At 45.1% G+C, this 144,179-nt stretch overlaps 1 protein-coding gene across 3 annotated transcripts; it reads left to right on the top strand.

Moving 5' to 3' along the window:
* The first annotated feature begins 53,251 nt into the window (after window positions 1-53,251).
* On the top strand, window positions 53,252-126,825 carry FAS (Fas cell surface death receptor). Of its 3 annotated transcripts, XM_068255054.1 has the most exons (11): window positions 53,252-53,344; window positions 61,569-61,740; window positions 72,317-72,454; window positions 77,156-77,276; window positions 83,053-83,105; window positions 88,050-88,118; window positions 96,821-96,858; window positions 100,120-100,146; window positions 107,517-107,627; window positions 123,129-123,156; window positions 125,902-126,825. In XM_068255054.1, exons 1-11 carry the CDS (start codon window positions 53,315-53,317, stop codon window positions 126,174-126,176), a joined length of 1,062 nt encoding a protein of 353 aa, XP_068111155.1. In that variant the 5' UTR covers window positions 53,252-53,314; the 3' UTR covers window positions 126,177-126,825. The 3 variants fall into 3 exon arrangements, with proteins under 3 accessions (XP_068111155.1, XP_068111157.1, XP_068111156.1); XM_068255056.1 differs by lacking the exons at window positions 53,252-53,344; window positions 61,569-61,740 and adding an exon at window positions 71,126-71,755; XM_068255055.1 differs by lacking the exons at window positions 53,252-53,344; window positions 61,569-61,740 and adding an exon at window positions 71,762-71,873.
* The last annotated feature ends 17,354 nt before the right edge of the window (window positions 126,826-144,179 follow it).

The raw sequence follows: 144,179 nt of genomic DNA, 5'->3' as shown, positions 1-144,179 counted from the left end.
TTTGAAACAGGATGATACCATTTATTGGCTTAAAAGAAAAGGAGTAAGCTTTCTGCTAATAAGCCTTCTTCAGACTTTGTTCTTGTATACTGTCAATATGTTAGAGCACACCACCATATGTACATTCAGCATTCAAAAGAGATACATAGATGTTTCAGCAAATATAAATGAATGTCATTCAGATGCTTTAAAGTGGAGCTGAACTCTTGCACAGGACAGAAGGAAAACAGAGAAATGTACCATGTATGTATTTAGAGAGCCTGTCTAATTCCCCCTCCTCTGTGTCTAATCACAAGTTGTAATTTATATCTACACTGTGTCACCTGACTGCCACAACATCTAAGCTCATTTGAAAGCACAGGATGTTAAAAATATGTCTGCTTCCATAAAAGCAGGCAGTAAACACACTGCAGATTTATTGCAAGATTTGTATCAGCTGTAACAAAGAAATGTTTTTATTTAAAGGTTATGTTGTTGCGTATCTTTTAGAGCAGAGAGGAAGTTCTGAATTCAGGTCCACTCTAATTACAACCAAACACCCAAAGTGGGTCTTGACAGAATGTTTGCTACTTACCTGTTCTCTGTTTTGGATGGGCTTCTCTCCATTGCACCTCCCTGCCGCCTGTTTGTGGCTCCGACTGCAGCCAGTCTCACAGAGGACAAAGAAGCAGCGCATGCACTGGCCACTAGCGCTCCCTGTAATTTCTCGCTCCTGCCCATGGCCGGTACAGTGTTATGCATTCTTGACGAGTACCGGTCATACATCAGCGTCATTTCTCAAGTATGCATGCCCTGAAGACTATCGTCCTCTGTGCACATTCGGGCAGGAGCACAAATTACAGGAACTATTTGTTGAATGGGGGGCAGAGCAGCACAACTGAAATGAGCCCATTCAAACCAATGATCGCAAGTCAGAGTGTTGGACAAACATTTTTTTTTTGGGGGGGGGGGGGCAACTTGGTGACAGCAGGCCTAGGGCACTGGAAAGTACAAATCCGGCCCTGACTATTATGCTTTGATAGGTGTACTGTAGTTTTGGGCATTCATGCATAGTTTGTAGCCAACTCTGCTCATGTGAAACTACAACTGATCAAGTATCTTTCAGCAGCACACACCCGCCGCAGTGATCTGAGTGCAGGCTTTGCAGCACATAACTAGTGCATACAAAAAAACTCTCCTGGAGGCGCTTCTCACACAAGACCTCCACTGTGTGCTGAACTCGGTGGCAATGAAGAATAATATCAAGAAATATGAAACAGGTCAGAAACCTATTCCTCCAAATATGATTAAGGCTCCCTGCACACTGCAAATCCGTTTTCCGATTCCGATTCCGATTCCGTTTCCGATTCCGATTCCGATTCCGTTTCCGATTTTCCTTGAATACATTCAACAGAAAAACGGATCAAAAAACGCAGCATGCAGTTAAGATTAAAAATCTGAATCGGAATCGGATGTAAAAACAGATTAAAAATCTGAATCTGAATCTGATTTGCTTGCAGTGTGCAAGAGGCCTTAGGTTTGATGACTGCTGTTTTGTGACATCTGATGATGATGATTTTTATCTAATCATGTATAGTTGTATAACTGAGCAAAAGCTGGATGTCTGGCTACTGCAGTCACCTCTGCTGGAGGAAATAATGATCAACAAAAAAGTACTGTTGCTGATCACATACATATGTTTTCAGTGAGGCTGGGAGTATAGTGCGGACAACCATGCGATTTCTGCACTGTGTTTTAGTTTTTTTTTTCTTTGCTGTGTTTTTGGTGCTTTCTTCTGTGCGTTTGAATTTGCGATTAACATAATCAGTGGAATAAAATACAGTAACATATTTGAAAAAAGCAAGGAAAACCGCATTCCTCTGCGCCTCCATTGAAATAAATAACTAGTGTTAGGAATTAGGATGGGGGCTTGTGGTAGGGATTGGGGGGGGGGGGGGGGGGATTTGGGGTAGTGTTAGGCACAAGGAGGAGGGGTTAGTGTTAGGCATTAGGAGGGGGCTTAATATTAGGCATTAGGATAGGGGTTAGTATTAGGTATTAGGAAGGGGGTTAGTGTTAGGGACTGGGGAGAGGGTTAGTGTTAGACATTAGGAGGGGGGAGTTTAGTGTTAGAAATTAGCATGGGGGTTTGTGCTAGGGAATGGGGGCAGGGGTGCCTCTAGTCATTTTGTCACTCCAGGCGAGAAAACCTGTGGCACCCCCCCCAAGCCCCTCCCCCCCAGGAAAACAGTCATAATACAGCATCGTTTCACCAGAAAATAATCATAATGCGGCAGAAAATAATAGTAATTATCGTAATTCAGAATCGTAATTCACCAGAAAATAATCATAATGTGGCAGTGTTTCACCAGAAAATACACTTATTGCAGCAGCAGTTCACCAGAAAATATTCGTAAGGTGGCAGCGTTTCACCAGATAATACACTTATTGCAGCAGCATTTCACCAGAAATTAATCATAGGGCAGCAGCGTTTCACCAGAAAATAATCGTAATGGGGCAGCGTTGTCAGAAAATAATCGTAATGTGGAAGCGTTTCACCAGAAAATACACGTAATCCGAGCAGAGGGAAAGAGTAGAGAGGGAGAGTCAGCATAAGATGTAAGAGGAGGGTAGAGGAGCAGAGGGGGGAGGGATAGACAGCATAAGATGGAAGAGGGTGCAGAGAAACAGAGGGGAGAGGGAGAGACAGCATAAGATGGAAGAGAGTGCAGAGGAACAGAGAGGGGTAGAGACAGCATAAGATGGAAGAGGGGGCAGAGGAACAGAGAGGGGAGAGGGAGAGACAGCACAGCACTAAAGCACAGGTTTACAGCTTTACCAGCCTACAGCCTAACCAGCTTTCAAAGAAAACTCTAGTATCAAAAGAGCAGGGCACATTCTAGCAGTTATAACAGTACTGGGAGTCTGCACACAGGACAGGAAGTGTTCTTAGCAGCCTGCCTGCATACCTTCTCTTCTGCCTGTGCATGCAGCTTATCATCTCTGGAGTAGTGATGGGTCGTTCACGAACGAGCCAGCTCTAAGAGCCGGCTTTTTGCTGCGAACGACAAGAGCCGGTTCTCAGTTTTGAAAGAGCCGATGCCTCAGCCGCCCCACAGAGCTCTGCTTTGCTCTGCAATAAAGGGCGCTGAGGCATGTTGGGAGATGTAGTCCTCCTCTTGCAGCTTGTAGGAGTGCATGGGGCGGAGCAGAGCAGTAGCAGAAGGGATTGCCCCAGTCAGAGAAGCAGTCTGGAATTGTCATGGAGATGGGGGCGGGGCTTTTACTCCGATTCTGAGTGGTGTTTAGTGATATTTAATGAAGAGCCGATTCAGAGCCGTAAGAGCCGGCTCTTTAATGGGAGCCGATTCAGAAGAGCCGTTTCTCTGAAAAGAGCCGGAATTCCCATCACTACTCTGGAGCAGAAACTTCCCTTCTCCCGGGCTGTGTTGCTGTCTTGTGCGGAGGCGGGGCTCCAACACGGACACATCACATTCTTCTCTCTGTGACTGCATCTGTCCCCTGGCTGTCTCGCTCCAGTGTCTGTGTGCAGCCAGTGACACAGGTGGGGGGTCAGACTGTCGGGGGCATAAGCTGGCTGGCCGCTGGCTCCTGGTTTGACTGGCGTGGGGCGGAATTAAAGGCTGGGCCACACGAGGTAAACACTTTACCTGTGTGGCTACTGAGAAGAAGGGGCACGGCTTTAACCACTTGAGGACCCACCCTTTACCCCCCCTTAAGGACCAGCGCTGGTTTGATTGATCTGTGCTGGGTGGGCTCTGCAGCCCCCAGCACAGATCAGGGTGCAGGCAGGGAGATCAGATTGCCCCCCTTTTTTTCCCCCCTATGGGGATGATGTGCTGGGGGGGTCTGATCTCTCCTGCCTGCTGTGGGTGGCGGGGGGGGGGGCACCTCAAAGCCCCCCTCCGCGGCGAAATTCCCCCCTCCCTCTCCTACCTGCTGCCTCCCCCGGTGATCGGGGCTGCACAGGACGGCTATCCGTCCTGTGCAGCCAGTGACAGGACGTCCCCTGTCACATGGCGGCGATCCCCGGCCGCTGATTGGCCGGGGATCGCCGATCTGCCTTACGGCGCTGCTGCGCAGCAGCGCCGTACAAATGTAAACAAAGCGGATTATTTCCGCTTGTGTTTACATCTAGCCTGCGAGCCGCCATCGGCGGCCCGCAGGCTATTCACGGAGCCCCCCGCCGTGATTTGACAGGAAGCAGCCGCTCGTACGAGCGGCTGCTTCCTGATTAATTAGGCTGCAGCTGGCGACGCAGTACTGCGTCGCTGGTCCTGCAGCTGCCACTTTGCCGACGCACGTTATGAGTGTGCGGTCGGCAAGTGGTTAAAGAAGAAACCTGGCAGAGAAGAGCAGTATTGATTGCTCTATTGGCTGGGGAGAAGTGGAGGTGGAGGCACTGCTGAGCACATGGTAGCGTGCCGAGCACCAGGGACTGAGTCGGGAGGTAATATAATATAAAAAAAAAAAAACATGGTCACGGTAGCAGCGGCGGGGGAATGCGCTTCACCACCTCATGGCGCCTCACCACCTCATGGCGCCCCAGGCAACCGCCTATACTTGCCTGGTGGGTGAGACGCCCGTGAATGGGGGAGTTACTGTTAGGCATGAGGTGGGGGTTAATGTTAGACATTAGGAGGGTAGTGAGTGTTAGAGATTGGAGGGATGGTAAGTGTTAGGGATTGGGGGTGAGGGTTAGTGCTGGAGATTGGGGGAGAGGGTTAGTGTTAGGAATTGGGGGGATGGTTAGATGAGGAGAGGAAACTCTACATCCTACTGGAGGAAGATGGTGCAAATAGCGGTCCTATATGTCGCTATCTGCCACCAAGTGTTAGGCAATAGAAGGGGAGGGGGGGGGGGGGTGTTAGTGCTAGAGATAAGGTGGAAGGGTAAGGCTCCATTTACACTTAATCAGTTGCTCTCAGTTATAACTGAAAGGACAAATGATTTTCAAAGTAATGCCCATGTTTTCCTATGAGACAGTTCCCGTTTTAACTGAAATAATTTTCATAATGCACCACTATGGAGAAGGAAAAAAAACGTGTACCAACTTATTCAGTGTAAATGGGGCCTTAGTGTTGGGATTTAGGAGGTGGTGGTGGTGGTGGGGCTATTAGAATAGGGCACCTGGTAAATTAATAGTAAAATCTTGGTAAAAGTACTTCACTGATATTTTAACTATTAGCATGACCTAGCACCCAAGAAAAGATGTGGCCTCATATATATTGTTCTCAAGTAGGGGGTACACTCTTAGATCCATTCAGTCTTTAGGACAATTTTAGACAAGGTTGCACTACTTGTAAGTTGAACTTGTTTGTAAGTGGAGTCACATGTTATAGGTGGTGAAACCTGGATAACTGATTTACTTTTGGACAACTGTAGATTTGGGGATGTAGTATCAACATCATTTTTGTTGTTTTTAATGTGCCTTTACTTTGTTTTCAACTACTGACAACAGTTTATAAAACAATGTAACGTGTAACAACAAAAAATTGTCATAACAAAAACAGTACAGTACATTTCCTACATTAAGACAACCTTGTACGTATGAAACATTGTAACTCGAGTCATTTGTAAGTAGGGGACTTTCTGTATTAACAGGAAAAAATAGTGAGAGGGTATTTTTGCTTATGATGTGGTCAGATACATTAGGTAATTACATGATCTTAGTAATGTGGTAACAACGGTTAGTAGAATACTGGGAAAGCTGTGTTTTTTCTACAGACTGAGGAGAGAAGAAGTGAAATCACACATTGCGGTGCATTTCAGATTCAGCCTTTTAAAAATAGTCTCCAAAGCAACACAAATTACACACTCCCTTTTATCTCTTATAACTGAAACCCCCTACAGGTTGGTGGGACTATTTCCTGTGTGACACATTTCCTACCTTTCTGATCTGTAGCACTGTACATGTTGGTTATTTCCCTGTCACAGATGTCTAGGCTCAGCAATGCTATTGTTCGGTTTACCTATGTGATGGAACAGTTCCTCCACAGACCTTTCTGTCCATGACAGGAACTTGTACATCTGAAAGAGCCCTCCCCCAAGCAAAATAAATGTTGTATGCATATACCAGACTAGTGAGGGTTTCTTCACTGGCAAGACTGTGTAACCCATTAGTAAATGCATGGAGTTTGCTAGGTATAGGATGACCTGGATATGTGGTCAACCTTCATACACAATCATTTTGACTGATGCCTCTTAACACTAAATGCTGAAAAACTGATGTTTTTTAACTTTCCATAGCAGTGCATTGTGAAAAAGCTTTCAGTTAAAAAGATTCTGAAGTGTCCAAAATTACTTCTTTTTATTTCCGAATGCTCTTCAGCAGTAAGAGCAGGGCCGGCCCACTCATGAGGCGGGGTGAAACGTTTGCCTCAGGCGTCAAACTTCTAGGGGCGGCACCCGCCCATCCGTGGGTGCGGGGGGGGGGGGGGCGCCGAGCCGGAGGGGTAGCGGGCAGGACGGGGGTATTGGACCTAGCGGTGGTGAGGGGGGTCGGACCCTCCCTCCCTCGCCTGGGTCCCCCGATCTGCGCTCCATTCCAGCTGTAATAGGAAGCAGCCGATGCCCAATCATAAGAGGCACGGGCGGGGAGGACTCACCTTATCCGCGTTCTACTGTGCGCTCCACTGACGTCACTTCCTGCATCGCCGTCCACTTACAATACAGTGGGCGGCGATGCAGGAAGTGACGACCCCCCTCCCCACCGCTAGGCCCAATACCCCCGTCCTGCCCGCTACCCCTCCGGATCGGCGGCCCCCACGGGGGGGGGGGGGGGGGCCTCGGCAACAATTTTATTTTATAAATTTGCCTCAGGCGGCAAAAAGTCTAGGGCCGGCCCTGAGTAAGAGCAAAGATGATTCGCCACATCCCCGTGGCCGTACGAGGTCTTTATCATCCCAAAATCCCAGGGCAAAATTCTACGACTTTCAGGGAGAGGTGGCAATCAGCAGTAATTGAATGGATTGGAGGCAGAGCTTCAGCACAAAGCTCTGCCTCCTCCAGGAAGTGTCGGATTTTGCTCCGGTGATTTTTTTTCTTTTGTTGTGGGTGGTGGGGGGAAATAAAATCCTCCTATGGCCACAGGGATGCGGCGAATCATCTTTTGCTATTACTGCTCAAGGGACACTTGAGACTGTCTTTAAAAAGCATTTAATGTGAACTGAGCCATAAGGAAACATGGACATTACCTTGATAGGTGTTGCATTCTTCAAGCTTGAGCGCGGCTGACCTGTGTGAGTACAGCCGCACCTGCTCAGTTAGCCGCACCTGCTCATGCATGAGTGTCTCCGTGCAGCTGCAGCATGGCGCACACATGCCAGAAGAGCAGAGCGGCCCTGATCAGCTGGAGGCTCCAGGGCAGTGACGGATGACTGGAGGATGGCATTAATTCTCATTAGGATCCAGAGGCTTCCCACTCCTTAGGTAAGTATGTGTTTCTGAACCTGAGCTTCAGCTTGGGCTCTCTTCAGGTTTTGTGCTTGGTATAGGACCAATAAAATGAAGTAACTGGTTATGTTGATTGTGAGTTTCTTTCCGCTTTTAAAGGACAACTGTAATGAATAGCGGAGATGCCGCCGCATGGGCAAACGGCATGGCGGCCATCTCCGCGTTCCAGCCGGCGGCTTCTGCCGCACAGCTACATGCTGCTGGTTCGCCTTGTCCTGGTGCACACAGATTAAGAGCTACGCGCGCGTGTGCCAGGCGACAGGACCTTTATGCTAGTAGAAGGGGAGTCAGCTGATCAAGCCGGTCAGCTGACTCCAGCTATGCTCCGGATTGGCTGAGTGACTGGGGCGGCTCTGTGGAGCGCTCTGGGTACTTATAGGACTTGCCTGTCAGTTGCAAGTTGTCTGCTGTTGCGAATGCTTACGTGTGAGCACTCAGACCCTAGTTAGATCTTACAGTGTGTTAGAACTAGCCGGAGCTGGGAATTCACACTTAGTCAGGTTCCGTTGATAGCGTTTAGCGCTATTGTATTAATAGACTTGTGTACCGCTCTATAGACTAGTTCCCAGGTGTTGAAACCAAGGACTTCACACCTAGACTAGGATATTGCTACTGTTCATCTGATAGACTAGTTCCCAGGTGTTGAAACCAAGGACTTCACACCTAGACTAGGACTGTTATATTATTACTGTTTATCTGTTATGATCTCTCGCTTTCCTGACCACTCTCTTGCTTACTGATTCGGTACTTCTGCCTATCTGATAACCGTTGCTGACTCTGCCTGTACCTTGATACCGAATCAGTCTTCTGCCTCTGTACCTTGTCTGTCCGTGTGTTGCTGACCTTGCTTGTCCGACCTTTCTGGCTGTCACCTAACGCTTAGGTGATCAGCCTTGCTGCACTGTCTGAGATACTTGCTCTTCAGGTGTCTGTTAGCTGCAAGCAGAGTTTTATGATCTCCTGCTCCTCAGGAGATCATCTTGCAGCACAGTCAGTGGTCCCTGCCCCTCAGGGGTCCACTGGCTGCAGTACAGTCTGATTCCCTGCTCCTCAGGGAATCCTTGGCTGAAGTACAGTCTTAATCACTATTTCCACCAGTGACCACCTTTGCAGCCCAGTCAGTGGTCCCTGCTTCCCAGGTGTCCACTGGCTGCAGTACTGCTGTACTGGCTGCAGAATTCCCTGCTCCTCAGAGGATTCTAGACTATCACCTAGTCTTGGTCTCCTGTTCTTCAGGTGACCATATTCCCAAACACTGCCAGTGGTCCCTGCTTCACAGGTGTCCACTGGCTGTAGTGCAGTCTGAATCCCTTGCCTCTCAGGGGATCCTTGGCTGCAATAGTGTCTGTATCTCCCGCTCCACGGGAGATCACTTCTCCATTACTGTTGCACCAAACACAATACCACATTAGGTGTCCTGTGTCTAGCTATACTAGTATTATTGGTGATTCTGCAGATCACCACGTAATCAGGTATAGCATCTGTATTATTGGTGATACTGCAGATCCAATCGTTACAACAACTATCGGAAACATTTTTAAAATTTAAAAAGCGTATAAACATATACATTTTTCTTGCAGAGTAAAATTAGCCATAAACTACTTTTCTCCTATGTTGCTATCACTTACAGAGCAGCAGAATACCTGACTTTTGGGCTAGTCCATCTCTTCATTGGGTGATTCTCAGCAAGGCTTTTATTCTTTATAAAGACATTCCTTGAAAAGGATTCATACAGTGAGGCATCATTCACATCTGACGCCAGCGATATTAAATGTTTTTTTCTCCTCCCAGCGCTCAGGTAGGCGCTGCGGTTTTCGTAAAGCGCTTTTAATAAGCGCTTTTTCAGAGTTACTGTGTTTTTAACTCCCTGATGCTTGTCAGGAAGTGAACTCTTTGACCCGGAACAATGTATTTATACTTAAAAACGTGAATGCAATCACTGCACAAAGTGATTTTGTGAGCATTTTGCATTTTCCATACCTTCCATTGAGGCAAAATCGCCTCCAAAATGGTACAGGCACCACTTTGCTGAGCGGATCGGAAACAGACTGCTCAGATGTAAACTTTCTCACAGGGAATCATTGCACAAGTGTTTTAAGGGCGATTTTGAAAATCACCTGCACTTGAAAAAAGGGGCAAAAATGCTCTAGATGTGAACGACCCCAAATGCTGGCTAGCCTCCCTGCTCGCTGCACACTTTTTGGGCAGCTGGACAGAGCAACTGCCATTCAGTACCTGCTCTTGAAAATAAACAAAACCCTGGGAATCGGCCTGTGGTGTATGGGAAGCCAACAGATCTCTCTCTCTCATCAGATTAGATTAGAGAGAGATTTGTCTCTTGGTTTAATCTGCCAATCATCGCTAGATGTATGACTACCTTTACATCTCTGTGGGGTAGATTTAATTCCCATCTGGTCTGAAATGGGAGGTGTCTGTTACTTGCATTTTGAGATAAGCTTGTTAGGGCTGGTTCAGACGGACGTCTGCGTGGCGTCGCGTCTGGGGGCGTTGCGGCGGCTGCGCGGTCAGGCTTTCAGTAGCCTTCGGTCGCGTTCCGATGCGGTCGCGTTTTTTTCCCCTAGGGGAACATTAGCCGTTGCCGTTGGCCGCTCCCTGGAAGCTACATGTCGCTTCCAGGGGCAGCTCGAACGCTAACGAAAATCGGGACCCGAACGTCACGTTCGGGTAAATGCGCACAAAAGCTCTGTGTAAACGCTACCATTCACTTGAATGGGAGCGTTTACCGCGACGTTCCGAACGCTTGCGGTAAACACTCCGCAAGCGTCCGTCTGAACCAGCTGTAGCTGAAAAAAAAGACTTCCCACAATCCTGTTGGCACTGTACAGTTCAGCAAAGGCACAAAGACCAGGTAAAAAAATAATATAAAAAATTGGGACACTAACTACTTTTTTTTTTTGGGATGCTACAACCCCCGTTAAACCAGTATTCCCCAACCCTGTCCTCAAGGCCCACCAACAGTGCAAGTTCTGTGAAAATCCACAGAGGTAGTTAACCAGCTCTGCTGAGACACTAATTACCCCACCTGTGATTGGGTGTGGCTTTCTGCAAAATATGTGCTGTTGGTGGGCCTTGAGGACAGGGTGGGGAACTGCTTGAGGCTGGGAACACACTAGGCAGAAACGCTAGTGTTGAGTAAAATGCAGTGTTTATGCGTATAATGTTAGTCAATGAGCCACATAAAAAAACATATAAAAACGCATATGCGTTTTGTATGCATTTTAAAATATGCGTTTTTAAAAACGCTGGTTTTGTTGCATATTTTTCAAAAACGCACATAATGAAAGTCAATGGTTGACGCAGAGGTATTGCATTTTGGTGCGTTTTGCATGCATTTTTATACTTTTTTTTTGGTTTTGTTTGTTAAGAAAAACATGTTTTATGATGTATTTCTACTTTTTGTTGACTTACTAGTGATTTCCATAAAATGCATATAAAAAAACGCTTACAACACGCACATGCATTTTCGTATATGGGAACTGCAAACGCATTAAAACGTATGAAAAACGCATGTACGGGAAAGAAACGCAAAATGAAAATGCACTAAAAATGCAAAACCACACAGGACAGAAAACGCAACCTTTCACGCACTGACAAGTGTGCACCCAGCCTGAAACAACCAACAATAGGAGACAGCTTGAGATAAGGTTTTACTGCAGGAAAGTTCAAAGGATCATTACTTCTGCTTTGTTTTACAGTTTAAAAGACAGTGGCCCATATGCATTTAACTTTCGTTCTACGTAATCTCCTAGGATATAATTTTCATATTCTCTTTAACCACTTGCCGACCGCACACTCATAACGTGCGTCGGCAAAGTGGCAGCTGCAGGACCAGCGACGCAGTACTGCGTCGCCAGCTGCAGCCTAATTAATCAGGAAGCAGCCGCTCGTACGAGCGGCTGCTTCCTGTCAAATCACGGCGGGGGGCTCCGTGAATAGCCTGCGGGCCGCCGATGGCGGCTCGCAGGCTAGATGTAAACACAAGCGGAAATAATCCGCTTTGTTTACATTTGTACGGCGCTGCTGCGCAGCAGCGCCGTAAGGCAGATCGGCGATCCCCGGCCAATCAGCGGCCGGGGATCGCCGCCATGTGACAGGAGACAGCCTGTCACTGGCTGCACAGGACGGATAGCGTCCTGTGCAGCCGGATCTCCAGGAGGGGGCCAGGTAGGAGAGGGAGGGGGAGGATTTCGCCGCGGAGGGGGGCTTTGAGGTGCCCCCCCCCCGCCACCCACAGCAGGCAGGAGAGATCAGACCCCCCCAGCACATCATCCCCATAGGGGGGAAAAAAGGGGGGCAATCTGATCTCCCTGCCTGCACCCTGATCTGTGCTGGGGGCTGCAGAGCCCACCCAGCACAGATCACTCAAACCAGCGCTGGTCCTTAAGGGGGGGTAAAGGGTGGGTCCTCAAGTGGTTAAAATAACTTTAAAGCATTTTACGATTGAAAAAGTACCTAAAAAGGGTAAAAAGTTACTTTCAAAATTATTTTGAGTATTTTCTTGCTTGCTGGTGGTTTAAAAGTCCTTTTATTGACAAATTTGAACATATCACCTGGGAGAACACTCACCTAGGAGATACTCATCTAGGACAACATATCACCTGGGAGAACACTCACCTAGGAGATACTCATCTAGGAGAACATATCACCTGGGAGAACACTCACCTAAGAGATACTCATCTAGGAGAACATATCACCTAGGAGAACACTCACCTAGGAGATACTCATCTAGGACAATATATCACCTAGGAGAACACTCACCTAGGAGATACTCATCTAGGAGAACATATCACCTGGGAGAACACTCACCTAGGAGATACTCATCTAGGAGAATATATTACCTAGGAGAACACTCACCTAGGAGATACTCATCTAGGAGAACATATCACCTGGGAGAACACTCACCTAGGAGATACTCATCTAGGAGAACATATCACCTGGGAGAACACTCACCTAGGAGATACTCATCTAGGAGAACATATCACCTGGGAGAACACTCACCTAGGAGATACTCATCTAGGAGAATATATCACCTGGGAGAACACTCACCTGGGAGATACTCATCTAGGAGAACATATCACCTGGGAGAACACTCACCTAGGAGATACTCATCTAGGAGAACATATCACCTAGGAGAACACTCACCTAGGAGATACTCATCTAGGAGAACATATCACCTAGGAGAACACTCACCTAGGAGATACTCATCTAGGAGAATATATCACCTAGGAGAACACTCACCTAGGAGATACTCATCTAGGAGAACATATCACCTGGGAGAACACTCACCTAGGAGATACTCATCTAGGAGAATATATTACCTAGGAGAACACTCACCTAGGAGATACTCATCTAGGAGAACATATCACCTAGGAGAACACTCACCTAGGAGATACTCATCTAGGAGAACATATCACCTGGGAGAACACTCACCTAGGAGATACTCATCTAGGAGAACGTATCACCTGGGAGAACACTCACCTAAGAGATACTCATCTAGGAGAGCATATCACCTAGGAGAACACTCACCTAGGAGAACTCATCTAGGAGAACATATCACCTGGGAGAACACTCACCTAAGAGATACTCATCTAGGAGAACATATCACCTAGGAGAACACTCACCTGGGAGATACTTATCTAGGAGAATATATCACCTAGGAGAACACTCACCTAGGAGATACTCATCTAGGAGAACATATCACCTAGGAGAACACTCACCTAGGAGATACTCATCTAGGAGAATAGATCACCTAGGAGAACACTCACCTAGGAGATACTCATCTAGGAGAACATATCACCTGGGAGAACACTCACCTAGGAGATACTCATCTAGGAGAATATATCACCTAGGAGAACACTCACCTAGGAGATACTCATCTAGGAGAACATATCACCTAGGAGAACACTCACCTAGGAGATACTCATCTAGGAGAATAGATCACCTAGGAGAACACTCACCTAGGAGATACTCATCTAGGAGAACATATCACCTGGGAGAACACTCACCTAGGAGATACTCATCTAGGAGAATATATCACCTGGGAGAACATTCACCTAGGAGATACTCATCTAGGAGAACATATCACCTGGGAGAACACTCACCTAGGAGATACTCATCTAGGAGAACATATCACCTGGGAGAACACTCACCTAAGAGATACTCATCTAGGAGAACATATCACCTAGGAGAACACTCACCTAGGAGATACTCATCTAGGAGAATATATCACCTGGGAGAACACTCACCTGGGAGATACTCATCTAGGAGAACATATCACCTGGGAGAACACTCACCTAAGAGATACTCATCTAGGAGAACATATCACCTAGGAGAACACTCACCTAGGAGATACTCATCTAGGAGAATATATCACCTGGGAGAACACTCACCTGGGGGAGATACTCATCTAGGAGAACATATCACCTGGGAGAACATATCACCAGGGAGAACACTCACCTAGGAGATACTTATCTAGGAGAACATATCACCTAGGAGAAAACCGCATATGGGCCAGAGTGTGAATTGTAAAATGCAACTGTGACCGTATGATGCAATGTTATAAATTAAGCTATATAATGGAAAATAAAAATATGAGACTCTTTTCTTTGCTACTAATGTTCGTTTTATTATCAGTACTATACATGCAATTCATTATATCATACGTTTGGGTTTTTTTCGCTTCAGATTTGCATTAAATACTTTAAAGGGACCCTGAGAAGTCCCCTAAAATCAAAAAAATTCACTTACCTGGGGCTTCCTCCAGCCCACCGTAGGCCGCGAGGTCCCCTGGCATCATCCTGGCTCCTGTCCGTGTCCCTCTGGCAGCTCCTGTTACCGGCAACACCGGGGCCGGCTCTTCCTGGTTTCTGATGTTCCTTGTCGTCATGCCGGCCACTATGTGTCATCACGGCGGTCGGTGTGACAGTTCTGCGCAAGTGCGCATTCGCGGTTTAGATTTAGAAAACCACGCATGCGCAGGACTGTCACGTCGGCCGCTGTGATGACACATAGCGGCCGACGTGATGACGAGGAACGTCAGAAATCAGATAGAGCCCGCTCGACACCCGCCCCGGGTTTAGCTCTATTGCCACCTCTATGAAGTTTAAAAAACACACATCAATTACGCTTCACCTGAGTTGAGCGGCCGTGTGGCATTGGTGTAAGAAGTGATAAGACACAGATGTCGCATAATCTTTTTTTTGCCCACAGTAAACCATCCAATACTCTGTTTATGTTCTTGTATTCTTATTTTCACCTCCCAGGTGGTTTGTCCAATGTACACCATGCCATACAGACACTTCAACCCATACACCACATAAATGCTAAGCCAAGTAAAGTGGTGCTTGATCCAAACCCTTTCCCCAGATTGTGGATGTAAAATGAAGTCACCTTTGATTGCACTGCAACAAGAACAGCTCATGCATGCATGCTTGCATTTATGTCTGGCTGACTTCTCTGCACACCCTGGACATCTGTCCTACACATTGTGGCCCATATGCAATTCATTTTTTCGCCTTTAAGTTTTCTCCTAGGTGATATTTTCACAACTTGTCATAAAATGCCTTTTAAGCCACCACCAAGGAAGAAAATACTAAAAAAAAATTGTGATGGTACATTTTCACTAACTTTTGGGTACATTTTCAATTGTAAAATGCTTACAATGTGGTTTAAGGAGAAAATGAAAATTATCCCCTAGGAGAAAACTTAATTGCATATGCATAAATGTCCGCTGTCATCATCCCTGCTTCCTCCAGCCCCTGGCAGCCGTCCTGTGCCCTCGCCGCAGCTCCGGTGGCTCCTGGCCCCCTCTGGTTCAGATGCTGACCTCGCCAGGTCAGCATCTGCTTGCGCTCCAGTGTGCGGCTCAATGAGTGCGTCGCACTGACATCATCCTTATTGTACTGCGCAGGCACAGAGCTACTGCACATGCGCAGTAAGAATCTTGAGCCGGAGGGGAGCTCAGGCCACCGGCGGGAAGCAGAGCTGTGGGGAGGGCACCGGACGGCTGGCAAAGGCTGGAGGAAGCCCCAGGTAGTAGGATTTTAAAATGTTTGTGCTCCTTGGATGTGTCCTTTAAGGACTGGTCCTTAGGTAAGCATCTCAACAAATAATTCCACTTGGTTAGTTTGGCATACAATTAATGCATAACTGATCACCATCCCTTCGATACAAGAACATCTAAATAATTTAGGCCTTCTCTGGAGCACTCAGCAGTGAATTTGATAGTGGGATGCATGTTGTTAACATCCTGGACCATGTCCATGAAAACCTTTTCATCCCCCCTTTATAGAATGAAAATGTCATCATCAAACCTCAGATATAACAAAATTCGGTCTTTAGACTTCATGTAATTCAGAAATATTTCTCTCTCAAGGTCTTTCAAAGAAAGAGGTGTCCCCATAGCCGTGCCCTGTCTCTGAAAATAGTACTGTCCATTGAAGCGAAAATAATTGTGCCATAAAACTATAATGTGGTGGTGGTGGTGGTGGGGGGGGGGAGGGGGGGGGTCAGTGCATCTTATGGTCCAAATATATTTATTCAGAGCAGCACCACTGTCCACCCACATCGCAATTGTAAATTGTGCATACCACAATCACTTACCACGCATACTGTACCTGCAGAGGTCTGCTGCCACCAGACACTGCTATTGTGACTTGGGAGCTGACAAAGCTGAGAGCGGCATTGGGCAGGCTGTGGGCTTAAGTGAGTTCAATGATTGATGGCTTTAGAGAGCTCAGTGGTTGGACCAATGACAGCGCTGTGGTCCCGCCCGTGAGATCATCAGTGCCAGGTGGCTGCAGACCTTTGCAGGTATGCACAATTCTACATGTCCGTGAGACAGAGGCGGATACATAGGGCAGAGGAGGACACAGGAGGAGGACACAAAGGGACAGAGGAGGGCACAGGAGAAGGACACAATTGGGCAGAGGAGGACACAAAGAGGCAGAGGAGGACACAGGAGGAGGACAAATGGGAACAGATGAGGACATATAGGGACAGTGGAGGACAGAAGAGGACATAGAGGGATAGAAGGGGACAGATGAGGAAATAGGGGGACAGTAGACGACACAGGAGGGGACAGAGGAGGGAACACAGGGAAAGAGGAGAGGACAGGGGAGGACACAGGTAGGACATTAGAGGGACATGAGGTACATATAGGGGATATAATAATTTGGGGGGAGAAGATCCACGAGACGCCCCTGCACCATGGACCCACTAGGTTTAGTGGATTTTTTTCCCCTGATTTTTGTCCTCTAAATCTAGGTGCGTCTTATGGTCAGGAGAACCTAATGGTCCAAAAATACACGTACATTATGAATCCACTTTATTTCCTTGCACAATAGTTCATTGTCATTGTCTCATGGTGGGGTATGTAACATGAATCTGATGCCATAAAGGGCAATAGCTATCCTTTGTCACTTCATGTTCTCAAACAAACTCTGTTACCTTTGAAAAAGGGGCATTTTCATGTACCCAATTAGATATTTCAAATAGAAACAAGTACATTTCTTTCTTAAGTGATTTGGGTCTTATATTGTTATATTTGGTCACTGACAGAGATAAAGTTTATATAGCCCCTGCTAACAAAGACAAAAATGGAAGTTTATATATTTTTCATGCTTTATGGCTTGAAAAAGGACGAGCAGCCCGAAACAGGGGAGCTGTCGCTGTGTAGCTGATAACACCATACTATTTTATCTTTTATAATGAAGAGCTACTAAATACTGAAGACGATGCTGACAGGTGCATACCTAGAAATCATGGGCCCCCCTGCAAAACTTTGGTTCGGGCCTCCTCCTGCCAAACCACACCCCCCTCCACCCCACATGCTCTCTGCACAGGTAAACTGAAAACCAATGTGTAACGATTGTGGAATTCTCTCCGTGATCAGCGCACAAGACATGCGCTGACACTGTGGAAATCCTACACAAGCGTAATAACTTGAGGGAACCCAGCAAAAGGTGCAATGCACCTGTAGAGGGAAATTCCTGTCGACAGGTGGAGCTGTGGAGTGCAGAGGAAAAGCTCCTCTGCCCTGCCACAGACGCCAGACAGGAATTGTACGAAGGGAAGAAACGCAGGGCAAGATAGCCCTGAAAGAGAGAGATCAAAGCAACAGAGGGTATGTGTGTCCACCAATCTAGTCACCACCCTGCGACGATAAACACACAACCATGAAGATAAAGTGAGAAGGCAATCGCCAGAGAAGGGATTGCGGAAGAGAATGAGCACAGGGACAGATTGTATGTGTGTGCACCAAACTAGTCGCCAACCCGCGACGATGCATACACAACAGCACATATGAAGTAGGAACGCAATCGCGGGAGAGGCGATTGCCAGAGGTGACACAAGGCTACAGCAAGGCAGAGCACGAGAGTAGCAAAGGCACAGCAAATCATACAATGAGAAGATAAGGAAAATAACAAAAGCTAACTAAACGCGAACACCGCATTCATTCGCAACAGTGCACGCGTTTATGCGCGGTCTCCGCGTGTTAAGCACAACAGAGACAAGCACGCCTAACTAACCACCGACAGACAAACATAAAACAGAGGACGCGAGTGCTTGCTTAACGGTTACCTCATCGAGCCTCCAGCAAGCGTTCGTAGCAGACAAGAAAGATACACGAAAACAGGAATAAGTGAGAGATAGGATCCACAGCACTAGCGCAAGAGGCTAGTGCGATCCAGGAAGATAGAACAGAAGGATCCACAGCACTAGCGCAAGGCGAGTGCGATCCAGGCAAGACAGATCAGAAGGATCCACAGCACTAGCGCAAGGCGAGTGCGATCCAAGCTAGACAGGCAGATGAGATAGCTGGTAGCAACCGCTGCTCCAGCTATACTCCAAGAACAAAGATCAGAACGATCTCCTGTCGACCACTGCTGGGACAGGACAATCGCAACAGACAAACAAAACAGATATGCAATCCTAACTGCACTAGGGAACCTGCCTAGTGCAGTCCCAGGAATTACTCTAAGCTAATCTTCAAACAATGAGCAAGGCTGACACTCCAGGAGTGTTTCACATGACAAACCCTTATGACCAGCCCAGGTCTGTGATATCACATGGTATTTATAGAGCAAGCCTACAAAGGATGTGGCTAGGCAATCTGCATGACAAACGTATGCAAAGTCCTCAGCAGCAAGCTGCAAAACTGACAAAAGGTCTCTCTTCCAGAGACCTGCACAATGCAGACCTGAACAGTGGTCAAAAAGCTGCCTGCCTGCCACAATGTTATTCAATTGGCTAGTGCACACGAGAACAGTGTCGGACTGGGAGCTGGAAAAACTGAGGAAATCCTCTTGCTGGCCAAGCAGCAGTAATCAGGTGTTGCTGCTCACAGTGAAGACTTGCTGCAGGTTTCTATTGGGAGTGATATCACAGGGTTACTGCTGCTTAGCCAGCAGGTGGATTTCCTCAGTTTTTTCACCTCCCGGTCCGACACTGCACGTGAATGTGGTACCTGATGCAGATAAAATAGACAGCAGTGAAGCACTGCCCACCTTTACTCTATCAATTACATTAGTCTCTGTGATAAAACATGCATGTTTTCACACATACAGACACACATGGTGTGCAGAAAACACATACAGAAAACCGACAGACGAGGGTGCTCCTAGCCTCAGCTTATTATACTCACTCTGTCCCTGGAGCAGAACTGGCTCTGCAGACTCCTCCACCATCACTACAGGACACAGCGCTTGGAGAGGGGTAGAATAGCGCTGTATACAAGACCCTGCTGAACACTGAATAGGAACTGTCTACAAATCTTTGTCTGTACAACTTTGTATGATTCCTTATCAGTGGCTGAGCAGATGCAGTCATTAGAACAATTGTGCAGAGAACAGAAAGTTTTTCCTCTCCTTGCCTGTAGTTGTCAGTCTCCCAAGACAGGGAAAAGAAAGTTCTCCCCCCACGGGGCCCCCTGTGGCTTCTGGGCCCTCCTGTGGCTGCATCCCTTGCAGGGTGTATTGTTACGCCCCCTAGGTGCAGACTCGTTTGGACTAAATACATACAGGGTGCTTTTCTCTGTTTTCCTTCTGTCCTGTGCGAGAGTTCAGGTCCACTTTAACTGTTTGAGAAGACTGCAGCCTCCAGAGATGGAAATCTGTGCTGCAGGAAGTCCTTGGCACAAGAGCTCCTGATTCATGTTTTAAAACTGCTTTATTTGACTCGCTTAATTGAGATGCTCATTCCCTGGCTCTGTCGCTGCGTGACTAAGGAAAACATGTTGTTTTTATAGTTTAGTTGAACTTTAAAAATAACCATCCTATGAAAGCTTGCAGTGCACCCAGTAGTTGGAGAATGCACAATGACAAGATTGCCCATGGTGCACTTGCCCTGTAGGATACAGAACACCAGTGAAGATGAGGATGCAAGGAGAGATTTGACGGAGTATTGTGGAAAACATGAAATAATGTGTGTAATCCCTGAAACTCATAACAGACAGAATACCAGTTATACGTCTTGACTTTATAAGGGAAAGCTGCCTCTTGTGAGTAGTTCTTCCTCCTCCCCTGTGATTGGCTGAGGAGGGCAGGCCAGCAGCTTACTGTGTCTGCTGAAGTTTGATTTAGGAATTTCTTTCATAAAGCTGTGTGGAGTGCAGCTCCAGGCTGGCCGACAAGATCACTTTTTTTTTTTTAAATTTAACTCTTGAGTACAATTGTCTGGAAGAGGGCTTAAACCAATATACAGAACATGATTTTTATTTTGCAAAGTCTATCAGTGGCATAACTAAGGAGCTGTGGGCCCCAACACATGTGTTATATTGGGCCCCTCAAGCACACCATACATAACAGCTGATATGTAGTATGTAAAAACCTGCCAAGGACAGCCGCAGTGTCAGAAAGATTTAACCACCTTAGCGGTATGGATGAGCTCAGCTCGTCCATGACCACCACGGTGGATTGCTCAGGCCCTGGTGGGCCGATTTTCACACGGTTTGCTTTGTTACACGCAGCTAGCACTTTGCTAGCTGCGTGTACAAGCCGATCGCAGCCGCTCCGCGCCGATTCACCGATACGCGCCGATTCACCGCTACCTGCCACGTTAGAGGCCCCCCCCCCGAGACCCCTTGCACAGCCTGGCCAATCACAGCCAGGCTGCGCTATGGGGTGGATCGGGACTCCCTCAGAAGCCATGATGTCGATGACGTTATCCCGATCGTCGCCATAGAGATGGGGGAAGCCAAACAGGAAATCCCGTTCTGAACGGGATTTCCTGTTAGCTCTGATCGCCGGAGGCGATCGGAAGGGGTGGGGGGATGCCGCTGCACAGCGGCTATCATGTAGCTGGCGCTAGGCTAGCTACATGATTTAAAAAAAAAAAATTAAAGTGCTGCGCTGCCACCCTGGCGGATTTATTAGAACGCCAGGGTGGTTTAAAGGGAACCCAAGGTGAGAGTGGTATGGAGGTTGACATGTTTATTTCCTTTTAAATAATGCACATTGCCCTGCTGATCCTCTGCCTCAAATACTTTAAGCCATATGCCCTGAATAAGCATGCAGATCAGATGTGGTCTATGACAGGGCTTTTCATCCTTTTCACTCATTGTACCACTTTTTTCACCTGAAAAATTTCAAGTACCACCTGTGTGCCAGCGCAATAGATCTGACCCGATCAAGTTCGGCTGTTTCCAATGGAGAGCCGCAAATGCACATGCACTCATACCAACAAGGAGATCTTCCAGGGGTTCCAGTGCTGGGTCCCCTCTACTGAGGAGGAATGGGGAAGCCTTCTTTAGGATCCAGAGGATTTCTCCCATGGGGAACTTTTTTCTTACAGGTACACTTTAAGAAAGGGGGGGGGGGGGCATATTAGAGGGGAATAGCAGGATTAATTGGTGGGGGGAAAAAAGATTAAAATTAGATTGCTAGCTTACAGACTGCCATTATTAGCAGTCTGTAGGTAGATTGCCACTATAGGTACCATTTTAATATAGGTAGCCTCACCCACCACCTTAGAGCTGGGCAGTGACTTTCTACAAAATTCGGTTCCCCCTTACTTGCTTTTCTCTGTGCTGTCCCGCGTAATAGTTCAGACCTTAGATCAGTGGTAACCCGGCGGCAGTAAAGAGACAGCAAGACGAGCAGTCCACACTGACGACAGGGCAGCACAGCGAGGGGAAGCCATCGTTTGTGGAGGCAGGACGGGACCAGGACAAGTGGCAGATGGGCAATTAAGTAGCAGGCAAACTTGGAATGTACCACCTGGCCGACGCCAAAGTACCACTGGTGGTACGCGTACCACAGGTTGAAAAGCCCTGGTCTATGACAAATCTGACAAGCTTAGCTGCATGCTTGTTTCAGGTGTGTGATTTAGACCCTACTGACCAGAGAGCTCAGCAGGACTGCCAGGCAACTGGTATTGTTTAAAAGAAAATAAATAATGGCAGCTTCCATAGGTCTCACACGTCGGCTTCCTTTTAACCATTAAAATATACATAACACTTACCTTAACCCAAATACTATGCTACAACTACAAGGAAGGGTGAGCAAACACCCTAAAAAAGAACAACACAGAGACAATGGGAGCCAAAAATGGTGCAGTATGTCACAAGAAGAGTGATGGAAAACAGAAAGGATTAGGGTACTCACAGAGGAAGGTTGCACAATGGGCAACCAACTGCTGAAAGCAGGTGGAGATCTGTATACCCGACTCCACTCGGGTATCCGGCTGGTGCTGGATGCAGTCCTGTGCTTAATAAAATTCATATTTATATGAACTTGTTATTGAGGTAAGCTATTTTTATTTTTTCTTATTTTAGCTGTTTTTAACTCAGTTTTATCTACTTTTGGGTGCCTCTACCCACTTTGTGTTATGCAACAACTAAGCTTTTTAGTAACACCAGTGGCATAGCAAAGGAGCTGTGGGCCCCGGTGCAAGCTTTACATGGGGCCCCCCAAGCACTCTATACATAACAATTGATACGGTGCACCAAAACCTGCCAAGGACAACCACAGTGTCAGAGTTGCAAGAAGGGGATGCGGAACAGTGTGTTAAAGGGGCCCTACAGCGAAAAACTGTAACATTTAAAATATGCACAAACATATACAAATAAGAAGTACATTTTTTTCCAGAGTAAAATGAGCCATAAATTACTTTTCTCCTATGTTGCTGTCACTTACAGTAGGTTGTAGATAAGTGGTTTTGGACTAGTCCATCTCTTTATAAGGGATTTTCAGGGATATATTTATTTTCAAAAGCACTAGTGAATGGCAGTTGCTCTATCCAACTGCCCAAAAAACTGTGTAGAGAGCAGGGAAGCCGGCCAGCATCTTTGCATAAATCCTTTTTAGGGAATATCTTTATAAAGAATAAAAGCATTGCTGAGAATCCCCTATGAAGAGATGGACTAGTCCAAAACCTGTCTCTTATGTCAGATTTCTACTGCCTACTGTAAGTGACAGCAACATAGAAGAAAAGTAATTTATGGCTCATTTTACTCTGGAAAAAACGTACTTCTTATTTGTCTATGTTTGCACATATTTAAAATTTTACAATTTTTCGCCGTAGTGCCCCTTTAAGGATGACTACTATTCGAAGCATCTATAGAAGTGATTAAGAGCTAATACTGTGATAGAGGGTGGACCCCCTCTGGCCCAAGGGCCCCGATGCGGTCTCTACCTCTGCAACCCACATTGCTACGCCCCTGAGTAACTCTATACTGTAGTTCAGTGTAAACAACAGATATATTTAAGTGCAATGTTACAGCTTCTTTTATCAAATATTGGGGCAGACTGAGACAAGGATAACCTTTTTATTGTCTGAAGCAGCTCTCAGACCTCACTCGGGAACATTAGTTTTGCCAGTCAGGTTAGTTCCAGAATTTCAAAAAAGCATTATGGCGACCTCCATAGACTCCAATAAGAATATGGAGGCTGCCATATGTATTTCCTTTCAAACAATACCAATTGTCTGGAAGTTCTTCTAATCTCTTTGGCTGCAGCCGTGTCTGAATCACACACCTGAAACAGCATGCAGATGATCTTGTCAGATTTTGTCAGAAGCATCTGAACTTCATGCTTGTTTAGGGGCTATGCAGGGGCATAGCAATAGGGGTTGCAGAGGTTGCGGCCGCATCGGGGCCCTTGGGCCAGAGGGGCCCCGAAGGGCCCTTCCTCAACTACAGTATTAGCTCTGTATTGGTCCTGTGCTCATAATAACCACTTCTATAGATACTTTAAATAGTGGTAATTATTAACAAACTGTTCCCCATTCCCTTCTTGTACCTCTGACACTGTAGTTGCCATTGGCAGGTTTTGGTGCGGCGTATCAATTGTTATGTATAGAGTGCTTGGGGGGCCCCATTGTAAAACTTGCATCGGGGCCCACAGCGCCTTAGCTACGCCACTGGGGCTATGGTTAACTGTATTAAAGGCAGAGGATCAGCGGGACAGCAAGGCAACTGGTATTGTTTAAAAGCAAATAAATATGACGGCCTTCATATCACTCTCACTTTAGGTTCCCTTTAACCATTCCAATTCCACTTACAGATTTTGTTTCTCATTGTTAATAAAGGTAAATAGGGGGCTTTGCCATAACTCACATCATTTTATATTTGATGTAGTTATTTCAAAGCGGTTCCCTTTGTGCACAGATCTCAGAGTCATGTGACTTTTCCAAAGTACGTAGGTGCCAGTAGAGTGGGAGTTTGTTCTTCAGAGCCACTACCTTAACCCACCCACCCCCGCCCTCTACTCCCTCCTTTGGAGCACAGGCAGGAGGTGGGTGGGGTCAGTACTGCTTTCTCAGGCAAAAACTCTCTGATGCCTACTCCCAGCTCATCCCTGGCATCATCATTTGGGTGATTACGGAAAGGCGGGTGGCTCATGGACTGCAAAACTAACTATGAGAGGCATGTAATCAATATAAGACTCCTAGATTGCTCAATGAATAATGAAGCTTATTTCGGTACTTATCCGTTAGCCGGGCGCATCCGGCAGGTGGCGCTAATTACTATTCCCCCTCCAGGCCGACATGGATAGTAGGGAAAGATGTAACTCTGGTGGAGTTTTGTCGCCACCTGCCGGATGCGCCCGGCTAACTGATAAGTACCCTTATTTCTTATAACTATCATTTATATATACACAAGTACCATGAGCCATAAGAAAGTCTATATACAATCACAAGTGTAAATACAAGCTGCAGGGAACCCACTTAAAGGAAAGTTGAAGCGAGAGGTATATGGAGGCTGCCATATTTAATTCCTTTTAAGCAATACCAGTTCCCTGGCTGTCCTGCTAATCACCTGCCTCTAATACTTTTAGACATAGATCCTGAACAAGCATACAGCAGATCAGGTGTTTCTGACATTATTGTTAGATCTGTCAAGATTAGCTGCATGTTCGTTTTTGGTGTTATTCAGACACTACTGCTGTCAAATAGATCAGCAGAGATGCTAGGCAAATGGGAGTTTTCTCTTTATAATAGTTACCCTCAAGTCTGCAACATCCACCAGTATCTTGTGCAATATCAAAACACTCTGGTTATCTTCTGTGTATCGGAATGTCCACTGATCCACCACAATAACCATCTAACTATCCACATAAATAAATTACTATTTGTGATGATCCGCTCAGCTGGCTGCACTGGCAGACAGCTGTTTGACCATTCCTTTAGTCTGAAGGTTACCTGTCTTTCTTTTGCAAGTTTCTGGTCTGTTCTGCTGTTGAGGAATTTGCATACATTCGTTATGCAAATCCCCTACATGCCTCCTGTGATGACTGGCACTATAAAAAGATATGTTTCCCAGAGTCCTTTGCTGGTCATTTCTTCAGGGTTTGTTGTAAACACTCCTAGAGTGTCAGCCATACTATTTCTTGTTGAAGTTTACCTTAGGGTAATTCTTGGAACTGTACCAGGCAGTTCCTAGTGCAGTTAGATTGCATATCTGTTTTGTCTGTCTGTTGCGATTGTCCTGTCCCAGCGGTGGTCGACAGAAAATCGCCCTATTTGTCTGGGTGCTAAGCGGGGCAGCAGTTGCTACCGGTAGCCCCTTCTGATCTGCCTTGCTTGGATCGCACTAGTCTTGCGCTAGCGCTGTGGATCCTTCTGTTCTGTTTTCCTGGATCGCACTAGCCTCTAGCGGTAGTGCTGTGGATCCTTTTGATCTGTCTTGCCTGGATCGCACTAGCCTTGCGCTAGTGCTGTGGATCCTTCTGTTCTGTTTTCCTGGATCGCACTAGCCTCTAGCGATAGTGCTGTGTATCCTTCTGATCTGTCTTGCCTGGATCGCACTAGCCTTGCGCTAGTGCTGTGGATCCTTCTGTTCTGTTTTCCTGGAGTATAGCTGGAGCAGTGGTTGCTACCAGCTATCTCATCTGCCTGTCTTGCTTGGATCGCACTAGCCCCTAGCGGTAGCGGCTGTGGATCCTTCCTAGCTTATTCCTGTTTTCCGTTTGTTTGTTTCTGCAGATGTGTGTTCACCGCCGCAGGGTCGCGACTGGATTGGTGAACACACATTCATCCTGTACCTGTGCTCTTTCTCTTTAAGGGCTGTTCAGCCCCGCATTGTCTTGATCTGTACAATCTCCATCTGGCATCTGTGGCCGTGCAGCGATTGTACTCGTCTGCACCCCACAGCGCCATCTGCCGGTGGGAATTGCCCTCTACTGGTGCTTGCACCAAAGCTGGGTTCCCACCTTCATACGCTTGTGGAGGATTTCCGCCGTGTCAGCGCACACCTTGTGCGCTGAACACGGAGATATCCCACAAACGTTACACTATTGCACAATGGCTAGTGTAAGATAAATATTACCAAATGCAAGCATACAGTCTCATACATCCTTCAATACTTCTGGTCAGGGTTGCAAAATCATCCCTTTAAATGCTGACACATTTAAGTTATGCAGGTTCTGGGGCTACTTACACATACTCTAAGCATAAACTGCATCTAACTAGCCACAATACCTGCATAATTCCTAAGTGTTCAGATTTAAAGGATTGACTTTGCAACACTGCTCCTGGTTTGATAGATAACCCAAGTGTTACTTGTTGGTCATTTGTTCGTTCAATGCACAATACCTTGTGATTTGAAAAAATACTTGGAAAAAAATATTAACTAAAGAAAGACCAGTTTGTCCTGATAAAAACAATATATGTATCACTTTGATGGCCAAGGTATTAAAAAGTTATTGCTGTATCAATAGCGACACAGCTGATATGCCAAAATTGTCAGGAATCATATAGGTAAACACAAAGGAACCTGAAGTGGTTAAACACAAAATAAGACGATGGGATTCCATGAAAGTCCTGTGTAGGATTAGGTTATCTCATTAGTTTATGTTCAATTCAGGCTAGTTTTAAAAACAGAAGTCAGTACAAAGAATTGAGATGTATTCCCCAAAGACACCAAGTAAGTATTATCTTGGAAATGTGAAGCTAATGAATTGCCTTGCTGCTAGTACAAATGCTGAATGTGACAGGTTTGGCTTACCCACAGCTCTGTTTGTGGTTAGATAATCTCCCTTTTGTCATACAAACACACTGGGGAAGGCACAGTTCATTACTGCAGTCTGCTATGACTGAATTTAGACATTTGTAATTCCTTGCCAATGACAGCTATGTTTAAATATTTGGTGTAGTAGGTCACCAATGCTGGAAATGCCCCTGTTAGGACCATGTAAAAGGCCCTGGAATTAAAGGGCTCTCATAGGTCAGAGAACAGTAGTCAATTTGAAACCTTAAAGGGAACCTGAACAGCGGTAAAAGAAAGCAAGTCTGGACTTACCTGGGGCTTCCTCCAGCCCCTACCCCGCAAGATTAGTTGGAGTTCTCTGGGTCCCCTCTGTGGTCTGGCTGGTGGCTCCATAAACCTGCGGACTGCGGCCGAAGTTGTGCATGCGTGGCCCATCCGCTCACCTGTCACAATCTCGTGCCTGTCTCCATAAGGGTCCTGCGCATGTGCAGCACTCAGAAGATTGAACCTTGCATGTACCCTTACGGCAATGGGCGCGATGATGCACCGAGTCCCTCTGGGAGGGAGTAGGGATGCTCATTCGGATTCCGCGGAAATGCAATTTCCGAAATTCCAATCGGAAATTGCATTTCCGCATCGGAATGCGGAAATCGGTAATGCAAGTGCGTTAGGCGGATTTCCGCCGGAAATCGCGGAAATTTCCGCCGGAAATCGCGGAAATTCCGCCCGACTTTAACATTGATTTTCTTAAAAACTATAAGGTCTTTTTGAAAACTTTTTTTTGCATCTTGTTCAGGAGATTCTGTTTAATAAACCCTGAAAATTGGTGTTTCTAGGACTTAAGGGGACTTTGCTATTAACCGCTAAAGTCGGCGGATTTTTACTGTAATGTAAAATGCAGAAAATCTGCATCTGCCTATTTTCTGCATTTACATTACAGTAAAAATCCGCCGACTTTAGCGGTTAAAAGTTTTCAAAAAGACCTTATAGCTTTTGAGAAAATCGATGTTAAAGTCGGGCGGAATTTCCGCGATTTCCGGCGGAAATTCCGAATTGGAATGCGGAAATTGGTAGCGGAATCGGTATTTGGCAATGGCGGTATGCGGATTTACCGCGGAATCGGAAATTGGCATTTCCGACCATCAGCCTAGCTATAGCTAGGGTGATGGATACTTGCCCTACCTTATTGACCTAAAGAAGGGATGTAGCTCAGGAGGGCATACTCCAGACAGTCAGGCTTCCCAAAACTATGGGAGGGAACATGGCAGCCCGCTCACAAGGAGGATGTCAGCTTGGAGTCAAGTAATTGCATAGAGAAACTTGAAAATGTAATTAGTTAGCTACATACTTTAAAAATAAAAATGATAAACTTTTAGGAACAATTTGGAATAACTGTGGTTTTTAATCATACATGTTTTAAAAGCTTACATGGCAGCAAGCTGAAATAATTCATTCTCGAATGTACAAACCAAAACTGAAGAGCAATGTCGTAACTTCTAGGGAAGCAGACCCTACAGCTGCTGGGGACCCACTTCTTCCATCACTCCCACCAAGGCAGGGCCCCCCTTACTACACTCCCTGGTAGCTGGATTGTCCTAGATCAGCAATAGCGGAGTTTTACTGCATTAACAGACATGTTATTAAATAATCCACTGCAGGGTTGCTGGATCACCTATGATATCCTCATTGGAGCTCTTTCAAGAGGAACTCCAGTGAAAATAATGGAATAAAAAAAAAGTGCTTCATTTTTACAATAACTATGTATAAATGATTTAGTAAGTGTTTGCCCATTGTAAAATCATTTAAATCCCTGATTTACATTCTGACATTTATTACATGGTGACATTTTTACTGTTGGCAGGTGATGTAGCTGCTGCATGCTTTTTTTGCAGTTGGAAACAGCTGTAAACAGCTATTTCCCACAATGCAGCAAGGTTCACAGACAGGAAACTGCCAGGAGTACCACTGTCCTCAGAGTTTCTTGTGGGAGGGGTTTCACCACAATATCAGTCATACAGCGCCACCTGATGGTCTGTTTGTAAAAAGGAATAGATTTCTCATGTAAAAGGGGGTATCAGCTACTGATTGGGATAAAGTTCAATTCTTGGTCGGAGTTTCTCTTTAAAGGAAATCAGAGACGACCTGTAATAAAAATGTTACACATACGTGGGGCTTCCTCCAACCCCGTCCGCACAGATCGCTCCCACACCGCCGTCGTCAGGGCGCACTTCTTTTGTGCAGACTGGCCGCGACTGGCCGAAGTTAGGGGACCCGGTACCGGAGCAGGAGAAGACTGAGAATGGTGGCGTGGGAGCGATCTGGAGGAAGCCCCAGGCATGTATAAAACTTTTATTACAGGTCACCTCTGGTACACTTTTACAATCTCTGAAGATGCCTCAGTAAATCACACTTGCCTGTGTGTCTATAACAGCAGCTACATACCTCCCAACTTTTTGAGATAAGAGGGACTAAGCCACGCCCCTGCCACACCTCTCACCACGTCCCCACCACACCCGTTGTCATGCATACCACAAAGAAATCAGAATCAAAAGATGTAGTTTCATCATGGAAACCGCATTGGTCCTTTCTATCATCATAGGTTTTTCTTCATTTTAACATTTGAAAATAAGAAACATATCAATTTAATTGATGGGAATAAAGTTTAGAGTCAGTTAAATACATTTTCCAGTAAAAAAAAATACATATATTAGCACAGATCTGTACATCAGTCTTGAAGAGGCAAGAAATGAAGAAGCTAGAGGGACAGAGGGATCTGGTTCCCAAAGAGGGACTGTCCCTCTGAAAGTTACGCAGCTACCGTATATAAATCTATAGTTATAGACGATTGATTTCAAAGTTACGCAGCTATATAAATCTATAGTTATAGATGATTGCTTTCTCATCACCCCACATTGAAAATCCACGCTCCAGTCAAAATGTAACATTCTGCAATTAAACGGACTCTGGAGAGAACACTGGCTGCCTGACCGACCTCTTTTCAATTTCCTTTAAATTCCATAAGGAATTTCATGTTGTGTGCCTGGCTGCTCCTCTATAGCTGTCAACATGAATAACCCTGAATCCAAGCCTAATAAATGCAGCCTCCCCCTCCCCGGATTGAACACTGCACTTTATCTGAACTTAGCACAGGCTCACTCATAGGAGCTTTAAAGACAAAGTGGAGCATCTGGGTTCCGAACCATCTTCATGCAGGGTTCCCTGAAAGGTGAGTATTATTTCTGTGGTCCGAACATGTGCAAATATGAACCAGGGATCTGATAACTGGGTGGCAGATCATATGGGTACCAGGTATCAGCAGTAGAGATGGCATTAGGGTTCATCCAAAATAATGACCCTTCTTTATTCCACTTACCTAGCCTAACCTTGTCCTCACCCATGCCTTATGCTTAAAGTTAACCATCTCCCATTGTGAAGATGCCCCCCCTCACCCCCACCTGTGGAACCTGCCTCACCCTGCCTCATGGGCGGCCTGGGGCTGCCCATTGCCATGCCTAATCCTAACTACAGCCTTTGGTAGCACTTACCAAATCCTAGTGCCTAACCTTAACCTCTTCCCTACCTCAAGCTTAACCTTAATTGTTACCAAGACACTATGCCTAAACTTAAAGTGGACCCAAACTAAAAATACATATTTTCCAAATTATAATAATAAATAGCAGCCTTTTTTCAGCTGCATGATGACAAATATAAAATATTTTACATTTATTGGAGAAATCCCTCCCCTTCCTTTCATTTTGCCGGCAAATAATCCGGCAAACTGGTGGAGTAGATGGTGTCCAGCAAAGGAGGAATTGCTAATGGCTGCCACCTGTATAACCCTAGTTATGCAAAGAGGAGGGTGAAAAGCATGCACTGAAATGCTCATAGGCTTGAAGGAGTGTTTATTTATATTTGTATGTGTCAGAGTGGTGCAACTAAATATTTTGAATTAAAAAAATGTTTGGTTAGGGTCCGCTACAATAATCCCATCTTTATGTGATACTTTACCCTAAACCTGACTGATAAACCTAGCCTTACTGTAACTGGCACCTACTACCCAAACCATATTCTTCCCTGACTTTGCTAACTTACAAAAATTGAGATAATTGCCTATTGGCGTGTAAACTGACCATGCTCACACCCCCTGTGAGTCTGTGATAGGTGTCCAATTCATCTGAATGGAGCACTGAAGTCAGCTGTGCTGAACTTAGCCGGACACTGTAGCTTACCTCTGCTGAAGAACAGCTAAATGGTGTCTAGGGAACTAGGGGAAAAAAAAGGACAACATGTTTTGCGGGTGTATCCTGCTTCCTCAGGTTAATGTAAACAATTTGTGCGTGACAACTAGTCACACATGTCTCCTGCTGTACATAAAAATGTAAGTATACTTATGGCTAGCTGCATCCATGTGCTTCAGTTTGCATTCAAATTTTAGATTAGGGATAAGTGCATATTTTGCATCTGATTTGTATTCAAGGTTTGTATTTAATCCCCTAGGGGGCTCTGCACACCTCTGTTGGTTTAATTTCATTTGCAGCCTAGGAGCGCTGTCAGTTGTTTGCCGGATAGTGTACTGGTTAATGGCTCTGCCTCTCACACAGGAAACCTGGGTTTGTACCTCAGCTCTTCCTGTTCAGTAAGTCTGCACCTATTCAGTGAGGAGACCTTGGGCAAAACTCTGTGCTTCCGCCTATAGACTGCGCCCTTGTGGCTGCAGCTCTGGTGCTTTGACTCCACCAATAGAAAAGTACAATATAAATGTTCTGTGTCTTTTCTAGCAGCTCCCAACACTACATGTCTTGCGACATTGGGAGCCGCAATATGATAGGCAGCACAGGGGCTACACGAAAGAGAAATTAAAGAGGACCTGTCCTCTGCTAGGAAAACACAGTGGCTTTGCAATAGGGAATGCAGAGGTTGCGACTACAAGGGGGCCCCTGGTCTAGAAGACCCCTCCTTTATCGATCTTATTAGCTTTTCATTGGTGCTATGCTGGTATTGAACATCTCTATATGTGCATTGCATAGTGGTCATCAATAACAACAGTTTCCTTACTCTGATTTCATCTTTCTGACCTTGCAGCTGTCCTTGGCAGGTTTTGGGGCTTCATCTCAATAGAGTGCATGGGGCCCCATGTAAAACTTGCACTGGGGCCCCAAATTCCTTAGTTACAGCACTGAGAGCAAGATACAGTATGAAGCTCTGATATCCGCTGCTCTACACCCCAGGACCAGGCCCCCTTAGCCCCTGGCCCCCCACAACTGTGAAGGTCACAGGGGTTATTGTTACACCCCTGATTATAGCATCAGCATTTGCTAGGTAGTAGCAGCTGCTCACTTACAGATCATGCCATGCGGAGTTTCTCCTTAAACACATATTTCTAGCCACCCCCCCCCCCCCCCCACACCCCAGTGACCTGGAAGATGGAGCGCTCTGAGCCCAGCGATCAGCCACAGAGACATGTTGTATAAGCTGTGAAGTTCCATTTTCAGGCATGTATATACTGCTAGCAGAGAACAGTTATGTATGGAGGCCACTCCCTAGCAGGAGAGCAGAGATCCATCTCCAGCACATCTCCCCGGCTCTCTAAGTAAAATAATGAGCCCCGGAGCACATGCCGCCGAGATCTACATTTATGGTAACATTGACATGATTGGCTGAGAGAAAACGTGGCACGTGGCCAGGCTTCTTGTCCAATTCAGAGAAATGCTCGGCGAGAGAGAGAGCGAGAGAAGAAAAAAAAAGTATTTTTAACCCAAGTCTGCACAAAATCTACTGCACCAAGTTGCTCCAGAATGCGGGGAATGCAGCCAGAGATAAACATAGACAATTAGGTGCTACAGATAGATTTCCTGTAATAAAGAAGCACTGGGCATGTACTGCAGGTATATCACTGAAGCACACAGCCAGGGAGCATCAAAGCTAGAAAACAGATTGTTTACACACACAGCAAGCAAAAGTGGTGGGATAATGGAATCTACCTGCCAGTGGCGTTGCAATAGGGGTTGCAGAGGTAGCGACTGCATCGGGCCCTTGGGCTAGAGGGGCCCCATGGGGCTATTCCTCAACCAAAGTATTAGCTATTTATTGGCCCTGTGATGGTAATAATCACTTCTATAGATGCTTTGAATAGTAGTAATCATTAACAAACTGTTCCCCATCCCCTTCGAGCACCTCTAATACTGTGGATGGCCTTGGTAGGTTCTGTTGCGCCGTATCAAGTGTTACATATAGAGTGCTTGGGGGGCCCCATGTAAAACTTGCATCAGGGCCCATAGCTCCATAGCTACGCCACTGCTACCTGCTGCTGTATGTTGCAGAAATAGGAGGCTTCCCTATCTGTAAATGTAAAAATCCACATCAAGGACACATATAGACAGGGGCATAACTACAGGGGAGCAGCCAGGGCCGGATTTTTATATAAGGCACTATAGGCTTGTGCCTACAGGCGCCTTATAATGGAAAGGCGGCTCACTCCCCTCCCCTACTGCCTCCCTCTCTCCTTCCCTGTGCAGAGTCCATAGCAGAGCATAAATGAGAGGTTATTCACCCTGTTCTCGGCATTCCAATGACCAGATCTCCCTTCTCCCTTCAGTCGGAGGAACTTCTAGCTACACTGAGGGTACCTCTGACTACCTAATAAGGGGCACCTGTAGCTACCTATGATGGGCAAGGGAATTAAGAGATAAGTGACAGCCGGGTTCATGGAGGGCGAAGTCTAGGGTGCAAGGACATTTGTGCTTATAGGCTACAGTGATGTAAATCCGGGCCTGGAAGCAGCCCCTGCAACCACAGGGAGGCCCAGAGCTGTGGTGGGCCCCAACCACCACTTCACGCCCTCCAATATGGGGCCCATCCTTCAGATCAGGTGTTTTTGTGGCTACACTTGTTATGGGTGCGAAGATTGTGGTGTCCACACTTGTTGTATGACCCTTGTAAGATGGGCCCCCAGACTGTGAGGGTAGACAAGGGAAAGGGTATTCAAGGGCAACACAGCACCATGCCTGCTACCTCATCCCTCATGCTGCAACACCATACTGGGGGAATGCCTCACTAACTATACTGGGAGGGGGCATTTATACTGGGGGACACCTCTCATTACCTTTATGGTGGGAACACCTCTCACCACCTATACTGCGGGGTTACTTAAATTGGGGGGGGGGGGGCTACTTTTAGGGCATCCCGCTCACTACCTATAATGAGGGGACACCTCTCAGCACCTATGGGGGGGGGGGCTTATACTGGGGTAAACCCCTCATTACCAATACTGGGAAGGAGCTACTTATACTGAGGGACCCCTCTTATTACCTGTAGTGAGGGGTGGGGATTACTTGTTTATCTAGAGACAATTTCAGTGTTTGCCATAGGTGCTATATTACCCAGATTTGCCCCTGGGGGCTCCATGACGTGTAGAGATTATAGACAAATACTGTAGTAGCCTGCTGGGTAATTCATACCTTACATGTGGATGATGGTGGGTGTGGTGATGGATCAGAAAACAAGGCGGTACCCCATTACAAACATGCACTGAGCCCACGAATAATACCTTCCTCTAACATTGCTTCAACCAGATATTAGTCACACATGGCTGCAGACATATGGGAAGTGTCAGTACAGCATAGAGGCCATCTCTACGACTGCGGCTCTCTTCTGTAATATAACATCCAAAATTGGACATATTGCATGGCAGCAGATAACAGCATTTACATGGAGTCTTCCCATATGTTTGCAGACATGTGTGACTAATGCCTTTTCATTACTTTTACAGACAGGTATTTAGGCAGACTTGGCAATGTGCTGAGCTCCAGGGGGTCATAGAAATCTGGGAAATAATACAGGGGTGCCAGGAAGCTGAGGCAATTTTAAAGGGAACCTGAAGGGAGAGAAATGTGAAGGCTGCCATATTCATTCCCTTATAAACAATGCCAGTTGCTTGGCTGTTATGCTGAACTTTTGGTTGCAGTTGTGTTTGAGTCACACACCAGCAACACGCATGCAGCCAGTGGAGTCAAAGTATCTGTTCTGCATGCTCATTCGGGGCCAGAGACTTACAGTATTAGAGGCAGCACAACTGGCATTGTTTTTTAGATAATAAAGATGGCAGTCTACTTATTCCTCTTACTTCAGGTCCACTTCAGGACGAGAGAGGTAGATAAGAGGCCTAAAGCACACTGAAGTAAAAACTTACCTCAGTAGTTGGAATCCTCTGTATAGTCCAGAGGCTTCCTGGATCCTTGCTGGTGGTTAAGGTTAGGCGTGGAGGGTGGAGGTTAGGTGTGGGCAGGGCCGGATTTAGGCCAAGGCCGGCTAGGCCATGGCCTAGGGCACCATAGGAGGAAGGGCACCAAAGCAGCAGGCTAAACTGGTGCAGCATTTGCAAGCTTGCAAATGCTGCAATGCAGGGAGATCAGGCGAGCACCTGACCGCGGTACTATGCTGCTATCTGCCCGTGCAGCAGCCACCTTGCTCTCTGTGCACGTTTGCATTGTGACCGGTGGCTATGGACTTGGGCAGCATTGGAGACGGAAAGGAAGAGGAGGCTTCTGCACTGGAGATGAGCTGAGAAATGAGTGACAAGGATGGCTGCTGCGGTGTGAAGGCGAGCTGGCTACCTATACTGAAAGGTGGGGGGAGGAAGGATTAAGGCCCGGTTCACACTTGCGGTTGTTTGCCAAACGGACCGGATGACCTGACCGGATCCGGACCGGATCCGGATCGGAACCGTACGGTTCTGATCCGGATCCGATCCGGATCCGGTCAGGTTGCATCAGGTGTTCATCAGGATGCGATCCGGATCCGTTTGGCAAAAGTAACGTAAAAAACAAAAAAAATGTTGGGGTCTGGGAGGTCAGCAGAAGGGGGACCTGTGGAATCAGGCCCTCTGCTGTTTAGCACTCACCTCCACCTGCGACATGCTGCCAACATCTCCGGATCCGGATCCAGCTGTGCTGCTCCACTCCAAAATGCTTGCCCATGTGTCCCCATCCAATATCGCCGCAACAATCCGCATAGGAAGTGGGGTAGAACATCCGGATTTCTCAGCCAGTGTGTTGTGCGCTCTCCGGTTCCCATTGGTTTGTATTGGCCGGATGGTGCAGTCCGGCTCCGCCCCAGATACGGCTGCCGGAGGAGCCGGATCAAAAAATAGCGCATGTTGGAACGGAGGCCGGAGTCCGGATCCGGCCCGGATCCGGTCCGGCTCCGGTCCGGCAGAACGGACGCATGTGAACGGACGCATAGGCTTTCATTGCTATGCCGTGCGTCCGTTCCGTCCGTTCTGCAAGCGGTGCGGCTCCGGCACGGCGATTCCGGACGGCCACCGCTAATGTGAACCGGGCCTAAGGGAGTTATCTGGCTACCTATACTGGAGGGAAAGGGGGGAGGAGTCAACTGGCTACATATACTAGAAGGAAGGGGTAGGGGTCATCTTGCTACCTATACTGGAGGGAAAGGGGGAGGAGTCATTTGGCTACATATGCTAGAAGGGGGAGGGGTCATCTTGCTACCTATACTGGAGGGAAAGGGGGGAGGAGTCATCTGGCTACCTATACTGGGGGGGGGGGGTCATCAGGCTACCTAAAATGAAAGGGGGCAGCTGGTGACAGTGGCCTAGGGCGGTAAAGAGTACAAATCCGGCCCTGGGTGTGGGTGGTGGCTGGTAAAGGTTAGGCATGGGGGTTGGTTAAGATTAGGTATGGGGAGGTGGTTAAGTTTAGGCGTGGGGGGTGGGTGGTTAAGGTTAGGGATGGAGTTACAGGTTAGGAGTGGGAGGTGGATGGTTAAGATTAGGTGTTGGAAGTGGGAGGAGAATTCAGTGTGAGAATAGGGTTGTATATAGCTGTAGTAAAATCCTACTTAATAAAGAGCAAGTATCCCTGCATTCCATGTCCGTGTTTGGTTTTTTTTGCACTGCGCATGTGCAGGGAGGGATGCAGAGACACTGAAGAGAGCGGAGGGAGGAGTCCGGAGGACGGGCCAGAAGGGGCGGGCATATGTTCGCGGCGGGCGCATGCGCGCTGATATGTGTGATGACAGACCTAGCCTGTTTTTATACGGCTAAGGTCACTAGTTACTGATATTTTACTATCGTAATTTGTAGAAATAGTAGGATATCTATACATTTACTGATATTCTACTATCCGGTTTTCGGGCGCCCCAATTTCCTCGGCACCGTTTTTGCATGTACGCCTTTTGGGAACTATAACGTGTAACAAGTATCATTGATTGAATATGATAAAACCTTTTGTGCAGCACTGCTTATAGCAATTAGTGAGAGTGGACTTATTTTAGCTGCAGGAAGTAAGTTCGGGCTGCCTTCACCAGCATCTTTCTTTTCCTCTGGGAAGCGGTGTCATGCAGCTATTGCTCAGCAGTGAGGTGTTGGAGACAGTGGCCTGAATTTTATGTGAAAGTATAGCAAGAAGCTCAGGCTGGAAAATGAAAAACAAATGTTTGAAATGTTTCTTGTTTTTGCTGAAAACAATTGCACAGCCTTTTGCTACATTTTTTTTTTTTGTGTTAACCATTCTTCTTTGTCAAATGACAATTGTGCCCTCTGCTGGCCATTTTATTACACATGAAATTTACTATTTTCAGTTCTCAGGTAATTTTAATTTAACCACTTGACTACTGCAGGCTGTTTTCCCCTTATGGACCAGAGCAATATTCACACTTTAGCATTCCTTCCATTAATTTGCTCATAACTTTATCACTACTTACCACTAGAGATAGCCCAAACCTCCGATTTTTGGTTCGCGAACGTTCGGTTCGCGTGAACTTTCGTGAACCGCAATAGACTTCAATGGGGAGTCGAACTTTGAAAACTAGAAACACTTATGCTGGCCACAAAAGTGATGGAAAAGATGTTTCAAGGGGTCTAACACCTGGAGGAGGGCATGGCGGAGTGGGATACATACCAAAAGTCCCGGGGGAAAATTATGGATTTGACGCAAAGCAGTGTTTTAAGGGCAGAAATCACATTGAATGCTAATTTGCAGGCCTAAAGTGCTTTAAAACATCTACTTTTTATAACCCATACAATTATCATATTTGCTTTTGTGCACAAGTATTATAATTCATTTAGACTTATAATACAATGTGCAGTTACAGATGCAGTGAAAGGTAAGCAGTGACTGCAAACAGCTGTTTGTGTAGTGACAGCTGTGCTGGACTGGTGCGCACCATGACGAGAGTGCAGGTGATGGTGGCTTTCCAGCCCATGTGGTCGCCGGGCTGAGGTAGCTGAATGACAGAGCAGTGACTGTTCAGCTGATCAAATTTGGTCTGTCCACAATAAAGCAACGGGGATCAGTGAATAATGGCGCACAGCGCCTATGCATAAAAATGGCGCCGCATTAAAAAGATACGCTTATCGCTATTTATCGTTAGTACTGCATAATAATGGCGCACAGGGAAAAAAGAAGAAAAACGGCACACACTAACGTTATTTATCAATAGTGGCACACACTAACGTTATTTATCAATAGTGGCACACACTAACGTCATTTATCAATAGCGCCCTACATAAGCCAAACTGCAGACGTTATTTAACTGCAAAACGGGGAATGGATTTAATGTAAAACTGTCAAGGTTAGGGTTAGGCACCACTGGGGGGGTCTTAAGGTTAGGCACCACCAGGGGGGTTTTAGGGTTAGGCACCACTAGGGGGGTCTTAGGGTTAGGCACCACCAGGAGGGTCTTAGAGTTAGGCACCACCAGGGGGGTCTTAGGGTTAGGCACCACCAGGGGGGTCTTAGGGTTAGGCACCACCAGGGGGTGGTTAGGGTTAGGCACCACCAGGGGGTGGTTAGGGTTAGGCACCACCAGAGGGGTTTAGGGATTAGGGATAGGTACAGAGAGGGCTGTGTGTTAACGGTAAATAATAATAAGGCTTTAACGTTAAATAGCGATAAGCGGCAAACAGATTAGCGGCAACACCGTGCGCCATTATTCGCAAGCTCCATTTTCAGATGGATGCGATGCAACGACCTTATTATCTTGGGTGTGCCACCCCCCCCTCCCTTCCCGGAGACACTCATATAGCTGGCGGTCATTGCTTCATTGTGATACGCAAGCCCCTTCACCGTGGCAAGGTAATGATCACGAAGGGGAATTGGCACATGTACATGCCTTTTGTTTTGTTGTTGCAGCTGCAGTGCAACCAGAAAACCGCACCAGAAAAATTAGTATAGCGGCCGCTGCTAGCAGCAGCCTTAAACATTCAGGAATCCACCTGGAGTCCTGGACCCTGTTAGTGGTGGCGGAGAATATTCAGTAGTAATATATTTGAGATTTATTCCTTTCGGATATAGGAAAAGGAGAAAACCTTATAGTCCCTTTTAGAGTCATCCACTTGACCATTTGAAAATAGAAAGGACCATATGCAGAGTCTTTTAGGTACAAAAAATTATCAAAAATGCTTTATTGACACAAAATACATAAGAAAAAAAGTTTCCAAAAGATACTTTCTGTAAGAAGCTCCTTATGAATATGTAGATTTCTTCCAAAACAGGAAATATGACAACTTAGTGCAATACAGAAAAAGGCAGGCAACGACAAGTTCGTTTCGGGCACAAAGCCCTTCGTCAGGCCCAATATACAATGCACTATCTATTGATCCTGAAGGAAATGCAAGGCAGGAGCATCAGAGGATAAAGAGGACATCTGCAACAACCAGATGTACCAAACACGATCCTTAAAGAGAACCCGAGGTGGGATTTAATTATGCTAGTGGGGCACAGAGGCTGGTTGTGCACACTAACACCAGCCTCTGTTGCCCCATGATGTGCCTCCAGGACCCCCCTGCGCGCCGCTATACACCCCGCAGTGCTGGTGACACACAGCGTGTCGCCAGCTCAATGTTTACCTATGCGCTGTCTGTCAGCGCCGCTCCCCCGCCTCCTCCGTGTTGGCGCTACCCGCCCGCGTCACTTCCCTCCAATCAGCGGGAGGAAAGGGACACGGGCGGGTAGCGCCGATACGGAGGAGGCGGGGGAGCGGCGCTGACAGAAAGCGCATAGGTAAACATTGAGCTGGCGACACGCTGTGTGTCGCCAGCACTGCGGGGGGTATAGCGGCGCGCAGGGGGGTCCTGGAGACACACCATGGGGCAACAGAGGCTGGTGTTAGTGTGCACAACCAGCCTCTGTGCCCCACTAGCATAATTAAATCCCACCTCGGGTTCTCTTGAAGGCTGATGAACAGACAAATCAGCTGCTAACTCAGAAGTGACACTTCTGAGTTAGCAGCTGATTTGTCTGTTACCACTTGCCTTTCAACATTACGGTACAGTTTAGGTATGGCATTTTTTGAGAAATAATTGCGGCCTGGTATCTTCCACTGTGGTGTGTGGCTTTGCTTTTGTGTGCTGCTTTTCCTCAGGTGGTCATCCCATTGCAGTTTCTGCTTTGTAATCATGTGCCTTCGTAAGGTAGTTGTCCCCACGCGGGTCTTGGTCTTTCCACGGCTCAATTTTCGGTGGCAGAGAGTACAGATGGCATTGCTCTCATCTGAGACAGACACATAAAAAAATGTCCACACCGCTGAGCCCTGGGGTGATGGCACTTTGGTGGTGGCTGAGTGTTAAGTGGGGTGCCAGAATCAGAGCAGGAGGAAGATATGTCACGCTTCCGTGCGGAAGCTGAGAAAGATGAGGTGTTCTGGGTTAAATAGTAAACTACATCCTGACAATATTGGGGGTTGAAGGCACGTGCCTTCTTCTGAACACTGTACTTTGGTCGAGGGCTGCACGACACCACGACAGTGCGATCTCCAACAGACCTGCCAGGTGGCCTGCCTCTGCCTTTTGTTTTGTCCATATTGGGGGGCATGAAGTGAAAGGTATGCACTGACTTGACTAATACAATGTGCAGTCACACAAGTGCAGTTAACAGGTATCCACGGAGTGGTATAATATCACACTGCGTGCACTCACGTAGGTAGGTGGGTGCACTGAACACAACAGGTAGGTATATGCAGTGATGGGTATTATAATGTGCACCTGTCACACACAAGCAGGTACCGGACAGGCACAGTGACACTGCGTGCGCTCACGTAGGTAGGTGGGTGCACTGACTGAAGTGAACAACAGGTAGGTATATGCAGTGATGGGTATTACAATGTGCACCTGTCACACACACAGGTAGTCACTGAATGTGCTGGGCCTGGCAGTGGCACACACTGTAGGAATTACCAAGGCTGTCTATGCAACACAAGTGTCAGTGGGACACACACACACACACACACACACACACACACACACACACACACACACAAAAATAGATCACAAGAACAAGATTAGCTCTCAAAAGAGCTGTTGAGGGGTGCTTTTTTAGCAATACGAATCAGCAAGGAGCAAGCTAAGAAGCCTACAAGAGCCTAACTAAGCTTTCCCTATAGCTCTCTATGCAACAGCCCTCCCTTCTCTATTTAATGCAGGCACACGAGTGAGTTCAAAGCCTGACGCTGCCTGCCTTTTATAAGGGGGGGGGGTGGCTCCAGGAGGGAGTGTAGCCTGATTGGCTACAATGTGCCTGCTGACTGTGATATAGAGGGTCAAAGTTGACCCTCATGATGCACTATGGGGGCGAACCGAACAGGAAAAGTTTGCGATTCTCCGCCGAAACCCCGGAAGTTCGCCGGCGAACCATTCGAGCCATCTCTATTTACCACACCAAAATGATCTGAATCTGGTTTTTTTCCACTACCAAATAGGCATTTTGGTGGTGGTATATTTTTTTTTTATTCAGTACAGTAGTGAAAATGAAAAAATACATTATTTCTCAATTTTCATCCATTATAGTTTTATAATAAACAGTGCTATTGTAGATAAAACCAACACATTTTATTTGACCATTTGTCGTGGTTATCACATTTAAATTAAGTCCCTAGTACAATGTATTGTGATAGTTTTGTGTTTTTTTGTTTATCCTATCAATACTTGAACAACAACAAAACATTTGTAAAGCACTTGATTGTCTCAGATCAGTACGTAGTGATGTGTTCAGGGGAAAAAGCTATGTAGTCATAAATGCCAGACTAAACAGAAGGCTTTTCAGTTTTGATTGAAATGTGTCCAGGGTTGGAGATGTCTTGATTAAGTTTGGCAAGGCATTCCACAGGGTAGGGGCAGCATGACAGAAAGCTCTGGCTCCAAAGGCCATGCTTATTGTACAGTATAACAGTAATAATCCCTCATGGCATACATATGCCCTTATTTACAAAAATAACAGTAATACACCCTCATGGCATACATATTATTAAAGCTGAGTCCGTAAGGTAGCTATTTATGTATTCTATTTTCAGATCTGTCACTGCTGGTTTTTTTTTACAAGTTTTTTATTTTGGTACAGAGTATACGAAAATAATAAGTATACTGCTTTTGACTCTGAAAAGAATTCACAAGACATAGGCTTCAACTTTAAAACACCCCGTATTCTCTTCTCTTGCTTGTCACAGTTAAAATGATACACTATTTACATAATCATATAGCTTTTGGGGCACATAGCAGTCTGTTAACCAAGAGTAGCACCAATGGCTTTTTCAAGGCCATGTCACCAAAAGTAATAGTCATTCTTTTTTAGCAGAGCACCTAGAGCAGGCCTGGGCAAACTTTGTGCTTCCAGCACCACATTCTGGGTTACATTCCTGGCCTCCTACCTCCTCCCTCCCTGCAGAGGTGAGAGTGGGCAATTAGCAGGGGATAAAACTCATCTACTCGCTGTTTTCTACGTTATGTCTCCATGACAATGAGTCATGCGTAACATGACATGCCAGCGTATCACACACTGGCAGACAGTGTGTAATACACTGCCACATCCCAAGGACGTGTTATATGACATCCTGTTGCCATGGAGGTGCAATGCAGGAAGTGGCGAGTAGGTGAGTTTTAACCCCCGCTAATTGCCCACTCGTAACCTTGCAGGGAGGGAGGGGGGAAAGAGAGGAATCTGGCTGCTTATCGCCTATCGGGACGGGTATGGCCCGCAGTCTGCCTAGCGCTGACCTAGAGCATCTGAACAGTCAAGAAAAGCCATAAATGTCACCAATCTGAAAAATAGAGACCCGGACCTACTCAGTAATATTGCTATTTTGTAACATTTGGACTTATGCCGTTCTGCTGAAATTTGACCATAACTTTGAAAATAGTAATTTTTTTTGTTTTTTTTTTCAGTTTGTCACTAAAAAGAATTTACATAACATAGGTCTCCACCCTAAAACACCATAGATTCTATTCTCTTGTTTGTCATGGTTAAAAGGATATACCATAGACATAATCATATGGCTTTTTGGGCACATAACAGCCTATTAACCAGGAGTAGCACAAATGTCTTTTTTGGGGTCAATTTTTCCACAAAATGTCATTCATTTTTAAGCCTGGTATACACTTTCAAATATGATTGGCCAATCACTGACCAATTTTACCACATCTATGTAGTGTGAGAGTGGACAGATATTGAATATTATTAGATTGTGTCTGTAAAACCTCATACTTCAGAGAGGTAGTACAATTGGTCAGTGATACTCCAATCATAGTTAAAAGTGTGTACCAGGCTTTGCTGAGGGCTTATACAGTTCTCTCCCAGGAGATAATTTTTCAGCTGATCTGCAAAATAAAGGCCCAAACACATGCTAAATTGTGGCTTTGCAGATGCCTAGACAGCCTACAGGCTGCCTCAGCGGAATTTAATCTAGCGTGGATACGGGCCTTTCAGCTCTTCGGGAAACACAGGGAAATTGGCTCACAGGAGGGGCAGGTTCTGTGGCAGACAGGGCCATTTTTTGGCATAGTCAAACCAGGCAGATGCCTGGGATGACACTTGCAGGAGTGGGCACCATAGTTATTCTCCGCACCCTGTGCTGTATAGAATTCATATACCCACATCTTCTAGTTCCATTAGGTAAGGGATGGATGGTAACTTTAACACCTAAATACCTGCATTGAGATTTTGAGGGTTTTTTTTTTTTGCAAGTATATCTTGTGTGTGGTATTTTTGTCACCAGCAATGTTTGTGTCTCTCTATATGTAATAAACAGATAACTATCTTTCTCTTTGTATATTGAAAGCTGGAGGCAGGCTGCCTGGACTGAGCAGCCCTTTCAGGTACAGAGACCTGGCCAGTAGCTTCCTTCAAATCAGGGGCATAACTAGACTTAATAGGGCTTCCTGCAAATATAATATGGGGCCCCTTGGTCCCCGAACCCCATAAGGGTCACGTGATAGGGAGACGGCGAATGTCAGCAGGGAGTGTTCTGCAAAGAAGCAGAAAACAATTACATCTACTCGCTACTCTGCATGGCAGGAGGAGGTGGCAGGGACTTTGTTTAAGCGAACAGGGAGTTTTTTTTGGTAATTGGCTGCACTTGCGGTTGGGGAGAGGGAGGAGCCCCCAAAGCCTCTGGGCCCCCCAGCAATGGCAGGGGTCACAGGGGTGATTGCTATGCCCATGCAGGGGCGTAACAATAGACCCTGCAAGGGATGCAGCTGCAGGGGGGCCCAGAAGCCGCAGGGGGGCCCATTGGGGGAGCCGTTTCTTTTCCCTGTCCTCAGAGATTGACAACTAAAGCCACGGAGAAAAAAAACTTTCTGCTCTCTGCACAATTGTTCTAATGACTGCATCTGCTCAGCCACTGATAGGGAATCATACAAAGTTTTGCAGACAAAGATTTGTAGACAGTCCCTATTCAGTGTTCAGCAGGGTCTTGTGTACAGCACAGTGCCCCAGCCTCTCCAGCCCTTCCCAAAGTGCTCTGTACTGTAGTGATGCTGGAGAAGTCTGCAGAGCCAGTTCTGCTCCATCAGAGATGGACAGAGTGAGTATAATAAGCCGAGACTGGGAGCACACGGTCTCTGTATGCCTTTTCAGAACACCATGTGTGTCTGTATGCATGAAAAGTTGCACGTTTTGTCACAGAAGCTAATGTAAGTGATAGAGAAAAATGCTCCCAATGCTTCACTGCTGTCAGTTTATATCTGCATGGGGAAAGCACATTCAAATGTGCACTAGTCAATTGAATAACATTGGTTCTCAGTTTACCTGTGCAGAAAGAGGGGGGTAGGTGGTCCCATCCAAAATTTCTCAGGGGGGTCCAGGGATTTCTATTGACACCCCTGCGCCCATGTTTCAAATACTAATCTCTCAGCACTAACCATACAGTATGCAGTCCTGGCTGACCACTGAACAAGCCTTGTGCTTAGTTACACACAATTGTCACTTTGCCAACAAACCAACCTTTAGCCCAGCAGCCTTGTCTGCTCCCCAGGCTGCAGAGCACTGTGTGTAAGTATGCCTCAGCTCAAAGGTATTCACCTGATTTCTGATTGCTGACAGATGGATTCCTGGAGTGCATCGCAGTTATCAGAAGGTACGAGGGTCACCCAGAAAGGAACGCCTGGTTACTATTAGGTTACATTCATAGAGAGAAAAAGTCACTTCACGTGTTATATGTGCAGTGCGATATATAGCGCGAGTGTACAGTATATAAAAAGAATGCTTCCCTGCAACTCTTAGGCCTTGTTCACACTATACACGCAGCGTGTATGCGCAATTTGGCAGCGCGTATGGTGTGCAGCACACAAGTACATCAAAAGTGCATAGACAGCACTTCTGAAGTTCAGACTATAGATGCGCTATCACACTGCTGCAGGCATTTTCGGCAAAACGCAGCGCTGATCCCATTCACTGTAATGAATGGGATCAGCAGCGCAATGCACGGCAACGCAGAAGGCGTGTGATCGTGTGTGTTGCGTTCCGAACGCACGGCCATTTGTGAACGAGGCCTTAACCCGCACGTTATATGGTAACGCTCTGCATGCAGTCGGTCTGTCGCACTTCACAGCTAATGCCTCAATGGGAACGTACCATTACAATGTAATTGCATTGCATTAGGTATGTGATCATATTGTCTGACGTGATGCCTCACTGTGAATGCAACTTTATCTACCATGAAAGGCATTTTTTTCAGTGTGATTTAGTTTTTATCTGTCACATTAATCTCTTCTCCGCACCGCTTTCGCGACACAACAGACAATATAACCAATGCAATGCAATTCTATTTTGATGAGCCGTTCACACTGATACTTTTTGTGGTGTAACGATTCCCGACAGAATGAAGTGCAGCATACATTGTGGTACTGGGTGGCGTATGCAGTGCGAGCATAAAATCATGAACTGTATTTTGCACTATTCGGCAGGGTATGATGCAACTTCAGATGACTGTTGTTTTGCAATCCTATTTTTCAGGATGCACAATGCAGCATATATAGTACGTTCCAAATTATTATGCAACTTATATTTCTCTCTGATTTTCCTAAATAGTTGATGCAAGTGGCAGTCAGCATCATTTTTGAGTAATTAACCATTAGAGTAAATAACTAAAAATGGTCATTTTAAGAACTTGCAGCATTAGGAGGTCATATTTACTGAAATCAAAAGCTATTTCAATCAAAAACATCTTAAAGGACTTACGAGGCCAAAATCGTTATAAAAGTCAAGTACATGGAAGATGTTTAAATGCACGGAGGACGCCGTCTGCGCCCTCCGTGCAGTTCCGCCAGGTCCCCTTCCTGATCGCGACCCCACAGGCCCGGGTCGGGCTCTCATGCCGCTCCTAATATGGGTGCCGGAGCTGGCCGCGGCTGCGCAGTCCGCTTTGCCCCGAGTGCGGCTGCGCAGCTCTAGGGCCAATCCCTCCGATCCACGCTACAGTGCGTGGTTCGGAGGGGTTGGCCCTAGAGCTGCGCAGCCGCACTCGGGGCAATGCAGACTGCGCAGCAGCGGCCAGCTCCGAAGGCCATATTAGGAGCGGCATGAGAGCCCGACCCAGCCTGTGGGGTCGTGATTGGCACGGGGGGGGGGGCTTTCAAGAAGGGGACCCGGCGGAACTGCACGGAGGGCGCGGACGGCGTCCTCCGTGCATTTAAACATCTTCCAGGTACTTGACTTTTTTAATGATTTTGGCCTCGTAAGTCCTTTAACAGGTCACGTTACATTAGAACAAAGCAACTCTTATATGATAGTAGTATTACAATTTTGCATCCATTGAACTTGTGAGTTTTTGGAGAGTTTCTGCTTGAATTTCTTTGCAGAATAGCCTCCCAGAGCTGCTGTTTAGATGTAAACTGCCTACCACTCTCATAGATTGTTTGCTTGAGGTTGCTCCAAAGTTCCTCAATGGGATTGAGGTCAGGGGAAGATGAGGGCCACACCACGAGTTTCTCTCATTTTATGTCAATAGCAGCCAATGATGCAAAGGTAATCCTTGCAGCATGAGATGGTACATTGTCACGCATGAAGATGATTTTATCACGTAAAATATGGTTCTTATTTTTGTACCATGGAAGAAAGTGGTCAGTCAGAAACTCCCCATACTTTTCAGAGGTCATTTTCACACCTTCAGGGATCCTAAAGGGGCTGAACAGTTCCCTTCCCATGATTCCAGCCCAAAACAACCATTGGCCACTCCATCCACCAGGACCATGAAGAGTTGCACGGCACTTATCAGTAAACAAGGCTGTTTGAAAATTAGTCTTCCTGTAGTTCTGGGCCCACTGCAGCTGTTTCTGCTTGTAGGCTTAGGTTAGGGGTGGTGGAATAGAAGGTTTATGCACTAAAATCCTCTGAAGAATCCTGTACTTGGATGTTCACAGGACTCCAGAGGCCCCAGCAGCTTAAAATATGTGTTTGCTGCTGCCTTGTTATGGCATTTTAGCAGCTGTTCCCTTAATCTGATGTATTTTTTTGGCAGAACCCTTCCTCATTTTGCTTTATCTCCACAAACCCATGTGTGCTCTGAGTCATCCACAAATCTTTTAACAGTACAATGATCATGTTTTAGTTTTCGTGAAATATAAAGGTTTACATACTTTGTCCAAGGCATTCAACTATTTCACAATTTTTGGCAACAGAGAGAGATTTTTTCTTTCTCATATTTGCTTGAAAATGGTGGTCTGCTTAAAGGGAGTCTGAAGTGAGAATGAAAATAAAAAGCAGATAGTCACCTACGTAGAGGGAAGGCTCTGGGTTCTGTAGAGCCTCCTAGGTTCTCCTCCCGGTCGCAGTGTTCCCCCGCAGCCCCCCCCCCCCCCTTTAGCAGTCCACGACCGTTCAGTCATGGACTGCTCTCTTCCGGGTTGGGCTGGCTTTGGCAGTCTTCAGAAGCTCTCAGGCTTCCGAAAATGGGCTGCTCTCGGGAATTCGCACGTGCGCAGTACAGACCCGTCTGTCTTTGGAAGCCCGAGTGTTTCCGAAGACAGCCAAAGTCTTCTGAGGCGGGAGATATAAACCGTGAAGCCTGCGGGGGAACGAGTAGACCGGGAAGAGACCGGAAAGGCTCCGTAAGACCCAGAGCCTTCCTTCTCCTTAGGTGTATATTTGGTTTTTTTATATTCATTCTCGCTTCAGACTTGCTTTAATAATGTGGAACACCCTTTATTAGCAGTTTTTCCTTTAATCGGGCTCACCTGGCAAACCAGTTATCAGAGGAGTCCGAGATTGATTTCAGTGATCAAATGAGCCCTGAAACACAATACCATCCATGAGTTTAAATGAAAAACAAAATATTTAATCTTTATGACACTTAAAGAGAACCAGAGACGAAGCACCCTCATGTATTTTACCATATTTATCAATGGGGTACCCGGTGCTAAATCATTCGTAGATGACCTGATTCTGAGTCAGGGTTTCATGCGTAGCAGAGCAGCTACCTCACTGCGATCTATTGAAAGTCATCCCTTGAGCCAATATATATCAATGGGAACATGACAGTAAACACCTACTCTGCTCCTTGTGGCTCTGATTTCCTGCTATGTATCCTCGTAGCAGGAAAGCAAAGCCAGAAGGGGGCAGGCTTGGGCTTGAAAAGACATCACAGAAGACTGACTCAGCTATAATCATTCGGGGCAAAGCTATACTGAATGCTCAGTCGGGGATTCTTATCAGAGCTGGTAACAGGCAGATGTAGCAGAGAAGAATGAAACAAAGAGCAGAGTAGGTGTTTACTGTCATGTTCCCATTGATATATATATGGTAAAATACATGAGGGTGCTTTGTCTCTGGTTCCCTTTAAATACAATTTGCAGAATCATTTGGAATGCAGTGTATAGTATAAAAGGAGCCTAGATTGTTTGTTCAGCAGCATTAGCATAAAGCTACCCCCATCCCCAATCCCCCCAACCCATAGATGGGGAGTGGTGCTACAACAAGAAACTGAAAGAAAGACAAAGAGAGCGCATACTCAAGACAACAATCAGTCAGAAAGAAAAGCCACTGGTGGACTGGGTTCACCGTTGCAGCTGCATATAATGAAAGTAAGCAAGGGCCTGGAATGGGACGGAAAAGTCTGTGGAAGGCCCCCTCATGATAGGGTAGCGGGCCCTGGTAGCGAAGAGGTTAATGGAGTGGATACTGCTTCCTGGGATTTAGGGATTGGTGGGGAACTAGCTCATATAAGGAGGAGGCGGAGTAAGCAGGAAGCAAGCTCGAGGTGAAAAAGCTACCTCCCTCATGTTTTTTTTTTTTTTATAATTCCCCCCCTACTATTTATGATTGTCATTGCAACTGGAGGGGTAAGGGCTCCAGCGGTTGGTGGTATCTGTGAGAAGGATTTGCAAATCCCTCAAGTTCCGATTCATCGGCAAGTGATTGTTCTGTGAAGCATGCAGTTGTCCCTTAGCCGGCGGCCCCACCCTGGGGCAGTTACAAGGCTGCATACCAGGTTATGCTGTTCTTCGGTGCCTCTAGATCCCTCACCTCAGCTCTCTGAAATTGCTGTTGATTATGTTGTTTGGATGTTACAGTGTTTTTGACAAAAGAGTTGTATTTTTATTAAATAATCAAAAAGCTGCATTGGCCTTATTTAAATCCAATGCCAAGTAGTCTGTGTCCCATTTCAGGGGTGTATTATTTAAGGGGTTATGGTTTAAGTGTGAAGGGTAATAGGCTCTACCACTATCATGCCGCACTAACAATGTAATTACACTTGTCGTATTGTTACTGTGTCAGGACCTGAACCACCACAACGCAATCAATGTGATAGCCTCATAGGGCTGTCATTGCTTCTGCAACTGGATGTGATGATATTGTGCGATGCAACGTATAACGGTGCAAGTTTGAAAACGATGTATGGGCAGATCGACCAAGAGATAGATCTCCCTCCGACTGAATCTGATCGGAGAGAGAGATCTGTTGGCTGTCCATACACCACAGACCTATTCAGCATGAAATCTCTTGCGAATCGGCCTAGTGACGCTGCTTCCGCCGCCATTGTCCCTCCACATGTTAATGTGCTGGATGTGCTGGACACAGTCTTCCATAGTTATGCCCACAGTGAGAACCGTTCTCTGTAAATCTCATTTTCTTTATATAAAACATGAAAAAAGCCTTTGTATTGCTATGTGCTAGTTATTACTGGAAATACAGTATATGTTGCAAATAATGTGGCATTTAGAATTTTAGTTGACTTTGATAGTTGTCCTTTAAATCCAGCCCCCCCCCCCCCCCCAAGCCCCTAAATGCCTTATGTTTGATGCAGTCCGTGCTTGTACTGTGACCAAATTTGACAAAAGCTTCTTCTAGTTTCCCCCCAGGCAAGTCACAATGCCATCTAGACTGAGAAGACATGGCCACCACCAATCCCAATGAGAATGTGGGAGTGGCATCGGCCAAGTTGCAACTCCCTCTTTAGGGACTTATTTAACCAGCACATTCCTTGAAGGAGGCTTTAATAACACATTAAAAATGCATGCTGACAATGTGACTCATTATTTAAAAAACGTAAATTATGATAACTTTAAAGTAAAAGTTATTAAACAACTATGAAAGAAAATGTTTTTCTGTAAACCCAACATAGCTATAGAGCTTTCAGCCAGCAACACTAAAATTCTTTTCAGAGGTCTATCAACGCAGCCTGTGCGGAAAAAAAAGCAGTGTTTACCAGCTGTTTTGTAATAATTTTGTGCTAGCATTGGGGGGGAGCGGGAGGCAGATCTGAGCTGTAACCCGACTGTAAACTGTTTACTTTACATTGCATGGCAGAGAGAGAGAGAGAGAGAGACACACAGACAGGAACACAGGGCTTCAGTTGATGATTATTTACACACATTTGAAGCTATATTTCTGCTTTTGATAATTCTGAACAGATTCCAGTCAAAGTTTTACTGCTAGTGAGGGTGACGCAGGGTGGGGAGGGTGACACTGTCACACTGGGTGGGAATGAGGGTGACACTTGGTGGGGAGTGTGATACACTGGGTGGGGATGTTGACACCAGGTGGGTAGGGTGCAGTGGTGCTCGGATACAATCCGTGATCACGGCGTAGCCGTGAATCACAAGCATTTTTTCACTATCCGACATCGTGATCCGAATCCGTGACTGGAAATCGATCACGGCAGTCAATCACGAATTCAGCCGTTATTCCAAGTATTCCAAGTACTTTGGGGGGGGGGGGGGGGGGGTACAGGTAAGTATTTCTGGTTAATTAAGAATAATAAAGGACTTTATTTGTGGCTGTATTTTTATTTCACTTAACCCTTTATGGAAATGGGTAAGGGGTACTTTGTACCCCTATACTAATTTCTCCTGGGAGGGGGGTGGTCATATGGGGGTCCCCTTCTTAAAGGGGACTCCCAGATGCCACTATAAACCCCCCAGGGAGTCGTCGCCCCCACCTCCTCCTGGGGCATGGGAGGTGGGGAAGAGCCCGTTGTCCATGGATTGGACAAGGGCTCCAGGGGGAGGGGAAGGCTTGGCTGCCCCTCTCCCGCGAAGGCCCCATACCATGGACCATGCGGGCTGGTATAGCTCAGGGTGCGAAGCCCCAGTCGGCCAGGGGTTCTGAATTCTGGCTATCCCAGCCTGCATGGGGGACAACGGGTTATATATGCTGGGTAGGGGGGGAACCCACGTCATTTATTTTTTTTAACTTCCCAGACGCTGAACATAAAAAAATAAAACATTTTTAAATATAGGAAAAGATTATTTTTTCCCACTATCCTTTTAACATATCCTACAAATTTGGTGTTTCTAGGATGTAAGGGGGTTTTGCTATTAACCTCTAAAGTCGGGTGGGTTTTGCTTCATTAACTAACTGTCATTTACCGAATTTAAATGTAACTGTTTTCCTTTGAAATTTTAAAATCGATTTCCTCAAAAACTAAAAGATCTATCTGAAAATCTACAGAAACTGCTGATGCTACAGTTTTAGCATACCATTTAATAATCATGAGCCCCCAAATTGCCAAATGATGCAACAATAAACCCAAAGTAGCAAATGCAGTCTCTATGACCATCAAATAACTGCAGCAACCGTTACCTCTGACACATGAATTGCAGTAACCGTTACCTCTGACAAATGAAATGCAACTACCTTTACCTCTGACACATGAAATGCAGCAGAAAAAGATAACTCTTGCTCCGCAAACGGTAAATGAGGCAAACATTATCTCATGCAGCCACAGAGTCTCACGACCGTAACACACGGCGGCCAAAAGTGGGACATAACCTGGGACACATTGCAGCCTGGGACAGCGGACCTTAACCTGGGACATCTGGTCAGGGTACTTAAAGAGACTCTGTAACATGAAAAACATCCCCTGGGGGGTACTCACCTCGGGTGGGGGAAGCCTCGGGATCCTAATGAGGCTTCCCACGCCGTCCTCTGTCCCACGGGGGTCTCGCCGCAGCCCTCCGAACAGCCGGCGACTGTGCCGACTGTCAGTTCAATATTTACCTTTGCTGGCTCCAGCGGGGGCGCTGTGGCGACTTTCGGCACGGAAATAGACGGAAATACCCGATCTCCGTCGGGTCCGCTCTACTGCGCAGGCCCCGGAAACTTGCGCCTGCGCAGTAGAGCAGACCCGACGGCGATCGGGTATTTCCGCCTACTTCGGCGCCGACAGCCATCAGAGCGCCTGCGCAGGAGCCAGGAAGGTAAATATTGCGTCACCGCTGTACGGAGGGCTACAGCGAGACCCCCGAGGGACGCAGGATGGCGTGGGAAGCCTCATTAGGATCCTGAGGCTTCCCCCACCCGAGGTGAGTACCCCCCAGGGGCCGTTTTGTCGTTACAGTTCCTCTTTAAGTCTAATGTACTACTATAATATTATATTGTGCGAGGCTGAGAGAGACCATTCCGGAATCCCACCCCCCTCTGTGAAAATGCTGGGTTTGCCCCTGCTTGTGTGCTTCATTTCCTGCAATTCCTGTATGTCTTCTTTACTAGTTTTGAAATGAAGAGAAAACAATAGGGAGGAGACATGTCTTCACATGCAATGTAAAGAAAAAAGAAAGATGCAGTTGTGTAAATCTTTCTAGAAAGTCATGTGACATAAGCCTTCCCACAGCTGACGTATCTGCCTAGAGAGTTTCAGTTTCTCACTCCTAGTCAAGAAGAAGGAGCTACATACAGAGCTGCAGATATGAATTCTGTCTGGATTTTCTGTATTCTGGTAAGTTTAAAGACTAATGACATTATTATGAGACCTACAGCAGTCCAGATCAAATCTAGAGCAAACATATGTTGCTTATATATTGACAGGGGGAACGTTTATAGCTGTTTACAGCAGCAGCTAGTAGTCACAAGGAATAGAAGGCAGCGAAGCTGACAGTGTACTCCCAGCAAAACTATTCAAAGGGAAATGACCCTATACTGCTGGCAGGAATGTGGTTGCAAGATAACTAGAGTGTACTTTTTTTTTCTTTTGCTCTGAACCTGTTTATTTCCCTGTGAAGTTGTTTTTACGTCACAGTCACATTTGTAGTTACCTCACAGATTTAACAGAATATTTTGTGATCTTGTGGCTGTGTCATGTGAATGTTGTTTGATGATGTTTATGTAGGGAACACATGATCCAACGTCCAATTGACGGGATTTGGGTGATTATTTCCGACCTGTCTGATCTTTTTCTGATCGATAAAGAGATCGATTTTACGAAGTTATAAATGGGAAATCGATCCCTTTATCAATCAGGAACAGTTTGGGCATGTACACACACTACAACTTCCCCTCAGATTACCCATCGATTGAACAGGAAATTGCATCTTGTGTTCCCAGCATAAAAGTGAGCTGCGTCATTGCGTACTTCACCACGGTGATATATTGAAATAAAAGTGACTGCAAGCAGTGCGATGAAAGTCCCTTAAGTGGTTGATTTATTTTCTAGGCCTGTGGAAAAAGTCTGTTACAGCCTTGTGTGTAGAGGAAACTGAAGAAAAAAATCTCTGTTATTAGTTTATGTTGGGTGTTTAGGAGAATATGACTCATCGTCCAAACAAACAACTGTCAGCAGATCTCCCACTAATGTCAGCCATAGACGTGAAAAGACACCCAACCACCCTTTGAGCACATTTAGATGTACATGTAAAAGAGGTGTGTGTGTTAATTTGGGTGCCAGGATTGATGTTTTTTTTTTTAATATGATTAATGCTATTCTTATAACAGAGTCTGTGATTTCTTTTCTGCTATTCACATTGTCAGTTTTTTTACATGCACACCTCTCCCCACCTTCTCATAACACTAACGTGTAATGCATTAGCACTGACCCTCTGTAATTAAGCTTAACACTAACCTCGTACCCTATCCCCTAACACTATCCCTTCTAGAACTAAGCTTAACACTAACCTCGTACCCTATTCCCTAACACTATCCCTTCTAGAACTAAGCTTAACACTAACCTCGTACCCTATTCCCTAACACTATCCCTTCTAGAACTAAGCTTCACACTAACCTCGTACCCTATTCCCTAACACTATCCCTTCTAGAACTAAGCTTAACACTAACCTCGTGCCCTATTCCCTAACACTATCCGTTCTAGAACTAAGCCTAACACTAACCTGTAACCTTATGCCCTAACATTGACCCTCTGTAACTAATTTAATACTAACCTCGCACCATATCCCCTAACATTAACCCTCTTAGAGTTAAGCCTAACACTAAACTGTAACTTTATCCCATAAAACTGACCCTCTAACTAAGCCTAACACTAACTTCTGATCCTATCCCCTAACAGTGAACCTCTGCAACTAAGCCTAACACTAAATTCTAATCCTATCCCCTAACAATGACCTTCTGTAACTAAGCCTAACACTAACTTCTGATCCTATCCCCTAACAGTGACCCTCTGTAACTAAGCCTAACACTAAATTCTAATCCTATCCCCTAACAGTGACCCTCTGTAACTAAGCCTAACACTAACTCCTAATCCTCCTATCCCCTAACAGTGACCCTCTGTAACTAAGCCTAACACTAACTTCTAATCCTATCCCCTAACAGTGACCCTCTGTAACTAAGCCTAACACTAACCTCGCACCTTATCTCCTAACATTAACCCTCCTAGAACTAAGCCTAAGACTAACCTCATACCATAACCCCTAACACTGACCCTCTGTAACTAGGCTTAACACTAACCTCATACCCTACCTGCTAACACTGACCCACTGTAACTAAGCCTAACACAAACCTCGTACCCTATCCCCTAACATTAACCTTCCTAGAATTAAGCCTAACACTAACCCTATCCCCTAACAGTGGCCCTCTGTGACTAGCCCTAACACTAACCTTTAACCCTACCCTCTTACTCTAACCCTCCTAGAACTTAGCCTAACACTAACCTCTAAACCTATCGCGTGACACCACTGGCAAACAAGTATTGGTAGCCTGCACTGCTAGTTCGATCCACACTGTCATGCTTTTGTGTCAAGCTATGCTGCTTTCTGATGCAACAAAGTAAGCTCAGATAAGCTGTTTGTATGTTGCTAACATCAAGTTTTCAAAGTACTGCAAATGTACAGTAGTTTGTGGAACTGTGTCTTGGGACGATTGGCAGTAAACTGGTGTGAAGTTTTAACCTATTGGGTGCCTGCCTGGTCTTTTCCTATTGTGTTTTTTACATTTACCTTCTCTTGAAAAGGGAGAGCTGATAACAATTGTACCGCAATTTAGGGATGTGATCGATCACCATAAATTGTAACTCGGATGTGGTGGTGTCCCCCCTCCATGCAGTAACAAGCCATCAGGAATTCATGTAAATTTGTTCCAGAGTAAAATGCACTATAAATTGCTTTTTGTCCTATGCTGCTGTCAATTACACAGATCGGACAGGTTTTGAACTAGTCTGTCTCCTCATGCAGGATTCTCAGTATGTGCTTAATTCTTCAGAAAAGCACCTTCGTGGAAGGGATCGATAAAGAGACGCCAGCTAGCCTCCCTAGTTGCTTGAACTATTTTGACTGAGCCTGTGTCTTTTGAAAAGAAAGATAATCCCGAGAATCTCCAATGAGGAGAGTGACTAGTCCAAAACCAGAACTGTCAGTGTTTTACTACCTACTGTAAGTGACAGTGACACAGGAAAAAAGTAATTTGCAGTTAATTTTCCTCTGGGACAAATGTATATTTTGTACTTATGCATACAGATGTTTTTTTTCAATTTTACAATTTGATCCTTTAAGGCCTTGTTCACATCTAAAAACGAAATCACAAACGCAAGAGTTTTGTGATTTTGTGCGCGTTTTTTTTTCAGGGCTGTAGAGTCGGAGTCGTGGAGTCGGAGTCGGGGCAATTTTGGGTGCCTGGAGTCGGGAAAAAATGCTCCGACTCCGACTCCTAATGAATTTATAACTTTGATTAAAATAGAAAATATGATAAAATGTTCTATTTCTCAGATAATAGTCATTAAAAATAATGTATATATACAGTATATATGCAGTAATAGCTGTGCTTAGTCCACAAAAATGAAATAAACCAATCAAAATTAGTTACTTGTGCTGCTCCAATAAAGCAGTCCCCGTATTTTTAAGGTCAGATATACATATCTGATTGTGACTGTATATATGATGTGTACACAGGAATCTCTTATATATACTAAATAACATCTATGCTGTAAGAATAAAGCCTGATGTGTAGCCGTGTCACTAATAGAGATGGTCAATGAGATGGAAATAATTCTGCATTGATGCTGATTTATGCAAATGTATGCACTCCCTTTGCTGATGAAAGCAAATAATTTGATATGTTGTTAAAATTTGGTTTGGTAACTACAAATTAAAGGGTACCTGAGAGTCGACTGATGAAAAGTAAAGTTTTATACATACCTGGGGCTTCCTTCAGCCCCCTTCAGGCCAATCAGTCCCTCGCTGTCCTCCACCACCTGGATCTTCTGCTATGAGTCCTGGTAATTCAGCCAGTCAGCGCAGTCCAGCCACATGCCGCTCCCACAGCCAGGAACATTCTGCACCTGCGCAATAGTGCTGCACAGGTGTAGTATGCTCCTGGTGGTGGAGTGTGTGCATGCGCACTACGCCCGACTGGCTCAAGTACCTGGACTCATAGCACAAGATCCAGGTGGTGGAGGAGGACAACGAGGGACTGATTATCCTGAAGGCGGCTGGAGGAAGCCCCAGGTATGTATAAAACTTTAATTTCATCTGTCTCAGGTTTACTTTGTTACACAGTAGTACTATACTCTACACATGCACTCCCCACAGAGCTGCAGGGAATCCACTGAGAATGTTGTGCACATTGAACACAGAGGTGTTGTCTGTCACCCATAAACCTTGTTCAGATTGTGCATGAAGAATGTGTAATAGAGGAAGAATCTCCTCATTCCCCTGCAGAGTACCTGCACATCATTCTTTTTTTTTTAACAATTCAATTTTTCGAAAAAACACGTACAAACAAGTACACGCAGGTACCCAAAAGGACAGCAATTAGATGAACTACAGTTGTATACAATATGAAATTACATGGGAAGTAAAACGTAAAGGAAGGAAAGCTGTGAGCATCTCATGCGGTATATACATATATTCAATACAGTATGACCTAAACAGGATTACATATTAAGGTCTTTGAGACATATGCAAGGATATCCAACATTATTACATTTCCTGAGTTAGTCAGAGTTGCATGAGCTATGCCAACTGTAGAGAAAGTTGAGAGGAATTAGGGAGAGAGAGAAAGAGGAGAAAGAGGGGGGGGGGGGGGGGGGGGAGAATTAAGACAGAAAAGTGAAGATAGTAGTAGCTTTAAGTTTCCAGTGCTTGCCTCTGTAACCAGAACTAGTAGACTAAGTTTGACCTAGTTCCCTAATTTGAGCAAGTAGAATACTGATTTGCTAGTGAGATCATTCCTCTGGTCCAGAGGGGAGGGCTTCCACATTGTTATACCAGGGGGCCCAAATTTTGTCAAATCTACTGGGACAGTTGCGGCTTTTATACGTTAAGCGATATAAAGGCAGGGCCTTCATGATAGTACATTTCCAGTAGTTAAAGGAGGGAGGTTTATCAGATTTCCAGGTTATTAGAATTTCCCTACGACCATAAAAACATAGGATTCTAATTAACCACTTGAGGACCCACCCTTTACCCCCCCTTAAGGACCAGCGCTGTGTTGAGTGATCTGTGCTGGGTGGGCTCTGCAGCCCCCAGCACAGATCATGTAGCAGGCAGAGAGATCAGATCACCCCCCTTTTTTCCCCACTAGGGGGATGATGTGCTGGGGGGGTCCGATCTCTCCTGCCTGCATGTGGCTGGCGGGGGGGGGGGCACCTCAAAGCCCCCCTCCGCGGCGAAATTCCCCCCTCCCTCTCCTACCTGCTCCCCCCCCCGGAGATCAGGGCTGCACAGGACGCTATCCGTCCTGTGCAACCAGTGACAGGACGTCCCCTGTCACATGGCGGCGATCCCCGGCCGCTGATTGGCCGGGGATCGCTGATCTGCCTTACGGCGCTGCTGCGCAGCAGCGCCGTACAATGTAAACAAAGCGGATTATTTCTGCTTGTGTTTACATTTAGCCTGCGAGCCGCCATCGGCGGCCCGCAGGCTATTCACGGAGCCCCCCACCGTGAATTGACAGGAAGCAGCCGCTCGCGCGAGCGGCTGCTTCCTGATTAATCAGCCTGCAGCTGGCGACGCAATACTGCGTCGCCGGTCCTGCAGCTGCCACTTTGCCGACGCGCGGTATGAGTGCGCGGTCGGCAAGTGGTTAAGTATTGGGGGTGTTTACCCGGTGGGGTATCGTCTAACAGTCCCAGCAGAAATGTCCGGGGAGAAAGTATTAGTTGTGTTTGCAGAATTTCATTAATGAAGTCATTAATTTTAGACCAAAATGAATATATATGAGGGCAGTCCCAAAACATATGGAAGAAAGTTCCAGGATTGACGTTGCACCTAGGACAATTGGGAGTATTGGAGGTAGAGATTTTGTGCATACGCACAGGAGTAAGATAAGTACGATGGAGGAATTTAAATTGTATTAATCTGTCTCTAGCAGATATCGGTACTTTAACAAAGTTTTCTAAGATTTCCTCCCAGTCCTTGTCATCCAATCCCGGAACTTCCTCGTTCCATCTGGACTGGGTGCACATCATTCTTACATGTACCCACAGTCACATTGCCTAGGGCCTGATACATGTTCTTTGTTCCGGTTTGTACCTTTTACAAGTACTCTTACCAAGGACTAGTTTTAGTCTAAGGGGAATAAATATAGTAGTCTACATATCCTTCTCACTTCAGTTGTCTTGTAAAATTCCTAAGCGTTGGCAGTTAGAGACGAATTTTCACGTTACATACTTTTAATCAACAAAATTGTAATATGCAAATTAGAGGAGTCGGAGTCGGGGAGTCGGTGGAATCCTAAACTGAGGAGTCGGAGTCGGTGGATTTTTGGACCGACTCCACAGCCCTGTTTTTTTAGCGCCTCCCAGCGCTTGCCTGCGCACTGCAGTTTTTTTAAAGTGCTTTTCTAAAGCGCTTTTTTTACTTCACTCCCTGACGCAAGTTAGGTAGTGAACTCTTTCAACCAGAAAACAATAAATACAATGAGCTTGATTCACTGAACCGTGATAACTCATATCACCTCCGTTTTCGCATGCATTTTCGCGTTTGCGCACACAAATTCGCGTTTTCGCATGAAGAATCATGTTTATGCGTGCAAGTTCGCAATTGTGCGCAAACGTCAAAAATGTGCACGAAAACGGCCCTGATATGAGTTATCATGGTTTAGTGAATCAAGCCCCATGTATTTATTCTAAAAATCGCGAACGCATTTGCTGCACAAATGATTTTGTGAGCGTTTAGTGCTCTTCCTATATCTTCCATTAGACCAAAATCGCCCCAAAAATGGTACAGACACTGCTTTACGGAGCGCAAAGCAGACTAAATGCGCTGATATAAACCTTCTTATAGAGATTCATTGCACAAGCGTTTTGTGGGCGATTTTGAAAATAGCCTGCGCTTAAAAAAGGCAGAAAATGCCCTTGATGTGAACGAGCCCTAAATGGTGGTGAATACTGTAGTGTTTCTATGAACATTCTCAAAGGACAGGCCCTCGTGGAAGTTTTTTGCATAAATGCAAAATGTAGGAGAGCTTATGTGTGTATCTAACTAGCTTTTCACCAGCCTCACTGTATTCTTCTGATGTGTCTTTGATCTCCCTCCTATACCCAAACAACTTGGTGAGGTGTATAGAATCACTTGAGTCCTGTAGGGCCCAGTTAAGCAGGCCCAGCATGTCTTCCTGTTGCCCTGTGTGCTTGTGGTGAAAATGTTCTCAGATGTTTGCTATGCGCTGTGAGTTTTCAGTGCTTTGATACGTTTTCGTTTTTGCTGAAGGGCGGATCCTGCAGTACACAAAATATACACCTTTTTATTGGAAAGTAACTACAATCGAATTATCATTCTGAATGTGAAAGTAATAAATGAAAGGGGATGTCACCCTGTTTCAATGTAGAAAGTGAAGGTAGTGCCGCGTTAACGAATGAGATAGGGACTGTAGGTTAGTTCTTAACTTGAATCCATTTGTAAGTCAGAACACTGTTCCACCTCTGTCCCCTGTGCCTCCTCTGTGCCCTCTTTTGCCCCCAGTTCCCTCTATGTAACCCATGTTACACTGTGACTTTCTGTGCCACTTCTACCCCCCCCCCCCCCCCCCCATCGTTGTCTTTCTGTACCCCATTGTTCCTCCCCTGTCTCCCTCTGTTCCTTTTTGTACCTCCACTGTGTCCCTTTGTCCCCTTTTTTGACTCCACTGCGTCCCTCTGTCTACCTTTGTGCCTCCACTGGGTCCCTCTATTCCCCTATGTGACTCTATTGTCTCCTCTAGCTCTGTCCCTCTATGTGCCACCTTGCACTCCACGAGCCCAGAGTATATTGCAGATAGAAGCTACTCACCTCCCCACCGGAGTCCAGCAATGTGCGACTGTCCTATCCGCTCACTGCTCACTCTACTTCATGTCAAGCGTAATTACGTATCATTTCCTGAATGACATGAAATTTTGGCACTAGTGTGAGCAGTGAGTGGAGAGGACTGTCGCAAATTGCTGAAATCCATTGGGGAGGTGAGAAGCTACCACCCGCTCTATACCTTGGGCTGGGGGAGTTCAGGACGGGGTCAGAAAGTGGTACAAGTGGACCCCTGAGGTGATGCGATGAGATCAGCGGATCGTTCGTATCTTGGGTAATTGTAGGCCTGGGACTCCCTGTATGAGCAGTGATATTTGTTGAATGAGAGTGCATTAAACACCAGTAAAATTGCATTGCATAGTTGGCCCATTTGAATTTCGGCAAATGGTTACACTAATCGCAAGCTCTTGTGTCAGATGAAGCTCCTCCAGAAATCGAGTTTATAACATACATAATTATTGTATTGAAATGAATGTCTGTTTTTTTTTTGCTTTTTAGGTAATAATTGAAAGTCATCTTTTTTTAACTGTGGAAACCCTTCAAGATTCGCCAGGCAAATATGTGAAGAAAAAATATGCTTTGGCACATAAGCTAGTGAAAAGACAATTGTGCAAAAATCCAGATGAATATCTCCTGAAAGATGATCACTGCTGTAAAAGTTGCCAAGCCGGTAAGTTTAACGGTGAAGTCAGTTCTTGATGTGAATGATAGTCCAGTGACAGGTTGGACAAAGCTGAGTGTTTATAACTAAATCGACAGGTTGGACAAAGCTGAGTGTTTATAACTAAATCCTGTTGGTACACACCGACTTGTGCTTAGTTTCTCAGCATTTGGTCTTCTTTTATGCTCTGGGGGTTCTTGTTATATTAAACTTTGGACGCACCATGTGCTGGCCTAGGCCTTAAAGCGGATCCGAGATGAAAAACTAACTATAACAAGTAGCTTGTCTATATATCTTATCTAAAGTTTACACAGCAAATATAGCTGCAAACAGAAAATTAGTATTTCTTCCTGTGATACAATGACAGAAGCCATGTTGTTTGTAAACATTACACAGAGGCAGGCTTATCTGTATCTTCATCACTAAGCCTGTGAAAAAAAAACCTAATCCCCCTCCTCACTCCTCCCCTCTGCCTCTGAAATCAATGGCTAGTAACACCTCCTCCTCCTCCTGCCCAGACTGAGCTCCCATGAGCCCTTGCTACTGCCAAGGCTCTCTGAAAACCTGTGGGCGTGGTTTATTTATTTTATAGGGAATTAGAGTATTAAAACAAAAACAAAACAGTATTTGACTTGAGGAATGCCCTATAAACAATAGGAAAGGAACACAATTATGCAATGAGTAAAAGTAAAAGTTCACCACGGATCCACTTTAATGTGAATTACGGCTACTCCGGTGCTCAGACAGTAGACTGACCACAAACAGTGGGTCCTTCTGATTAAGTGGTCGCTTGGCCACAATATGCTTTAAGGAGCTCCCCCCCATCAAACTGACTATTAGTTTGTATGGGTAACCACAGGTAACACCACCACTCAAATTGCAATTGATTGCTCTTAGGAAGAGTCACAGATGTCAACATCTACTCATTACATTGCACTATGCATTAGCACTAGCACCTTATGCAATCATAGTTCCTTACTATTTGTCACTTTTTATATCACTGTACTGCAGTTGAATTATCCATGACCCGGATTGTACCCCATTGAGTGCTTTTGTTAGCTTTTATTGAGGGGACTTTAGCTCTGCCTATGTGTATATGTTTAAACTTGCTATATCTGTGGTGTGGACCTTCTGGTCCCTGTATTTTTAATTGTTTGTCTCCTTTTGGCTGATTATTAATAAAGTTATATGTATTTTGATACCTTACATGAGTGGATGCTTGACTGTTCTCAGGTAATCCCTGAATATTGCAATGGTGCTGTTTGTGCATACCCGTTCTATTGCATTGCAGACAGTAGATTGGGCACCCTCAAAAAACAGCGTCATTTGGCCAACAGCAATCACTGGTAGCCGAATTACGTCTTACCCATGAGTCCATGGCGGCCTGGAGGGGGAATAGTAATTAAGGCCACCGGGACTTTAGCAGGAGCAGTGCGAGTAGTTTTTTGGCTTCACCCTGCGCTGTTTTTGCATAAATGCCTTGTTATAACCTAAATATTACAAAAATGTTAAGATTATAAAATAATAATAGTAAATCATTTATAAATAAAGTATTTATAAGTTAATTAAATTCACCAAGAAATGGTTGAAAACTCACACAAGTATAGAGTACTGCTAACAAATACAGGTATACACGGCTCAACAGATATGTGAACCGATCTTACCCACAATGGGTGGACTTTGCAAACATAGTGTTTTGTAAAAGGGTATAAGGAGTATTAAGATTCAGAAACATTGGTCTAGTGTACACAGGCTTTTGAGTTAAGTTGATGATTGTCAGTTTAACATGAGGCTGACTGCTGGCCAGCTGTTATTATAGTATGGGAAGCCAGGGCTCTCCAACTCCAGTCCTCGGGGGCCATATCCACGGCAGTGTTCAGGATGGGTCGAGAAATGGAAAAATGTGTTCTACTTGATGAACCACACATTTTCTTATTCAGTCCCATCACTTCATTTGATCTGTGCCAAAAATGTGTGAGGACCGCAGCCCTGGAGGACTGAAGGCCATATTCCTGTTTACTGCCTACATAAGCTTACTTTATTCTGGCCAATTGTAATGGAGACACCGCCGTGCGGTTTGGCAGCGGGGTGGCTGTCTCCGCGTTCAGACTGGCGGTTTCCGCACAGCAGCATGCGTCTGGTTTGTCTGAGCCTTCTAGTGCACACAGATGGAGAGCTACGCGCGCGCGCGCTGGGAGGCAGGACCTTTATGCCAGTAGGAGAGGGATCAGCTGATCAGACCGCAGTGCGTGATTGGCTGAGTGGTGCTGGGCGGCGATGAGGAGCGCTGTACTATATACACATCTTGCCTGTCAGTTGCTGGTTGTCTGCCGTTGCGAATACTTACGTGTAAGCACTCAGACCTCAGTCAGATCCCACAGTGTGTTAGAACCAGGAGGACCTGGGAATTCACAATTAGCCAGATTACTCTTGTGTTATATCTTAGACCAGTTCCGGGGTGTTGTGACCAAGGACCGTACACCCAAGCTTAGGGATACTGTGTCATTGCTGTGTTATACTTTAGACCAGTTCTAGGGTGTTGTGACCAAGGACCTCACACCCAAGCTTAGGGATACTGTGTCATTGCTGTGTTATACTTTAGACCAGTTCCGGGGTGTTGTGACCAAGGACCTCACACCCAAGCTTAGGAATACTGTGTCATTATTGTCTTATACCTCAAACTAGTTCCTGGGTGTCCAGACCAAGGACCTCACACCTCAGGCTAGGACTCTGTTCTATTTCGTCTATGACTATTTGCTCCCTCGACTTCTCTATTGCTTTCTGATTCGGTACCTCTGCATATCTGCCTACCTGTTGCCAGACCCTGCCTGTACCCGGTTACCAAATCAGTCTTCTGTCTCTGTACCTCATCTGCTCGTGTGTTGCCGACCTGGCCTGCCCGACCTTCCAGGCTGTCACTCACCCTTGAGTGCTCAGTCTATCTGTACTAGCAGTGACACCATTCCACCTAGTGTCAGCTGCACTTAGGACTCCTGCTCCTCAGAGGGCCCGGCCTGTTAGCAGCCAGTGGCCTCTTCCCCTGGAGTTTCCCTGTCTGCAGTACAGTGTACTAGATATCCCTGGTTGCCAGGTTTTCACTATTCTCTCTCACTAGGAGATAGTCTCTGCACTGCCCATGGCCACCTGCCCCTCAGGTGGTTCTTGGCCGAGCTGCCTATATCTCCCGCTTCTCGGGAGATAGCCTACAGTTACACCAAACACTTACTCTTTCTTAGGTGTCCAGAGGTTAGCCATACTTGTATTATTGGTGATTCTGCAGATCATCCATGGTCAGGTGTGCATCTGTATTGTTGATGATTCTGCAGATCATCAATAATCAGATTCTCTCTGTGTGCTGACACCAATCGTTACACCAATCAATGCCAAGCAAGCACCTTCATAGGTTAGGCGTTGGAATCACGTTATGGCATTCGCCCTGGTGGGCGAGGCATCTGGTGTGCAAGGCATGAGAGCATGCTGTGGTAATCACTTCTGCTGGATAAAGTTAGGAACACAAAAAGATGGCTTCTCTAGAAAAAAGAGAAGTTGGTGGTAACTGCAGAAACCTCTTCAATGCTGATTCAAAAATTACCGTCAATGACTGGAAAACCAAGAGAGACTGAAAAACATCAAGTCAGCGAGTGTGATGAGCTGCAGTTGTTTGATGCCTGAGCTCCTTGTCTGGAGAATACAGGACAGGAGTCCAAACCAATCCAAAGGCCATTACACTATGGTGTTGCGGTAAGCTTTTTACTGCAAGAGGTCGGTAAGTCGGAAAGCAGAAAATTTGGGCGCATGTGGCAAGTGGACAAAAAGGGCGCCGCCATTCACTCCCATAATAAATATCGTTTGATGGGCGCCGAACAGGAAAAAAGGGCGCCCAGATATTATTAACGTTTTCAAACTGAGCTTGTGATGATTTAAGTTTACAAAATGTGCCCGTGAGGAATAATGTTTACAAATATACGAAACATATCTATCATTTTTAACTAAATCGTTATTTAAAATGTTATCACTTGCTATTTGTAAAACATTATTATCCACACAATAAAGCGATCACTAAGGGGGGTCTTAGGGTTAGGCATCACCAGGGGGGGATTTAGGGTTAGGCACCACGAGGGGGGATTTAGGTTTAGGCACCACCAGGGGGAGATTTAAGGTTAGACATCACTAGGGGGGGTCTTAGGGTTAGGCACCACCAGGGGGGTCTTGGGGTTAGGCACCACCAGGGGAGATTTAGGGTTAGGCACCACCAGGGGAGATTTAGGGTTAGGCACCACCAGGGGGGTCTTAGGGTTAGGCACCACCAGGGGGTTCTTAGGGTTAGGCACCACTGGGGGTCTTAGGGTTAGGCACCACTAGGGGGTCTAGGGGTTAGGGATAGGTAGAGGGAGCAGGGACGTTCCTACCATAGAGCACAGGGGGGGGCGTGGTGCACCGGAAGACTGACAGCTAGGGGGTGTTGCCACGACCCCCCACAGCAGCAGAGCAGGAGGGAAGCAGCACTAGAAGGAGGGGCAGTGGGGACAGGGGTGGGGAGGAGGGGCCAGAACCCCCCCCCCCTCACCTGGGTCCCCTCCTTCTGCCTCTCTCCCCTCCATAGATTATCGGCAAGTTCAGGCTCGGCGGGAGGCGTGTGGAGAATGATTCACCTCACATCCGTGCCTCCTGATCAGTGGAAGCACAATGAGCAGCATTGAATGCGGAGACCTGTGACGACATGACGCTGCATTCCAGCACTTGGAACGCGGAAGTGAAGTGAGTCATTCTCTGCTAGCCTCTCGCGAGCCTGCACTTGCCGATAATCTATGGAGGGGGAGAGAGGCAGAAGGAGTGGACCCAGGTGAGGGAGGAGGGGGTTCTGGCCCCCCTCCCCGCCGCTCTCCCCACTGCCCCTCCTTCTTGCCCTACTTCCCCCTCCTGGGGCATCTATACTATACTAGCTATTCTGGGGGCAACTATACTAGCTACACTGGGGGCAACTATACCTTCTATACTGGGGGCACCTATACTAGCTATACTGGGGGCAACCATACTAGCTATACTGGGGACAACTATACTAGCTACACTGGGGGCAACTATACTTTCTATACTGGGGGCACCTATACTAGCTATACTGGGGGCAACCATACTAGCTATACTGGGGCAACTATACTAGCTATACTGGGGCAACTATACTAGCTATACTGGGGCAACTATACTAGCTATACTGGGGGCAACTATACTAGCTACACTGGGGGCAACTATACTAGCTACACTGGGGGCAACTATACTAGCTATACTGGGGGCAATTATACTAGCTACACTGTGGGCAACTATACTAGCTACACTGGGGGCACCTATACTAGCTATACTGGGGCAACTATACTAGGGGCAGCTAAACTAGCTCTACTGGGGGCAACTAAACTAGCTTCACTGGCAGAAACTATACTAGCTTCACTGGGAACAACTATACTAGCTTCAATGGGGGCAACTAAACTAGCTATATTGGAGGCAACTATACTTGCTATACTGGGAGCAACTAAACTACATACACTAGGGGCAACTATACTAGCTACACTGGGGGTAACTATACTAGGTACACTGGAGACAACTATATTGCCTATACTGGGGGCAACTATACTAGCTATACTACTGGGGCAACTATACTAGCTGCCTATAATGGGAGCAACTATGCTACTATTACTGGAGCAACTACATTACCTGTACTTGTGGCACCTATATCTGACATTACCTGACATGGTGCGCTTAGTATGCCATATTCGCTCCTTTCTTTTTTTTTTCGGGGGGGGGGGGGGGGGTGTCTTATAATGCCCGGCATCAGGTGTCAAACGCCCTAGGTACGCCACTGAGAGTAGGGTTAGGTTTAGTTGCAGCAAAATGTTAGTAATATGTTTTATTACAGTTATTACAAACGTATTTATATTTTATATTCATTGTTCTAAACAATACTTTCATTTTATTACACAAGGAACCGATACATTAAGGTTATTCACAATATCATACAATTATAACGATTATATATGTATATATTATTGTTTTTTTAACAAACGTAATTATAAGTTTCACTTTCAAAACAGGGAAGATTATCGTTTTCACAGTTTGTGATTTTATACACATTAATAAAGGTTTACAATTTGTAAAACATTGTTGTAAACTAAATACAACATAGTATTTTTATAAAAGCTATTAGCGCTTATCGTTTACACCACGTGCCCTTTTTTCCCCGACGCCCTTTATGCATGGACGCCGGTAAGTCAATACAAGTCTATGGAGGCTTTCATACTTAAAGTGAACCCTGAGGTGTCTGTGATATGGAGGCTGTGTTTATTTCCTTTTAAGCAATACCAGTTGCCTGATATCCTGCTGAGTCTCTGCCTCTAATAGTTTTTAGCCATAGACCCTGAACAAGCATGCAGCAGATAAGGTGTTTCTGACATTATATTTTAGAACTGACAAGATTAGCTGCATGCTAGTTTCTGGTGTGATTCAGACTCTACTGCAGCCAAATAGATCAGTAAGGCTGTAAGGCAACTGGTATTGTTTGAAAGGAAATAAATATGGCAGCCTCCACATCACTCTCACCTCGGGTTCACTTTAAAGAGAAGCAATGCAATGCAATGGAAGTATTCAAACTGCTGCAATCCCGTTGCAAAGTCAATAGTGTGTTACTGCATGATCTGTACCTACCGCATGTATTATGCAGTAGTGCAAGTCGATAGCAAAGCAAGTAGGTGTAACCGATGGGACAGCAGTGCGCCATGGCATGCATGCACAGACCGATGGGGATCCCGGTGACATAATTTTTGTCCAGCAGGGAGTATGTCCCTGCGTTTTCTGAAGCTGGGGACTCGGATGAACTTATCCTCAGCAGCAGAGGTGACTCTTGGTCTTCCTTTCCTGCAACTGCAATTGAGCATTATCTCTGCTCAATTGCAGTGTCTAAAGCTTAGGGCTATTTCACATATGCGCAGATTTTCTGCGTTTTAACGCAACGCTAAAGTTTGCGTTAACCAAGGTAAGATGAAAGTCCGTTTCGGTACGTTGCGGTTCCGACGCACCCGGGCGCAGTTTTTCCACCAACGCACCGGGGAGCCGGCGTTTTCCGTCGGGTTCAATGAATAGCTACCGCCGCTAATTGCGTCACACCGTAGATACCCGACGACACGACGCAGGCTATCAACGCGTGCAGGAGAACGGCTCCTGCACGCGTTGTCTGATGTGAAAGAGCCCTAAGGCCTGCGGGCTGAATGTGGCCCCCTGAGGCTTTTTTACCGGCCCCCACACACAAAATGTATTACTTATAGATGCGGTCAGCTACATCTTTAAATATTGGTGGTCCGCATATAGAATAGCAATGCGGGCACCACCCATCCACATGAAAGCCAGAAAGCAGTAATTCGCTGGTTTCCAATCAAATTCCACATCAGGTGACACTGCTGTCAATTGGACTGCAGGTTGTCACCTGGGTATGCTTACTGTCTGGCCCGCAAAGACTTCTACATCCAGGGTCAGACTGACCCAGCGGGAACTCGGGTTTTCCCCCGGTAGGCCCTGTTGCTGGTATGCCCTGCCCACTTTTTTGTTCCTGTACGTGGTGGGAGCTGGGGAGAAAAAGAGCCAAAAGGCAGCTGAGGGCTGAGGTTGCTACTTTGCTGTGCCTGTAAGCAGCATGTGTGCGCTATATGCATGTCTCACTGCTCACAGTAGTCGCAGCTCATCACGCCTCTCCACAGCTGTCTCCATCTGGGACACTTAAAAGAGAGATGGTGGCAGTATAAGCTCCGGCCCTGATAGTGGAAGCCCCGCCCCCACACAGACACAGAAGATAGGATGACTGGCTAGTGTGATCCCTGCCACTCACACACAGGAAGTGTCGTATTCTAGCCCCGTGGTTGCTCACTAAGCAGCATGTGTCTGGCAGGTGAGCACTGCCTGGAGGAAGCCCCATCTCCTGTCTAGAGGAAGCCCCACCCCCGAACAGAGGAAAGGTCGCCCCCAGCCTGGTGGAGGCTAAGGAGGGTGTGTCAGTGTCTGGCACATGGAAGACAGGCTGGAAGAAGTCTCCCAATTCAGTAAGTATCCATCTGCCTTCCCCCACTACCTACAATGAACTTCTCCCTCCCCACTAGCTTCAGTGGTTTTCTGCCTCCTCCACTAGCCCCAGTGACCTCCTCCCTCCCCCACTAGCCCCAGTGGCCCTCTGCCCCCCCCCCCCCCCCACTAGCTCCAGTTTCCTTCTCCGTCCCCCACTAGCCCCAGTGACCTCCTCCCACTCCCACTAGCTTCAGTGGCCTTCTGCTTCCCCCACTAGACCCAGTGACCCTCTGCCCCCCCCCCCCCCCTAGCTTCAGTGACCTTCGGTACCCCCATTAGCTCTAAAGAGTGTGTACATAGCATTAGGACCACTTCTTATTTTATGTACATTTGGCTATGCCTATGACCCATCCTGACCATGACCATTTTCCAGTGCATTACCAAACCCCTTTTTTAACTAACCAGCTTCCCCACCTAGTAGATCCATCACCTGCACACTACCCACATGAAATATTCCTGGAACCGTCCCTGCATAGTCATGTCACTGACTATCCTCAGAGGAGCTCACAATCTAATCCATACAGTAATCTAACGTCTATCATATTATTATTATGTACCACTTACATCTTCAACAGTACTTTACAGAATACATAGGTATGTGAGCTTCAAATTATGGGGGTGAGCGGGCCCCAGGCTGAAAATTCCCTGGTGGGCCCTCAGTGTCCCAGTCCGACTCTGTTTACATCATTTTATGTATACTCCGGCCCCCCAGCAGTCTGGAGTATGTTGACCCGGCCCTCGACCCAAAACATTTGGGGATCCCTGGTCTAAAGCATCCCAGAGGGAAAATACATGAACTTTTGACCTTTTTATCTATCCCTTGCAGCCAGTCAGAAGCCACATATCTATTTAGGAAAATGTTTTATAGCTGTAATGTGTTATCAGTAAGGAACGCTATAACCTGACTTGGTCCCGACTGGAGAAAAACAAGATGCATAGCTGATTATTAACTCTTTCAGACAGGGAAAAAAAAAAGAAAAGGAGCACAGCATATGTGCCTGTACTCTTGCCACTGCATATACACTCATCTATCTCATCATGTCACATGTCATCTCGGGTACACATTAACCTGGAAAGCGATGGGCAGGATCTCTACATATTGCATTATACATATGTAACCCTGTGTGTGTGTCATTGCAACACACACACCAAGAGTTAAATATGCATTTCGTTTTTGTGGAAAGTGCTGCTGTAAAGAGAGTCTGCAGGTGCCACCAGGGGGAGCCCATTAGCAAAAAAGAGGAGAGAGAAGCTGCCCAGCATGTAACAGGTTTTGGCAGTTGAAGGATAGTGAGGGGGAGGAGTCAAGTAGCCGTGGAGACTGAGCTGATGATGCAGCAAGAAATAAATTGTGTCACTAAATTGTGCAGCAAGAAATAAAGACTATACACTACTGCAGCAAGAGATAAGCATGATTTGTGAGCAAATAGAGACACAAGAAGAGACCAGCCATTGATGAGACAGTCTGAGCAAGGCAGAGCCACAGACAAGTGAACACTTACTGCAAACTAATCTAAGGAAGAGAAAGAGAGCTGCAGACATTACAGGAGAGGAAAGAGCCCACTCACAACTACAGACCAATAAAGAGCAGCGATACTGGAGAGATAAGCCAGAAGAGAAACAGTAAGCAATAAGAAAGAAAGACAAGGACATTCAAAATTACCTGTAACAGAGAGAGATAACAGAAAACAGCAGAGACATTACAGTGACACGAGAACAACAGGACAGCAATGCATACAAGAGAGACACAGAGCAACAAGTGACAGGATTAAAGAAAAGGAGTGAAGACTGCAGTGCAGTGTCTGAAGAGATTGTGTGACAACAGCTGGCAGACAAAATACAGAGGAGACAGCAGTGCTTCTTATAAATTAATTGATCATTTACAATTATCAATTCAACATATTTGTCTCATCCTGGATGTTGCTAGGTAACCACCAGACATTTCTCTACTTTCCCTTCTGTCCTATGCAAGAATTTAGGTCCACTTTAAAAAGACAGCAGTGAAGAAGTGGCAAATAGCGGAGTGCTGTGTATGGAAAATTCTGGCAAGTAAATGCTAATAAACTGAATTACTTATATGGTTCCTGAACTAGCCCTGATCCTAACAGGCTGAAGATAAGAAGTTTATGAATGTTTTGTCACTAAACTCTTTTTTTATCCATATCATTTAATACAAGTTTTTAGTAAAAATAATTTGATTGGTGTCTGGAGGATTTCTTTACAGTTAAAGCATTTCAGAGGTGTTACACATACATTGCCTTATAACCTTTCCAGCCAACATATAAAAAACAAAACACAAAAACAACAACAAAAAACTGCTTGAAATCTGATGCTCCTACTTGTGGGTACATGCTACCAGGGTTATTAGCAGCCTAATTTTACTACAGTGCCCCTTAAATAATTATACTGACACTAAATGGCTATACTGTGTAAATGTGTGTATTGGTATATTGTATAAATTAACTTTTTTAATTCATTTTATTAACAGGAACTTATGTAACTTCCCACTGTGATGTAGCAGGCGGAGATTCTGTGTGTGCCAATTGCACTGAAGGGCGGGATTATACTGAGCATCCAAGTGGAGTAGATAAATGCATTAAGTGTGAAAACTGTGATTCTCGTGCAGGTATTTATATTATTATGACATTAAATATTTCCAATTACCGTATTTCCTAAAAGTTTTAACTTTTGCACAAGTTAAAGATTTTTAACAAAGTTTCAAATAAGAGCAGAAGCTGCATCTACCTGTATACTGGAAAAATGGTAAAAAATGGTGTAATGTGGGACATAGTCTATGAAGCAGGTAATTTTAGATGCCGCACTGCACCTGATCTGGGCGCCACCACAGAGGTAATGTTATCACTATAGCAACGCAGTGGGTTTTAAGGCGTAATTCAGGTTCCGGTGATCGCCAGACCCCAAATTACTTCTCCGAGTTGCTATGAGGAACAGTATTAAACACCACCTGAAATTTCAGGGGCAGCAGGATGAGCCGTCATTCAGCTCACCTTGTGCTCAACTGACCGGGCGCTATGCAATACGATACGTACTGCGTTATCCATGCTGATGTGAAAAATTGGCTATTTATTTAGCTTACCTATCCTGTTGTTTTTACTGTTTACTGTAAGATGTAAAATGTGATATGAAAAAACAAAAAAATATTTCTGCTGGTTCCCATCTTTACTGTTTCTCTGTGATGCCAAAAGGGACATCTTGTCTGCCTTTTTTTTTTTTGTAACCTAGCTCAGTGTTAAAGTGGACCTGAACTCTTGCACAGGACAGAATGAAAACCTAGAGAAATGCACCCTGTATGTTTTTAGAAAGTTTAGCCTGTCTAATTCCCCTTCATTTGTGTCTAATCATCAAATTGTTATTAGATCTCTCTCCTGTGTCACATGACTGAAAATAGAAGCTAGATCAAGAAATGATTGATGCTCGCTGTGTAATTCGTTCATTTAGTTTGATACACTGTCAGCCTGCAGGAGCAGCATCTTTACTGCTGGCAGGCTTTAAAATGGACCTGAACTCAGAACTTCCTCTCTGCTCTAAAAGATAAGCAACAGCATAATAACCTTTAAAGAAAAACATTTTTCTTTGTTACAACTGATACAAATCCTGTAATAAATCTGCACTGTTTCTACTTCCTGCTTTCGTGGAAGCAGATATATTGTTAACATCCTGTGCTTTCAAATGGGCTTATCTGCCATGGCAGTCAGGTGACACATCTGAGAGATCAAATTACAGTGATGATTAGACACAGAGGAGGGGGGTTTCCATGATACCTATATAATGGTGGACATGATATAAGGGACAATTTCCAGTTTCATGGTACCCTTATTGGGAACTATGCATAATGTTTGTAAACTGTTTAATCATGACTTTGCTGTAATGGCTATGCGGATTCTGTGCATTTGTATTTATGTAAATATTTTTAAAAAGATTTATAATAAATTGATGTTTTAATTGGTTATTGAATGATTTGGGTCAATATACACTTATTGAGGTTGAGGACAAGGTTTTGTCTATAGTTCAAGGTCTAAGGTCCCTGACTACCCACAAACAAGACTTACATCTTAAAAGGGGACACATAAGGGGATCACTTCTACTTATTCTAGTATGTCAACTTGACTAGACCCATTGGTCAAGTTTCTCTTGGGTAATTTGTTTCAAAACAGATGAGGGGGGATTAGACAGGCTAATATTTGACAGTTGGTTACAGCTTTTATCTCCCACAATGCAACTAGGTTCATCCATCTTCAGGTAGGTATTCAGCTTAAAGTCCCATCTACACGATACTATTCTTTGTGCGATTCGATTACGATTCTATTTACGATCCGATTAAATCCGAAATGTGCTGGAATTGAATCCCGACTGGACGTGTCGGATTTAATCAGATCGTAAATAGAATCGTAATCGAATCGCACAAAGAATCGTATCGTGTACATTGGGCTTAAGATCCCCACTAATGATACAATCTTTTTTTTTTGTACAATCTTACCACTTCTATGTAATATGAGGAACTACCTAAAATATCCATTCAAAGTATATTCACTCAGTTTACCATTCTGATACATAGATTTGGTAAGATTGGACAAAAACAATTGTTTAATTAGTGTGCACCGTTAGAATGATAACATTATTTGTACCATTCAGACACAACTATGTGAATGGTTCTCTTCAGTGGGACTCTGAAGTCTCATAAAATTCAGGTTTTTATTTTAAAAATCTCTTTAACATCAATGCCCTAACTAAAGCACTGCATTCCCGTGCCTGAACACTAACTAAATCGCCCCCAAACTCCCCAGCAAATATCCACGACTTTCTTGGTCGTGGATTTTGCTGCCCAGGGAGGCAGAGCTTTGAGCTGCAGCTCTGCCTCCATGCGCGTCAATTCGCACATATCTCCACCTCTCCCCCACCCCTCTCAGTGAAAGAAGACTAAGAGGGGCGGCGAACTGCGCTGATGGACGTGTAGAGGCAGAGCTACAGCCCATTAAAAAGATTTTTAAAATAAAAACCTGAATTTTGAGAGACTTCAGACTTCTGATCATGTGTGCTAAATGTTCCAATGTTATGTACGTGGGAGAAACTGGACAAATTCTGCGCAAACGTATGAATGGACACAGGCACACTATTAATGATACCAAATCTGGACTCCCAGTTGCTACACACTTCGGTCCAACGGACACAGCATGGATGATCTTCGTATCACTGCCCTGAAGGGCGGCTTCAAAACGTCAAATGATCGATTAATAGCAGAAACAAAATCTATAAATTGGTTCAAAGCTGTGCAGAACGGTTTGAATAAGGACAACAACTTTTTATATTGGTATGAGGCTGATGATATTTGAACTTTCTCAGCCATTCTAGCTGAACTTGTGAACTAAGAATTTACGATACCTCTGGGTCAATCCTAATCCCAGGTCTGTGAGCATGGAGTAAACAAGGATCCTTATCTTAGCTAACAACCTCTAACCCCATTTAGATGGTCTGTTTGAATTAAGGCATCTTAATGACATGTATTTATGCTTGAAAAAAATATGTTTTCCCTTTTGATGTTGCATGTATAAAGCTGTCTGTACCACCAGCCTGCAAACTAACAGGATATAAGCCTGACGAAGGCTGCAAGGCTGAAAGCTTGCTTTTTTTATTCATTTTTAGTTAGCCAATAAACGGTATCATCCTGATTTGAAACTTCTTGCTTTTAAAGGAAAACAGAGACCATAGAACATAAAAGTTTTACACATACCTGGTACACTTTAAAGTATACCTGAAGGGAAAAAGGTGCCCAATTTGGGTACATGCCTCAGTAGAGGGAAAGCTCTAGATCCTCTAGAGGAGCCCCCTCCACCTCTTCATTCCAGAGCCGGGACCCCCCGAAACTCGTTGACAAGCTCATGTCGAGCAAAGCTGCAGTGCACAGGTGCAGGTGGTTTGTCTTTTTCTGCAAGGGGTGGCTATGTGGTTGTTCTCATATGGGAGTAGGCCTGGGAGTTTGGAATTGGGGGGTGTACCAGTGCTGGAATGGCAAGAGGGATGGGGGAAGCCTCTGGAGGATCCAGAGGCCTCGCCTTTACTGAGGTAAGTATCTGAATTTTCATCCAAAGTTTCCCACAGGTTTGGTTTAAGCTATAAGGCCAATGGCCGATAAGGACCACCTTGGGAGAGAATCTAGAATGTGTACTGGACCATCCCCTGCCACCTCCTCCCCCCACCTTCCTGATGCCACCTCAAAATAGCAACACCTGACTAAACACCGAGCACATTGTTCTCTTACTCACACCACCAGCCGGAAGCCACTCCAACTTGCGCCATTGGGCATCCTTCTTTCGTGCTTCATAGTAACAATTGCATCTCTAGCCTCTAGGCTACTGACACACAGCAGCCAACCCCAAACTGCTACCAGAATCAATTCTCGACCCCTGCGGTGAACTGTACTGGTAACTTTGTATGAGGCTTTAATCAAAGCTTATGAGTTAGGCACAGGAGGTCCAATATGAGTAACCTGTATGTCTCTATGCGGCACAAATAAAGTTAGCATTTTAAGTTGAAATTTGGAAGCATGGAGTGGATATATCATCATTTTCTCGGTGTAATGTGGTGCTCAAAAACAAAAAAAAATGGCAGCAATTTGGTGCTCTGAAATATGCAGCGCTCAGTCCCAGTTGCAATCGCACTTCTTTGTAATATGAAAAGAAGTATTGATACCCAATAAAATCTTTCTCTTACATATTTTGCAGAAAATGGTAAGACCGTGGAGCCAAGAAGGATAACATACACTAAAAACTGTTGAAAAAACGGAGCAAGTGGTGGACTTACCTCCCAACTGATGACTCAAATTGTCTGATTCAAGAAAAAAACGTTATTGTACACTGTAAAATGCGCCGTGTTTCGCAGGTGTGACCCACTTCATCAGGCAGTGTAAAGGAGTGACTTTTAGGAGCTCTGTATGGGCGCTTCTGTGCTTAGAGAGCTTGTAGCAGTTACTCCTTTATACTGCTTGGTGATGCAGGTCACATCTGCGAAAGGCGTGGCGTTTTTCTTCCACACTTGGTGGAGGGGTGTTACCCCATCTTCCTATCTGTAGAAAGCAACTTCTTAACCTGAGTGGGGTCTGGTCTACGCTCCCCACCTGCCTGTACAGTGGTTGCCGTAGCGATAACCTACCTTTGCATTATTTCACAATAAGAATTTCACAAAACGCTGATAACATACTACACTATTGTGGGCTCCCGATTTCCACTTTTGCCTTTTCATAAGAATTTACATATTTTGTTTATATTTGAGGATATTTTTCCTGGTTTCACTGTATTCTGGTGTCCCGCAGGTCTAGAACTGCTATACAACTGCACAGTAACCCAAAACACCAAGTGTAGCTGTAGACAAGGCTTCTTCTGTACGTCACCTTTGGTTGATGGGGACTGCAGCCGCTGTCATCAATGTACAGAGTAAGTGAAAACTTTTGTTCTTAAAGGGTACACATTGTAAGTGAAAACTTTTGTTCTTAAAGTGTACCTGAGGCGACATGTGACATGATGATTTAAACATATTTATGTACAGTACAAAACATATTAATAACCAGGCGGTTTTACTTGATTTATTTTGATTTATTAAGAGTTAATTTCTAGGCATGGAAGTGACAGCTTCTGTCTTGCCAGTGCCTTGTTGGCAATATAGTAAACATCACTGATAAGCAAATTGCAGCCATAAAAGTTTTTTCTTGGTAGAATACAACTTCTAAGCTCAGGGGAGAGATATAAAAAGGTCAATAGTTCATGTATTTTAGGTCTGTGACACTTAATAGGCTGCCACTGATTGGAGACAGTAAAACATTTAACCTACTTTGTAAATGTTTAAATAAAAAAACAACATGGAATACTTTAAAAAGTTATTTTTAGGAGTAGGAGTATAAAAATTTTTTTTTTTATCTTCTCAGTTTATTTTCACCTCTGGTTCACTTCAATCCCATATTTGTTTGATAGATCGGCCCCCTAATAAATTCATTATAATATCGTTATTATAATTATTATTATTTATTGGATTTATATAGCGCCATTATATTGCGCAGCGCTGTACAGTATATGTACTGTAAGTGGCTAGGGATTCTTGCCAGTTTTTTGTTTCAAACATTTTTTTATTGAAAGAAGCATACACCAAACATATCAACAGCCAGATATGACAAATAAAATACTCCCAACATGGCTATCTATTATAGGCTTGTATCAATCCTAGCATCAACCCACACCTGTGGTGTGATGGCTAACCTTGGCACTCCAGCTGTGGTGGAACTACAAGTCCCATGAGGCATTGCAATACTCTGACAGCTGTAAGCATAACTCGGGGAGACAGCGGCATGATGGGATTTGTAGTTTTGTCACAGCTAGAGTGCCAAGGTTATCCATCACTGTCCTAGGGCATCAACCATGTATAACAAAAGATATTGCAGTAGATAGTGCAGTAGTGATGGTCATGTCTAGGAGAACTCATAGAGAATCATGATCCATTTGGTCAGGTGATAGATATGCAAGTCTCTGATTTGCTAGTCATGATCATGCTAAAGCAGGATATGATCACAGCAGATCAGAGCTTTGTAAATCTATCAGCTGATCCAACAAATCACATGCTTCTCCATGAGTTCTCCTAGACACGGCCGTCATTACAGTACAAGTGTCACCATATCAACTTTCCCATATTTATGATGCCATTTATCCACACCTCACAGAGTGATCCCCCATAACAACTGTTCCTGATGCCATTGTGTTAATTGGAAAGTGCTAAGAATCTTTTGCTTCATTTGTGTTTCCAGAGTATCAATAAAACTTTCACATACTTCTAAAAATGTCTTACTCCTTTACCTCAGCTTGCAAGGATGTTTTTATACAGTCCCTCAAGAACATGTTAGGGCCCTTCCACACTGCATGGGCTTTGCTCTGATTTTCCAAGCACGTGTTGTGCCAAAGGGCACCATAATTAACATGGTAATCGCGATGCCCTGTGCAGTGTGGTGCGATTGTTTTTGGGAGGCACATGGAAATCGCATAGCATACGCAGTGCTGTGAGATTTGAAATGCAAACCCCTATTTCAACAAGCTTTCCGTGGTTTTAATTTTTTTCCACGTCGAGAAATGCAATCACGCCCACTGATCACACCCGAAAATCACAGAAACATGAACTCCCAAAATAAGTCAGAATCTCGATTGCACATTGCGAAACGTAAAGAAGTGCAATTGTCTACGCAGACAAGTGTGTTCCTAGCCAAAGGGCACTGACATTTGATGTAGAAGACTTGGGTTTGAATTCAGAACTTGTCCTTGTGTAAGACTCCCAATAGCACTCCAGGATGGGCTACTGACCACAACACGAGTAGCTACAGATCTAAAACGCTTTGACTCTGAGAGAAAAATGTTATATAGATCTTAACATTTCATTATTTTTCTCATTGTATTGCATTCACTAAGCAGTGAAGATAATTCTGCTCACTATTGCCCTGACTATTGACATTGAGGGCTTGTTCACATTTTTTTTTAAGCCCTGGCAATTTTGCAAATCGCTCTAAAAGTGCTTGTGTAATGATTTCCTATGACCGTGTTCACGTGTGAGCGTTTCGATTTTATTAAAATTGCAAACTCGCTGCCTGCACCATTTCCTGAGGGGTTTGGCTCAATGGAAGGTATAGGGAAATCGCAAAGCGCTTGAAAAAGCCCTTTGTATAGCGATTTCCTGAGCGCTTTGATGAATAAATACAAGAGGCTTGATTCACTAACATAAATAGCATGAAAAACTTGCTGTTACTTGCGCAATTTAACACTGCTCACCTTAATGCACGCTATGCGCGCAAGTGATTGACAGGCAGTCTGTTGGGCCAATGAAAGTCCCAGGATCACTTACTTTAAAGTTACTGGACCCGAATGCGTCCCGGGCGGGATGATCAGAATGCCCATTACAGGTAATACACAGCGTTAGCTACAACTGCTCGCTATGCTGGATATCGTGAGCGTTATTCTGACAAGTTACGAGTTACATTAGTTATGTTAATTAAAATAGACAGGTAATATAATCTCTTACCCACCCTGTTTTAACCACTTCACAACTGAGGGGTTTTACCCCTTCAGCATCCGAGCAATTTTCTCCTTTCAGCGCTCCTTACATTCATTCACCTATAACTTCATCATTACTTATCACAATAAAATGAACTATATCTTGTTTTTTTCACCACCAATTAGGCTTTCTTTAGGTGGGACACTATGCCAAGAATTATTTTATTCTAAATGTGTTTTAATGGGAAAATAGGAAAACATTTGGAAAAAAAACATTATTTTTCAGTTTTCCGCCATTATAGTTTTTAAATAATGCATGCTACTATAATTAAAATCCATGTAACTTATATGCCCATTTGTCCCAGTTATTACATCGTATAAATTATGTCCCTATCACAATGTTTGGCACCAATATTTTATTTGCAAATAAAGGTGCATTTTTTTCAGTTTTGCGTCTATCCCTAATTACAAGCCCATAATTTATGAAGTAACAGTGTTATACCCTCTTGATATAAATATTTAAAGAGTTCAGTCCCTAAGGTAACTGTAACGATTGTGGAATTCTCTCCGTGATCAGCGCACAAGACGTGCGCTGACACTGCGGAAATCCTCCACAAGCGTATAATTTGAGGGAACCCAGCAAAAGGTGCAATGCACCTGTAGAGGGAAATTCCTGTCGGCAGGTGGAGCTGTGGAGTGCAGAGGAACAGCTCCTCTGCCCTGCCACAGACGCCAGACAGGAATTGCACGAAGGGAAGAAACGCAGGGCAAGATAGCCCTGAAAGAGAGAGACCAAAGCGACAGAGGGTATGTGTGTCCACCAATCTAGTCGCCACCCTGCGACGGCAGACTCACAACCAGGAAGATGGCGGTTGCTAACAGCGACACAAGACCGAATAAGCACAGATGAGGAATGTATGTATGTCCACCAATCTAGCCGCCAACCTGCGACGGCAGACACACAACAGAGGAAACCGAGTGAGAACGCAATCGCAAGAGAAGCGATTGTGAAAGAGAATGAGCACAGGGATAGAATGTATGTATGTGCCCCAATCTAGTCGCCAACCCGCGACGGTGCACACACAACAGCAGATATGAAGTAGGAATGCAATCGCGAGAGAGGCGATTGCCAGAGGTGACACAAGGCTACAGCAAGGCAGAGCACGAGAGTAGCAAAGGCACAGCAAATCATACAATGAGAAGACAAGGAAAACAACAAACGCTAACTAAACGCGAACACCGCACTCATTCGCAACAGCGAACGCGTTTTCTGCGCGGCCTCCTCGTGATAAGCACAACAGAGACAAGCACGCCTAACTAACCACCAACAGACAAACATGAAACAGAGGACGCGAGCGCTTGCTTAACGGTTACCTCACCGAGCCTCCAGCAAGCGTTCGTAGCAGACAAGACAGATACTCGAAAACAGGAATAAGTGAGAGATACGATCCACTGCTCTTTCCACCAGAGCGAGTGCGATCCAAGTATAGAAACAGAGCGAGCTGGATCCACTGCTCTTTCCGCCAGAGCAAGTGCGATCCAAGTATAGAAAGAGAGATGGAGATCAGATGGATCCACAGCACTAGCGCAAGGCGAGTGCGATCCAGGCAAGACAGATCAGATGAGATAGCTGGTAGCAACCGCTGCTCCAGCTATACTCCAAGAACAAAGATCAGAACGACTTCCTGTCGACCACCGCTGGGACAGGACAATCGCAACAGACAAACAAAACAGATATGCAATCCTAACTGCACTAGGGAACCTGCCTAGTGCAGTCCCAGGATTTACTCTAAGCTAATCTTCAAACAATGAGCAAGGCTGACACTCCAGAAGTGTTTCACAGGACTAACCCTTATGACCAGCCCAGGTCTGTGATATCACATGGTATTTATAGTACAAACCTCCAGAGGATGTGGCTAGGAAATTTGCATGACCAACGTATGCAAATTCCTCAGCAGCAGCAAGCTGCAAAACTGACAAAAGGTCTCTCTTCCAGAGACCTGCAGAATGCAGACCTGAACAGTGGTAAAAAAAAAGCTGCCTGCCTGCGCAGGCAGCCGAGCGGATCCTCACAGTAACTATTTAAATTTTTTTTTTATTGTAATTTTTTTTAATTTATTTTAATATTACAAAAAAAAACTATTGGTAACAATTGGGGAGTGTGGGAGTTATTGAGTTAAAATTAATAGTGATAATAATTTATTTGTATGTGAAAAATGTTTTTGGGTGTAGTATTACTTTTTGGCCACAAGATGGCCACATTTTTTTTACAGGTGTCCTACATGCGTCGGGAAGGACGCTTGCAGGAAGGGAGGCTGGGAAACTGAGTTTTTTCACAATGATCAGCTGCTTCTCGTAGAAGCATGCCAATCATTGCGGGGGCAGAGATCAACGAACGGGAATGTATTTTCCCATTCATTGATCTCCGGGTGAGCAGGCAGTGGCGTGCACGATCGCGGGAAAGAGAGCGGGAGCGCAGACAGCGGCGGGGGGTGCGTATATCTACGCTCCGGGTGGGGAACTGAAGTCCAAAGGAGCGTAGATATACTGTACCTGGGCGGCTAAGTGGTTAAAAGAACAGGCAAATGTTTGTCATGATGGCAGCCATCTTTTTGGTTGAACTTTAGGGGCCCATTCTCACTCGGGCGATTAGCAGGCGTTTACCGCTAGTCGCTGAATTGGCGGCAACCACTAGTGCTTTTTAAAGCGCTAGTGGAATGTTAACTAAATGGCAGTGACCTCACTGCCGCGATCGCCGGGCGATTCGCGATTAGCAGAGATTGCAAAATGCATGCAGCATTCTATTGTGATTTTAGAGCAATTACGTTGTTAAAAAAGCGCTAATCACAATCACTCAAAAATGAGGGGCGTGTACAGTGATTTTTACGCGTTAATCATGTAAAATCACCCAAGTGTGAATGGGCCCTAACTACAGCTGGGTGATGAAAATTTGGGGATAGCAAATCACAGAGTAATTTACAAAGCTTCTGGTTAAACTGGATCATTTGTTGGAAACTTTGATTCACTAATCCCATCTTTTACCTCCTGATTACTTAACATATGAAAAAACGTTTGCAGGTCACTACTGTTAGAAAAGAACTGCAGTGGTTTGTAAAAGGACCTCACTGCAACAATCACTTTATGTCTGTATTTTCATTTAATATATATATTTTTAAATTTAACTCAGATGCCAGTTTGGGTATTTCGAGAGATGCTCAGGTTCGAAAGACAGTGATTGTGGTGAGTCCCATTGTTACTACTTATTATTCATTACAGCACTCCATTCAGAGCGTTCTACTTTATTCTGAAGGAGGATTTCTTATTGACATCTACTAGTTTTCAGCCTAGCCACATGACAGAGATGCACATTAAAGTGGACCAGAACTCAGAACTTCCTCTCTGCTCTAAAAGATACAAAACAGCATAATAACCTTTAAACAAAAACATTTCTTTGTTACAGCTGATACAAATCCTAAAATAAATCTGCACTGTTTCTACTTCCTGATTCATGGAAGCAGACATATTGTTAACATTCTGTGCCTTCAAATGAGCTTATCTGTCATCTCTGCAGTGGCAATCATATGACACAGGGGAGAAATCAAATTACAACTTGTGATTATACAAATACGGGGGAATTAAACAAGCTAAACTCTCTAAATACATACAGGGTACATTTCTCTGTTTTCCTTCTGTCCTGTGCAAGAGTTCAGGTCCACTTTAAAGATGTTCTTAGTCAACCTTCCATGTGATGAACTTGAAATAGGTCTATTTAGGATAAAACACTTAAAAACTATTCAAATGGAGAGGTAGTGTTGGTCTTGTGAATAACTAGGCCAGCATTATCCGGAAAAGCAATTTATTGAGCATTAAAAAAAGGACAACGCATTTCGTAGGATCTTACGCTCTTCTTCAGGCCAGTGTAAAAACAGTGTCTCACATCTTGGGCCAAACAGAAGTGACCTCCTCTAGCTTCCATGTGATTAAGGTTTATTGGATGTCACTTTAGCTGAGGCCTGTATGCTGTTGTTCAGCATACAGATCTAGCTGAATCTCCCCTACCTTCACTCAACCTCCATGATTATGGTGTGTGAAGTTATCTCTCACACAAAAGCAATGATTCAATAATGATGTGTATCGGCAACTTCCAAAAAGTACACCTGTCTTTATTTGTAAATAAAGAATCTTTTTACAGATCGGTACATCCTAATTACCCGTTTTTAACCACAAAATAGTTACGTAGGGCCGTCCCACCCATGACACTGGGTGACGCAGCTTCCTCAGGCTGCAGAAGTGTGGGGGCGATGCCAGGTTGAAACAGGAAGTGAAGAGTGCGCCTGGCCTGCCGCCGCCGCCCGCCTGGAAATTGTATGACCACCCGGACATGACACACTCCCTAGCCCCTGCCGGCTGACACGCATGATGATGGCAAGCAGAGGCAGAAACCGGAAGAGTCATGCTGCCTGCTGCCCTGCCTTGCCTATCACCAACATAAGGGAAATGGCACACACACACACACTAAGACTGGCCATTGGCCTGCACTGATGACGCGCCGCCACCCCCGCCAGCGCCAGGATGGTTGTTGAGTCTGCTGCTGTCCTATCTATTACTACAATGCTTGCTGCACTGCAGAGTATCAGGAAGGATGGAGCCTGTTAGAGTGAGTGACAGCCACCCGCTGTCCTCCAGCCGCGCCAGGGAGGGAGTTAGTGACAGATGCGGCTCTCCTGTATCATCCTGCTTGTCATTACGGGCTCCTCATCCTGCGTTGGGTCCACACAAATCTCCCCACGTGTAGCGCTCTGCCAAACTTCCCTCCGTCTGTGCTGCTGTCTCAGGGAGGCATCCTCAAAATTTTGCATCAGGCGGCAGATGGTCTAAAACCAGCCCTGGCTGTACATTGTCACATGTACTATGCCCATCTGTCCAAAACAAGCATACAGGAAGACACCCTCTTCCTCTCCTCCCACGTTGTGTCTGAAAACTCCTCTCCCCAATTAGACAAAGTATGGACCTTCCGAAACAGTGATCAATAATATGTATAGTAATCTCGAAGGCCTTAATTTTTAACAGATTTTTTGTTAAATAATGTTAATCAATCTTACATCTAACCTCTTAAGAGTGTCAAGTAGTTTATCACTGCCTTTAAAAACACTTTTTGCAGCTTGGGTGTTTTGGCCAATTGGCTAATATGAAAAACTGATTGTTTGTAAGATTTCCCATTGGTATTGCAAAAACCCTGGTTTATCCCCACTCCAGGTTTTTTATGTTTAATGAAGGTTATTAGGGGACAATGCCATTACACGTACAACTTTTTTTGTTTTGTTTTTTATGCAGCTGTTCAATAAAAATTCCCCTTGGGAAAACCAGCCACATGAACATGAGACCTGTGCACAAAGCATACAGCTGTCACTAGATTAGGAGTTTCTCCCTCTGTTTTATCACCTGACCCCACCCACCCTCACTTCTTCTCCCTTTCTGTAGTAGGAGGTGCACAGAGTCAAATCTTTATTCACAGGGAAAAGGTTGTATGTAGAGATGGCCCGAGCCTCTGATATTTTCGGTTCGCGAACTTCTGCAAAAAGTTTGGTTTGCAGGAACTTTTGCGAACCGCAATAGACTTCAATGGGGAGGCAAACTTTGAAAACTAGAAACATTTATGCTGGCCACAAAAGTGATGGAAAAGATATTTCAAGGTTTCTAACACCTGAGTTTTTTTCAGTGACTACAAGAGGGAAAACATTTTTTTCAAAAAGACCTTATAGCTTTTGAGAAAATTGATTTTAAAGATCTCCTTCTGACCATGGGAAAATTAAATGCCTGCCGAATTTAGCGGTTAATAGCAAAGCCCCTTTAAAAGCTAGAAACACCAAAATTGCTGGGAATGTTAAGTAGAACAGTAGGAACAAGAGGGAAAATTTTGTTTCAAAAAGACCTTATAGTTTTTGAGAAAATCAATTTTAAAGTTTCAAAGAAAAAAGAGTCGATACATTAAAAAAAGAACCGATTCATTAAAAAGAACTGGATGATTCATGAACCGTTAGTATACCTTAGAATGCATCCTGAGCAGGACCTATAGCTGCCGTCTCCTACTGTCTCTCCCCACCTGCCTTAACCTGTCACCCTCATCTAGGCTGGCACCCGGTGCACCCATGGGTGCACCAGGTGCCAGGCTGGGTGAGGGTGACAGGTGAGGAGGTGGGGAGAGACAGCAGGACCCGGCAGCTATGCATCCCAAAGGACACATTCTCTGCTATGTGGGGGGCGTTGGAGATCTTCAATCAACTTAATTGAAGATCGCAAGATAAGAGGATACTGTATTTGTTGGATCGTTTACCGAGGATATTGGCATGGGAATTGTTTTTTAAAGGTACAGGTAAGTATTTATGGTTAATTTAGAATAATAAAACACTTTTCTCGTGATTGTTTTTATTTCATTTAACCCTTTGTGGAAATGGGTAAGGGGTACTTCGTACCCCTATACTCATTTCTCCTGGGGACTCCCAGATGCCACCATGAACCCCTCCAGGGAGTCGTCGCCCCCACTTCCTCCTGGGGCACCGGAGGTGGGGAAGAGCCCCTTGTCCATGGATTGGACAAGGGCTCCAGGGGGGGGAGGGGAAGGCTTGGCCCCCCGGAGCCCCCCCATACCATGGACCATGCGGGCTGGTATAGCTCAGGGTGCGAAGCCCCAGTTGGCCGGGGCTCCGCATTCTGGCTATCCCAGCCTGCATGGGGACAAGGGGTTACAGAGGCTCAGGAGGGGGGACCCCACGCCATTTTTTTTCAGATTTCCCACACTCAGCACATAAAAATAATAAAAAACAAAACATTTTTTTAAAGGACTTCTGAGGCCACAAATGTGAAATAAGTGAAATACCTTTTCATAATCCAGATCCATGGAGGATGCCATCCGCTCCCTCCCGTTCATTCCACCATGGCTCCTGCAGTAATACTGGCCCCGGTCAGGTCCCGACCCCTCCGAACGGGTCGGGTTCTCATTCCCCCCTCAATATGGCCACCACAGATTGCCGCGGCTACGCAGTCCGCATAGATGCAATTGCGGCTGGGCAGCTCTTGGGCCTCCTCCCGCCGCATCATCAATATGCGTGCATACATCGGACGCATCGGGAGGAGGTCCTAGAGCTGCGCAGCCGCAATGCCGTTGAACGGGAGGGCGCGGATGGCGTCCTCCATGGATCTGGATTATGAAAAGGTATTTAACTTTTTCCCATTTGTGGCCTCGGAAGTCCTTTAAATATTGTTTCCTGCTATCTTTTTTAACATATCTTGCAAATTTGGTGTTGCTAGGATGTAAGGGGCCTTTGCTATTAACTGCTAAAGTCGGCGGGTAATAACCAACAAGAGTTATAGGGGTGCAAAAGTGCTGAATTCTGCTATTAGCTTTTATTGGCCTCCCTATTTCACTTTCAAAAATCCCAAATCTTTTCAAAGGATGATGGCACAGCAGTGGCACATTTTCTAGCATTGTAGGGACTCTTAGGGGGATCATGACTGGTGAGTTTCGGGCCCCTAGGCCAAAGAGGTCATAGCCTAGGGTCACAAAAACCTGTTCATTTTGGCAATGTTAATGGTGGCGATTCTGACGAACATAAATCACAGCCATGGCCGTTAGCAAACTCTGAATCTCACGACATGTCTCATGCAGGTAGAAGGCATATTGTTGCACTTGCACTCAAATGTTGGGTTCCCTACATCTCTGCAAACCAGAGTTACGGGGGTGCAAAAGTGCTAAATTCCCTCATAGGCTTCCATTGGGCCTCCTATTTCACTTTCCAAAATCTCACATTTTTTCAAAGGGCGATGGCTCAGCAGTGGCACATTTTCTAGCATTGTAGGGACTCTTAGGGGGATCATGACTGGTGAGTTTCTGGCCCCTAGGCCAAAGAGGTCATAGCCTAGGGTCACAAAAACCTATTCATTTTGGCAACGTCAGAATCGCCACGATCCTGACAAACATAAATAGCAGCCATGGCCGTTAGCAAAGTCTGAATCTCACGAATTAATTATGAAAATGTCACCTAAGAATTGCTAGGCTTAGGAAAAAGGGAGTAGTGTGTAATAATACTCATATATGCTATGAATAAACATTTTATATAAACATTATTTAACAAATATTTTTTTCAGAAGTGATGTACTGTATTCATTTATAATATCAAATATCAGTTTCAGAATTTAGAAGCCATGTCTGGATGATTGTTGCATTTGGAGGTCTTGCAATAGTGGGAATTGTTAGTAAGTATATACTGAATATATTCATATTATCTCTATCTATCTATCTATCTATCTATCTATCTATCTATCTATCTATCTATATAATATTATAAATGCAAAAGATTGGATGTTTGTTACTCAATCACAAAACAATAGCTGAACGGGTTTGAATGAAATTTGGCAGACACATAGTACATTACCTGGAATAACACATAGGATACTTTTTATACCCATAACCAAAAAGTGGGCCACAATTGTGGTACAGTTGGTCATTGGGTGAAAGGTTCAAATTTAGAAAAGGGGGTGGAGCCAAAACAGACAATCAGATTTGTTTTGAGACACTGAAGCGAAAACAAAAATTATGATATAATGAATTTGTTGCATAGTACAGATAATTACTAGAACATTAGAAGCAAATAAAACAAAAGAAAAAACAGGGTACCGAGAGCCCAATAGTGCAATATAGTTTTAACAGAGAAAATCTGTCTAGATAGTTCATGCAGAATTATACTCACAAAAAAGGGTCACCAGCAGGCAACCACTTGAAAGGCAGGTGGGGAGAATTGGTACCCGACCCCACTCGGGTATAAAAGTCGCTCTCTGTAGACAGGAGAAAAAAGGGGGCGTACCCCTCCACCAAGGGTGGATAAGTAATATGTATCAAACGCAGATAGAACAGAGGCGCCAAAAAGAGTAAAAACACTATTATTTAAAAACAGTAAAAAGAGGGAAGGTAAGGAGGACTTACCTCCCTCAAGCTGTATCCAATCCAAGTATTGAATGAGCGCTCATTCAATACTTGGATTGGATACAGCTTTTTTGAACTCCTGTATAGCCTGAGGAAGCGGTGCTGTGGCCCGCGAAATGCGTTGCATCTTTAGGCGTTACACTGTTTAATAAATGCATTCTACTCTACCTCAGAGTTTTGTTGTCCACTGCTAGAGGGAGGTAAGTCCACCTTACCTTCCCTCTTTTTACTGTTTTTAAATAATAGTGTTTTTACTCTTTTTGGCGCCTCTGTTCTATCTGCGTTTGATACATATTAGAAGCAAATAAAATATTCTCATATTTGTATTTTCAGTTATATCATTTTGTTTTTTATAACATTGCATCATTCTCTAATATTTGCAGTTTACACACTACTCAGCATTGTAAATGATTTTACAGAGCAGCCTACTGAACTTTTGAACTGTCCTCTGGGGAAGAAAAAACATTACAGTGCCAGACAGTTGAGATAACAAACTTCAGAAAACAGCTCTCTGCAACTTTCAAAGTTGTAGAACTCGATGGCTTTTTTGCATAGATAATAACTGGAGTTTCTTAACTCTTCCTGTACTGAAAACAATATTAGACTCATATATCTACTGCTAATGTTTTATTTCTTAGCTGTACTACACATACCAATTATTATTAGAGATGGCCCGAACCTCCGATTTTTGGTTCGCAAACTTCCACAAAAGGTTCGGTTCGCGCAAACTTTCGCGAACCGCAATAGACTTCAATGGGGATGCAAACTTTGAAAATTAGAAACATTTATGCTGGCCACAAAAGTGATGGAAAAGATGTTTCAAGGGGTCTAACACCTGGAGGGGGACATGGATGAGTGGGATAGACGCCAAAAATCCCAGGGAAAAATCTGGATTTGACGCAAAGCAGCGTTTTAAGGGCAGAAATCACATTGAATGCTAAATTGAAGGCGTAAAGTACTTTCAAACATCTTGCATGTGTATACATCAATCAGGGAGTGTAATTAGAGGACTGCTTCACACTGACACACCAAACTCACTGTGTAACGCACCGCAAACAGCCGTTTGCGTAGTGACGGCCAGACTGGACTGGTGCGCACCAATGCGAGAGTGCAGGCCGTGGCGGTGTTCAAGCCCATATGGTCGCCGGGCTGTGGTAGCTCAATGATAGAACAACAGTGACTGTCCAGCTGATCACATTTGGTCTGTCCACAATGAAGCAACAACCTTATTATCTTCTTGTATGTAGGTAGGCATAGGTAGGTGCCCCAGTATAGGTAGCTAGGCATAGGTAGGTGTCCCAGTATAGGTAGATAGGCATAGGTAGGTGCCCCAGTAGTTAGCTAGGCATAGGTAGGAGTCCCAGTATAGGTAGGTAGGCATAGGTAGGCGCCCAGTAGTTAGCTAGGTATAGGTAGGAGTCCCAGCATAGGTAGGTGTCCCAGTATAAGTAGATAGGCATAGGTAGGAGTCCCAGCATAGGTAGGAGTCCCAGTATAGGTAGGTAGGCATAGGTAGAAGTCCCAGTATAGGTAGGTAGGCATAGGTAGGAGTCCCAGTATAGGTAGGTAGACATAGGTAGGTGTCCCAGTATAGGTAGATAGGCATAGGTAGGTGTCCCAGTATAGGTAGACAGGCATAGGTAGGTGCCTCAGGAGTTAGCTAGGCATAGGTAGGAGTCCCAGTATAGGTAGGTAGGCATAGGTAGGTGTCCCAGTATAGGTAGGTAGGCATAGGTAGGAGTCCCAGTAGTTAGCTAGGCATAGGTAGGAGTCCCATTATAGGTAGGTAGGCATAGGTAGGTGCTCTAGTATAGGTAGGTGTCCCCGTATAGGTAAATAGGTGCCCCAGTAGTTAGGTAGGCATAGGTAGGTGTCCCAGTATAGATAGTTAGGCAGGGCCTGGCTGGCACAGTAATAGCAATTACCACGGTCCAGCTGCAACAGATAGGGCTGTATAATGCAGTGTCAGTGGGCAAAAAAAAAAACACACATCAGGAGAACATTAGCTCTCAAAAGAGTTGTTGAGGGGTGCTATTTTAGCAATAGCAATCAGCCAGGAGCAAGCTAACAAGCCTACATGAGTCTAACTAATCTTTCCCTATGAGAGTCTGCCAGCAGCTGTCCCTTCACTAATTACTGCAGGTACACAAGTGAGTGTAATAGCCAGCGCTGCCTGCCTTTTATAAGAGGGGGAGTGGCTCCAGGACAGAGTGTAGCCTAATTGGCTACAATGTGCCTGCTGACTGTGATGTAGAGGGTTAAAGTTGACCCTAATGGCACACTATGGGGGCGAACCGAACTTCTGCAAAAGTTCGCCTTCGCTGGCGAACGCGAACCACCAAAAGTTCGCCTGGAACCGTTGGGCCATCTCTAATCATTATATCATAATTTTTTTTTTTCGCTTTAGTGTCTCTTTAATTTCAATGCAAATTATAGATGCCAAAGACCGCAAAGCTCACAAACTTGGTCACTTAGTAATTGAGTAATTATGTGTTAAGGTTAGAAAAAGTGGACGCAGCCAACACCAGCCAAATATATACCCGGGCAATGTTGGGTCATCAGTGGGCAGAGACAAATACAAATTTCACTGAGAAAATGCAAACTGCAGCCATTCTTACACTATTTATGGTAGGGGTCTCAAACTTTGCACAGTTGGTTACTAGGTGACTGGGATTAATATTCAGAAAAGTGGGTGAAACCTACAAAAGCCAATCAAAATTCACTGATACCAGGCTGAAATAATCACTCACCTAAACTTTCTCTGCAAATTTGGTTGTTACTTACAATGGTGTTTTGTAAAGCTACATACACATGAGGCACGGATGTCTGCAGTTGCATGGAGACAAGCAACAGTTGAAAGTCTCCAGCAACGACAGTTGTATACAAGCAACGATTGTATACACGCGGCAACAACCTGTCTGCAACATAGCGGAAACTGTTGCTCAGCAACTTCTGTCGCAGGTTCAATGAACTGTCGGACTCACAAGAGTTGCTAGAGACTAGCATACACACGGCCGCACTGACTTGAGACTAGGGACGGTTGCTGCAACAGCTGTTGCCGGGGATTGAACAAGTCAATTGCCTGGAGACAGCTCTGATTAGCAACAGTTGCTTGCGCGCGCCTCATACACATGGAGGACCTGTTGCCGCAACATGCGCGCGCCATGTGTTTCCAGCAATAGTTGTAGCCCGTGTGTATGGGCCTAAAAGGCCCATACACACGGGCTACAACTGTTGCTGGAAACACATGGCGCGCGCATGTTGCGGCAACAGGTCCTCCATGTGTATGAGGCGCGCGCAAGGAACTGTTGCTAATCAGAGCTGTCCCCAGGCGATTGACTTGTCCAATCGACGGCAACAGCTGTTGCAGCAACCGTCCCTAGTCTCAAGTCGGTGCAGTCGTGTGTATGCTAGTCTCTAGCAACTCTTGTGAGTCCGACAGTTCATTGAACCTGCGACAGAAGTTGCTGAGCAGCAGTTTCCGCTATGTTGCAGACAGGTTGTTGCCGCGTGTATACAATCGTTGCTTGTATACAACTGTCGTTGCTGGAGACTTTCAACTGTTGCTTGTCTCCATGCAACTGCAGACATCCGTGCCTTGTGTGTATGTAGTTTTTCAGGCGTGTGAACTATATGTGACCTTCTCTGCAAACCACAGTTCATTGATTTATTGTTCACCTATGATGACAATAAGATTTTCAGCACCGTGTTGGCAAAAATTGTAGACGCTTGTGGCATGCAAAGGATTACAGTATTTAGCGAAGTTGTAAACATGGGTTACATGTTAGTGGGACGTACAAATCAGGAAATGACAAGCAGACCAGCATCTGAGTACATGCTGCTTTGCTCTACTGTACCTATATAGTCATTACTACTGACTGAGAAGGGGTGAAAGACCAGGGACCCCATGTGGCGAAAAAAATAACCAGAGAAAATCCAAGATCACTAGGTTTCCCAGCAAACCTGGTGTCAAAAGACAGAAAAGACTCATAAAGATGTAGGATCACTTCCTGTTTCATTCGAAAGGAATGGGACATTTATCTTTTTTCAGCTCGTAGCTTGAGACATAATTATTTGTGGCCTCAGGCTCGATACAGAACACTAGATTGCTGACATTAGGGACCTAATGAAACATCCTCTTGCTTTGAATTATAAGCCCTCGAAAAGACTTAAAGCGGATCTGAAGACATTAAAAAAAAAAGTTGCACTTACCTGGGGCTTCTGCCAGCCCCCTGCAGCCGACCTGTGCCCATGCTGTTTCCAAATGATCTTCCGTTCCCCCACTGCGGCTATTTTTTCTGCACAACGACCGCGCAGGCGCAGTGGACGTGACTTCCAGAAGCAAAATTGAGCCGCGGCGGGGGAACAGAGGATCGTTTGGTAACTTCGCAGACACAGGTCGGCTGCAGGAGGCTGGTAGAAGCTCAAGGTAAGTGAAACTTTTCTTTTTTTCTTTATGTTTTCAGTTCCTCTTTAATTTACAGTGGGTTGCAAAAGTATTCTGCCCCCTTGAGGTTTTCCACATTTTGTCACATTACTGCCACAAATATGAATCAATTGTATTGGAATTCCACGTGAAAGACCAATACAAAGTGGTGTACACGTGAGAAGTGGAACGAAAATCATACATCATTCCAACCATTTTTTACAAATAAATAACTGCAAAGTGGGGTGTGCGTAATTATTCGGCCCCCTGAGTCAATACTTTGTAGAACCACCTTTTGCTGCAATTACAGTTGCCAGTCTTTTAGGGTATGTGTCTACCAGCTTTGCACATCTAGAGACTGAAATCCTTGCCCATTCTTCGTTGCAAAACAGCTCCAGCTCAGTCAGATTAGATGGACAGCGTTTGTGAACAGCAGTTTTCAGATCTTGCCACAGATTCTCGATGGATTTAGATCTGGACTTTGACTGGGCCATTCTAACACATAGATATGTGTTAGAATGGCCCAGAACCATTCCATTGTTCCCCTGGCTTTCTGTTTAGGGTCATTGTCCTGCTGGAAGGTGAACCTCCGCCCCAGTCTCAAGTCTTTTGCAGTCTCCAAGAGGTTTTCTTCCAAGTTTGCCCTGTATTTGGCTCCATCCATCTTCCCATCAACTCTGAATAGCTTCCCTGTCCCTGCTGAAGAGATGCACCCCCCAAGCATGATGCTGCCACCACCATATTTGACAGTGGGGATGGTGTGTTCAGAGTGATGTGCAGTGTTAGTTTTCTGCCACACATAGCGTTTTGCGTTTTGGCCAAAAAGTTCAATTTTGGTCTCATCTGACCAGAGCACCTTCTTCCACATGGTTGCTGTGTCCCCCACATGGGTTGTGGCAAACTGCAAACGGGACTTCTTATGCTTTCTGTTAACAATGCCTTTCTTCTTGCCACTCTTCCATAAAGGCCAACTTCATACAGTGCACGACTAATAGTTGTCCTATGGGCAGAGTCTCCCACCTGAGCTGTAGATCTCTGCAGCTCGTCCAGAGTCACCATGGGCCTCTTGACTGCATTTCTGATCAGCGCTCTCCTTGTTCGGCCTGTGAGTTTAGGTGGATGGCCTTGTCTTGGTAGGTTTACAGTTGTGCCATACTCCTTCCATTTCTAATTGATCGCTTTAACAGTGCTCCGTGGGATGTTCAAGGCTTTGGAAATTTTCTTGTAGCCTAAGCCTGCTTTAAATCTCTCAATAACTTGATCCCTGACCTGCCTTGTGTGTTCTTTGGACTTCACTGTGTTGTTGCTCCCAATATTCTCGTAGGCAACCTCTGAGGCGCTCACAGAGCTGCTGTATTTGTACTGACATTAGATTACACACAGGTGCACTCTATTTAGTCATTAGCACTCATCAGGCAATGTCTATAGGCAACTGACTGCACTCAGATCAAAGGGGGCCGAACAATTATGCACACACCACTTTGCAGTTATTTATTTGTAAAAAATGTTTGGAATCATGTATGATTTTCGTTCCACTTCTCACGTGTACACCACTTTGTGTTGGTCTTTCATGTGGAATTCCAATAAAATTGATTCATGTTTGTGGCAGTAATGTGACAAAATGTTGAAAATTTCAAGGGGGCCGAATACTTTTGCAACCCACTGTATGTTGGGTTGGAGCAGCTTCTATATCCCTACAGTTGAAATAAAAATAAACCAGCAACTTGGCAGGGTCTCTTAAAAAAGCTTTTGCTGACAAGAAGGTGTGTGGTGTCACATGCCAGAACTGTAACAGATAGAAGAAACCTGTTGGTAAAGGAATTCGTTCTCTTTAAAGCAGAACCCAGCAGTGCCGGATTTGTAATTTTACCTCCCAAGGCCACTATCCCCAGCCTCCCCGTGACAAACCGCAAACCCCCTACCACACACACTTTTATTGGTCCTAGTTATGAATGCATTTAAAGATGCTTATTAATGAGGCAATTTTACTGAATGATCAACCTTCCGATTGATTGGATTGGATAGTGTTGATGGTGCCAATTGACTACAAAATGACCAATTTGTCACGTTTGCTGCCCCTTCATCTCCTGAGTCCCAGACACTTGCCCGACTGCTGCAGTTCACATGTTTTGCAGTTGACTGCATGAGTGTGCCGGTCCGAAGTCTGCCCCTTGCTTCCTGGTGAACTAGGCCATGGCTGTTGTGGCCTTGCCTGAAATCTGGCCATGGAACCCAGCACATAGTTTATGTGCCATATCCCTCAAAGTACCCCATTGGATCACTTTCTTTGTCCTACCTGTTAATAACACACAATTCATCTTAAGAACTGCCTGGGCTTTAATTTGTGAGAAGATATTATTCTACCTTGAGGGTTAACATTGCCTTATATCTACTTATCCTTGCCAGAGAATGAGGAAGCAGTCCTTAAATGGGGCATCCAAACTAACTCATCTCCACACCTTTGTGGCTTCTGCAAGTTAACTGGGCAGCACGGTGGTGTAGTGGTTAGCACTCTCGCCTTGCAGCGCTGGGTCCCCGGTTCAAATCCCAGCCAGGGCACCATCTGCAAGGAGTTTGTATGTTCTCCCGGTGTCTGCGTGGGTTTCCTCTGGGTACTCCGGCTTCCTCCCACATCCCAAAAACATACAGATAAGTTAGTTGGCTCATCCCTAAATTGGCCCTAGACTACAGTACTTACACTACATAATACAAAACATAGCCATATGATCATAGTAGGGATTAGATTGTGAGCTCCTTTGAGGGACAGTTAGTGACAAGACAATATATATATACACTGTACAGCGCTGCGTAATATGTCGGCGCTATATAAATACTTAATAATAATAATAATAATATGCTATCTGTGTGAATCAAAGAACCAACAAGCATATAAAATAGGTAAAAACAGTTAGGTAATGGTGGACTCACCTCACCAAAAAAGAACCACTGTCAATGGTTTTCATCTGTACATTATTTGGAAGAATAATGTCTGCTTTAAGGATAACAGAGATGTGGTGCCTGTGGTATTTTACAGAGAAATCAGTTAATTTTGGGCCAGGTAACAGGACAGCAGAAATCAAGGAGTGCCCGCTTTCTCTGCCTGGAGTTAGGCTTGGTTCCCGCTTGTTTAGAAAACGTACCTGTTCAATAAATTCTCTGCACCTCTAGGAAAATCAGGAAGTGGATCTTATTGTTAAAAATAGGGTCCGCTTCCACTTGTGCAATAAAAAAAAAATTAAAAAAAAAGAAGAAAAAGAAAGAAATCCATTTTCTGCATTGCAGCAAACAGAATACAAAGTCCCAAAATGCCCCATTTTCCCAGACGAATGGATATGTTTCCCATTCCCACCTATGGTGCAACCCCGCCCCCTGACGCAAAATCGACAAACAGACATAGGGGAGCAGACACTGAACTGGTCCGCTCCGCTCTGTGCCGAATGGTCCTTCAGAACAGGAGCACAAGTGTGAACCGAGCATTACAGTTAAAAGCATTTACTAGCCTGTCATAATTTCACGCCTGTTATTCTAAATTCTGCATTCTCTGTTTAGTGGGCTTACTGCATTGGAAGGAAAAAAGAAGAAAGAAGGTGAGTCTATTTTGTACTTCTATATTATCGCTCATTTAGGTCTGTTGTCTAAGTGTGTAGGATTACTCAGTTTAGTTGGCAGCAAATAACAGCTACCGATATATAGAGTTGGGCCGAACGGTTCGCCTGCGAACGGTTCCATGCGAACTTCCGTGGTTCGCGTCCCGCAGGCGAACCTTTGCGGAAGTTCGGTTCGCCCCATAATGCACCATGGAGGGTCAACTTTGACCCTCTACATCACAGTCAGCAGGCACAGTGTAGCCAATTAGGCTACACTAGCCCCTGGAGCCACTCCCCCCTACTAAAAGGCAGGCAGCGGCGACCATTACGGTCACTCGTGTGCCTGCATTAGTGAGAGTAGGGCGAGCTGCTGCACACTCTCTCTCATAGGGAAAGATTAGTTAGGCTTAGCTTGTCCCTGGCTGCATACCTGTTCTGTGAACCCACCACTGCATACCTGTTCTGTGAACCCACCACTGCATACCTGTTCTGTGAACCCACCACTGCATACCTGTACTGTGAACCCACCACTGCATACCTGTTCGGTGAACCCACCACTGCATACCTGTTCAGTGAACCCACCACTGCATACCTGTTCAGTGAACCCGCCACTGCATACCTGTTCTGTGAACCCACCACTGCGTACCTGTTCTGTGAACCCACCACTGCATACCTGTTCTGTAAACCCACCACTGCATACCTGTACTGTGAACCCACCACTGCATACCTGTTCAGTGAACCCACCACTGCATACCTGTTCTGTGAACCCACCACTGCATACCTGTTCTGTGAACCCACCACTGCATACCTGTTCAGTGAACCCGCCACTGCATACCTGTTCTGTGAACCCACCACTGCATACCTGTTCTGTGAACCCACCACTGCATACCTGTACTGTGAACCCACCACTGCATACCTGTACTGTGAACCCACCACTGCATACCTGTACTGCGAACCCACCACTGCATACCTGTTCTGTGAACCCACCACTGCATACCTGTACTGTGAACCCACCACTGCATACCTGTTCAGTGAACCCGCCACTGCATACCTGTTCTGTGAACCCACCACTGCATACCTGTACTGTGAACCCACCACTGCATACCTGTTCAGTGAACTCACCACTGCATACCTGTTCAGTGAACCCACCACTGCATACCTGTTCTGTGAACCCACCACTGCATACCTGTTCTGTGAACCCACCACTGCATACCTGTTCTGTGAACCCACCACTGCATACCTGTTCAGTGAACCCGCCACTGCATACCTGTTCTGTGAACCCACCACTGCATACCTGTTCTGTGAACCCACCACTGCATACCTGTACTGTGAACCCACCACTGCATACCTGTACTGTGAACCCACCACTGCATACCTGTTCTGTGAAACCACCACTGCATACCTGTACTGTGAACCCACCACTGCATACCTGTTCTGTGAACCCACCACTGCATACCTGTTCAGTGAACCTGCCACTGCATACCTGTACTGTTCAGTGAACCCGCCACTGCATACCTGTTCTGTTCAGTGAACCCGCCACTGTATACCTGTTCTGTTCAGTGAACCCGCCACTGCATACTTGTTCTGTTCAGTGAACCCGCCACTGTATACCTGTTCTGTTCAGTGAACCCGCCACTGCATACCTGTTCTGTTCAGTGAACCCGCCACTGCATACCTGTTCTGTTCAGTGAACCCGCCACTGCATACCTGTTCTGTTCAGTGAACCCGCCACTGCATACCTGTTCTGTTCAGTGAACCCGCCACTGCATACCTGTTCTTTTCAGTGAACAGTTTGGTGTGTCAGTGTGAAGCAGTACCTTTTACAATTACACTACCTGATTGATGTATACACATGCAAGATGTTTTAAAGCACTTTAGGCCTGTCATTTAGCATTCAATATGATTTCTGCCCTTAAAACGCTGCTTTGCGTCAAATCCAGATTTTTCCTGGGGACTTTTGGCGTGTATCCCACTCCGCCATGCCCCCCTCCAGGTGTTAGACCCCTTGAAACATCTTTTCCATCACTTTTGTGGCCAGCATAATTTTTTTTTTCAAAGTTCGCATCCCCATTGAAGTCTATTGCGGTTCGCGAACTTAAACGCGAACCGAACCTTCCGCGGAAGTTCGCGAACCCGGTTTGCGAACCTAAAATCGGAGGTTCGGTCCAACTCTACTGATATACAGTACATCGGCATTCATTACAGTAGTAGTAGGAGTCACACACCTGTAAGGAATTACTGTAAGGAATTACTCTTCCAGAATGAGGAATGTGGATGAGACCATTAAAGGACCTGCAAGGTGAGGCATTAAAACTATCTTTACTTACCTTTGGCTTCTTCCAGCCTCTACAAGTCACTGCACAGGAGCAGTACGCTCGAGATGACGCGATCGCGAGTGGCAGGGACACATGCCCGCGTGTACGGAGAAGACTTGACCTGTCCTGGGGTCACCGATTTTCACAGGCTGGAACGTGGGAGGGCCAGAGTTGCAGTGAGAGACAGAATGACTTGTGGGGGCTGGAAGAAGCCCCAGGTAAGTAAAGATAGTTTTAATGCCTCACCTCGTATGTCCTTTAAGTACATATACAAAGCAGTTAAAGTTAGCACATCTGCAAGAGGTCCAATTACATTTTCTTCTTTGCACATGCCATGGTAAAGCCAGTGATCTGGATTTTGATGATTTGGGGCCATTCTCAAGGACACAGAAGAAAGCAATATTGCTGTTTTCCATGAACTTAAACATGGGGCTCTGCATGGCCTCAGGCCTCTTGCACACTACACAAAATTCAGATTTTTTTTTATATGATCCGATTTTTGATTCCGATTAAAAAAAAGTAGCAGCATACAGTACCTTTTTTAATTGGAATCAAAAATCGGATCATATAAAAAATTGTACTGCTTTATACAGTGTAGAAGGAACTTTTAGGAACATTAGGAACTTTTTGTATGTTTTGTGACGTGTGAGAATTAGCATTTGTGTGAAAGAGGCCTAAGTGTTCAGGGAAAACTGTTAAAATACCTATTTTATTTGAAACAGTTTATCAAAATACTATCATATACAGTAGGTTTCTGTCTCTTTGCTATAAAGTTGTTACTGTTCCTGCACACTATTTGCACACGTTTGCAATTGTCATATTCTTTTATCTCTCCACTATTATTTTAGCATTTGTACTTTGCTTACAGGTATTATTTTGTAAAGTGTTTCCGTGCGTTTCCTTTTGTTAAGTATAATATTGCCAAGCTTTGCTTTCTTTTGTACAGAGCAAGATCCCACAGGGACCTATTAAGGTAACACTTGTTTATATCACTGTTTGCACATTTGTAGAGACAATAGATTATTGTATTGTATTGTAATATGCACTGTTATATCCAGCAGCCAGACTTGCTCTTCCAGCTCCACCGTGCACATAGATTTTTCAGCATTTGGGACCACAATCTATATAAACGAGTCACATGCAGCCATTGCTCTCAGACATGCAGTCAGAACAAGTTCTAAAGTTCAAGATTTGTTTGTAAGGGTGCTGAATAATGTAAAACTACTTTCCTGTACCCTAGACAATCTAATAAGTATGTTTTTTACATTTAATAAGACTAGACTAATGGATTCCAGAAAAGTACTATTTAGGATTAGTACTATAGATACAATTTTTTTTTATCTCATTAGGGATGAGCGTAATTGTCGCTAGCAGTTTTGCAAGATTTCGGTTGAACTTCTGGTCGGATCACCAGAATCTTGTGAAACGGTTTTGCCAAACTGGCATTATAACTCTGACATGAGCCAGCAGGTAGGGATCAGTTAAAAATGGCGCCAGAGCCTACAGTGTAAAAATGGTGCCGCATTAATTTGCATTATAAAACGATATTTATCGTTTTATGAGTTAAAAATGGCGCTGCACTAAAAACAATATTTATCGTTTTATAACTTCCATAAAACTATAAATATCGTTTTGAAATGTAAGTCATAAAACGATAAATATCGTTTTGAAATGTGTTGGATATGGGTTTTGCTCCCTGTGTGTGTGTATGTGTGTGTGTGTGTGTGTGTGTGTGTGTGTGTATGTGTGTGTGTGTGTGAGTGCGTATATGTGTATGTGTGTGTATGCATGTGTATATATATATATATATATATATATATATATATATATATATATATATATATATATATATATATATATATATATATATGTGTGTGTGTGTGTGTGTGTGTGTATGTGTGTGTGTCTATGTGTGGTTGTGTATATGTGTTTGTGTGTATGTGTGTGTATGTGTATAGGGGTGTGTGTATATGTGTGTGTGTTTATGTGTGTGTGTTTATATATGTTTGTGCGTGTATATATGTGTGTGTACAGTGGAGGAAATAATTATTTGACCCCTCACTGATTTTGTAAGTTTGTCCAATGACAAAGAAATGAAAAGTCTCAGAACAGTATCATTTCAATGGTAGGTTTATTTTAACAGTGGCAGATAGCACATCAAAAGGAAATCGAAAAAATAACCTTAAATAAAGGATAGCAACTGATTTGCATTTCATTGAGTGAAATAAGTTTTTGAACCCTCTAACAATAAAAGACTTAATACTTAGTGGAAAAACCCTTGTTTGCAAGCACAGAGGTCAAACGTTTCTTGTAATTGATGACCAAGTTTGCACACATTTTAGGAGGAATGTTGGTCCACTCCTCTTTGCAGATCATCTCTAAATCCCTAAGGTTTTGAGGCCGTCTCTGTGCAACTCTGAGCTTGAGCTCCCTCCATAGGTTTTCTATTGGATTAAGGTCCGGAGACTGACTAGGCCACTCCATGACCTTAATGTGCTTCTTCTTGAGCCACTCCTTTGTTGCCTTTGCTGTATGTTTTGGGTCATTGTCGTGCTGGAACACCCATCCACGACCCATTTTCAGTTTCCTGGCAGAGGGAAGGAGGTTGTCGTTCAGGATTTCACGATACATGGCTCCGTCCATTTTCCCGTTAATGCGATTAAGTTGTCCTGTGCCCTTAGCAGAAAAACACCCCCAAAGCAAAATGTTTCCACCCCCATGCTTGACGGTGGGGACGGTGTTTTGGGCGTCATAGGCAGCATTTTTCTTCCTCCAAACACAGCGAGTTGGGTTAATGCCAAAGAGCTCTATTTTGGTCTCATCAGACCACAGCACCTTCTCCCAGTCACTCACAGAATCATTCAGGTGTTCATTGGCAAACTTCAGACGGGCCTGCACATGTGCCTTCTTGAGCAGGGGGACCTAGCGAGCCCTGCAGGATTTTAATCCATTGCGGTGTAATGTGTTTCCAATGGTTTTCTTGGTGACTGTGGTCCCTGCTAATTTGAGGTCATTCACTAACTCCTCCCGTGTAGTTCTAGGATGCTTTTTCACCTTTCTCAGAACCATTGACACCCCACGAGGTGAGATCTTGCGTGGAGCCCCAGAGCGAGGTCGATTGATGGTCATTTTGTGCTCCTTCCATTTTCGAACAATCGCACCAACAGTTGTCACCTTCTCTCCCAGCTTCTTGCTAATGGTTTTGTAGCCCATTCCAGCCTTTTGCACGTCTACAATTTTGTCTCTGACATCCTTGGACAGCTCTTTGGTCTTTCCCATGTTGGAGAGTTTGGAGTCTGCTTGATTGATTGATTCTGTGGACAGGTGTCTTTTATACAGGTGACTAGTTAAGACAGGTGTCCTTAATGAGGGTGACTAATTGAGTAGAAGTGTCTAACCACTCTGTGGGAGCCAGAACTCTTAATGGTTGGTAGAGGTTCAAAAACTTATTTCACTCAATGAAATGCAAATCAGTTGCTATCTTTTATTTAAGGTTATTTTTTCGATTTTCCTTTTGATGTGCTATCTGCCACTGTTAAAATAAACCTACCATTGAAATGATACTGTTCTGAGACTTTTCATTTCTTTGTCATTGGACAAACTGACAAAATCAGTGAGGGGTCAAATAATTATTTCCTCCACTGTATGTGTGTGTATATGGGTGTGTGTGTGTGTGTATATGCATGTGTGTGTGTGTGTGTGTATATATGTGTGTGTGTGTGTGTGTGTGTTTATTTGTGTGTATATATATATATATATATATATATATATATATATATATATATATATATATATACACATGAATATATACATACATACACACACACACACCTACATAAATACACACACACATATACACACACACAAACACACACATACACACACACAGACACACACATATATACATACACAGACACACAAGCATACACACACAAACACACACACACACACTCACACATATATACACCCGCACATACAGATATATACACACACACTGTATATATACACACACACACACACACACACATATATACACACACACACATATATACACACACACACACATATACACACACATATACACACACACACACATATCCAGGAAACAAACTTTAAACTCTCAAAAACGAAAAATATTGTTTTTCATAAAAACGATAAATATCGTTTTTTTTGTAAAAACGATAAATACCGTTTTTAAGTAAAAACGATAAATACCGTTTTTATAAAAATATCGTGCGTAACCAGGCGCCATTATTTGGCTGGCGCCATTTTTAACTGGACCCCAGCAGGTAAGTTAGGCCCAAATGAGTGCAGGTGTGGTTGTGTCATAAAAATGTCAGCGGGCTGGCTCAGGATCTGCCCCGTATACAGAGGGTTAATAGAAGAGACATCAATTAGCAGTTTGCTGCCATCATCACAAAATGCACTTCATAGTAAAAATTGTCTTCTTTTTTTAACCACTTGCCGACCACATCACGTCATGGGCGTAAGGTCCTTGGGGCATGGTTTGCAGGAGATTGAGGGCGCCAATGCGCGCACATCTCTGCTTGGATATCAGTCTCCCAGCAGAGACTGTTAGACGGCGAAACCGCCATCTGTTTACTAGGTACAGTGCTGCTATCTAAGGCAGAGCTGTACAGGGGACAGCCGTGTCACTCGCCTGTCCCCTCCAGAGGCACAAAAGCGATCCGCTGTGATAGGCTGATGGAGGGAAGGAGGGGGATAAAAATAAAATAAGTACATTTATTTAAAAATAAATAAGAAAAATATTTGTTAAAAAAAATAAAATAAACATTGGGGGAGCGATCAGACCCCCCCCCCCCCCAACAGAAAGCTCTGTTGGTGGGGAGAAAGGGTCGGGGGGGGGATCACTTGTGTGCTGCGTTGTGCGGCCCTGCAGCGAGGCCTTAAAGAGACTCTGTAACAAATTGTTTATCTTTATTTCTTCTATGCTATAAGTTCCTATGCCTTTTCTAATGTGGTCTGGCTTACTGCAGCTTTTCCTAATTGCACAGTAGCTGTGTTATCTCTGTTATATGATCTAATCTTCTCTCTATAGTCGGCACAGTCAGGCTGAGGCAGTCAGACTGGAATGTGCAGGGCTGCTTGTGATTAGCTAGAAGCTGTACACACCCCCTGCAGGCTCTGTGTGACTAACACACTCTGCTTAGCTGAGCCTATTAGAAGCTGGTTAGTTTGTTTGTAAACACTGCCTAAAACTGGCAATTACAAGCCAGGTTTGCAGCAGAGAATGGCAGAAACAGCACAGAGGGGACCAGGAGCACATAATGAATAGAATGGTATGCTTTTTATTGTAAGAATTTCAGAGTACAGATTCTCTTTAAAGCTGCAGTGGCCAGTTTAGTAAAAATGGGCAGGTCTTTAGGTGGGTTTAACACTGCGGTCCTTAAGAGGTTAAATACGGTAATAAAATAAAATAATAATAAAAAAAATAATATTTTTGGTATTCATTCATTTCTTTACCCCATTCATTTTTGGTCACAGAGCCTCCATTGTACTCACAAAAGAAGGTGCAGAATATTAAAACTTTACCTTCTAGCAATAGGTTCTAACAGATAGGTCATAGCATCTGAACTCATAGTTATGGCAATAACGGAATACCAAGAGTTGCTAGCAAAGGAATGCACCTTTGGACACCTCCAAAGCCTCTGGAAAGGATTTGGCCCAAAAAACACCAGAAAATCCAGAGATGTAAAATCACAGTAAATCAGTGCACTTTAACACATGTATAAACAGTCTGTTATAATCATACTCAGATAAACATTTAGATAATTTCTCTAAACAGTAGCCAGTGTTAATCTAAACAGCAGGGTCGACAGTTGGAGCTCATATATAAAACACTACAGGTAGTCCCCGGTTAACGAACGAGATAGGGACTGTAGGTTTGTTCTTAACCTGAATCTGTTCTTAAGTCAGGACAATGTGCTTTTTTTCTCCCCTGTACCTCCTCTGTGCCCCCCCCTGGGCCTATAGTGCCCCCCCCCCCCCCCCCCCCCCTCTGTATCACCTCTGCCCTCTTTGCCTGCTTGTACAAATGCTTTGCATTTTTTAAAATTGATTTTCTCAAAAACTACAAGTCCAATTTGAAATTTTTTTTGGGCTTGTTCCCATGGAAACACTGAATCCATGCCTTTCATATCGGTGGGTCGTTCGTAAGTCGGGGACTACCTGTATTAGTAATCCATAAGCAGCTTCACTCAGGAAAGCAGCAGCAGGAAGATGACACAAACTGGACTATTAGATATTTATGAATGGTTCTCTTCAGATAGGCCTAGACACCTCAGAGCAGATTGTTAGGCCAACATAACAGTTTTTGTCTCTAGTCCAAACTGCACCTACGTTACATAAGACCCTGGGAGGCCTGATTATGTGAAAGTCACAATTCACAGGAATCGGTCACTCAAAGCTGGCCCTGTGAATCTTCAGGGGCTGCAATGCAGGAAGATGATAAAACATACCGATAAACTGGATTCACTATCAGCTGGTCACTGTAGTAATAAAGTAGTTTGCTTACAGTTCCTTCAGATAAGGCAGAATGAAGCAGCCATGTGAAGTAGTCTGTCACACTCCTCTTCAGAAAGGATGCAGTCACTGGTCACTGTGGCGACAGAATTCCACCTCACAAACAGCTCAGCTCTGTGTATGGTTCTGTGTAATCCAATCAGATTTCCATCCAGTTCTCTCCCCAGAACTTCTAACACATTCCTTTATTCCAGGACTGACGGGAATCAGCTGATGCGGAATAAGGGCTGGTTCACACTTTAAGGCTTCCAGATCGGATCCATGTCAAGCGGATCTGATTTTCTGAAAAACTGATCTGTGCGACACGGATCTGATCTGGATGTAGGGCATGTTCTGCTCCATTCCGCGTCAATTGTGTCGGCATGTACACATCTCTGCTTACCTTTCTTGCTGCCACTGCTCGTCCTGCCGCCCGTTCCACCAGTCGGTCCCTTCCACAGCCTGGAGGCCAGCAGAAGCATGGCTCTCCATAGGCTGCAACAGGCCAATTCTGTCTAGTAACAGGGAACATTTTCATTGGTTCAGCATGAACCAATGAGAATTCTCTCTGTAGCTGAGGATTCCCATTGGTCTATTGCAGCCCCATGGAGAATCCCCATGGTTCTGTCGGCCTCCGGGCTCTTCAGAATGACCCGAGCGGCAGTGATGGGTGGCAGGGTGCTGGAGTATGATGTCACAACGGCGATGGGAATGTGGCTGAAACGGGCGACGCAGATGCGGCGAATAGCCTAGTGAGAACGGACAGTGTCCGTTCTCATAGGCTTGCATTGGACACGTTTTCCCGTCCAGTCAGGGAAAAAGTGTCTAATCCGAACTATCCGCTACATTTTGCCTTCCATGCCACACCAATCTGGGTGCAATCCATGTTTCTGCCCGAGTGGAAGCGGATCATATTTTTAACATAGGATCTGCTTCCTATGTTTTTGCAGAGCTGCTACGGATACATTTTTAATACAAGTGTGAACCGGCCTTAAGTGTGCTTTCTGGTTGCTTGAGAATCAATGTTATAAATAGGCCTAGCTAATACAGTACTATACCCCACTCTATATACATACCATGAGCTTTGCATTAAATGTTAAAATACAGTAATTGAAATTACATTAAAGAGGAACTTCAGTGAAAATAATGTAATAAAAAAGGACTTTATTTTTACAAAAAGTATGTATAAATGATTTAGTCAGTGTTTGCCCATTGTAAAATCTTTCCTCTCCCTGATTTACATTCTGACATTTATCACATGGTGACATTTTTACTGCTGGCAGGTGAAGTCAGTTGAAGGAGATGCTGCTCGCTTTTTTGCAAGTTGGAAGCACCTGCAAACAGCGGTTATTTCCTACAATGCAACAAGGCTCCCCCAGTGTGATATCCAGCACCATGGTCCTGACATCACACTGTGGAGTGGGTTTCACTACAACATCAGCCATACAGAAGTTGGCTTTCAGTACTGTGAGTACTGCCGGTGATTTGTACTGTTTGGTTGCGACTGCTGGTTAGTTGAGTTCCAGATAACTGGGACTCTACTGTAGCTGTGTTTGTATAACAGCAAGTTATACTTTATACAGTGTTTTGTGTGCAGCCTATCTTGTTCATCTATCTATGATGTGGACCAGTGCACTGTCATTTATGTGTAGCTGCAGGAAAGTTATATGCAAGAGATCTGCTTCTTCTGTGGACATTATCCATTGTCCTCAGTTTTCTTCTGTTATGTGAAATTGTTACAACGTCTCCATGGTTTTCATTTTTTAACTAAAACGGTAGGATCCAGTATCGCAATTAAAATAATCTGTGTTTTGCATACAGGTTGGACTCCTTGTGCAACCTCCAACCAGTGGTGGTCCAATCTCCACTGCTGTACTTCCTGGTGATCCAGCCTACCCTGCTGCACTTCCTAGTGACCCAGACCCCCCTCCTGTAAGTAGTAAACCTGTACTGTTACTGTATATGTAATACAAAGAAAGCACACATTTGGGCGCTCAAAATAGATGTATTGGTAGATAAGGATAGCAATTCAGAGCAAAATAAACACTGTCAGCAACAGTTTAGTAAAATACAGCTGCAATAAACATCCAGTATAAAGACTTTTATTTACAGAATTGCAGATACATTTCTGAAGGTTTCACTACTAAACTTTATGCTGGTGTTGCACCCTGACAAAGGGGAACTGCAAATAAGGACTCTCAGTCATAATACATCCTCTGCCTCATGTCTACTGAGAATTTATTCAAACAAAATAATCTGCACAGCAAAAAAGATTTTCAACATATACCGGTAACTGTTTCACAATAACTCTCAGTTTTTGTCCATGTATCGGCCATACAAAAGTGCTAGGACAGAGCATTTCTTCATGAATAGGTAACTTTTCTGCCTGATCTTTTTAACAACATACATTCACTGTGACACATGGATCCAGCATGGCTCACTACAGGTAGTCACTAAACCAGGGCCGGATTTACAGCTGAGGAGCCTATAGGCACAGAAGTTCTGGCGCCCTAAACTCCGCCCCTCAGTACAACAACCCCACCACCACCTAATTCTTATGAAACAAAATGCTCATGCTATAAACAACAATAATATGGTAGGACATTAGACTAGGACTATAGTAGGATTCGATTTTGAGCTCTGAGGACAGTCAGTGACATGACTCTGTACTCTGTAAAGTGCTGCAGAAGATGTCAGTGCTATATAAATGTGTAATAATAATATGGTAGGACATTAGACCATGACTATGGTAGGATTAGATAGTGAGCTCCTCTGAGGACTGTCAGTGACATGACTATGTACTCTGTAATGTGCTGCAGGAGATGTCAGTGCTATATAAATACATAATAATAATATGGTAGGACATTAGACCATGACTATGGTAGGATTAGATTGTGAATTCCTCTAAGGAAAGTTAGTGACATGAATATGTACTCTGTACAGTGCTGCAGAGGATGTCAGTGCTATATAAATACATAATAATAATATGGTAGGACATAAGATTATGAATATGGTGGGTATTATAGTGTGAACTTCTCTGGGGATGGTCAGTGACATAACTATGTACTCTGTAAAGTGCTGCAGAAGGTGTCAGTAATATATACATATATTATAATATGGTAGGACATTAGACTATGACTATGTTAGACTATGGTAGGGATTTCACTGTGTGCTACCATGCGGACATTCAGTGACATGACTATGTACTCTGTAAAGTGCTGCAGAAGATGTCAGTGCTATATTAATACATAATTATATGGCAGGACTTCTATGACTACTATGGTAGGGTTAGACTGTAAGTGTCTCTGAGGCCAGTCAGTAACATGTATTCTGTAAAGTACTTGATGCCTGCTTAGTTTGCATCTTGACATGTCCTCAATAAAGGCTATCTTCAACTGATGAGTGCGGACCTTCTCCTGTGTGTTGTACAATTGGTCTTGCTCACCAGGCCGGACACTGCAGTTGGAGTGGGCGAGTGGAGCGGTGTTCACCCTGTTCCTGCATATTCTGTAAAGTGCTGTAGAAGATTTTGATGCTTCATATATAATTCTTAATAAAAATGAGCTAGGACAGTAGACTAACTACGGTAGGAACTACATGGTGGGCACACGGGCATGGGTGACACATACAAAAGGTGGGCACGGAGGGGGGATGGCATGCAGGGAAGCAGAGGGGATGGGCACTTGAGGGACACTCAGGTGTGGGAACGTGCAGGACGCACATGGGGTGGGCATGCAGAGGACACACAGAGGGTGGACACGTGTTGAGCATGTGAGGAACGCACATGGGGTGGGCATGCAGAGGATGCACATGGGGTGGGCATGCAGAGAGGACGCACATGGGGTGGGCATGCAGAGGACGCACATGGGGTGGGCATGCAGAGAGGACGCACATGGGGTGGGCATGCAGAGGACGCACATGGGGTGGGCATGCAGAGAGGACGCACATGGGGTGGGCATGCAGAGGACGCACATGGGGTGGGCATGCAGAGGACGCACATGGGGTGGGCATGCAGAGGACGCACATGGGGTGGGCATGCAGAGGACGCACATGGGGTGGGCATGCAGAGGACGCACATGGGGTGGGCATGCAGAGGACGCACATGGGGTGGGCATGCAGAGGACGCACATGGGGTGGGCATGCAGAGGACGCACATGGGGTGGGCATGCAGAGGACGCACATGGGGTGGGCATGCAGAGAGGACGCACATGGGGTGGGCATGCAGAGGATGCACATGGGGTGGGCATGCAGAGGACGCACATGGGGTGGGCATGCAGAGGACGCACATGGGGTGGGCATGCAGAGAGGACGCACATGGGGTGGGCATGCAGAGGATGCACATGGGGTGGGCATGCAGAGGACGCACATGGGGTGGGCATGCAGAGGACGCACATGGGGTGGGCATGCAGAGGACGCACATGGGGTGGGAATGTAAGGGGCACAAAGATGGTGGGCAGTGGAGGACACACAGAGGGTAGGCACCAAGATTGACAGAGTGTTGGAGTATACTAGTAAAAGAGAGAGAGAGAGAGAGAGAGTAATGGCAAACGACAAGAGGCCATACATGATACATTACCTCCTCCCTCACTGTCATTGCTCTGGACTGGCAGCTGTCTGGCTGTCTCTGTGTGCACACTGCTGCTTCTGACTATGCTGCATCCTCTCCGTGTCTCTTTCAGGCTGGCAGGCTTCAGTTTCTGTTCACAGCGTGTGACAGGCTGCTCACTGTGCACAGCTAAGTGCCCGCCCGGGTTTCTGCTCTCCCCCTCCTTCTTGGGCTCCCTGTGCTCAGGATGTGATGCAGTGATCCTCACTCCTCTGAAGGATCAAATTCCGCGCCACAGCCGTCCATGTGGGATGCACAGCTAAGCTGTCACAGTCAGCTTCGTGGAGGAATGGAGAAGGCGGTGCTCTAGTACGGCTCTGCCGCTTGATTCGTCCTCCATCTCCTCTTCTCCCGATTCTCCCCCTCCTTCAGGGCTCTGGGGCTGGGCGCACCAGTGCAGGCTAATTTCGCTGTGCAACTTGCTGCCAGTGATGCTATGCCCGCCCGCCTCGCCTTGGCTGCCCACGTTGTTTCTCAAACTCCCAGCTCTCCCGGCCGCCTATGCACGCAGCTGTTTGCAGCGCTGCGTGAAGGCATGGAAACGGCGGCCGGTGGGCGGGGAGAGCGGCGTAATGAACTATTGTCATTATTACACGCCCGCTGCCCGCCCCTCACACCTCACTGTAGATGCGGCCCCGCTGTATTATCATGTAAATAAGTACATGAGCGGCCGCTATTGCATATTCACTATTTTAAATTTAAAGGGGACATCAAAGAAATGCCGCCTTTGACCAATTAGGCGCCTGTAGGCACGTGCCTAGTGTGCCTTATGGTAAATCCGGCCCTGCACTAAACACATATGTGGCTGCACACTAGCTCAAATGCATTAATAATAAACACATTATTCAGGGCTGGTTCTAGACTTTTTGCTGCCTGAGGCAAACTGGTGAGGATGCTCCCCCCCCCTCCCGATTTGGAATGATCCCACAGCACCCAACAATTTACTCTGCTTTATTTAATGTTCTTGCATGACATGCTGCAGCTCAATACAACACAATAACACACTGGCTGGCTGTGAGTCAGTGCCACCTCCTCCCTTCTGCTGTGCAAGTCAAATAAAACACTACTGCTCTCCTGCCTCCCCCTCCTCACTCACTGTCCGACTCCTCACACAGCACAGCAAGCTGCTTTTCCCTAATGATGACCGCTTCATGCTTTCGCACGGGCGTAACAATAGGGGATGCATCTATGCTCTCGCGGGGGGGCCCATTCAGGGCAGTTTTTGGGGGCTGGAGGGGTCGCAGCACGAGGGGAGAGCTTGGTGGCACGTCGGTGGAGAGGGGGGACGGTCCCCCCCTCCCTCACCTTGGGTTCTCCCCTCTGCGCTCCCCTCCAGCATTGAATAAAGTGTATGCAGGCGGCGGGGCAGCGGCAGATACATACCTTCCGTGCGCTCCAGCGCAGATGTTTCCTCCTCTAGTGTCTGACGCGACTTTCTGTTTATACAGGAAATCGCGTCAGAACTCAGAAGCTAGAGAGAGGAACATTCATGGAACGCACGGAAGGTATGTATCTGCCGCTGCCCCGCCGCCTGCATAACCACTATTAAATGCTGGAGGGGAGAGCCCGCGGTGAGGGAGGGGCGGGACCACCCCCCCTCTCCACCGAAGTGCCACCAAACTCTCCCCTCATGCTGTGACCCCTCCAGGCCCCCAAAAACGGTCCTGAGCGGGCCCCAGGGGGGAGGGGGGGCCGCTCAGAGTTTCTGCAGGGGGGCCCGGCGATTCCTAGTTACGCCCCTGCGCGTTCGCTTCTCCTCCTATTCTGACTGCATGCTGTTAGTGTAAGCACAGTACAAACATGCTGCCCCTGTAATCTCTGCGCCTGAAGCAAATGTTTCACCTTGCTTCATGAGAGAACTAGCCCTGACATTATTACTACACAACTGTGAGTTATAAGGCTTCATATAAACAGAAAACACATATAGGCCTAGTTCACACTACAAGATGCAATTGCTAACCTCTTAGCGATTGCAATTTTGCAAAATGATTTCCAGAGCGATTTTTTAAGAAAAATCGCTCTAAAAACGGTACAGGCAGCATGTTTTCGATTAATGTAAAAATCAAAATGCTAAGGTGAGAACACCCTCATAGGGTGACACTGCTGTAGTGCTTTGCTGATCACTGGGGATCGTCAGCTGAGCGCAATCGCTCATAGAGCTTGATTCACTAAACCGTGATAACTCACATTTCACACCTTATCAACGATATCACACCTTATCAAAGATATCACACCTTATCAACGATATCACACCTTATCAACGATATCACACCTTATCAAAGATATCACACCTTATCAAAGTTAACACTCCTTATCAAAGTAGCATAGCGAGCGCTACAAACCCGCAGGGGCTCAGGCCAGGACACATGCCATTGCCAATTAGCAGGCATAAGTTTGTAGTGCTTGCCATGCTACTCTGATAAGGCGTGTTAACTTTGATAAGGTGTGATAACTTTGATAAGGTGTGATATTGTTGATAAGGTGTGATATTTGATTTATCATGGTTTAGTGACTCAAACCCATTGTGTGAACCAGCCCTAAGTGACAGCTGTGAGACCTGATATTCTCTTATGCAAATCACTGAATGGGTCGTTGCTTACAGAGTGCCTCTTCAGCAAACCTCAGCCTGCATGGCCGTGGCCCACCTCCCAATCGGCAGCCTCCAATCAGGATGCAGCTGCCAAGCTGGTGGCATGCCGTCGCCACGCAGGTGGGCATGCACAGAGCCTTGGCAGCGATTTGAAAAACAAAATTGCCGGGGCCTGTTTTGACAGAGAGGCAGAGTGGTCACCTGCCAGGATGGATGACATCAGGATAGGTGAGTATTTCACCTCGCAACCTCCCCAATCCTCCATCATGCAGACAGAGCCTGTCATTACAGGTGCTGTCTATTTTCACTTTAGGCACTCTTATAAAATCTAACACATATAGCACTGCTCAGTTTAAAGTGACACTGAGGTGAAAAAAAACATACATAGAACTGTATGTGTAGTACAGATCATTAATAGAACATTAGTAGCAAAGAAAAGAGTCTCATATTTTCATTTTTAGTTATATGTCTGTTTTTCTATAACATTGCATCATTCGCTAATATTTGCAGTTTATAAATTGCACTCTGTATTTTAGACTGGGAAACAGAGCAGAGCTAATGACCCTTTGAACTTCCTGGAAGAAAACCCTTATACAAACAAGAAACAGTGAGAGACAGGTTGCGATAAGTGCTTCAGAAAATAGCATTGCTCTCTGACTAAATTAGTCAGAGAATTCAGAGAAGCTCTTTTGCATGGATAACAACTGAAGTTTCTTAACCCTTCCTGTACTGGGAACAATATGAGACTTGTATCTGTGCTGTTAATTTTCTATTTCTCATGCTAGGTACACACTATGATATTTTCTGTTAGATTTTCTGTGAGATCGACTATTTCCAACATGTCCGATCTGATTTCCAATCGATTTCCGATTGTTTTCCCATCGATCTCTGAGTGTTTTGCATTCACTTCTATTGGAAAACAATCGGAAATTGATTGGAAATGTTGGAAATAATTGATATGACAGTAAATCTGTAGGAAAATCTCATTGTGTGTACCTAGCCTTAGCTGTACTACATATACAAATCATTATCTCATAAGTTTATTTTCACTTCCAATTCCCTTTAAGCAAAGTAAACATCTGCTTCACAAACATTTAACATCTTTATAAATCGTTCATGGAGCGTACAGTTAGCTGTCTAGTAGCCGCTTAAAGTGAATGTTTACCGTTTCAAAAAAGAAAAAGTCAGATACTCACCTAAGGAGAGGGAAGGCTCAGTCCTAATGAGCCTTCCCTCTCCTCTCCCGGTGCCCGGTCCCGCGCAGGATCCCCCGTGGCAGTATTCGACCAGTTCGGTCAAATACTGCCACTTCCGCATGCCTTCGGGAGCTTTCGGAAGCCTTCGGGAGCACTCGGGCTCCCGAGGACGGGGCCGCTCCATACTACGCATGCGCGAGCGCCCTCTATGACGCGCTCGCGCGTACGTAGTATGGAGCGGCCCGTCCTCTGAAGTCCCTGCGGCGGCGGACGCGAACGGGGGAGCCAGCGCAGCACCGAGGGCACCGGGAGAGGAGAGGGAAGGCTCATTAGGACCGAGCCTTCCCTCTCCTTAGGTGAGTATCTGACTTTTTTTTTTTATAGCGGCACCCATTGGCTTTAATTCACTTTTAGTCTTAAAACATGGATAATATACCTGAATAAGGGGAATTGCAAATAACCACTCTTAGAGCTACTTCACACTAGGTCCGGAAACGTATCCGTGGCTCCGTTTTTAAAACCTAATCAAAACCGGAGCCACGGATAGCAATGTTAAAAATAGCAGCTGTCTCTACCCAACAAAAAAACGGATGCGTCTGTGTGTGTGGGGACCCGTTTTTAAAACCGTCCCGGAAGATCCGGATCTGCTCCATTTTCCCGCAACGGATCTGGAACTTGATACATGCAGGGGTAGTGGCAGGCTATGGAAAAACGGATCCCCCCTCTACACAGGCAGATTTGGACACAGAAACGGATCCGTTTCTGTGTCACAGCCTGTTGGGAGAGAGGGGGCCACCATGCTGGAGGGGTATAGCAGCCAGGACAGGAGTGGCAGTGATCAGCGAGAGGGGATGTCCCCCCCTCACCTGGGTCCCCTGTCCCCGCTACCCCCTCCAGTTACATGCCGCAAAAATGTAATGTATAGCAGCAGGGAGCTCACCTCCTTCTCCTACTACTTCCTCCGCTCGCCGTGTCAGTGCCTGCAATGCTGCCCTTTATACAGCATTGCAGGCAGTGACGCGGCAAGCAGAGGAAGTAGAAGGTAAACTTCCCGTTCGCCATTGCTATACATTACATTTTTGCGGCATATAGCTGGAGGGGGTGGCGGGGACGAAGAACCCAGGTGAGGGGGGGGGGGGGCTCCCCGCTGACCGCTGCCACCCTCGTCCTGCCTGCTACACTCTCAACCAAAAAAAAAAAAAAACGGATCAAAAATGTATGCTGCAAAAAAGGCAGCATTGATCCGAGGACTGTAGTCCTGGCAGTTTCCTGTCTGTGAACCTAGTTGTATTGTGGGAAATAGCTGTTTACATCTGTGTCCAACTGCCAAAAAAGCAAGCAGCTACTTCCACTGACATCACCTGCCAGCAGTAAAAATGTCACCATGTGATAAATGTCAGAATGTAAATCAGGGAGAGGAAAGATTTTACAATGGGAAAACACTGACTAAATCATTTATACATAATTATTATAAAAAACGAAGCACTTTTTTATTACATTATTTTCACTCTTTAAAGGAAAGGTCCGAGCTAATTAACAAAAAAAAGATATACTAACCCAGGCTTCCTCCAACCCCTGGCAGTTGTCCTGTGCCCTTGCTGCAGCTCTGCTTCCAGTCGGTGGACCAGTGTCCCCTCCGGTGCAGATGCATGTAGTGCAGCATCTGTACCCCCACCTTAGCAAACAGCGTGGCCAGCATTTAATCAGTGTGGCAAGTATCTATTGCAAATAGAGAACAGTTGATACCAGGCCTTAGTTTAAATAAACCAAGACCACCTCCTGGCCAGCTGGATTGAAGCCAGCATAAATCTCCATGATTAGAAATTTATAGCAATCAGCCTCACATGCACTTATATAATGTATATAATAATTCCTATATTTATATAACGCTTTTCGCCAGTCGGACTCAAAGCACTTGCAAGGCAGCAACTATAGCGCATTCAGTAGGCAGTAGCAGTGTTAGGGAGTCTCGCCCAAGAAACTCCTTACTGAGCAGTCACAGGTTGAATGTAAAATGCAGGTGCTCATTTAATTATGGCCTTAGGTGTGTGTCTGTATATTAAATTAACCTCCTGAGCGTTACTCCACTCAGGAGGTTTTTCAGCTAGAATCCCCCAGGAAGATTCTAAAATATTGAATGCCCCCACAAGCTTTAGCTAGCACTAGGCTAGCTAGCATAAGTAACCAGCACCCTCCGATCGCCGCCAATCCCCGATCCAGCCACTTATCACATTACCCCACCTGGCTCAAGCAATCGGCACTGCCTCCCCGCACAGCTCTGGTCTCTCTATGGGGAGGATTGTACATGACGTCATGACATCATGCGCAGGCCCAATCCTCTCCATAGAGAAACCGGAGCTGTGCGGGGAGGCAGTGCCGATTACTGGAGCCAGGTGGGGTAATGTATTAAGTGGCTGGAGCGGGGATTGACAGCTATCGGAGGGTGCTGGATACTTATGCTAGCTAGCCTAGTGCTAGCTAAAGCTTGTGGGGGCATTACATCTATTAGAATCAGTGTCGGGCATACTGCTCAGGAGGTTAATGTTGCTTTTCTTGCTTAAAAGGCATATGTTGACACCCAAGTATATGCTTTACAGTTTAAAATTAGAGTGCTTAAAGTTATCTTTAACTATTTGACATTCCTGGACGTGAAACTCACGTCCAGGAAGCCATGTGCGCTCCTGCGCGTCCACGCGGCCGATCGCGCGCGTGCACGCGCGCTCCCGGCCGGCGGTTTGTTGGCCAGTGAATCGGGCAACGGTGCCCGATCACTGATTCCTCTCCCCCGCAGAAAAAGCTACGCTTTTTCTGCTTCCTATGTCGCTCTAAGCGTACGTGGTACGCTTAGAGTGACGTCACTGTAAACAACTCATGGCTGCCATCTTGTGGCCAAAAAGTAAACTACATCTAAATGTTAAATAAAAATAAAAATACACATATATTTACAAAAAAAAAAAAAACAATTTCAATCCCACCCTCCCAAAAATACCCACATAAAATGTTTAATTAAAAAAAACAAAAAAACATTACAATAAAAAAAAAAAAAAACACAAATATTTACCTAAGGGTCTAAACTTTTTAAATATCTATGTAAAGATGAAAGATTTCTTTTTTTTTTATTATTATAAGCTTGTAAATAGTGATGAATGCAAAACGGAAAAAATGCACTTTTATTTCTAAATAAAATATTGTCGCCATACATTGTGATAGGGACATAATTTAAATGGTGTAATTACCGGGACAAATGGGCATATACAATACGTGGGTTTTAATTATGGAGGCATGTATTATTTTAAAACTATAATTGCCGAAAAGTGAGAAATAATGATTTGTTTCCGTTTTTTTCTTATTCTTCCTTTTAAAATGCATTTACAGTAAAGTGGCTCTTAGTAAAATGTACCCCCCAAAGAAAGCCTAATTGGTGGCGGAAAAAACAAGATATAGATCAGTTCATTGTGATAAGTAGTAATAAAGTTATAGGCTAATGAATGGGAGGTGAACATTGTTCGGATGCATGAAGCGAAAAACGACTGAATGCGAACTGGTTAAAGCAATAATTGTTTCTAAGAAGACTTAAAGCGATCCCGAGCAGAAGTTTGTGATCAAAATGAGATACTCCTCTTAAAGGGAACCAGAGACGAAGCACCCTTGTGTATTTTACCATATATATCAGTAAGAACATTAGAGAAAACACTTACCATGCTCTCTGTTTCATCCTCACTGCTAAAAGTGTCTGTTATCAGCTGTGATAAGAATCCCGGACTGAGCAATCAGTCTGGCTTTGCAGGGAATAATTATAGCTGAGTCATTATAGCAGAGCCACAAGGGGGCAGGCTCCAGAGAAGACAGACTCAGCTATAATCTTTCCGTAGCAAAGCTAGACTGAGTGCTCAAACAGAGAACAATGAAACAAAGAGCAGATTAGGTGTTTACTAGAGATGGGCCGAACGGTTCGTCGGCGAACGGTTCCAGGCAAACTTTGGTGGTTCGCGTTCGCCTGGATCAGGCGAACTTTTGTGGAAGTTCGATTCGCCCCGTAATGCACTATGAGGGTCAACTTTGACCCTCTGCATCACAGTCAGCAGGCACATTGTAGCCATTCAGGCTACACTAAGCCCTGGAGCCCCACCACCCCCTTATATAAGGCAGGTTTGCCGGCCATTACACTCACTTGTGTGCCTGCTAGAGACAGACTAGGGACAGCTGCTGCACTTGTTCTCCTAGGGAAAGATTAGTTAGGCTCTTGGCTTGCTCCTGGCTGATTGTTATTGCTAAAATAGCACCCCTCAACAGCTCTTTTGAGAGCTAATGTTTTCCAGATGTGGTTTTTTTGTGTGTGTTGCTCACTGACATTATACAGCCCTATCTGTTGCAGCTGGACCTTGGTAATTGTTATTACTGTGCCAGCCAGGCACTGCCTAACTATCTATACTGGGACACCTACCTATGCCTACCTAACTACTGGGGCGCCTACTTACCTATACGGGGACACCTACCTACCTACCTATACTAGGGGACCTACCTATGCCTACCTACCTATACTGGGTCTCCTACCTATGCCTAGCTAACTACTGGGTCTCCTACCTATGTCTAGCTAACTACTGAGGCACCTACCTATGCCTACCTACCTATACTGGGACTCCTACCTATGCCTACCTACCTATACTGGGACTCCTACCTATGCCTAGCTAACTACTGGGACACCTACCTATCTATACTGGGACTCCTACCTATGCCTACCTACCTATACTGGGACTCCTACCTATGCCTAGCTAACTACTGAGGCACCTACCTATGCCTACCTACACTTGGACTCCTACCTATGCCTACCTACCTATACCTACCTATACTGGGACTCCTACCTACATACAAGAAGATAATAAGGTTGTTGCTTCATTGTGGACAGACCAAATTTGATCAGCTGGACAGTCACTGTTGTTCTATCATTGAGCTACCACAGCCCGGTGACCATATGGGCTGGAAAACTGCCACGGCCTAGCCATGTTGCACATCAGTCCAGCACGGCCGTCACTACGCAAACAGCTGTTTGCGGTGCGTTACACAGTGAGTTTGGGGTGTCAGTGTGAAGCAGAACTCTAATTAAACTCCCTGATTGATGTATACACATGCAAGATTTTTTAAAGCACTTTAGGCCTGCAATTTAGCATTCAAGGGGCCTGATTCACAAAGCGGTGCAAACACTTTGCACGCCTGTGAAAAGCCCTTTATCACGCCTAAACTTAGTTTAGGCGTGATCTGAAGGAATTCGCGCGAACTCCCGCGCGCAAAGTTTTGCGCGCGCAGCGCACCGTGCTTCGCGCGAAGTGCCCATTAAGCCCTATGGGACTTTGCGCAAAACTTTGCGCGCGGGAGCTTCGCGCGAGTTAGAGCACAAAGCGGTGATAAGTTTGCTAGTGCAAAGGTTATCACGCCTAAAGTCTTTTAGGCGTGATAACTGAGTTATCACCGCTTTGTGAATCAGGCCCAATTTCTGCCCTTAAAGGAATACTATCGATGTATGCATTTATTTTTAAATGCTGTATGTTGTAGCACACATTAGGACAAGTACTAGGAGCAATTTGATTCCTCACACAGCTGTTCCTCTCAGCTGTAAAATCCTCCGTCAGTTTTGGCGTCAGTTTTGGATACAAAATGTATCTAAATATTGAGGGCTCCCAGAGGGCTAGACCATGTCTCTGCACAGGGGAGTTGCTATCAACTCCTCAGTTTATAGTTTAATTATCACCTTGCTGAAAGAATCTTATTGATATGGTGGTAAGGGGTTAAAGATTCTTGCAATGTGTGTTTATTATCTTTGCTTCTCTTGACTGATAAATATACTAATAATGCTAATTGTAGACAGTGGTCTGCCCCTCTCAGCAGCTTGTAAAGTGGATGCAGCCTGGAGTGAATCACCACAAGCAGGCAGCCAGGCAACCAGTCTGAGTGTAAACAAAGACTAGTGTTATAGCTAGTTATATTCCAGCAATATTACAGCTCAATTAGTTACCTGTTACCACCTCAGCTCAGCCTATTTCTCCTCATGTCTGCTGCATGCTGTGAGTGACACAGTGAAATATATTTGTGAGCTGTGTGACAGAGTAACCAAGCAGCTCAGGGTGACCCAAACTACTATGAGCTGTGTGAGAAATGAATTTTTAAGCAGGGATAGCAGGAGAGAGACCTGGGTGAATAAATAAAGTGCCCCTAGCACTAGTGGTAATGTGTACACTAATATAGAGTATTAAAAAAAAAGTTGTTTCAATCGATAGTATTCCTTTAAAAAGCTGCTTTGCGTCACATCCAGATTTTTTCCCGGGACTTTGGGCATGTATCGCACTCCGCTATGCCCCCCTCCAGGTGTTAGACCCCTTGAAACATCTTTTCCATCACTTTTGTGGCCAGCATCATTTTTTCAATTTTTCAAAGTTTGTATCCCCATTGAAGTCTAACGCGGTTCGCAAACTTTTCCGCGAACCGAACCTTCCACGAAGGTTCAGGAACCTAAAATCGGAGGTTCGGCCCATCTCTAGTGTTTACTGTCATGTTCCCACTGATTTATAAGGTAAAATACAAGAGGGTGCTTCATCTCTGGTTCTCTTTAAGAGAGGGAAGCCTCAGTATTCTATTGAGGCTTCCCTCAAGATTAGCAACAAGGCATTGTCACTAATCATATCGGGGCCGCGCTCTTACCCGTCTTGCAGCATGGCCAGGCAGTAGACACGCAAGCTTGGCCGCACATGCGCAGTACCATGGAGCTTGCAGTTTTGGCTTACTGCGGATGTGCAAGCAGGCTCACACGGCTACTGTGTTGCCACGCTGCAAGAAGAGGAGCTGCCTTGTCGCTAATCTTTTGGGGGGCCGTGCTCAGCAATGGGGGACATTAGAATACAGAGGAAAGCCTCAATAGGATCCTGAGGCTTCCCTCTCTTAAGGTAAGTATTTAAATTGAACCAGAGATGGTTCACTAGCACTAATTTATACTTACCTGGGGCCTCCTCCAGCCCCATAAGTACCTTGGCCTCCCTCACCGTCCTCCTTGGCCCTCCGTTAAGCCGGTGCTATGACTTCCAGTAAGCTTGGGCAGTCATGGCCTTTTGCACACCTCCGTTCTGGCACTATGACTCTCGATAATCCGGTCAGTCGCCACCAGTCAAGGCCTTCTGCACAGTACTACTGCGCAGGTGCACAACGCTCCAGGGGACAGGAGTACGACGAGGGATGCGAGCGCGGCTGAGCCGCACATGTGCAGAAGGCTGCTACTGCCCAGGCTTACTGGAAGTCATAGTGGCTTAATGGAGGGCCGAGGAGGACGTGAGGGAGGCCAAGGTACTTATGGGGCTGGAGGAAGCACCAGATAAGTATAATTTAGCGCTTTCCCCAGGGCTCATTAAGTGGGCGGGCCGCCCGGCTGCTTTGAGATCCCGCCCGCCTACCTTGCTAAGGCTGATGATGTCACGCATGCAGAGCGTTCCATTGCCTGCTATAAATCGAGTGCTCAGCTCTCCCTATACTCTGCAGGAGCGTGCCTGTGTGACCTGCTTGAACAGTGATTGGCTGGGTGGGTTGTAAGGGGGCAGGGCTGGTTAACTGTCGGTCACCGATTGGCTGGGCGGGTTGTGAGGGGCAGGGCTGGTTAACTGTCTGTCACCGCCATTACGGAAAGCCTCTTCTATGCCCTGCTTTGCTGGCTGCTTGTGTCTGTTAGCTTGCAAGCAGCTCAGCTAGCAGAGGCAGCCGCCAGGTACAAATACAAACAGAGCGCAGGGAAACTAGTCCTGTCCCTGTGTTACTTGAGGCTGGGAGAGAGCCTGAAGCTGCAGACACTCTATCACCCCCTCCCCCGAGCGATCGTATCCACACAGCGTCTCTCCTGTGCCCTGGCTGCATGCATCTTCTTCAGCTCCAGATACAGTGCACGGCAATGAGTTCTGACGCCCCGCCCTCTGTTTCCCGGCTGCTTCTCTATCTCTACACAATACAAGCTTCTCTGAAGCATGCCGTGCTGGTGATGTTCAGTACTGAGCGGACCTCTGCTAATGCACTTCTTATCTGATATAGCGCAGAGTCTGCAGAGAGTACACGGAGCTTTCAAGGGTCTGGTAAACAAATAAACAATAAGCAATGTAGATTAGCTGACTTGCTGGGGATGGAGGCTGCTGCTGAATGCTGTCTCTCATCTGCCTGCTTGCTTAGTTGCCCATAAAATGTAAGTGCCCATACATTACTTGATTTTAGCAACTGGCAGATTTAATATAAGTGATTTATTCTGTCAGAGGTCAGTCGTGAAAAGTTTGCCTAGGACAGTAAAAAATACAAATCCAGCCCTGGCTGTACTAGTTGGGCAAAGTCTGTGAAAAGTTGCTGCTGCAAAAATAGTAAAAATGGAACATAGATCCAGTGTTGAGGGTATGTGTAGGTGGCTTGAAAGGACAGTGTGTGGGGGTGATTCTTGCAGAGTTCACATGCATGTAATTTCATATGGATGTTATTTGCTGCTGGGGTCGAGGGGTATTGCAGATAATTTACTATGATACTGACCCCTGTTTACTATCTGCAATACCGCTTGACCCCAGCAGCAAATAACCATATGAAAAGAAAAATCACCCCCTTTATGAAATGCAACAAACACCCCTGTATGAAATGTGAAATTACTCCCCCCCCCCCCATATTAAATGCAATAATCACCCCTGTATGAAATGCAACTATAACACCCATATTCAGTGTTCTCTCCAGGCTCTTTTTTAGACGGGTGCATCACCTAACTAAGTTGGCTGAGCAACCGGCTGTCATCAGCTCACCTCCTCATCCTCTTCTTATGCTGTAGGTAGAGTTGCACCTGCCCCGCATTCCCCCTTGCACCCCACCCGGCTACTTTTCCATGCCACCCGGCTGGAAAAAAAATCCTGGGGAGAACACTGACTGGTTTACTTTAATTTTGTAATCCGGCTTCATTTTGTAAAGAAATCATTTCAATATACTGTACAGTACTAAAAAAAATTGTAAAATATGTTGAAACGTGTTTTTTTCCCTTCCCCTAGAGACCTACACTTCCTGAGCATCTTCAAGGTAAGACTATAGTCATTTATGGGCACAAGCAGGTTGAGCAGAAAGCTAGGGCTTTGCTGGACTTCACAAGATTGTCTGTAGGAATATATCACATAGTGCCTTTGCCTTCTTCCTTCTCCACATGATGCACGCTGCCCATACTAGAAGCTTTTCCCAACCTGATGATGCAGCCATGTAGGGATATTCTGAGCGACCACATTATCAGATTGAACAAGCCCCTAATACAGACAGCAGGCACCATGCAGGGAAGGAAGGAGGCTGAAGCTCTGTGCTAGGACTGCTGGAACCATGGCACCGAGGATCAGATATGTCCACCTCCCAGCGAGCTGCACTGTTGTCACTCAGTCTCTGTGTTCTGTCTGACATTATGGAGGAGTGGGAGGCAGACAATTGGGGCACACTGGCCGAGGTTTGAGGCACTAGCCCCAAACCCTTTGGCCTAACAATGCCACTGGAATATTGTAAGGGGCTCAAAGGGACCACAAAACCTTCTTACTAGAAAAAAAAGCTATTCTAAATATTCATTTGCCTTCTTAAATTGGAAAGGTATTTTAAAAATTTTGGTCTTAAAGTACTGTAAATGGGAACTTAAAAAGAAAAATCAAGCATATTTTTTCCCAAGGAGAGGGAAGGCTCTGTGTCCTATGGAGCCCTCTCGCTCTTTTCACTGTCCCTGCATTCCAGTGCTGGCTCCTGAAGACTTCAGAAGCCTCCCGTAGCAAGGGGACCGTGAAAGGAGAGGGAAGGCTCTATAGGACCCAGAGCCTTCCCTCTCCTTAGGTAAGTATCCAGTTGTTTTTTTAAAAAAAACTTTTAAGGTTCCCATTAGCTTTATGTCAGAAAAAAAGATCTGCTATGGTGTATGTATTATTGCACTGCTGGTGAGCTGGACGCAGGGTGAGCCACTCAAATCCCTGGCGGGGATAAATACTATTCCCCCTCCAAGCTGTAGCAACTCTAAGGGAGATGTATATCGGGGTCTAGGAATCGACAGATCCCAGAGTTACTCTTGCACGGAGCATAGTGCTGGTGCTATGACGGCTCCCAGCTTTGTGGCTGAGCACCGGCCGTCAAAATGACCTGCTTTGCTGCCATGATGCATCACTATTGATTATGCAAACCCTCCTTTTTTGAACCTAAGAGCCAGAAACACATCGCTGTAGTCAGGCCTGGATTTACCTCACATGAGTCTAGAGGCACAGATGTCCTGGCAACTTAGACTTCTCCCTCCATAAACGTACAAACTCCCACCAAACTGCACCACAAGTGTTCTGGTCGCCCATCTCTCACTTCTTCCTTACTTTCCTTGCCCATCATAGGTAGCTACAGGTGCCCCTTAGTATTAGGTAGCCAGAAGTACTCTCAATATTAAGTAGCTAGAGGTACCCCCAAGTATTAGGTAGCTAGAGGAACTACAGTATTAAGTATCTAGAGGTGCCCCTTACTGAAGGGAGATCTCATCAGTGGAATGCTGAGAGCTGGGTGAGCAACCTCTCATTTATGGTCTCATCAGGACTCTGCATAGGGAAGAACGGAGGGAGGTGCTCGAGGAGGGGATTGAGCTGCCTTTCCATCATCAGGCGCCTGGAAGCACATGCCTACAGTGCCTTATAGTATATACGGACCTGGCTATAGTGCAAAGTATGCGTACTTACATTAATTTTACAGCAATTCTATAAAAATAATCAGTTGTCCCGGAAGATTGAAAGCTTTTTTGTTGTTTTGTGAAATCTGATTTCCCGTTTTTATTCGATAAAAGAAGATCGGGAGCGTTGGATTTTTCTGATCAATTTTTATGAAAATTGAAATGTACAGACCCAAGCATTTTTTGCTGAGTTTTCAAATTATTTTTTTTTTAAATTGGGGAAAATTGAACATACAGTATGTGTGTGGTACATTGGTCAGATTTTTTAAATGTTACAATCAGGCAGAAAAATTGATTGCAATTCTTGTATTAAAAAAAATATTCAAAAAATTGTATGATGCGTTGCCATCTTTATGCTTGCACAAAACTTTGGTAACACAAAAATGTACCCCCTAACTAATTAACGCATGGATTTGCTTATGAGGCAAAATGTTTGAATGTGGTTTCGAGCATCATATACTAAATTGAGAAAAGGGAGACCGAGAGCCCAATATAGTGTAGTATGTTGTATAAATAGAGAAAAATGTTAAAAGTAAGTATTATACTTACAAACCTGGGTTGCTCTAAGGCAACCACTGTATACGCAGGTGGGGAGATTAAGCCTGACCCCACTCAGGACTAAGATGTCGCTCTCTGTAGATAGGAAAAGAGGGTATATCACCCTTCCACCAAGGGTGGACAACTTAATATGCAAGGATACAGAGGCGCCAGTAGGATAAAACAAGATAAAAGGTTTAAAACGGTTTAGGTGGCGGTGGTGGACCGTCCACACACAAACAGACAAAAAATCGCTGTTGATTGTAGAAAAAAAATTCACAATTTATTCACATACTCCTACATAAAAGTGCAACGCGTTTCACGGGCAAACATCCCGCTTCATCAGGCAATAAACGAACGGAGTATCTCACTGCATATACTAAATTGTTTGTGATATTGCACAATAAAAATTGTGCACAATAGTTGCACAAACAAATTTTGCTAGTGCAGCAACCCTTTCTGTCTACAGGGCCATCATTACTTTGATATGGTTTGATAAGTTTTTGCTGTCTGTATACTGAAGACATATTTACTAAATGTACGGTATATGTATTTAATTTTAGACCTGAACCTTGACAATCTTCTTAATGACATGGCTTCAAAAATGGAGATGGATGAAGTTCTTAGAGTGGCCAGAAGAACATTAAATCTGGCAGGTGTTGAAGAAACTCGTGGTGTCTACAGAGATAATCCGACTGAAGTAAAATACCAGTTGCTGTATAAATGGTATACAGAAAATGGACGCAAAGGAGCATTTAGTTTTCTTTTTGAGCAGTGTTCTAATCTCACCAGAGAAAATCTATTAAAATTAGTGAGACAAGAACAAACTGGACTGTAACTTTTTGGTTTGTCATGGCTAATGATATGCAGTATTATCAGGTCTTCCCACAATTTGTTCTTTAGAACTTGCAAGGTTGTATTTACCACTGTTATTAGGCCCAAGTGGTAATCAGGCAGCTCTGGTAACTGGTGGGTTTTGTTGTAGACTTGTGTGACCATCTTTGGGCTTTTTGTCTTCCTCCTGACTTCTAGAGATGGTTGTGTCTTGGAGGACTCATGGAGAAGCATGTGATGAGCTTGGTCAGGTGATAGATATGTAAGTCTCTGATTTGCTAGGTCATGAGCATGTGCTAAAGCAGGATGTGATCACAGCAAATCAGATCTTTGCAAATCTATCAGCTGATCAAACACATCACATGTTTCTCCATGAGTTCTCGTAGACCGACCATCACTACTGACCTCTTGTTATAGAATAGTAATGTTCAGTGGAGACCTTATTTGGCTTCTAGTATTGACATATTTACAAAGCTGAAAAAATGTCACACTGTGGCTGATGTTATCTTGATGCCAAGGATGCATTTTATTTTTATGTCTGAGGATTATTTTAAATGTACATTGTACTTGTCCAGAATTTCACATTTGATCTGCTGTTATAATCTGTAAATACTTCCTGTTTTGTGCCAAAATTAAATACATTTAAGGACCTATTTTTTGAAAGTAGTAGAGGACTGCTGATTGGAGTGTTGCACCACACTGCTGCACATTGCACTGGAGCCTTATACAAACACCTAACAAAAAATGCATCATACAACACTGCCACCTTTTGCCCTTCTTTCTGCTTACCCCTGATTGGTTTGTTTGGATATGGCTGACCAATGAGAGAGTGGAAGAATATTCCCCCCCGCCTCCCCCAAAGCAGACCTGAACTCAGAACTACCTCTCTGCTCTAAAAGATACACAACGGCATAATTACCTTTAAAGAAAAACATTTCTTTGTTACAGATGATACAAATCCTGCAATAAATCTGCAGCGTGTCTACGTCCTGCTTTCATGGGAGCAGACATATTGTTAACATCCTGTGTTTACAAATTAGCTGCTCTGCCGTGGCAGAGGAGATTCCTGAGCTGACACAGCTGAGAGATCAAAATACAGTGGTGATTACCCACAGATGAGTGGGAAGTGGGATCTACAACAGATCTCTTACGGAGGGCAAGGTCCCCTCCTGCTTCAAAAGGTCCACGATTATTCCAATCCCCAAAAAGACGGGTAGCAGCACTGACCTCAACAACTACAGACCAGTGGCCCTAACCCCCACCATCATGAAGATCTTTGAACGGCTGGTCCTTGCCTCCCTGAAGCACTCCACCAACGCCCTCATGGACTCACATCAATTCGCATACAGAGCAAACCGGTCGGTAGAGGATGCCATAAATATCAGCCTGGCGTATATCACGGAACACCTAGACAGGCCCAACTCATACGCCAGGCTCCTGTTCTTGGATTTCAGTTCCGCCTTCAACACCATCTGCCCTGATATCCTGCTTACCAACCTCGCTCAGCTGGGAGTAGCCCCCACCCTCTGCAGGTGGGTCGGCGACTTCCTTTCCAATAGAACGCAGAGGGTCAAGCTAGGCAACTGCTACTCCAGGGTGAGAACTACCAACATAGGTGCTCCGCAAGGATGTGTCCTGTCCCCGCTCCTGTTCTCCCTGTACACCAACAGCTGTACCTCAACTGATGACTCTGTCAAGGTCATCAAGTTTGCGGACGACACCACAATCATTGGACTCATCAGTGGCAACAAGGAGGATGCCTACCGCAGCGAGATAGACAGGATCTGCAACTGGTGCACAGACAACAATTTAGTCCTCAATGCAGCAAAGACAGTGGAACTAGTTGTGGACTTTAGGAGACGTCCACCCCCTCTCCACCCAATCCTCATAAGAGATAACGAAGTCTCCAGGGTCCCCAGTGTTCGGTTCCTTGGCACTACTATCACTAATGACCTAAAATGGGGGCAGAACACCACCATAACCCAGAAAAAGGCACAGCAGAGGTTATTCTTCCTGCGCCAACTGAAAAAATTTGGCATCCCACGCGAGTTGCTCAGGAGCTTTTACACTGCCACTGTGGAGTCCATCCTCTGCTCATCCCTCATCGTCTGGTACGCAGGGGCTTCTGCTAGCGAGAAGCACAAACTCCACAGAGTAATCAGCACTGCAGAAAAGATCATCGGTCAGCCACTGCCACCCCTCGATCTCCTCCACATGGCCAGAATGAGGACGCGGGCCACCAAGATCTCGACCGACCCCTCACACCCGGGCAGTCGGTTCTTCAATCTCCTTCCGCTGGGCCGCCGCTACAGGGCTGTCCCCACCAGAACCACCAGACGCTGGAGTACCTTCTTCCCCCAAGCGGCACTCCAACTGAACAACTGAACTGACAGCTTGTGTTCCTTCACGGTTGTTTTTTTTTTTTTTTTTTTTTTTTACTTGATGGACTGGACTCCTCTTACTATGTCATGTTTTTGTAGCCCTCCTACGCCGTATGTATGTAGGTCTTATGTATGTATGTATAAACGCCATGCCATGTGCTCCAAAAACAATTCCGGGTATGTCTCTGGCATACTTGGCGAATAAATCTGATTCTGATTCTGATTCTGAATTAGACAGACTAAACTCTCTAAATACATACAGGGTGCATTTGTCTATGTTTTCCTTCTGTCCTGTGCAAGAGTTCAGGTCTACTTTAAAGAGACTCAGAGATGAGTCTTCAAGCAGTTTTTTACTTACCTGGGGCTTCCTCCAGCCCCATAAGCCCAGATGCGTCCCTCGCCGTCCTCCTGCTCTCTCTCGTTCAGCCCGCGCTGAGCCCTGGTAACAGGCTCAGTCGAAGCCAATCAGGGTCTTCTGCGCAGCGCATGTGCGGCCCTACTGCGATGGAGTGACGTCTCTTAATCTTAAGACTAATCTCTGAGCCTCTAAACATAGCTCCCAAATCTCCCTCTTTTGGAGGGACAGTCCCTCTTTGGGAACCCTGTCCCATTTCTTCCTTATTAGTCCCTCTTTCAGGACTGATGTACAGATCTATGTAAATGTAGGTATTTTTCTACTGAAAAATGTGTTTAACCTGCCTTCCGTTCTATTAAGATCGCCAGGGAGGCTGCGGTAGGGTTTTTTTTTAATTAAAAAAAAAACTATTTCATGCAGCCAACTGAAATTTGGCTGCATGAAAGCCCACTGGAGGGCGCTCCGGAGGCGTTCTTCCGATCGCCTCCGGCGCCCAGAATAAACAAGGAAGGCCGCAATGAGCAGCCTTCCTTGTTTTGCTTACATCGTCGCCATAGCGACGAGCGGAGTGACGTCATCGACGTCAGCCGACGTCCTGACGTCAGCCGCCTCCGATCCAGCCCTTAGCGCTGGCCGGAATTTTTTGTTCCGGCTACGCTGGGCTCAGGCGGCTGGGGGGACCCTCTTTCGCTGCTGCTCGCGGCGAATCGCCGCACAGCGGCGGCGATCGGGCAGCACACGCAGCTGGCAAAGTGCCGGCTGCGTGTGCTGCTTTTTATTTGAGCCAAATCGGCCCAGCAGGGCCTGAGCGGCAGGCTCCGGCGGTACTGGACGAGCTGAGCTCGTCCAGACCGCCCAGCAGGTTAAATAAACTTCATTCCCATCCTTTAAATCAATATATTTCTTATTATAAAATGTTAATATCAAGGAAAATAAACCAGGATAGAATAAACCAGTGTGGTTTGAATTATAAAATCAGTTTTTTATTAAATAAAATCTTAAAAGTTCCCTTAAGCCAGAAAAAAAAAATGAGTTCTACTCACCTGGGGCTTCTACCAGCCCCCCCTGCAGCAGTCCTGTGCCCTCGCAGCCACTCACTAATCCTCTGGTCCCCCGTTACCAGCTAGTTTCGTTTTTGCCGACAGGCCCGGCCACGCGTAGCTTTCTCCACATTCCCGACTGCAATTAGCGCTGTTGCGGCAACGCATATCTTTGTACGCGTTGCGGCCCGCAATAGCGCTAATTACAGTCGGGAATGCAGAGGAAACTACATGTGGTCGGGCCTGTCGGCAAAAACAAAACTAGCTGACAGCGAGGGACCAGAGGATTAGTGAGTGGCTGCGAGGGCACAGGACTGCTGCAGGGGGCTGGTAGAAGCCCCAGGTGAGTAAAACTCATTTTTTTTCTGGCTTAAGTGTCCCTTTAATGGTATGTGAGGCTAGGGGGGTGCTGGGGCGTGGTTGGGGGTGTGGCAAGGGTGTGGCTTAAGTGTCCCTCTTTCTTATCTCAAAAAGTTGTGAGGTATGCTTCGGTCCGGTCATTTACATGTTGAAATTGATTGGTTGCCATGTTTTAGATTGTGACTATATAAGCTGTGATTCTGCATTTGCACAGTTGGCTGTGTGGCGTGAACAAGGACTATGGTGGTTCGAAATGGTGGACTGTAGCCACTATACAGCTTTTTACGTGTATGTTTAGTAAGATACAATAAAGCAAATCTTTTGGTAAAAGAGCTGTGCCGGATCGTTTTGGAAGACTTGGATTGCTTACCCGGTTGGTACACGGGTGGATCCGTTGCACGCCTGACCCCTACAACATTTGAATGCTGTCTCGCTTACTTGCTTTGGAGTGAGGTATGCTGTAAATGTTAAAAGTTAATCTACTGGTTAAAAGCAGGCTAGTTAGTGCTACAATCTGCTAATGAGATATGGAACATTCACAGGCACAGGACCTCTGTTTTCTGTGGAAGAGATGTGATGCAGCACTAGTGCTGTGCCCATCCGTTTATAAATTCCATGGCCAGCAAATTTTACATTAAACGATACCCGAGGTTGGGGAAAAGGGTCAATCCTAATCCCAGGTCTGTGAGCATGGCGTAAACAAGGATCCTTATCTTAGCTAATAACCTCTAACCCCATTCAGATGGTCTGTTTGAATTAAGGCATCTTAATGACATGTATTTATGCTTGAAAAAAATATCTGTTTTCCCTCTTGATGTTGCATGTATAAAGCTGTCTGTACCACCAGCCTGCAAACTAACAGGATATAAGCCAGACGAAGGCTGCAAGGCCGAAAGCTTGCTTATTTTTATTCATTTTTAGTTAGCCAATAAATGGTATCATCCTGATTTAAAATTTCTTGCCCGGCTCTCAGGTATTTTTTTTTCAATACAAGGGGAAAAAAACATGTTTTACTATTATAATATAGATATAAGGGGATTGTTAAAGTCTGATTTTTAGCCACTAAAAATTGTATTTTTTTTTATAACAAATATGCAAGGAGGTAAACAGACCTGCAAGAACTGGGAATTGTCCCTGCACTTTAGATAAATGTAAAGATATGCATACACTCTCCATCCCCACTAGAGGGTGCACAAAGACCTTGAGCATAAGAAAACAGCAGGGAATGTGTGTGGGTAATCGGCATGCTGCACAGGGTTTGGTTTATCTTTTCAAGATTTCACACACTGAGCATCAGAGATGCAGAAAAGAAATAAAGAAATCTAGTTTGTCTACTTTGCATAAAAGAAAGTATAACCATGCACCTCCACATCTCTCACTTAGGGATGGTGCACACTGAGCGCACTTCTGAGAGCTTTGCAAAATGCTAGCACTTTGAAAAGCTCGGTTAATGTATTTGAATAGAATGGAGCACACCAGAGCCATGTGATCTTTCCGAAAACGCTGGTCTTGCAGCATTTCTGAGACGATTCAGCCTCAATGTTAAGTATAGGAAAAGTGGAAAATTGCTCTGAAAAGTGATAATCAGAGCGATTTTCCAGGCCTTTTTGTAACAAAACCTGTAAAGGTATAGGTATAAATAGAGAATCGCTAGGCACATGCCTAGAATCGCTTAGAAAAATCACTTCTAAAAGCGATAAGCGTTTGCAATTACGCTAGCGCTTTTAGGTGTTCGCCGACCCTAATTTTGCCAGCTGTTGCTATGTCATGACATAAAATAATTATTTAAGAGGTAGTCTCACTAAATGGCAGTTGCTTGAGAAAAAATCCAAGGTGAATAAGGTGCCGATCCATACACACCTACCTTCTCTCTCTCTCTCTCTCTCTCCAGAATACACTTTTTTTTCATTTTTCACCTTCCCTATTTTTCACATGACAGGTGCCTCAGTTATAAAACACCTCAAAATATATTGTTTGGCTTATCCCAGTTATAATGATACCATACATGCCATAATTAGATACTAGTTGTACGTGTAGCCGTCCATTTTCTCCAGTCTGTGCATCTGTATCGACTGGATGCAATTGCTAGTGCGCACAGTTTTGGGATCCCAGGACACCCCAGGTAACAGCACAGTGATGCATCTGTATAACGTTGGGTCAATGAACTGTCACATCTGATCACTATAAGACGCAGCCATTACGGGTGTCAACAGATATTAAGGCCAAGTAAAAGTGTCACAAGGGGTTAATTGGCTTGGTAGGGGTTAAAATTTCAATACAGGAAAAAAAAAACATTTTATTTTTAATTTGACACTGTCACTTCAATACACTTTTTTTTGTAAAAAAAAAAAGTTTTAAACGTTTCTTTTATGTAATTTTATTGAATGCTTTACTTCAATGTGTGTACGAGAGTGCATGAGTCCACATCCACAAGCACGGAAACGACAATTAGTCTCACATCCAAACACCTCTAGAAGCAGTAAATTGGACGTGAGACTCACATCCAGAAACCATAAGTAGTCAAACAGAATAATATGCGTAAAGTCTTACCGCATAATGAGGAGAGTAGATGTAATACATTACTCCCGTAAGATTTTATGCATGTAATTCTGCTTGAGGTAGGTTAGTGCACAGTAAATAATACTCACAAAATGTGGTTGTGTAAATAGAAGGCTTTAGAGGAATTTCCCATCCCCAATCTGGTCCAGTACCCCGGAATAGATAGTTGCGCTCTTTCAAAAAGTCCTTACATGAATGTACAAACTCAAAAAACTCCAAACAGAAGTGGTGAGTGACAATAATGAGATCATATTACATAGATGTGGTAAGATTGTACAATCAGGTTTGTATTGTCAATAGGCACCTTTAATGGTTCCTAACAGTGTAAATGTATGACTTAAAAGCCTGAGAACCAGCTTAATAAAGTAAAACATAAGCCTATTTAATATTAGCTGTGATCATGTGTACTAATGCAATGCTTTGACAATAAAGGTGCCTATTAACAGTACAATTTTTTCACCAAATGCGATCTTTCAATGCGTTTTTTTACAATCAAATTGTATAGAAAATGTGCAGTTTATGAAGGCAATCTATAGTGAATGATTCTTTGGTCGATTGCTTTATTGGATAAAATCAATCTGAAAGTTGTAAAATATGATTGCAGTTGAAGAAAGAATAGTTTGGTGAATGCGAACATTGGATAATTGCCTTCAGATTACTTACAACTGTACCGTTAATGGGCAGCTTAACCACTTGAGGACCGTGGGCTTTACCCCCCTTAAGGACCGGCCACTTTTTTCCATTCAGACCACTGCAGCTTTCACGGTTTATTGATCGCTCATACAACCTACCACCTAAATGAATTTTGGCTCCTTTTCTTGTCACTAATAAAGCTTTTTTTTTTGTGCTATTTGATTGCTCCTGCGATTTTTACTTTTTATTATATTCATCAAAAAAGACATGAATTTTGGCAAAAAAAATGATTTTTGTTTAACTTTCTGTGCTGACATCTTTCAAATAAAGTAAAATTTCTGTATACATGCAGCGCGAAAAATGTGGACAAACATGTTTTTCATTAAAAAAAAACCATTACGTGTATATTTATTGGTTTGGGTAAAAGTTATAGCGTTTACAAACTATGGTGCAAAAAGTGAATTTTCCCATTTTCAAGCATCTATGACTTTTCTGAGCACCTGACATGTTTCATGAGGGGCTAGAATTCCAGGATAGTATAAATACCCCCCCAAATGACCCAATTTTGGAAAGAAGACATCCCAAAGTATTCACTGAGAGGCATAGTGAGTTCATAGAAGATATTAATTTTTGTCACAAGTAAGCGGAAAATGACACTTTGTGACAAAAAAAAAAAAGTTTCCATTTCTTCTAACTTGCGACAAAAAAAAAATGAAATCTGCCACGGACTCACCATGCCCCTCTCTGAATACCTTGAAGTGTCTACTTTCCAAAATGGGGTCATTTGTGGGGTGTGTTTACTGTCCTCGCATTTTGGGGGGTGCTAATTTGTAAGCACCCCTGTAAAGCCTAAAGGTGCTCATTGGACTTTGGGCCCCTTAGCGCAGTTAGGCTGCAAAAAAGTGCCACACATGTGGTATTGTCGTACTCAGGAGAAGTAGTATACTTCACCCTTTGGAGGAGGAGGCGCCTGGAGATGGCAGCCTCGGCAGCTTGCTCTGTCTTTCTATGTTTGTTTTATGTATTTTTGTTTTTCAACATTGCCTTGTGCAACCCAACCCGGATAACCTTCACCAGTGAACAACTACTGAGCATTCGGAACTTAGCTAAATATAATCTACCTCTGGATATTTCATCTACTCTTGATCTTCTGGGGATTCTGACCAGTGAAGCTACAGTGCTGAACCAGGCAGTGAGGCTTAGAAGAAGAGGCAAACGCTCTGGGATCCAGACTCGCTTTCGACGCAGAGGACTGCGCTCTCCACTACCTGGAATCATACTCTCTAATGTCAGGTCCATATGCAACAAACTAGATGAGCTTCAACTACTGATCAGAACAAAGAAGGACTTTTATCTCTCTGCGGCTATTTGCTTCACAGAAACTTGGCTATCTGAGCTTATTCCAGACAACGCTCTGCCGATTAATGGATTTACACTCTACAGATCTGACCGGGACCCACTTACTTCTGGCAAAACCAAAGGTGGAGGACTCTGCTTCTATATTAATGATAGATGGTGCATGGATGTTACAGTTATTAAGAGGACATGCTCGGCTGGGCTGGAAACACTCTTCATAAACTGCAAACCCTACTATTCACCCCGTGAGTTTTCTTCATTTATTTTGGCTGCTGTGTACATCCCTCCACAAACATGTATGCAGCCTGCGCTCCAAGATCTCGCAGATCAAATCACTGAGGTGGAAAGGGAGTACCCAGATTCTTTTTTTATCATACTAGGGGATTTCAACAGTGCTAACCTTTCCAAAGAACTCCCCAAATACAGGCAACACGTCACAAGCGCAACTAGAGAAGGTAAGACACTTGATCACTGTTACACTACGACTAAGGACTCATATCACTCTGTCAGCAGGGCAGCGTTGGGGAACTCGGATCATGCTGTTATACAGCTTATCCCAACATACATCCAAAGACTAAAAACTGCCAAACCTGTAGTGACCACAGTTAAGAAATGGACTAGTGAAGCTGTAGAAAAACTGCAGAGCTGCTTTGATTTAACTGACTGGAATTTATTTAAAGAATCCTCCAGTGACCTAAATGAATACACTGACGCTGTGACATCATATATTACCTTTTGTGAAGAGTCCTGCATCCCCACAAAAAAGTGCACCAGGTACAATAACGATAAACCCTGGTTTACATCACATCTTAGGAAGCTGCGCCTCGATAAAGAAAGGGCATATCGTACAGGCGATAAAGTCCTCTACAAAGCTGCGAAATACAAACTGCAGAGAGCCATTACCGACGCAAAAAAAGATTATTCTCAAAAACTTGAGGAAAAATTTTCTAACGCCGACTCATCCACAATATGGAAATCTCTACATGAAATTACCAGCTACAGGAGGAAATCTCCTCCCCCCTCACTACATAACCTGCAGCTTGTAAATGAGCTGAATACATTTTATTGCAGGTTTGACACTACCAACAAAAGCCAAACACAACAAGTCAATTTGCATCTCTGCCACAGGCAAACTGAACACTCTTCCTGCCAGCCAACGTCTCCACCCCCTGCGGTGCCTCAGCAACTACACAACACAGGAGGCCAGACACAATCTATTGACCTGTCCCCATATGTGCATGCTCTAACAATATGCCAATCAGATGTAAACAGACTCTTTAAAAAACAAAACACCAGGAAAGCAATGGGACCAGACGCTGTGTCTGCGAAATGCTTGAATCTCTGTGCCGACCAATTAGCGCCTGTATTTACAGACATATTCAAAGCATCTCTAGAACTCTCAATTGTTCCTGCCTGTTTTAAAAGCGCAACTATTGTACCAATTCAAAAAAAAAAACAAAACCTGCATGTTTAAATGATTACAGGCCTGTTGCGCTGACATCACTGGTCATGAAAGCATTTGAAAAACTGATAATGACTTATCTGAAATCCATCACAGATCCCCTGCTGGACTCTTTGCAATTTGCCTACAGGCCTAACAGATCCGCAGACGATGCCGTGAACATGTGTATGCATTATGTACTACAGCATTTAGATATCCCAGGAACCTACACCAGGATTTTATTTATAGATTTCAGCTCTGCATTTAATACCATAATTCCATCACTGCTGCACAGCAAGCTCTCCCAGCTACATATACCTGAATCCCTCTGCAAATGGATAACCGACTTCTTAACCGACAGAAGACAGCGTGTTAGACTTGGTAAACTCACATCAAGCTCTCTGACAGTCAGTACTGGTGCACCCCAGGGCTGTGTGCTTTCCCCACTGCTGTACTCACTTTACACCAATGACTGCATCTCCACAGATCCATCTGTTAAGGTTCTGAAGTTTGCAGACGACACAACAGTTGTTGGTCTCATTCAAAACGGGGATGAGTCTGCATACAGGCATGTGGTGGGACAGCTTTCCTCCTGGTGCAGCAGCAACAACTTGGAACTAAATGCTCTCAAAACCATGGAGATGATAATAGACTTTAGGAGATCTCCCCCCCAGCACCTCCCCTTAACCATAAATGGATCCACAATAACCCAAGTAGAGTCATTCAAGTTTCTTGGGTCCACGATCTCAAACGACTTAAAATGGGACAACAACACTGCCACTATTGTCAAGAAAGCACAACAGAGAATGTACCATCTACGGCAGCTGAAAAAGTTTGGCCTACCTCAAAATCTAATGGTGCAGTTCTACACTGCAATCATCGAATCAACCATAACATCATCTATGACTGTATGGTTCGGCTCCTGCTCAGCATTAGAAAAGGGGAGGCTGCAGCGCATCATCCGATCAGCGGAAAGGATAATTGGCTGTAGCTTACCTTCCCTGCAGGATCTTTACACTAGCAGGTGCAGAAAGAGAGCAACCAAAATTGCCTCTGACCCCTCTCACCCAGCTCACTCCATCTTCCAGGGCATGCCTTCAGGAGTAAGATTCCGGTCAATCGCTACCAAAACCTCTAGACACAGGAACAGTTTTTTTCCTCAAGCAGTAGCCATACTTAATGCTGAACCACGTTAGAGCTGCTAGGACTGAAAGTAATCAGCACAGAACTAAACATGAACAATTCTCACATTGCTTACTGCCACTATACTTATAATGTCCTTAACTTGTAATATTCACACTGTCTGTCCTTGTATTGTTTTTGTTTGTGTTTGTTAAGCAACTGCCAAGACAAATTCCTTGTAGGTGCAAACTTACTTGGCGAAAATAAATTGATTCTGATTCTGATTCTGATTATGTGTTTTGGGGTGTATTTATACACATACCGATGCTGGGTGGGAGAAATATCTCTGTAAATGACAATTTTTTAATTTTTTTTACACACAATTGTCCATTTACAGAGATCTTTCTCCCACTCAGCATGGGTATGTGTAAAAATACACCCCAAAACACATTGTACTACTTCTCCCGACTACGGCGATACCACATGTGTGGCACTTTTTTGCACCCTAACTGCGCTAAGGGGCCCAAAGTCCAATGAGTACCTTTAGGATTTCACAGGTCATTTTGAGAAATTTCGTTTCAAGACTACTCCTCACGGTTTAGGGCCCCTAAAATGCCAGGACAGTATAGGAACCCCACAAATGACCACATTTTAGAAAGAAGACACCCCAAGGTATTCCGTTAGTAGTACGGTGAGTTCATAGAAGATTTTATTTTTTGTCACAAGTTAGCGGAAAATGACACTTTGTGAAAAAAACTAATAAAAATCAATTTCCGCTAACTTGTGACAAAAAATAAAATCTTCTATGAACTCACCGTACTACTAACAGAATACCTTGGGGTGTCTTCTTTCTAAAATGGAGTCATTTGTGGGGTTCCTATACTGTCCTGGCATTTTAGGGGCCCTAAACCGTGAGGAGTAGTCTTGAAACAAAATTTCTCAAAATGACCTGTGAAATCCTAAAGGTACTCATTGGACTTTAGGCCCCTTTGGCGCAGTTAGGGTTCAAAAAAGTGCCACACATGTGGTATCGCCGTACTCGGGAGTAGTACAATGTGTTTTGGGGTGTATTTTTACACATACCCATGCTGGGTGGGAGAAATAACTCTGTAAATGGACAATTGTGTGTAAAAAAATCAAAAGATTGTCATTTACAGAGGTATTTCTCCCACCCATCATGGGTATGTGTAAAAATACACCCCAAACACATTATACTACTTCTCCCGAGTATGGCGATACCACATGATTGGCACTTTTTTGCAGCCTAACTGCGCTAAGGGGCCCAAAGTCCAATGAGTACCTTTAGGATTTCACAGGTCATTTTTGTTTCAAGACTACTCCTCACGGTTTAGGGCCCCTAAAATGCCAGGGCAGTATAGGAACCCCACTAATGACCCCATTTTAGAAAGAAGACACCCAAAGGTATTCCGTTAGGAGTATGGTGAGTTCATAGAAGTTTTTATTTTTTTGTCACAAGTTAGCGGAAATTGATTTTAATTGTTTTTTTTCACAAAGTGTCATTTTCCGCTAACTTGTGACAAAAAATAAAATCTTCTATGAACTCACTATACTCCTAACGGAATACCTTTGGGTGTCTTCTTTCTAGAATGGGGTCATTTGTGGGGTTCCTATACTGCCCTGGCATTTTAGGGGCCCTAAACCGTGAGGAGTAGTGTTGAAACCAAATGTCAAAATGACCTGTGAAATCCTAAAGGTACTCATTGGACTTTGGGCCCCTTAGCGTACTTAGGGTGTAAAAAAGTGCCACATATGTGGTACCGCTGTACTCAGGAGAAGTAGTATAATGTGTTTTGGAGTGTATTTTTACACATACCCATGCTGGGTGGGAGAAATATCTCTGTAAATGACAATTGTTTGATTTTTTTTACACACAATTGTCCATTTACAGAGAGATTTCTCCCACCCAGCATGGGTATGTGTAAAAATACACCCCAAAACACATTATACTACTTCTCCTGAGTACGGCGATACCACATGTGTGACACTTTTTTGCAGCCTAGGTGCGCTAAGGGGCCCAACAACCTAATCACAGGTCATTTTGAGGCATTTGTTTTCTAGACTACTCCTCACGGTTTAGGGCCCCTAAAATGCCAGGGCAGTATAGGAACCCCACAAGTGACCCCATTTTAGAAAGAAGACACCCCAAGGTATTCCGTTAGGTGTATGGCGAGTTCATAGAAGATTTTATTTTTTTGTCACAAGTTAGTGAAAAATGACACTTTGTGTAGCAGTGACAGGGGGTGATTGATGGGTAGGTAGCAGTGACAGGGGGTGATTGATGGGTAATTAGTGGGTGTTTAGGGTAGAGAACAGATATAAACACTGTACTTGGGAGGTGATCTGACGTCGGATCTGCGGGCGAACTATTGGTGTGGGTGGGTGATCAGATTACCCGCAAGGGGCAGGTTAGGGGCTGATTGATGAGTGGCAGTGCCAGGGGGTGATTGATGGGTGGCAGTGACAGGGGGTGATTGATGGGTGATTGACAGGTGATCAGTGGGTTATTACAGGGAAGAACAGATGTAACTAATGCACTGGCGAATTCATAAGGGGGGGTCTGAGGGCAATCTGAACGTGTAGGCGGGTGATTGGGTGCCCGCAAGGGGCAGATTAGGGTCTGATCTGATGGGTAACAGTGACAGGTGGTGATAGGGGGTGATTGATGGGTAATTAGTGGGTGTTTAGGGTAGATAACAGATGTAAACACTGCACTTGGGAGGTGATCTGACGTCGGATCTGCGGGCGATCTATTGGTGTGGGTGGGTGATCAGATCGCCCGCAAGGGGCAGATTGATGGGTGGCAGTGACGGGTGATTGACAGGTGATCAGTGGGTTATTACAGGGAAGCACAGATGTAAATATTGCACTGGCGAATTGATAAGGGGGGTCTGAGGGCAATCTGAGAGTGTAGGTGGGTGATTGGGTGCCCGCAAGGGGCAGATTAGGGTCTGATCTGATGGGTAACAGTGACAGGTGGTGATAGGGGGTGATTGATGGGTAATTAGTGGGTGTTTAGGGTAGATAACAGATGTAAACACTGCACTTGGGAGGTGATCTGACGTCGGATCTGCGGGCGATCTATTGGTGTGGGTGGGTGATCAGATTGCCCGCAAGGGGCAGGTTAGGGGCAGATTGATGGGTGGCAGTGCCAGGGGGTGATTGATGGGTGGCAGTGACAGGGGGTGATTGATGGGTGATTGACAGGTGATTGACGGGTGATCAGTGGATTATTACAGGAAAGCACAGATGTAAATATTGCACTGGCGAATTGATAAGGGGGGTCTGAGGGCAATCTGAGCGTGTAGGCGGGTGATTGGGTGCCCGCAAGGGGCAGATTAGGGTCTGATCTGATGGGTAACAGTGACAGGTGGTGACAGGGGGTGATTGATAGGTAATTAGTGGGTGTTTAAGGTAGATAACAGATGTAAACACTGCACTTGGGAGGTGATCTGACGTCGGATCTGCGGGCGATCTATTGGTGTGGGTGGGTGATCAGATTGCCCGCAAGGGGCAGGTTAGGGGCTAATTGATGGGTGGCAGTGATAGGGGGTGATTGATGGGTGATTGACAGGTGATCAGGGGGATAGATGCATACAGTACACAGGGGGGGGGGGGGGGGTCTGTGGAGAATCTAAAGGATTGGGGGGTGATCAGGAGGGGGCAGGGGGGGGATAAAAAAAATAGCGTTGACAGATAGTGACAGGGAGTGATTGATGGGTGATTAGGGGGGTGATTGGGTGCAAACAGGGGTCTGGGGGTGGGCAGGGGGGGGGTCTGAGGGGTGCTGTGGGCGATCTGGGCCAGGGGGGGGGGGAGAAATCAGTGTGCTTGGGTGCGACATAGGGTGGCTGCAGCCTGCCCTGGTGGTCCCTCGGACATTGGGACCACCAGGGCAGGAGGCAGCCTGTATAATACACTTTGTAAACATTACAAAGTGTATTATACACTTTGCATGCGGCGATCGCGGGGTTAACATCCCGCCGGCGCTTCCGTATGGCCGGCGGGATGTTACGGCGGGTATGCGGAGACAGGCGCCGGTGGAGGATCGCGTCACAGATGACGCGATCGCTCCGCCCATGCCCTTACAGGGACCGCCGCCTCTGTGGGTGAGCTGGTCCTTGCGGGCTCCACTTCCCGGCCGCCCCTGTGCGTTAGGCGGTCGAGAAGTGGTTAAATATACCGCCAAGTTCTAGTTATGGCCTCCTCCTCCCCACAGCCATACCAATCCTCTCCAAAAGTTACAAAGCATAGAAGCGCAAACAAAACAAAAAAGATGCAGGCCAACAATCGTAATTCTGGAAAATACCAATTGCACTAGCAAAAACCCAGCAATGAAAATTACATGTTCATTGCCGTGCTGTTGCTATTGGCAGAATGGGCACGATACAATCTTTGAATCGTAACATGCCTAATACAAAAGGGCCCTAATTAGTTGATCTCCCTCTAAGATGGTTTATTATATTCTTTTTTGGCAGAGTACTTTGGCTAATCCAATTGGCTAAAAGTAAATCACATTTTGGCCAATAGGATTGTAAGCCGGCCCACCATGGCAAGGTAGACTCTTAGGGCGGGTTGGGGGAAGGGAGTGAGAGAGGTCTAGGGGATGGCAGTTTTGAAGAGGGATAATGGGGATAGGTGGCCATCATGGGTATCACTCTTACACCTTCAAGTGTAATGTCTGGAAACATGACGACCACCTGATCAATAATTGGGATCCAGTTGGTCCCCCTTAGGCCTGGTTCAACATTGGGATCGCAGAAGGCAAATCACAATCGCCTATGGAGTGTGATTGCATTCTTACCAAGCAATTGTGGCTCCATGTTGCAGTGATTGCATTTTTCGAGTCTCATTCCAGAGAATGAGAATGGCATTCTAACTGCCACCGAAATGATGCACACAGTGCACCTCTGCGATATAAGCACACCGCAGGCACTGCAAGCATTTACCACAGTGCTTTGCTGAATACCGGCTATCGGCAAAGAGCAGAAATGCTCCCCACCAAAAGCACAACAAGTGTGAACTGGCCCTTGAGAGAATTTGATTGGTGATTACAAATTGTTGCAACCAGCAGTGTAGAACTCAGGGGCATATTTAAAATGATTTAAATATGCCGCCAAGTTCTAGTTATTGCCTCCTCCTCCCCACAGCCATACCAATCCTCTCCAAAAAGTTACAAAGCATAGAATCACAAACAAAACAAAAAAGATGCTGGCCGACAATCGTAATTCTGGAAAATACCAATTGCACTAGCAAAAACCCAGCAATGCAAATTACATGTTCATCGCTGTGCTGTTGCTATTGGCACAATACAATTTTTGAATCGTAACATGCCTAATACAAAAGGGCCCTAATTAGTTGATCTCCCTCTAAGATGGTTTATTATATTCTTTTTTGGCAGAGTACTTTGGCTAATCCAATTGGCTAAAAGTAAATCACATTTTGGCCAATAGGATTGAAAGCCGGCCCACCATGGCAAGGTAGACTCTTAGGGCGGGTTGGGGGAAGGGAGTGAGAGAGGTCTAGAGGATTGCAGTTTTGAAGAGGGATAATGGGGATAGGGGGCCATCATGGGTATCACTCTTACACCCTCAAGTGTAATGTCTGGAAACATGACGACCACCTGATAAATAATTGGGATCCAGTTGGTCCCCCTTAGGCCTGGTTCAACATTGGGATCGCAAAAGGCAAATCACAATCGCCTGTGGAGTGTGATTGCATTTCTACCAAGCAATTGTGGCTCCATGTTGCAGTGATTGCGTTTTTCGAGTCTCATTCCAGAGAATGAGAATGGCATACTAACTATCACCAACATGTTGCATGCAGTGCACCTTTGCGACATATGCACACCGTAGGCACTGCAAGGGTTTACCACAGTGCTTTGCTGAATACCGGCTATCAGCAAAGAGCAGAAACGCTCCCCACCAAAAGCACAACAAGTGTGAACTGGCCCTTGAGAGAATTTGATTGGTGATTACAAATTGTTGCAACCTGCAGTGTAGAACTCAGGGGCATATTTAAAATGATTTAAATATGCCGCCAAGTTCTAGTTATGGCCTCCTCCTCCCCACAGCCATACCAATCCTCTCCAAAAAGTTTCAAAGCATAGAAGCGCAAACAAAACAAAAAAGATGCAGGCCGACAATCGTAATTCTGGAAAATACCAATTGCACTAGCAAAAACCCAGCAATGCAATTTACATGTTTATTGCTGTGCTGTTGCTATTGGCAATATGGGCACTATACATATTTTGAATCGTAACATGCCTAATACAAAAGGGCCCTAATTAATTGATCTCCCTCTAAAATGGTTTATTATATTCTTTTTTGGCAGAGTACATTGGCTAATCCAATTGGCTAAAAGTAAATGACGTTTTGGCCAATAGGATTGTAAGCCGGCCCACCATGGCAAGGTAGACTCTTAGGGCGGGTTGGGGGAATGGAGTGAGAGAGGTCTAAGGGATGGCAGTTTTGAAGAGGGATAATGGGGATAGGTGGCCATCATGGGTATCACTCCTACACCTTCAAGTGTAATGTCTGGAAACATGACGACCACCTGATAAATAATTGGGATCCAGTTGGTCCCCCTTAGGCCTGGTTCAACATTGGGATCGCAAAAGGCAAATCACAATCGCCTATGGAGTGTGATTGCATTTTTACCAAGCAATTGTGGCTCCATGTTGCAGTGATTGCGTTTTTCGAGTCTCATTCCAGAGAATGAGAATGGCATACTAACTACCACC

The sequence above is a fragment of the Hyperolius riggenbachi genome, chromosome 10, assembly GCF_040937935.1.
Source record: "Hyperolius riggenbachi isolate aHypRig1 chromosome 10, aHypRig1.pri, whole genome shotgun sequence".
In the NCBI taxonomy this organism is placed as follows: Eukaryota; Metazoa; Chordata; class Amphibia; order Anura; family Hyperoliidae; genus Hyperolius; species Hyperolius riggenbachi.
Note: the sequence above shows the minus strand (reverse complement) of the source record. Positions and strands in the feature narration are given on the sequence as shown.

Bases quoted from the DNA above. Each gene is read 5' to 3' on its own strand.
- FAS (XM_068255054.1), top strand. From the start codon at position 53,315: ATGAATTCTGTCTGGATTTTCTGTATTCTG. The intron at 83,106-88,049 runs GTGAGTCCCATT...ATCAAATATCAG, and splicing joins TTCGAAAGACAGTGATTGTG to TTTCAGAATTTAGAAGCCAT. The intron at 96,859-100,119 runs GTGAGTCTATTT...TCTTTTGTACAG, and splicing joins AGGAAAAAAGAAGAAAGAAG to AGCAAGATCCCACAGGGACC.